The following is a 113,733-nucleotide window of genomic DNA, read 5'->3' as shown; positions in this document are numbered from 1 at the left end:
GAACTACCCGGCTTAATAGTAACCGAAACCCTAAAATAGATATATCAAAATAATTGGCTCTCTATGCTCATTTCAAATATATAATTTTCATTAAGTTTAGTCTTGCCCATCGAAGGTTACAAGCCTGAGAAAATTAGTTCGATTTTCCAAAAAAGGAGAAAACATCCCCTAAAAGTCACAAATCTTAATGAAAATCACACCATCAGATTCAGCTTATTAGAGAACCCTACTGTAGAGCAGGTAGAGAATGCTCCTATCTGTTAAAATGTGGAATTTGGTATTTTTTGCCAGAAGAAAAATCACGGAGTTATTTATTTTTCTCGGGGGTGATCGTGTCGACCCAGTGGTCCTAGAATATGAGAAGTGAGCTTATTTGAATTAAAACTAAAAGCTCTAGTGCTCTTTTTAAGTGACCAAAAAATTGGATGGCAACTAGGCCCCCTCCCACACCTTTTTTTTCAAACTTGAACGATCAAAATTTTGAGATCTCTATTTTGTTCAGCACAGTTGAAAGGCCAAATAACTATGCCTTTGGAAATATCATGAGCCCCAAAGCCCCTTGGAAAAGGTCTTTAAGTTACAAAATGTGCCCATTGCTTACGAATTGTATTTGTTATTGGAAAGTACGCATACATTTTTCGGGTGGGGAGAGCAATTTTTCTGCTGGTGGGAATTTCCACGGGGATAATTTTCTATGGAAAGGGAAGTTTTTAGGCTGTGAACTTCCAGGAGAAACTTTACATTGTGAGAATGTGCCAGAATTCCTATGCGAAATTTACATTTTCTCTTTCTTGATCTTTGCCTATCTAATTTTACGCTTGGAGATATTAAGGGTAAGTGTCCGGGGTAAATTTTCACCAGGATTGAATTGTCTTGAAAATAAATCCGTGGGAAGCAGGGATATTTCCGTGGAGGTGTAGCCAGGTTTCCTGACATTATTTAAAAACGATAAGAAATTAAATAAGAAAACAAATTTTTCAGCTGAAAGTAAGGAGCAACATTAAAACTTAAGACGAACAGAAATTATTACGTACTACCTGGGTCCCGGCGGCTTCGCCGCTGGGCTCCAGCATGGCACGTGGCAGGCTTCTATATATGGATTCTCATTGTCTTTTGTGTTCTATTGCAGTTTTTTCAAAAATATTTGATTATTAAAGCAAGTCCAATTTCAAACAATGATATCTACTAAGCTTCAAAGTTTTGGTTTTCTTTTTTAAGGTTTTTGAATTCTTGTAATCCCTTGTTTTTTAATTTTTTCTTCTTTTTTAGCTTTTTTTTAGTTTTTTAGTTTGTTTAGTTTTTTTTCCTTTTTCTTTTTAGTTTTTTTTAGTTGTTTACCTTTTTTAGTTTTTTATAGTTTTTTCTTCTTTTTTTATTTTTTTTTTCTTCTTTATTTTTTAGTATTTTTCGGAACGTGCCCCAGTAACACGTTTGCAAGGTGCTAATTTTAACTGCGTAAAACTTGCGGATATACAACTGGTAGTTCCTCTGATATACTCTGGTAATTCCTCGACACGCATTCTTTTTTTACTTTCTCTTTCAGCCGCAAGCCAGGTTTTGCGTTGCTCTTGTAATACATCGACACGCTTTCTTTTGGTAATTTCCCTCTGAGCCGCAAGCCTACCCCCTCCTAAAGCAACACGTATGCAAGTCGCTAATTTTTAACTGCGTAAAACTTGTGGATATACAACATTCTTCGCAGTCCCATTGTTTTTGCATATAAATAGATCGTCCGGCAAATTGCCAGCAATTGATCTGAAAATATTTCAGCAGAGTGATCGTTTTGCAATCGGACACGTATTTTTATAGTTAATTTTAATGTCTTTACGTGTACCCATAAATTAGAATTTTTAAGGCAAGCATTCATTTCGTCTGCAGGTGTCGATCTAGGAATAACAGGTAATGTTTGCCTGAAATCTCTCACAAACAATAGTAATGTGCTGCCAAAGGGTTTGGAATTTCCTCGCAAATCTTGCAATGATCGGTCAAGAGCTTCGAGCAATTTCTTGTGTGCCATTGTGCACTCGTCCCAAACAATAGGTGGCTTGCTGCTGCAGTGAGTTGTTAGTAGTAGTAGTAGTACTACTACTATTATTATACCTATTACTATTATGAATGGCATGATAGTTATTCTAAAGAACGAGAACTGTAAACTCTAATAAGCTGAACTGTAATATGACTTACATATGTAGAAAGGAGGAAGGAGAGTCAAATAACAAGAAGTCTGGAATCTTGCAATTTACAAATATACGAGAAAGGGTGTCAGAAGTCAACCAAATTGATGGAAAGTAAATGGATGCGCCCTAGCTATGCTGCTGGGCTATCTCCGCATGATGCTCGGGGGAAGCTGGGGGAGGATGAAGGAGACCCTGTTTTCTCCTCATCGAAATATCTCATAAAAGGATATGCCGACCTTGACAAAACTTGACCAACGATTGCAGGAGAGAACTTTAAATAGATTAAGTCTCATAATTGTGTCTCTTTGGGGTGCACACTGATTATGTCCATTTTAGGAAGAGATAGTACCTAAGTTCTTAATATGGTAACATTTATCAAAATCAACAATCCAATATCGATCAAATTCTATAAGAATTAAGTAAAATCATCCTATTTGAGTGTTTTGGGGCTTCCTGCGCTAAATAATCTGTGGGTGTCCCAAGCATCGTCAGGACTCGTTAAGATATGGTGGTCTATTATATCTTAAAGAAGACCTAGTGCTGAGTGAGAGGTATTATCGAGCTTATAATTAAGGGCTTAGGACCTGACCCTATCTTGGGAGAGGAGAGGAAAAGGATGAGCTCCCAAATTTGCCAATTTGAAACACGGATCAGCTCTCCCAAGAATTTATTTTATAAATTATTTTGCTGTCTTTAAAAAGGTTTGTGTTGTTGATGAACTTCTTCAAATTAGCATTGCTCATCATAGAGCTGGCGAAGGGGCTGTGCTCTTTAGTTAATTCCAAGTTCAGTATGATTTCTTTGCATTTCAGAATTTCCAAAAAAAAGCGTCCCTGCTTCATTGTGATTAAACTGAAAGCTTTTTCCTGACATGAAGAAATAAGTGATTCAGAACTTTGGTGTAATTGCAAAGAAGAGCAACAAAAAAATGTTTGAGAACAAAATACATCTCCTAGGTAAAATTCAAAGGGGACAGGCGTATCTTCAACCCTCCCCCAGAAAATACCCTCTACGGAAAATTACCCTTGTAAAATTCCCCCGAAAGATCCTCCCTACGGAAGATTATTATCTAGAAAATTACCACCTCCCCCCCCCAAAAAAAAGAAAAACTCCCACCTGATAATTACTTCCCGGAAAATTCTCCCCAAATAAAAATTGATCAGCCAAAGGGAAATAAAGATAAATAAATACAACGAAGAAAGAGCATAATTGTAAATCGAGTATTATAAAGAAGAAGTATGTGGGTGTTGATATGTCAGATGCCTAAAAGAGTGCATTAAAATTCCCAAATTATCTTAATCCTCATGAGTCATCCGATAGATATAGGAACGGGTATGAAGCGTTAGGTTTAGTAGTTAATTAATCATTCTCCCTTCACTTAGACTTCGCCTGAATAAAGGTGCTGCTGGGTAATACCTACCTTCTTATTACAGAAAAATGTTTCTGACGCTTATTTTGAGGCTTCCCTTAACTAAAATAATTTGCTTCACATTTCATATGCAATTTTATGTGCAAGTGTGAGTCAGTTATTATGAAGGAGGGGTCGTGGATCATTTTGTAGGTTGGGGTGAGGATGGATGTCTCATAGAGCACATTTTAATTTTAAAACATCCTGACTCTCATTGGGCCTTCGGATAAATTTAGAATGAGTTCTGGGGAAGGGGGTTGGGATTATAGAAACTAATATCCCTCTAGATCTCGGGGAATGTGTCTGGCTTACGCCTTGATTATTGATAATGTATGGGCCACTTGTATTGTGACAAACCTTTTTCTATCTAGCATAAAATATTACATTCACAAGTCTGACAGCACAGGGGTAAAAACAAACAAGATGGCGTATCGTTAGCCCCAGCAGAAAATTTTCTGAGGGGGAGGGGGTGGTGAATTCTTCAGAAGCTGTGATTTTTGTGATTTTAAATGGTTATATTTCTCTTTTCCTATTTATACTCATTGTCTTAATGTGTTTAAAAATATGTATATAATGTAAATAAAGGTCAAAGAGCCTTATTGTAGAGGTCGCAAGGGCTTCAGCAGGATAGAAGATGAAAAGTCGAGCAGAATTTCAGTCCATGTCAACAATAATGCCACCTTTCCGTTCAACTGAAATTTGCAGTAAATATACTATTAAGAATTTAATCAACAGAACTACTATTAATCAAAAGTCTGGGCAAAATTTTCAAGTTTTGTCCTAGATTTTATCCTGAATAGGAAAAACAAATGAACACAAGAGCCGTTGAATTGTAAAAACAAGCTTTTTGAAAGTACCATACAGTTTTGTGAGACAACCAAAGTATTGAAAAGTGGAGGCCTCCCTCACATACAGAGTAATTTCTGTTCATTTTAAGTTTTAATGCCGCTCCTAACTCACGGTTGAATTTTTTTTATCTATCCAATAGGATTTATTTTTATATTTTATTGCTTTCCTCCATTTTCATGAATCGGCGCCCTGGAAACTCTCAAAAGTATTAACAGGAAGATTTAACTACTATATCTACTTTCCTGGGTAACAGACAACTGTCGAAGCCTCATCCATGCCCATTACATCACCCAATTATGGCAATGCACAAATGACCTCTTAAAGTAAAATAAGAGGTAAAGGCCACAGGCTACTAAAACAAGTAATCATTGCTGAGAAAACACTCGGTTATTGTAATTTAGATAATTTCAAACGTCGAATTAGCTCTTCCACTGGAAAGGTTTTCTTTCAAATTTGCTCTTTAGCTTGTTTTGCCACAAGTGGCGCTCCCCTTTAGATCTGACCCTGTTATGAATGAACTATGACCTACAACGGGATTAGGAGCCATGGCATGCCAACAGTTTATTGGTAGGTGTGTTTACAGTGCCTGTTCTTCTAATCTAAGCAAGATAATTAAAGAATATAATATGGTTTATCCATAAATGATCAAGACAATGTAAGGAATTTTGTCTGAGCCGTCAGAAAACATGCAATACTTGATGGTAAAACAAGTGTGAATGATGAAGCAGATACTAAATTACAGAAGGAGGATATTTTTTTTCGGAAAATCAGAGCAAGAAGAGACCATTGACCATAATTTTCTAGAAACAGCTAGTTAAAAGCTAAGTAAGCTTGTTTGATGCTTGATGAAGATCCCAGCAAACATTAATACCTTCCCAATCATTTGTGTTGCTACAGCAACACCCCTAACTTAGGTGTTACTAAAATTTTGAGCCAGCTTTTGCATATGATCCATATATAAAACATTAGATGGTATTTTCCAAGCACTATGGAATGTCAAATCACGACTTAATAATGATTCCGCATTAATCGATTTGGTTTATCATTTTTTTTTTTACAAGAAAAACTCGTCAGAACGAATTTTTTTACTGACTAATAGATTAGTTACCACTCATAAATAGATTTAGGGTTATGTAACGAAATAGCATCGTGAAACCAAAATGCAAAAATTAACTTTCATATCCTCTAATGCTGTTTGTGGCTTCAGTCTTAGATAGGGTCCACAAAACATCTGGAAATTTGAAATTTTCGTGTGATGACATATGTGATTGTTTCTTTTGATATCGTAAATTTTGTTATTGTATCTCATACACTGTTACTTCTGCTAGATGCCGCAAAAATAGGTTGCGTTCGGCAAAAATTTGTGCTCTGTGTCCGACATCCGGGGAATCGAAAATTCTAGGAAGAAAAATGGCGTAAAGAAGAATGCTGAAATAAATGAACATCAGTAATTTTATGCACAACAAAACTATAATAAATGCTGCACTTAATGAACTGTTTTGAAGATGCAGAATGCTTCACATGGATCTACTTCCAGAAGACAAGTAGATACAACAAAAGTTATTGAATTAGAAGAAGTACAAGACAAAACTGAATCGTGTTTAAGACTTGGAAATTCTAGCCAGTGCTATATTCAAGAAAGTTTAGAAGAAATTGTAAGGGACAGCTTGTCCTTAAAGTGTATAGATTTTTCTACTGTTCAGTCGATATTGAGTATTGAACAGTCATCTGAAGGCTCCTCAAGTTTGTTTGTAGAATCAAGCTGTGGATCAAGTTGTGTATCTGATTCTGACTCAGAGGTCTCAATTATTGAGGTATGTAGTTTGCCTACTATGTATACTTGGTTTCACCATGGGTGCTCTTACATAACAGAAATTGTTGTCAATTCATCATAAGTGATAGCACATGCCTAGGCATTAGTCTATTTAAATCTAATTATTCTGCTTCACAATACTTGCCTTGTATTGAGTAGCCTGTATAGTAATAATCCTTGGCTAGAGCTTGTCTTTAGGAAATATGCTAATAAGATCAGGATAGGCCTTGTAGAATACCCTTGGATTGCTTATTCTATGTTCTTTCCAAAGGTTGATTCTTAAGATTCCTGAAAACAGTTACTTTGTCAGTGGAGATTTGACTGGTCATCATAAACCCCAAGAGGACTACATGTCTGGAAGACTTTAAAGCTCTAAGATAGATTTACATGCTTGGTCTCACATCTCCTAAATTACTGGAAAGCAAAATTAGGAAAGTAGAAAACCAAGCCAATGCTTAGAGAACAATACCCAGTGGGGTAAAATTCTAGTTAATTGACTTCTTGTAATCTCAGAAAGGGTTTAGGTTAGGAAAATGAAACTTTCAGGGATGGGTCTACAGGCTAAAGTAGCCTATAGGTAAAATTCTAGTTAATTGACTTCTTGCTATCTCAGAAAGGGTTTAGGTTAGGAAAATGAAACTTTCAGGGATAGATCTAGAGGCTAAAGTATATCCCAGGAAGGTATTTCAAAGTGCCCACCTCCACTCCTTCTCCCTCTAGAGGGCCCTGAAATTTGCCTACATGACAGGTCTCACCTGCTTTGTGTATCTCTGTTATACCTATTGAAGTTTTGACAAAACAAGATTATACCATAATTTTCAGTTACTAGTTGCTTTTTCTCTTCCTTTAGTTCTGAAAATGCAATTCCTGTTATTTTAGTAGAATTTTGGGTAAAATTCTAGTTAATTGACTTCTTGCTACCTTGGAAAGGGTTTAGGTTAGGAAAATGAAACTTTCAGGGATTGGTCTACAGGCTAAAGTATGCCCTGGGAAGGTATTTTGAAGCATCTACCTCCACTCCTTCTCCCTCTAGAGGGCCTTGAAATCTGCCTACATGACAGGTCTATACCTATTGAAATTTTGACAAAACAACATTTTACCTTATTTTTTAAATAACTAGTTGCTTTTTCTCTACCTTTAGTTCTGAAAATGCAATTCCTGTTATTTGAGTAAAATTCTGAGCCATATCAATTTTTTTCAAAATTTAGGAAAACAATTTTGATGTACTTCATTCAAGCAGAAGATCTATTTTGCAAGATTTCACTTTTATAACACACATATTTTTGAAGGTTGTCAAAGGTCTGGGCCCTCTACAGGGAGAAGAAGTGGAGGTAGGTACTTCAAAATACCTTCCTGGGACATACTTTAGCCTCTAGACCCATCCCTGAAAGTTTCATTTTCCTAACCTAACCCCTTTCTGAGATAGCAAGAAGTCAATCAACTAGAATTTTACCAAATTTTTAGCCATATTAATATGTTTTTTTTAATTTAGGGAATGTATTTGCATATCTTTAAAGCCTTATAAAATGGGATTGACCAAAGTTATGAAGCTGAAAACAATTTTGTTGTACTTCAGTTAAGCAGAAGATCTATTTTTGTAAGGTTTCACTTTTATAACAGACATATTTTAAAAGGTCATCAAAGGTTAGGGCCCTCTAGAGGGAGAAGGAGTGGAGGTAGGTACTTCAAAATACCTTCCTGGGACATACTTTAGCCTGTAGACCCATCACTGAAAGTTTCATTTTCCTAACCTAAACCCTGTTTGAGATAGCAAGAAGTCAATTAACTAGAATTTTACCCCTAGTGGAATAAACTGGTAGATCCAAGGGGGCTAGGGCTCCCCTCAATGTTTTTTTTGGCACCCTCTTATCCTCTTATTTTTAAACCCTTTTTTTAAAGAATAAATTTGTCAATTATTGGCACTTTTGTTACATTCCCCCCATTCCCAAGATTTTGCTCATTAACACTCTTGTCATATTAGGTGGTCCTCCTGTGGTGGAATATATATGCTATAGTCTAACTAGCTTACATGCACCTTTTACATTAAGTGGTTTTCTTCATTTGTTCTAGATAAATTTTCTTTTACTAATTTAGCCATGTTCTTCCACATTTTTTGGTCTGTTTGGAAATTATGACAGAAATGTGCTTTCTAGATCTATTTTCCATGACCTGTCTGGAATAACTTTGAAAAAGTAGAAAACATTTACAAGTTACCAAAACCCAAAAGGAAAAAGTTATTCTAGTTGGTCTTTACATTGCTTTACTTTTTTTCTGGGATTCAGCTATCTTCCAATTGAACTCTCTATGTAGCAACTCTTTGTCAATATTGTACTTAAATGTTTGAGTTGATTCTGTAGATACTATGTCATCTGAAAGCTGAGTCATAGGCTGGCAACTCTGGCTGAAAAAGTAGATGCTTTCTCTAGTAGAACAATGTTTGGGTAAGATAACCAGTAGTCAGTTGTCTAATCCACTTTTTAACCAGGGGCATATCTTTGTCAAGATCTTGGGGAGGTGGGAAATTGGAGCCAATTTTCCCAAATCAAGTGAAAATGATTTTGAAAGCTGAAAAATTATCCATATATTACTGTAAAGGCAAATATATACTAATTAAAACTTACCCCTTCCTCTAGATGCTTGGACTGTACAGGCTTATCTTAGTTTAGAGAAGATTTTTTGCAGAAACTAAATTTCAGGTAGGGGAGAGGCAAACTTGGGTCTGGTGGAGGCAGTTGCTCCCTTTATCCTGTAGCAAATTATGCCTGTCTTTAACAACTAAATCATTGTAAAATGTCTACCATACTACCTAGAAAGTTCATTGTTTCACCATTGGATATGTCAAAATCTTCCTTAACAAGTATGTGATTAGCTTGAATATTTTAACCATACACAAAACTTACCTTAAAATTATCTTAAATCACCCTTGAAAACCTATTCTGGATTATCTAGCCATAGGATGCTCCTGTATTTGCTGGTCAGTGAAGAAAGTGTGCTGACTGATCAGGTAAGTCCCAGACCAATTGCTAGGACTTTTTGCAACATTCCTTGTAAACTGATGATTTGAATGACTCAATATTGGCAGAAGAAATTGTATACTGGTCTAACAAGTTCCATAGACTTGCCACTCAATTCAAAAACAATTTGGTTTACAATTATGAGTTAGCATGCTTCTTGAAAAGTTTTGATCATGTCCTTGTATTCTTGAAGAGATATTTGGAAAAAGTTTGTGAGTGACCAGCTTGAATGCCATAATGATGTCCTATCTCTTCTTGCAATAAGCCAGTGTGTGTGAATTCAATTTTTCATGCTGAGTAGGGTAAGGGATGTTGTAGAAGCCTCTGATGCATTTAGTTGTATGTCTCTGATTCTAGAGTTTCTTGGTCTAATTTAATAATTGGGTTGGCAATAGACATACCAAACTCTAGCCTCAGCCAAATTGAACCTTTAAATGGTTAGCAACAACTGAAGGTAAATGACTGCTGAAACTTCTGTTAAATATACCAAGAGTATGACTTGCCTTTGCAGGAATAGTCTGGGCATGTAAACTAAACTTTGACTCATCATCAACTAATAGACCCAGATTTTGCTCAGGGCAACTACTGACAAAAGGTTGCATTGTTATATCCACTGACTCAGTAGAGTACTTGTGTCTTGAGTTTTTTTTTTTTTTTTTTTTTACTAAAGTAGATACCTTTGTCCATTCCTGGACATTGAACCCAGCTTCTAAGTCTCTGCCCAGCAAGCAAATAAGTCCTATTCAGCTTGAATGGTTTCTATTTTTTCTGAACTTAAAACTAAACCAGTTACTTTTCAATCATTTGTATAGAGGCTTATTTTATTTTTAATGTTAGGAGGTGCATCATCAATAAAAAAAAATTGAATAACACACTCTTTCAAATATGCTGATTGACAACAGTAGAGCCTAATCTTTGACACATGATCTTAAAGTTAAAACAACCTATCCTAATTCCAGACGTAGTAAACCTTATTGTGAAATGAATAATTGAATTTAAATAGGATTGTTTGGAGAGGCTGTTTTTGTCTAAATTCAAATGTTTAAAAATTCAATGTTTTCCAATATTGTAGTCAACCAATCATAACTATCTAACCCTATACATACAATGTCTAAGATTAAAAGCCCACATTTTGTGTATAGGAAAGATCCTTTCTAATCAGAATATCTAGCTGAGATTAAGTATTGGGGGCCCTACCCTACTTCGAAAATTTCATTGGATGTCTGCTAGTCATGTGATACATGGGGCAGGCAAATAGATCCAGGAAGGATATTTTCAGATATGAATTTGTAGGCAAGAATCACATCTCCTTGTTTTATTATTTATGTTGGTGTGGGGTGTTTAAGATGTTGCAGATGTTGATCATATAGTATATGCTGCAATCTACTGCTCATCTTTGTTTTTCTGTGCTGTAGTTTTTCCAGTACTTCTTTTGTTTTTTGTTTTTTTAAGGGGATGCCAAAAAAACTCCAGCATCATGTCAAACCAGTGCTGTATCTATTTTCATAAACACTCAGATGCAGGCTTGAGAGTTCCTTCTTATTTGCCAAGGATTGAAAGTCAAATGATAAAACAGTCAGATGCTGAAATTGTATTTCATCAATAATGACTCCAGGATATCATTTTTTCAGAAACTACTGAAAGAAGATTTGAGGAAATACTACTGGTGTTGGTTATGTTTACAAAAAAGGGCCCATGACATTATTGCAGCATGCCCATGACAGTGCATCAGCCTTATTTCCAAGACTCAAGGTCAATCATCAATAATGACTCCAGGATATCATTTTTTCAGAAACTACTGAAAGAAGATTTGAGCAAATACTACTGGTGTTGGTTATGTTTACAAAAAAGGGCCCATGACATTATTGCATCATGCCCATGACAGTGCATCAGCCTTATTTCCAAGACTCAAGATCAATCTGGATTGATTCTAAATCAGGAGTTGTAGCAGCTTCTGCCTCTAATTTAGAATAGTGTGCATAAAAAGTGAGGAGGTTTGATAGAATATTTGGGAAATGATTTTTATACAAGTTGAGTTGACTTGGTCCAAGAATAGTACACTGAAGGAAACCTCTTAAAACTGCTGCTGAGAAAGATAAATGACGAACACCACCAGAACCAATAATTCTGACAACTTAGGTTCTATCTGATAGATAGTCCCGTATCCATCATATAACAGAAGGATTTACAGCTGATACTTTAAACTTTGTGATAAGAAACTTGTGCCAACTTTTATCCAAAGCTTTTAGTAGGTCTTTATTTTATCTAAAACATAAATTAAAATTGAATAGTTGTGGGCATAAAACCATGGCTAATTGTAGAAAAGCCGAGACAGATAGTCCAATTGAGTCTGAGGCAAATCTGGCAACCCCCTTACTATGATCATGTAAAAATGATGTTAGTCCAATCTTTAATAGATAAGTCTATATGTTGTCCATCCTTGCATCATTCCTAGTTCAGAAGAGCTAAGGTACACATTCGAGCTAAGTCACATATTCAGATCTGAAGCCATGTTAAGACTGATTGGTGATGTTATTAGCCTATTAGTCTATTAGCTTCTAATGCTGGCTCTTCCTGGGAATGTTTTTTTTTTCTACTGGATGATTGAAAAGGACATAATGGATTTTCATCATGATTATGACCAATGTCTGGCTTTTTTTTTATAGAATTTCTAGGGTCATCTTCATCTCGTTTTTATAAAGATAGCTTAATATTGACTTTCCATCAATATTCAGGTGCTGATTTTCAAGCCAAAGATGCATTGAAAATATGTGTATAAATTAAAAAAAATATTTTGTAAAAAAAAAAAAAAAAAATCAATGAATGCTGTCCATTCAACGGCTTGATTTGGAACCAGATATTAATTTTGGACCAAATCCTCTATAGTTATTAGCACAAAAGGGATACCAGTACAAATCCTAGGATAGGGCTTGTTCTAGTGTATGTTGTTTACTTGTTTGCCAATGAACTGATATTCCTATATGCCTTAATTTGAGTCATTAATAAAAAATCATCCTTTTTGCTAAGCTCAGTGCTAAGATCAGATACTTATTTCAAGAATTTTTTATCACAAGCTCCAAAGCGCAAAATTTGAATTTTGGAGTCATAAAAACAAACAAAGCACAACATCAGAATGGAAAATCATTCCTTAGTCAAAATCATTAAACTGTAAAGTCTCAGAAAGTTAAAAAGTTCAAAATTGATAAAACTAAAAAAGAATTAAATAATATACATATAAAAAAGGTTTACTAAAGAGCAATATGGAAAGGGGGAGGGAACAAGCAAACAAACATAAAACTTGGGTATCAACAGTCCAGAATAGTAAAAAACGGAAAACTAGTAGCTTATTTGATCTGTAATAAAGGGGGGGATGTTTTCCATGTAAAGGTTCGGTTTTGCATTTTTTTGCAAAATGGACGCACCATGTAATTCCTGTGCTCAAGTGTTTCCCACCTTGCTACTTTGACAACCTGAGCTATAATTCCATTCTTTGCAAGATGGAAGTAGATATTTTTTTGTGTCTGTGAAGTGAGATCAAAGAATTCCTTGAGCAGACTAGAAGAATCTGCATTCAAATTTTAGAAGCAAGGAGCAATCACTCCCTGGAAGATGGGCTGGGCAGAGGATCTATGCAGACAAAATAACTTTAATTGTCTTGCTTCTTTGTGATACTGTGGTTGAACTCATGGCTGTATAACTTTTAAGTTAGACTAGAAGCAATCAATCTTGGACAATTCTATTGTAGTCCGTCCGTCAATGCCTTAGCTAAATTTTACCTTGTGGTTGGCTAAATGATCAAATGTCAAAATTGTGTAGCCTAAACTTCTTGCTTATGAGGTAAAGGAAAGTTGGTGGGATTGTCAAAGACAACAATCTTTGCATAATTATAATGCCAATGTTATGGTATAGATACAGTCTTATATCTATTTTGGAATATGTTCTAATATAATGATAATACCAGGATATTGCCCAGCCATAGTTGTAATAGCTTGACTCCTATTGCAGCTGGCTAGCAGTGGTAAATGTCCTTAGAATGTCCTGGAAAGTTGTTTTAAGAAAAGAGTGGGAACCATGAAGCTGTAAGGACATTTCTTAAAATTGCTTTTGAAAACAGCAACAAAAGCATTAAACGATTTTGTTAAATCCTATGCATCTGAACTCGGCATTAAATAAAATTCTTTTTTTGTGCTTTTTACCCAAATATTGTGGTTATCACTTCAACAGAAAATTTTTATTATAGTCATCGTTATTTCACTTTTAGCGTGGAATTTTAAATGTTGCAAGGCATATGCTTGTTATGAACTCTGATATTACCAAATAATTCACAAAATTGTTAGAATAGCAGCATAAATGTGGATGCTCATTTCAGTAATCGCCCCTCCAAGTTTTAATACAGTGTCCTTTCAATTGAAAATCAAATGAAAAAAAATCTTGGTAGTTCTTATTTCTTGTAAAAAAGAGCAAACTTTTGATGACCCTGGAATGGGCATGAATATCTTAGCAATATCATTAATGTATTACCAGTATCAAGAAAATAAAGTGAACTTTGAAGAATTTATCAAGCTTATTCATATCAAATATTGAATGGGGAGGGGCTCTCTCCTAGATTTTTGTGAAAGCACTGCTGGAAAATTCGACATTTCTGTTTTGTACCCCTGCCTCCAAACAAGGAAAAAACTTGTTTGCCTCCTTCTGTAAATACCTGGTATATGTGCACCTATACATTTTGTAAATCAGACTTAATTAGTGGCTTTTTTGGTTAGGTAATTGCTGCTTAAAAATTCCCCTAAATTAAATTGTAGATGGGCTGGTGGATTGTTACTGTAGCCTTGTTCTGTGGATATAAGTTTTCCTGCCATTTGTGACTTATTTCCAGTTGGTAACGTTGAAAATTTCCCAGTCATTTGTGGGTGGAAACATTCCTCTATGGGCTCCAAGTGAAACATTCTAAATCAACATTTTACTGAACAGGGTTCAGAAGATAAATTAGGATTTCTGTTTGGCAAACATTAGTAGTAAAAACTTTAATTGAATTACTTGAAGGTTAATTCATTTTGATTTCTAGGTTGAGCCATTTGAGCTTGATGAGAGTGAGCTCGAAGTGAGTACGATTTTTGGAGTTGGTCTTTTCCCAAAGACGTCAAAAGTATTAATAGCTGCTGTGTCAGCTGCCATTAAAAAGGCTGCAAGTGCTAAGGGTATAGATTTACATTTAAAGTTGGAGGAGGACCAGCAAACCCAGGAAAAGCTGGTTGCTATTTTGGAAGCTGCAGGTAAGGTTCATATTTTATTAAGTGAAGTTAGCTTCTATATTGTCTACCTGTCATGATAATGCTAAACATATGATATGGCATATTTCAATTAGGAATATATTAGTTTCTTTGCATTTTTGTGTAAAAACAAAATAAATGGCAAAGACTGGATTTCAGAAAAATATGAACCCATCATCTCTGTTGTGGATGGAAATTAATATTTTCGTCCTTATGCTATTTCTGGTATGGATTAACTCTTTATTTTTTGTTGTTGTTGATAAAGGCTTTTGGATATGAAGCCAACGTATTCGAACTTTTATTAGTGTATATATATATGTAAATATTTTTCAATATTTGCTGTTTTAATTAAAGACTGTTTCATTTGCTGTGTTTGTCAAATATCTCCAGGGAATATTATCATGGCACCCTTGGGTGCCATGATGTAGGTTAAAAAAAATATAGAATTGATTTTTTTTTTGAATTCCTAAAGTTTGCATGAAAAATATCAAAGGAATATAATTTTGCCAAAGACTTATTAAAACAGGAATTATGTTAACAGTAAACAACAGGAATCAGGAAAGGAGATATGGTCCTGTGTCTTTTAGAGTGTGAGAGAGGAGGAGGAAATAGAACCGTTTTTGGACCTTACAAAAAAGTGCAAAAATTGTTGCTTTTTTTCTTGTCATCAAACAAAACCTCTTTTTTTTTTTTTTCTTTTTTTTTTTTTTTTTTTTTTTTTTTGTCTTTCCCCGTAAAAGGGACGTTTTTGTCTTTAAAGTCACCAGATAGTGTTTTATGGTTTTTGAATATGATAAAAATTGTTGTTATTTATATGTAACAGTTTGATCAGCTAGGGTCATTTTTCAATTGGTACAATCTTTCTTCTATGCAGTTGTTACAGCTGTAGTTCTTATTTCTTGACTGTCACCCTAGCATAAAATATATTGCCCAATACTTTATATAATCTTCCAAAGTGTGGTAAGGAACCTATATTCAATGAAGCATCAATTACACCTTGTCAAAATTATTAGAAATATATATTTCAACAGACCCTGAATAATTGTAATTTTGTCTTAAATGGAAACATTTAACACATAATTTTGTAGAATCAAATGGAAATTGTGTTGGAAAGATAGTGTCTTTGCACTATTAACAGTAATATGGTATGTAAATGTATTTTGACATTATTCTCATTTTTCCTATTATTGTTAATTTATAACCTACATCATGCAAAATTATGACAATCGTGGAAGATTGAAAAAAAAAGAGAACCAGAAACGAAACTAAACATCAACATAAAGCTTAACATTGATAAAACTAGCAAATTAAATAATGTTGTAAAAATCGAAAGAATAGTGAGACTTACAACTTTCTATGTTGTTTCTTAAAAACGACGTATAAGAAGAAATCACCAATGCTACAGCACAAACACAAAAAAAAAAAAAAAAAAAAAAAAAAAAAAAAAAAAAGAGACAGAAGGAGAAAAGGAAGACTGTTTTCCTAAATTAGTGATTAATATAGACCAGCACTTGAATGAGGCCTTAACCCTACTCATCCATACAATCACATAGGTCAAACAGTATAGCCACACACAATCAACCATAAAGAATAATCCACGGACAGGCAGTCATGTCGTTAATAAGTATAAGTCGTCATTTACCGAACAATAGAAAAAATAATATAGACAAATAATTCAGAGGCAACACCCAACATAAGGGCTCATCAGGAGAATACACTGGCCTATATAGGGTTTCGCCACTCTGAATTCTCTTCCCAGCACAGTGTTGTGGCTACCACAGAATATCCATGGCATCCCCGTGTCAGGTATCACCCCCAAAATACATGCCTATGAAAAAAAAACAGCAAATGTAAAACAACCAAGTAAAACCAAAACAAGCTTATCCTGTTAATATATCCCTCCCTTTAGCAACAATAGGTAAACTAAATATTATAAATTTTACCAAATCACAAATATTAACACATTGCAAAAAACCTGAATGAACTAAACAATTATAGAATTCATCTTTACCATGTGGCTAATTTTTTAAAAAATGCGCTCAATTAGAAACACAATTCAAAATAAATGGCGCTGTGACAACATTTCTCGAACCTCCGAAATTAGTTAAAAATTTCTTTAAGTATTTCTAGATAATTCTTTTGATATTTATTTAAAAGTTCGTTATAATGAAAACTAAATTTTATATTATATATATATATATATATATATATATATATATATATATATATATATATATATATATATATATATATGTATATATATATATATATATATATATATATATATATATATATATATATATATATATATATATATCTGTATATATATATATATATATATATATATATATATATATATATATATATATATATATATATATATATATAATTTTTGTCGTGGTAAGAATAAAAATTGTAGTTCTTATTAATTTATATCTATTAGTGGATCTGAATGCAATGTGCAAGAGATATATGACATAGGCATGTTTGAAAAATTAATGTTGCTGGATTCTTTAAAGATATAATTTTATAAATTTTATATATATATATATATATATATATATATATACATATATATATATATATATGTATATATATATAATTTTTGTCGTGGTAAGAATAAAAATTGTAGTTCTTATTAATTTATATCTATTAGTGGATCTGAATGCAATGTGCAAGAGATATATGACATAGGCATGTTTGAAAAATTAATGTTGCTGGATTCTTTAAAGATATTCAACTTTCATCTCTGAGTTAGATGCTAGAATGAACCTACTCCCTTTATAATTTCTTTCAATCCATCTACATTTACTACTTTTAATATTACCTCCTGTACCAGTTGTTGCTTGGGTACTCCTATGTGAGTCACATCTTTATTAGTCTTAAAAATTGCGTGGGTAAAGATCACTTTCTTAGTTAAAAAATTATGGATCCCCATATTTCCTCCAACTAATGTTTAGTGTGGTTTTGCATATGGTGATTGTGTTACCATAATTGTGTTAAGAACTTATTCGTCATCATTTTCCTTTTTCTTTCTTGTTATACTGTTATACTGTTTTTAGGCACAAGAATTAGTTTGTGTTTGGGCCAATTTATTTTTAGTGTGTAGGTACTGTAGAAGTAAGAAACAAATTAGGAACTAATAAGAAATAGAAGTATGCAATAAGAAGAAGAAAGAAAAAGTAAAAAAAAAAACAAGAACTTTTTTTTGTTTTTTCATAAGATGTGCAGTTTCTGGTCTTCATGAGTTTATTCCACCTGATCTTTAGAGTATTATTGGTATAGAAGTAAGAAATATATTAAACAGTGGTAAGAAATAGGGGTCAGTAATCTAAAGAATAAAAAATAGCATTAACTATAAGACATGCATTAAGAATAAAAAAATACATAAAAAATACTAAGAATTTTCTTATTTCCTTGCACATTTGTTTTGGATATACAATATTTACTCACCAGAAGTAATTTCCTTCCTTGATTTTTAGTGTATGGAAAATGTAGAAGTAACACATATATTGGTTGTTATGTTTCCTTCATCATGTTGCTTATTTTGTTTATAGGTATTTCTAAGCTGTCATTAGACGAGAAAACTTTACCAGAGGAATTAAATCGTCTATCTTCAAGTGTTTCTTGTGCTTTGGACGAAGCTGCTGCAGCTCTTTCTCGTATGCGAGTTGACTCTAACAACTTGCCAGTTGATACAAAGTGAGTTTTGAAAATGGTAGCATCTAAATTTTGTTTTCTAGACTTTTATTATTATGATTTTCTTGGATTCTGTATGGTATTTGCCTTTTCGTATTTTTGACCCCCCCCCCCCCCCAAATGAGGCGAAAATTGATGGTATTTAAGTGAACAGATTAGTATGACTAAAATTTGTTTGAGGATCCTTAATTTATTGCTCTCAAATGAAATCAGTCACTGTTGTATCAATCTATGGGGCCAATATTATGAGAGTTTTGTTACTTTTTTGGCAACATTTTCAAACATCTTAACGAGCCTGGGAAATGAATAATTACCATAGATTTAAAAAAAAAACTTTTCATCTTGTTGATCACAAGATTTTTCTGGAAAAAAAAAAATGACCGAGAAAAACATTTTTCAGTCTCAAATTAGTATTGAAAAAGTTTCCTAGCAAACAGAGAATAAACTTTAAAAGTGATTGGTCCTTTATGTTTTATCCTCATGAATAAGGAAACAGGTGTTGAGCTAGACGAAAAATGGTGTTATGTAGATGATCTTTCCCTAACCAAGGTAGTATCTAGAGTTGATAAAAGCCAAACTTTCAATTAATATAAACACGTTACCTCTGAAGCAGCAAAACTGACTATGAAGTAAAACAATGATAAATGCTGAGTATTGCCATTTTCATTGCTTACGGAAAAGTCTACCTTAAACCAGCAATAGACCCAAACCTCCTCAGCAATAACTCCGGCCTTGCTATGGGCAGTAATCTCTTCTGATGTAACTTGGCATGAAAATATAAGATAGACTGTAGAAAATGCAAACAATGCTCTCTAAATGCTGAAAACTTAAAGAAATTGTGGGCTCCAAGCGATAAAGTAAAATTAATCTTCTGCATTTAAATCCACCCTCTATTAGATTATGCATTTCCTTTTTGGCCTTTTATTCTGACAAAGAAAGTAATAGAATTGAATGGGTTCAGTAGAGATCACTACAAACTATTTTTACCAATTAATAAAAAAAAAACTTCCTACGAAATAAGTTTTTCAAAGAAAAGTATAGAGCTTCATTAAACCAAAAATGAGCAAAAATAGAATTGAATAATCTACCAAGCGTAAAACTTCCACAAATCAGCTTAAATAAATAAATAAAATCCAAAAAAGAGCAGAAAATAACATGAGTTGGGCTCACAACCCCATTGCCTTTAAGACCAGAACATAATTTGCGCTGTATTGAACAAAATTAAATATTTTCACTTTTTTTACTTAAACAAATCTAAAATTATTAAGATTTTAAGGAATAATTCATTTGTATTTTTTTTTTGTACATTTCCTTTTTATATCCTTAGATATAGTTGTAACAGTAGTGATAGTAGTAATATTAGTACTCCACTTAATACAATTAGTCATTGCTATGACATTGTCGACATATCCTTTTGATAACCTGTTTATTCATATACTTCTTGGAATTTTCATCTTAATACTCTTCGCCTTGCAAGTAGTTGCAATAGAAGTAGAAGCTAGAAAAATAGTAATAGTAGTAGTATAACTAGTAAATGTGGCAGGGGTAGTAGTATTAGTACTAGTCTGCACATATTGCGTTTTGGTTAATTGCTCTTCCCCATTAAGCATTCTCTGAGAATTCTAACTTAATACACAAATCAATTCTTAAGATATTCTCTTCTGACAATCTAATTCTACATAGTGTCTTCTGTGAGTTCGAATTTGACATCAATATTCTCTCAAATTTTATCTTATAGACTTAGCCTTAATAGTACTAGTATCACAGTAGTTGTGGTGGTAATAGGAGAAGTAGTTGCAGTGATAGTGTTGTATTAGTAGTAGTTGTAACAGTAGTAGTAGCAGTATCACTAGTAGTATTAGCATGTACATCTTGCATTTTGGTCAGTTGAACATCCTTTTCATGATGCCCCTTAAGTTGCACCTTGCCACAGTAAGCTGTTCTGAAAGTTTTGCTGATGTGTGCTTTTGACACCCATTTGATGCCCTTTTCAACTGAATACTCTAAACCTTATAAGTTGGAGTAGTCTAGTAGCAGTAGTAGTAGCAGCAATATTGTATTGTTATTAGTTGTAGCACAAGTATTAATAGCAGTTGTAGCAGGTACATTTTGCCTTTTGGTCGACTGAACATCCCACTCATGATGCCCCTGAAGTTGCACCTTGCCACAGTAAGCTGTTCTAAAAGTTTTGCTGATGTGTGCTTTTGACACCCATTTGATGCCCTTTTCAACTGAATACTCTAAACCTTATAAGTTGTAGTAGTTGGAGTAGTCTAGTAGCAGTAGTAGTAGCAGCAATATTGTATTGTTATTAGTTGTAGCACAAGTATTAATAGCAGTTGTAGCAGGTACATTTTGCCTTTTGGTCGACTGAACATCCCACTCATGATGCCCCTGAAGTTGCACCTTGCCACAGTAAGCTGTTCTAAAAGTTTTGCTGATGTGTGCTTTTGACACCCATTTGATGCCCTTTTCAACTTAATACTCTAAACTTTATAAGTTGTAGTAGTTGGAGTAGTCTAGTAGCAGTAGTAGTAGCAGCAATATTGTATTGTTATTAGTTGTTGCACAAGTATTAATAGCAGTTGTAGCATGTACATCTTGCCTTTTGGTCGACTGAACATCCCACTCATGATGCCCCTGAAGTTGCACCTTGCCACAGTAAGCTGTTCTAAAAGTTTTGCTGATGTGTGCTTTTGACACCCATTTGATGCCCTTTTCAACTTAATACTCTAAACCTTATAAGTTGGAGTAGTCTAGTAGCAGTAGTAGTAGCAGCAATATTGTATTGTTATTAGTTGTAGCACAAGTATTAATAGCAGTTGTAGCAGGTACATTTTGCCTTTTGGTCGACTGAACATCCCACTCATGATGTCCCTGAAGTTGCACCTTGCCACAGTAAGCTGTTCTAAAAGTTTTGCTGATGTGTGCTTTTGACACCCATTTGATGCCCTTTTCAACTTAATACTCTAAACCTTACAAGTTGTAGTAGTTGGAGTAGTCTAGTAGCAGTAGTAGTAGCAGCAATATTGTATTGTTATTAGTTGTAGCACAAGTATTAATAGCAGTTGTAGCAGGTACATTTTGCCTTTTGGTCGACTGAACATCCCACTCATGATGCCCCTGAAGTTTCCTCTTAATACTCTTTAGCCGTTCAGAAAATGTTGCTGATATGCCTGTATCAGCAATCTGTATGCACATAGTATGTTTTGATTTAGTTCTACTTTTTCACTTCAGAAGTAGTGGTTTTACTTATAGTAGTGGTAGTAGTAGTAATGGTAGTTAAGGTCGCAGTAGAAGCAGTGGTAGTTGTGGTAGTAGTAGCATGCAAACATTGCCTTTTCGGCCAATTGATGATCTCACATATCATTTCTTGAATGTTCCATGTTTATATACTAAGTAATTCCTGAGTTACGCCCTTTTGACAACCCATATACACATAACATGTTCTGATTTAGTTGAACAATCCCCTCATTCTCTGAAAGACTCAACTTAATGCCATTCGTATTCTTGGATAGTAGAAGTCAAACATGAACGGCTTTTCTCAATAATATATACTATATATAAACAGTCAACAAATTGTCTAACTTACAGTCCTTTCCCTGAGGCCTTGGGGGGGGGGGGGAGGGTTGACATCTTCAAACACATAATTACTTAATGTTCCAACAATGCTGTAAAAAATTCATGTTTCAAAACCTAGTTTGGATGTTGTATTAGAGATGACGAGTGTGAGAGGGCGGCTGGTTGCTCTCGATTTCACTTTTGGCTCTGAAAAAGGTCACTATAACTTCCAATTTCAAATCAAATGAGCCCCATATGAAGTTTATATAACCACTTATTCCATAAAAACCTTACATGCTACCAGGGCATGACTTACAGCCCTTGTCCCAGGGCTCTGGGGGCTTGTGTCAATACTGGACGCATTGTTACACGCTTTTTGGACTATTTTGAACAAAATGGCTATCTCACAATTTCAATCAGATCTATTTAGTAAAAAATCGAGTAGTTGGGAGGACTAGTTGTCCTCCATCACTTTTGACTCTCAGAAAGAAACTAGAACTTCCAATTTTCAGTCAAATGAACCTCCCCCGAAGTTTGTACAACCATTCTTTCCATATAAACCTTAAATGCCCCCAGGGCGTAACTTACAACACTTGCCCTCAGGCTCTGGTGTGTTTGTTTCAACCCGAAAAGCTTTGCTATACGATTTTTGGACTATAATTTCGGGAAAAAATTACGTGTGTGTGTTTGGGGGGGGGGTAGCTGTCCTCCAATCACTTTGACTTTTAAAAAGGGTACAAGAACTTCTGATTTCCAATCCAAGGAGTCCTCTTCGAAGTTTATACGACTACCCTTTCTATGAAAACCCTAAATGTCCTCAGGGCCTAACTTACAACCCTTGCTCTGAGGGTTATGGAGGGATTGTTCATCCTCAAAGACATAATTTCAGGATCTTTCTACTAGGCTGAACATAATGGCCATCTCAAAATTTTGATTGGATATTCGGGCAAATAAGGGGCGTGGGGGGTATGAGGGGCCGATTCCCTCCAATCACTTTCTACCGTCAAAAAAGGGACTAACCCTTTTAATTTCCAATCGAATGAGGCCCTTTCGAGGTTTCTATAACAACTTTTATACGAAGTGTCCTGGTCTAAATTAACCAAAAAAAAAATCATCGTTCTTTACTTAGCAAAACTGCCCAAAATTTGGCTCAACCTTCATCCCTCTCATCTACACGAATTTTTCCGTCTCCCTTTGTCCCTATTAGTCCCCCCCACAGAAGCGGCTGTTTACAGTTTCAAAACGTACACCGGTTCACAACAGATCACTGCGTTATTCTCGAAGGTTTGTTCTGACTTTTATTACTGCTTTTAATAATTCGTAATTTCAGTGTTTTGAAAAATATGCTCGTTGAAAACTTTTGCTCACTGTAACTGTATTTTAATTGGCATTGTATTTGTTTTCTAATTGATTGACCAAAAGATACCATGTTTGTTCCATGCCTATGAAAGTACATCTTGTTTGCAATACAATATTTGATTTGATTGTTTAGAATTTGCTGGATGCGTAACGGAAACGAATTAAAACGTTACGATGTAAATCGAAACAAGAGCAATTGTTTTGGTGAAGCCTCGGGTGTCCTAATTGGCACATTTAGAACTATCTCTTTTATAACCTTCCTTTGTAACTTGACTTGTTCCGTTTGTATTATGAAACTAATAAGTTATCAAAATTTTGGGTGCCAAACATTGGTTATGATGAAGCTCTCTGATTCTTTAGTGTTGTAAAAGTTTGATGGGAAGTTTTCTTTGAAATAAATATTTAGCTGTGTTTTGTTTATTTAAGAACTCGAGTCTTTAAGACTCATCCAAAGAGTATGACAGGAAAATGGATCTTTAATACTTAGCGCAAAATTTGGTGACCAGTTTGACTAAATAAAAGAAAAGTCGAACAGACAAAGAACAAAAATTTAACAATCGATTTGGTTTTGATTTTAATGCTTTTGGTGGAAAAAACGAAAATGATTTTAGCGTTTGTTTCTGTACAAGTTTGTGCTTTGTCTTATTTTTCTGACAGTTTTTGGTATTAATACTTGCACGATTTATCCTTCTAATTACTCAAAAAACTTAATAGTCAATGCGGCAATTTGAAGCCTAATATTCAAAATGAAACTTTAAGGTGACTTCGGTTTTACGCGACTGACCTTTCTGAGATTCCTTTTCTTTTTTTTTCTGTTGTTTTCGCAGTTAATCTATAATGATTTATAACAGTGCTGATCCTTTTCTTTTTTCTTCAATTAATATAAGCCACAAACTTGGCATGTTTTGCTTGTGGTAGTTGTCTTGAATTGAAAACTTGTCTTGCCCATTTTTCTATAAAAAAAAGGTAAACATTCGATCCATTCAAATTGGTTTGGGGATGCTTAAATATGCCCTGGTGCCTTGTTTTTTGGAAGTTTACCTATAAAGAGATAATTTTCTGAAATCTGTTTTATTGTCATAGATTTATTTACATCTAAGTAATTCATAGGAATAGAACATTATATCAGGTTAAACATATTTCAAACTACGTGTTTGGAAACAATAGAATGTTAAGAACTGGCTATTTATAATTATTAATTTTTATTGTAAGGTTGGTAAGAAGGAGAAAAGCAGCGCAGTCCACCTTATTTCGCTGTAAATGCGATTTAAGGATTTTTAAGGTAAAAGAATAACTCCTGATATTCCCAAAATATTGCCTTTATTGCTCGTTGATGTATGATTTATGATGGTTATAGACAAAATTACAAGTCCCGTTTCGTTTGAAGTTATGTTTTCAATTAGCAAATGTGGATAAATATATTGTTCGGAAAAAAATTTGCCGTGTATAATGCTGCCCTCTAAGCAATTTCAAGAATTAAATCCAGATAGCTGCTCTGCAAAATGTTATTGGGTGTTTCGGAAAATTTCCATTTAGAAGTAGCAACTAACGTCTTAAATGATTTTGTGACATCCTATGCATGTGAACTGAGCATAAGATCAACTTCGATTATCTTTTTTGCTTTTTACTCTTTTTTTGCACTTCTACAGGAAACTAGACTTTTAATAATCGGAAATTTTTATTTTATCTAATGGAAGTCGTTGCTTTTAAAAGCCTTTCTTATTTTGAATAGCTCATTGTTATATGGTTAATGGTGACAGACAGAATTTCAGTCCTCATTGTCACGAGAAGGATTTGCGGTATCTAATACTGCCTTTTGAGCAAATTAAAAAACTAAATCCTGATAGATGTTCTGGAAAATTATAAAAATAATTGTAATTTGTTTTAATTATATGGATATGGGTAATAAATATGGACTAACTAATCATTTTGCATAGAAGAAATGGTATAGAAGAAATACCAGTATGCTATCACAGAAGAGGCTCTACAAACGTTCTTTATTCTACCCACAGTTTACTCCAAAGGTAAAGATAGTAGGATGCTCAAATTGCAGATAAGACACAAAGGGGGAATAAACTACATGCAAGCCAAAAAGCAGCCTTATCTTAAATCCGTTTATTATCATAAATCCATAGAAAAAATGTATCCCTCTGCTCATTGTCCAGCGACTTCTAGAAACCAGTTTTTAACTGCTGACTCAGTCCCTTGTTTGAAATAAATGTATTTTATAAGGAAGAAGTGAATTAAAATATCGGTATTTGTTTTAGATCTATAGTTGAAGCGTGCAGTGAAGGCGACGTTGAAGGTGTTAAGAGACTCCTCGACGAGGGCTGTTCTGTAACAGAAACCACTGAAGAAGGAGACAGTCTTCTATCTCTTGCCTGTCAAGCAGGATATTACGAACTAGTTCAGGTATGCACAATTGTTTTAGTATCTCTTTAACAGGGTTTCTTGGTTGATTACGTATAAAACTAACCTTAATGAACCTTAGTTTCATTTAAATAAAGTTCAAGCTGTTCTAATTGAATGATCAAATCGGCTGAATGATCAAAAAATAAGTACTTTCACGTTTTGACATTCCCCCTTGAAAAACGTTCTTTTACCCTGTATTATTCTTTGAAATAATTAGATTTTTATGTGTTGATTCTAGGATATTGTTTCTTTTGTTGTTTTAAAATTGATTAGTTTTTTTTTTTTTTTTTTTTAATGAAACAGTCCAAAATTTATATTATTTCCAGTAAAGCAACAATGACACTCTAGTCTTTATGGGTCGGAGGGAGAACTAGCAGCAGAGCCTGTCAGACCACAGGCACAAAAAAGAAAACAAACCATAGCCTACACTCTTTTGCCAGGACTGGAGAAAAAACTGTTTCCCCTTTTTTCCAAACAAAAAATTTAAAGGCATATCGAGGCTCATTTCATTTGTTTACTTTTTTTCTAATAATTTAAAAACGGTTAAAAGTAAAATGAAGGATGCGTTTTTTTTTTTTTCATACAAAATGTTTCTTTAAGCTATGATAGTTTTGTTTGTCTTTCCTTATGGGTCATTTGAGGAGTTTGCGCTTCAATGTTTTGGCACTTCTTTTGTTTTTTATCCTAATGTTCATGAGAATTTTGGTTGTTGCTAATTTTTTATCGAAATAATCATCTTCCATGGGCCGTATTCTTTGTTATTTGGCTCTGAAGACAATTAGAATATTGTTTTACATCATTATATTGTGTAATATTTTTTCCGATATAAATAATGTTTGTTTTAACTGAATTGCTTTATTATACTACCACCTTTTAAGTCGTCTCTTGCTTTCTGTTCTTTCACAAACCTTTCGTTAACAATTGAAAAGTAGCTGTAAATACTTATTGCATAAATTTTTTTTTTGCTTTTCGTGTCTAAGTTGAATATTATTCTCAAATTTGGTGAAGTATCTGCTTTGTTTTTTTTTATTCACTGGCTGAAAACTGTTGTTCGTTTTTTTTTTCCTTTTCCTTTTTTTGTACCTCTGCTATAGCCAGTTTGGTCTCCTGTTCTTATCGTTTTTTGTTGTCATTTTATGAGAAATTCATAGAACAGATAAAAATGTACTTCGGTTTTGTTTTGACTACGGTATTGGCGGTGCACGTGTGTTGTATTTAAATTTTCTTAGCAAGTTTATCATAATCTATATTGAAAATTAAGACAAAATGAATCTTTGTGCTGAACTCAGAAGAAAAGTGACTAATTGAATTATATACTGTAAATATTGACTTTATGCATTTAGCATTCACTTATTTTAGTATTCTGTTATATTTCAAACGTATTGCTCAGACATTAATATTCTGTTTCGACCAAATATTGCTCAGTTCAACATGAATTGTTAGGTTGCATTCAATAATGGTTCGACCAGTTTGACCCACTTCAGGTATGTATTTTGAATGTAATTAGCAATGAGTGATATATTTTTTATTAATTAATGTTCTATTTCAAACAAATATTGCTCGTCTCAAACGACTACTCAGCCTACACTCATGAATGGTTCGACCAGTTTACTTTACTTCAGATGAGTCCAATATATTTCCGATTAATTAATATCCCATTTCAATCAATCAAATATTGCTCAGCTCCTCACGACTACTCACCTCGCACTGACTAATGATTCGGCCTGTCTGATTTAATCCAGCTTCATTTTCTAGGTATTATTAGCAATGAGAGCCAACGTGGAAGATCGAGGAGCCAAGCTTGATTGCACTCCCTTGATGGAGGCAGCTTCATCTGGAAATGTGGACATAGTCAAACTTCTTATTGATCATGGAGCAGATGTCAACGCCCAATCTGCTTGTGGTAAAAATTTTAGTGTTCTTTCATTACCTTGTAAAATGTATTTAAAGTTATTCTTACCCCATTAACATTGTTGCAAATAGTGAAGTATTTTACAGTAATGCTTGCGGCCACCATTTCAAATTGAAAGGTTTTCAATATGTTTTTATATATATTAATCGAGATGGTTATATTTTGTATTAAGTCAGACAGAAAAAATTACGCGTGGGAATTGTTAAGTTTTGTCTCTAGTGGAATAAAAAAGCTGCCAAAAATTAGTTTTTGGATCTTTTCAACAGTCATAAATGACGAGTAATTTGTTCAAGGAGTGATTTTTGTCCTTTCAGTTAAGACAAAAATAGTTTTAATGTCAAAAGGTAACAATATTTGGACTTTCAAAGGCTGCTTAAATATATCATTTGGTGGGAAGCAGCAAAAATGACATTACTTACTAAAAAGAAAAAAAATAGCTAAAGAGTCTTGTTTTGTTCTAATGCTTGTTTTGTGTTCTAGTACTTATTTATTTTGTTTTGCTCTAAATATTTTAACAAATTCAAGTAAGGCTGTACATTTTCTGTTGGAAAATAAATCATAAAATGTTGTTCAGTCTGCGAGGGACAGTTAAGCTGAAAAATAAAGATACAATAAGAAGTCGTTCAAAGGTTTGACCGTTAGAAGTCCGAATAAAATTTGTAGTCTGTTTGTTTTGGAGGAGTAGGAAACTTGTTTTATTTTTATTATTATTATTTTTTTGCTTTTACCCAATTGATCCCCCAAGCTTCTTTGGGTATTTGAAATTGTCGAACTTTGGATGTTATTAAAAAATAATAGTAAATTATGGTTTATTGAAATTTTCTTTTTTGTTTTTAATATAGAAATAGTAGGTTTCAGTGGTTTCTGTATTTAGTGCGTCGGTTTTGTCATTTTGTTCCTTCTGTGCGGTTAACTCCAGAATTTTTTTTTCCACTGAAAACGGCTTGGCAGAGGTCTTTGCCGAAGTATCTACTGCGTTTGTTAGTTATATTCTTTGGCTGAAAATTACCCTAGTTTTTTTTCGATTATTTTTCTTCATTTTTTTATCGTATATCAGTTTTATTTATAGAATTTTTTGATGATATTCGTTGTTTTTCGTTCTACCCACCATATTGTTTTCAATTTTAGTTTGATAGGTTTTGATCTTCAGTTTAATATTAAAATAGAACAGCAGTCAAGTTTCAAAAATGCTTTATGCTCACAGGATTAAGCCAGATTTTTAATTTTATTTAGGATCTGCTTTGATTGCTGCGGAACAAAACTGACTAAACAAGGAAGATGCTTTTGATGAGCCACTGAAAATTAAAGGAAAAATAGTATATTCCAAATTGATTGTCCTATAAAAACGATACCAATAGATAATCTTTTCTTAATTAATTCCATGGATTTTCCTCTTTTTCTCTATCTTTGAGAGTGTTGCATTTGTAGTAAGTTTCTTGTGATTAACATTAAGAACCTTAAAGGATGGGAAAAAATCTATTTTTCTTTTTCTCAAAATAATTACTTCTTTTTTTAATCTAGGAAATACCCCTTTAATGTATGCTTGTGCCAGCGGTCATGAAGAAGTCGTGCGGATTTTACTGGAAGCCGGTGCCAATGTAGAAGATCACAATGAAAATGGTCATACGCCACTCATGGAGGCAGCATCAGCTGGGCATGTAGGCGTTGCTAAGATCCTATTAGAACATGGTGCTGGAATTAATACCCATTCGAATGAGTTCAAAGAGTCGGCTCTTACCTTGGCCTGCTATAAAGGGCATTTGGAGATGGTGCGGTTCCTTCTCGAAGCTGGTGCTGATCAGGTAGCTTATGCAACTTCTACCTTAAATTTTTCTAGTATTAATATCTTTCACAAAACATCCAGAAGTTAGAATAGGGGATTAGGATATATAACCCACGTTTAAACACAAAAAGACACTTTTACCCTCCTGATTTATAGTTTCCGAGCGAATGAACACCCCTCCTCCCCGTTCTTTACCACCATTTTTATTGCATGCCGTCTTACTCTGCTAAAAGGAACAAGTTGAGATTGTACGGTTTCCTCTCCGTGCTTCCGCTTTTAAGATTTTCCGATTGAATGAGACGGTTCCCAAGTTTTGCGACCATCAACTAATGTGTATCTCAGTCAACTAATTTCTGCTGTGTCATTCTAAAGATTATTTTTGTTGTAGATTTTTTTCTCCTTACAATAATTTTTTTTTTTTTTCATTGAAAATGATTCTTCGATGTGAGATCGGTATATATTTGCTGTCTTTGTATTTTCACTGGCTTGAGTTCAGAGTTCAGAGTTTTATTAATATATATTTTAATATATATTTATTAATATAAATGTTTTAGGAGCACAAAACAGACGAAATGCATACAGCGCTGATGGAAGCATCAATGGATGGCCATGTAGAAGTCGCCCGTCTTCTTTTGGATTCAGGAGCTCAGGTAAACTCAATCTCCTCATTTGTAAGATTTTTCCACTGGAAATTCTGATGGCACGGGGTAAGAATAGTGAGGTTATCAGCTAATAAAGTATGAATGTTCTTGCAGTGAGCTAAATTTTCATAAGTACAACAAAGACGAAACGATGAGAATAAACTCGAAATAGCAAAATCTGAATTAAGTTGTAGAAAATAGCAAACATGAATATAAGGAAACAATACAAAAATCCATGGCTTAATATTAAATGGAAAAAACCTCTAATTTCGAAACAAAAAAAAAACGAAAATTAAATAAAGCTTCTCTTTAGGTAACAATGTTACATATTAACGTCAATTTACAAATTGCTGAAGTATATGGGGCTTTTTCCTTTTCTTCATTGTCGGATAAATTTCCCAGTGCCTTTTCCTATCTTGTTTCTCTCGTAAATCTCTTTGCATCCCTGTGAAATCTAATAGGCTAGTAGTATTATTTATATGGATACTTTTTGAAGGCACTATATGAACCATGTTTTATTGTTTCTGACGCACGAATATAATTATACAGCTTAGTTTTACCACCTTGCTTTTCCCTGAAATGCTAGGTTACAGTAGAACTTCTAAATTTCCTTACAAGGTTCCATCTTGCTGTTGCCCTATGGACTGGTTGGTCAAACTTTACGGTTAACCAGATATTTAGATCTTCTTATTAGAAGTGATGCCGATATTCTTATATGTAAAATAACGCGAAAACAGACGTTTGTATTTTGGGACGAAAAAGCCTTAACGTTATTTTTGTTTCGAATACGATACGAATTTATTATGTCAAATAACCTGAGTTAAATGAGACACAAAATATAATTTAATTATCTACTTTTCCTTGTCACTTGCTTATTAAAAAGAGACACAAAATATTGTCGAGAAGACAATCTGTATCGGTCGGTAACCGCGGGCTTAAAATGCTCCAGTTTATTCTGGTGCCTTGTATTATACCCTGTTCCTGTCGGCTTGGGGAACAACCTCAATGCTTGCTCGACTCCAGAAGCTTCTGTCCAAAGGCCAATTATAAGCTGGTTTTGCCTAGCATCAAGTCTTTCTAGGCCTAGGCTTTTAAGGCTGTCGTCGTAGTTCGTGAATTCCGGACGTAATATCACACGAGTAGCTTATTTTTGCGCATTCTCAAGGTCCTTTCTTTGCTCTTTACTCAGCCCGTGATGCCACACAGGGCAGACATATTCTAAAATATTTAGAATGTACAGTTTATAAAAATTCAACAGTGAAAAACGACTAAACCGACTCGCCGAATTGTAACTAGGACTATTTTCGCCTTCTTAGTACTGTTATTTCCATGATCCATCCATGACATTTTTGAGTTAAAAGTCACACCTGAAACTGGTATATTATTTACAATTGGCACATTTGTATCACTGACCAATAACTTTTTTTTTAACGAGACTCTCATAAGTGATGACTTTTTCTATTATTTGAAAGCCGTTTTTCGTCGCAGTCAACCTCCAAACGGTGAATTATGCCATCCGTACTACATGGATTCTAGCTTCTGAAGTATAGGCAATGATAAATCATCTGCAAACTTGACTCTGTTTTCATGCCAAGTCGAAATTTTGTTGCACATTATTAAAAATAAAACATGTCTCTTGGTACCTTGGGGTATTCAACAGAAAAGCAACACGCTCTAAAATCTGTCATTGACTCAAGAATATCCGGATGGCTTGATTTGTTGAAAGCCTTTCCTAGGTCTGCTTGCGATATTTCTACAAATGCATCTTTATTTTCGAGATTCTCCAGAGCTTCTACAATTTTGATGAGGTAATGTACTGTACTGGATTCTTTGATAAATCCATACTGACAGGGATCTATTTTATCGCAGAAATCTTTTAGAGACCATTGTTTTAGAAAATTTTCCAAAACTTTAGATACAGTAGTGGTTAAAGATATTGGTCATAGGTTACTCATCCCTTTTGGATTCGAAGCTTTTTTGAATAATCCGGTAAGATACCACTCAACAGACACTGGTCTAAAAATGCAGTCAGAGGTTCAACTAGAAAGGCTGTGTTTTCTTTATACACGGTTGCTGGAATGTCTCCAGGGTAAGTTACCTTATTGGGATCTAGGGTCTCAAGAACCTTTGCAACTTCGTGAGAAAATTACAGTGGAACAGGCAAGGAGGGAACACTGGAAATCGGTGGATTGCTTCTGCAAATACTAGCAAATTATTTATTAATAGTTTTGCGTCGAGCTTATTCCCAGCTTCGTCGTATACACTTACACTTTGGCTTATAGAGGAGCCGGTGAGAAGCTGTATTCCTTTATTTAACCGGCTGAGTTTGTGGTCATGAGCTCGATCATTTTCGAACCGTAGGACTTTTCAGCCAACCTACATTCATAGACCACTTGATTTCTCAGCTTGGAAGCTTTACCCATCTTCCCCTTCTATTGGGCCTCTTGCGTTTGCGTATCAGCCTTTTCAGGCACTATCTTTTCTGGAAAATATACATCATATGCTATCCATATTTAAGTGGAAAATATTCTATACATCTCGTTGATATCGCTATTCTCGTACAGACTTTTCCAGTTTTTCGAAATAGTTCATTTAACGAATAGCTCTTTTCCAGACTCAGTCAGAGGTCTCCTTTTAAAAGTTTACTTGGTTCGTATTCTCTTTTTCTCACTGGGGCACCAGTGCACACAGAAGTGTGTACTTTTACCAAGACTCGGCAGCGTTACTGGATCACTATAGAAATCGGAAATATCTAAGAAGATTAGATCGATGGCAGACTTTTGAGTTGTCTTTTCACGAACAACTCGTTTCAAGCTTAGCGATTGTTCAATCCAGCTTGGTAGTAGATAGTTGAAGTCACCCTTAAGAACCACGGAACTGTGGGTTTTCATTTTAATCTCATCTAAACATGCTTGTAGATGGGCTACTCCCGCCTGTAACTCGACCGTGGCGGAAAATAGAGTACTCCAACTGCGATCGAGGAAACCTTACAGAGAAGAACTTTAGTCTCAGCATTAACCACAACAGTTCGTAGTCGGTAGTCTGGGAGTCTTCGTATATCTAATTGTTTCTCCTACTCTTCACGAGAAAATTATAGCTACTTATCTGGGCGTTACATCCATTGGAAGACCGCGTCTCCGTTATCCAGCAAATATAGTTATGTAATCATGCTCTAGTCGGTAAAATTAGAAGATGCAGAGAATTATTTCTTGAAATAAACTGTGATCTGGTGTAATTGTCTTTCTTTATGTTATTATTTTTGAATAGTTCGGTCGGTGTCAGAAAGGAGCTAGTTTTAGAGATTTTTAGCAGCCTCATTTTTAGTATAAAGTTTTTTAAGGGATCACTCATAATCTTCTGTTAAAGCCAATGCTGTTTTGGGAGCTTTTATAAAGTTAATATAAAGATGAGCTGCCTTGAGTGTTTTTTGCTGTCAATAGAATTAATAAGGATCGAGGAAAAAGAATTGATTTACACGTTTTCTGTGGACTGTGGGGTATTTATGTTTCATTATTTAAGTTTAATTTTAGGTAAATATGCCAGCTGATAGTTTTGAGTCACCATTGACATTAGCTGCATGTGGTGGACATGTGGAATTGGCCATGCTTTTATTAGAAAGAGGAGCCAACATAGAAGAAGTCAATGATGAAGGCTACACACCACTCATGGAGGCGGCAAGGGAAGGACATGAGGAAATGGTGGCTCTTCTACTAAATCAAGGTGAGGCGGAAAATTGCATTTACCAATATGGTTTCTGCATTTGTTATTGTTAGCAATACTCAATAATTCACCGTTAGCAGTTTGGGGTCGGTACCGTTTTTTTTTTTTTTTTTTTTCTTTTTTTTGCCTTAAACGGGATCAGTAAAAGATGAAACAGAAACTGAAATTCATTTGGTTTTTTTGTTTTTTGGCCAAAAAACAGAAACAACTTGTTTTTATTTTTTTCAAAAACGGCGGTTTAAGTAGATATTTCTGCTTTTTTTAGTTTATAAGACTACAGTGAAAATTTGCTGTTTTAAAATCAAATTAAAATCGAATATATCACTTAAAAATGTTCGAACTTGAAGTGATTTTGTAGTCATTCGTGAGTACTGCTTTTGCACAAAGTGCTCAGTAATATGCAATTTCACTTAACTCTGGGTAAGCATAAAAGTATTGACTCCCAAATTCGAACGGATCAGAATTGTTTTTTCCTGATAATGTTTGCTGCTCCTCGGGTCATCCGTAGCCCAGTCTGTCGATAAGCTTAGCAAACAAGCTGTCTTCTTGATCTAAAGTCTCTGTTGATCCATTTTGGGTAGTCCTTGCCTTAGTAGGGGCGATGTGAAATGGGAAGAAGGTTCAATTAGTTTTGAGCTTTGAGTTCCTTTGTACTTCTTTGCTCGGAATGAATTGCTGGACAAGCGATGAGATGGACTGACGAGTTGACTCTCAATATGGCTTATTTTTTCATAATTTGCAGGGTCCAGAAAGCCAGCTCTTGTGAGAGCATCATATCAAACTTGGAACTGGCCAAAAAATATCTCCTGAGCTGAATATTTAATAGTTCCTTTAGGTCATTGATGGAATCGGCCATAATACTAGCGTAAGAAGTCTGACAAAGCCACTGTAATTGCTTGATAATCGGCACAGTTTGCACGCTGAGAAATTACTAATATAGTCACTAGCTATCATAATTGCCTGTTTTAACGGGTGAAAAGCATCAATGACAGCTTGCAGATGAACCACTTGTTGTAAAGTTCTAGCTCTCTGATTTTAGTGACAAGAAGGTTTCGGTTGAAGAAGCCGCGCAGTGGTTATTTTGGGCACAATACATTTTTATTATGGTAAGATTGCTGTTCCATAAAACATTCATGTACTTTGTGTACATAGATGGAACGAGACTTTAAGTCTTGCCGATAGCTTCAAAAAGACCGTGGGGTTTGGAAAATATTTTAAGGGTCACAACCTACATTTGTATTTTTACCATTGCTGCTTCCAGCGTCAATGCTTCACTATGAGCGCCTCTTTGTCTTGCTACTGAGTTCTCACTACTGCAGTCAAAGTATGGATCGTTTAATTTCGAGCTACTATAATAATCATAACTGCAGTAACTGTACCCAGTTTCTTTGGAGAGCTGTCTACGTAACTAGACTAACAAAAGATGGAAATCCAATTAGACTGATTCAGTTGCTTTGTATGATAAGACTGTTTTAATTGTGCATTAATTTTGAAAGTGGCAAATTTTTGCGAGCACACGTAAGGACACTGCTATTTGCCAGATGGCAAGTTTCGCAAATCCATTAAATTTCACTAGGTTGCGCTACGATGCTATTCGGAATCAAAACTTGGAAAAGGAAGAAAAACAGAAATAATGGAACGGTAAAAAAAGACACAAAGCGGATCAGAAACAGAAACGGTACTGAAATGCGGCTTTATATTTTCTGTATTTTTTTTTTTTTCGGTTTTCTAAAAAAAAAACAAAAAACAATAAAGCACAAAAATGGTGAAAAAAAAAAAAATAGAAACGGCGCCCCGACTTCTATTAAAATTAAAAATGCAGGATCTCCGTACAAAATTTTTAAAGAAAAATTGTCTTTGAAATCAATCTGCAATAATAAATTTCGGTGCATGTCTTGGTCAGGTCTTTGTCAGTTGAAGTTAGACTAGAGACTACATACTGTCATTCCAGACGTGGTATTTTCATACGTGTATTTATATGCACTTTCAGCAGGACCAGGTGTTTTCTGCCTCACCTGGCACCTGAAATTCTGATGCTATATAAGGATTTGTTTAACCGTAAGTTCACCAAGCTACATGAGATATTTCATTTGTGACTGCACAAAGACAAAATGTATATTGAAATTGGCAATCTTTTTTGCAGTCTGTTACAGCGGTTAATATTATTCGTAACAAAATGATTTGTGGTGTAATTGTCAGTAATAATGTCGACTTTAGATGTCTGTCAGCTTGTGCTAACAGATGACCACCTCACCAAGGGATTTTCAGACATTTGTTTCTTTTTTTTCATTTAGAGAAAAATGCAGGTATGGGATAGTTTTCTCAAAAACTGAAATTTATGAACGGAGAATTTTCAAGTTGTTGGCTGAGAACTTAGAATAGATTGCTACATAATTTGAAGTCCATAGTTTCTTTTTATAGAAGCTGGTGTTTTGTTGATCAAAGACTCCCAATTTTTTTGGTCTCTTAATCCAAAAATAACCACAGTGTCATCCATTGCGTCAGATTCTTAACCTACACTACATTTTACTTTGACTCAAATGCCCTGTAAAATGACAATTTTACCGGGCAATATAAGAAACACAAGTAATAGTTTCATTCAAGCAGAGGCCATATATATACTTACTGTCAGTTAAAACTTGTTCAAACAGGTTTTTTTTGAACCAAACAGAAAATATCCGTAATACGGTAAAATAATTTCTGTTCTAGGCTTCATTTGATGCATCTCTGTGAGAAAAAAACAATGCTTTTATTAGTTCGTTTACCGGATCTGGATTTAGAAATTTAGTTTTCTTCCATGTCGTGTGGGCTCATTTTGTTGTTTAACATGATGTTCGGGAATTAATTTTTTAACAAGATTTCAGTCCCCTGCTCAACCGAAAATACCTTAAAAAGATTACCCCCCCCCCCTCCAAGACGGAATGTGCATTCTTTGTCGAGTGGAAAATTAAATAAATTGTTTCGTCTAACATAAAAATTGGTGCGACAAAGACTTCTTTTAACTCATGACTTCTAAAGCTCGCACTTTGTGAAACTAGCTTTTGTCAGACTTCGATGCATATTTATGCTAATGTGCACCAAGAAGTTCTGATTGGAGCATTCCCAAATAAATACAACAAATCTTGCTTCCTGTGTATTTACTGGCGTTTCCGTTTCAAACTTTGAAAGTACCCCTATGGAGAATTTGCACCAGTTAAAAATTGTACCTCTACCTTTCCCCGTATGGACAATAAACATTCTCCTTAAGAGAATCCCTCAGTAATATTTTATTCGATATACCGCTAAAATGCTCAAGAACTTTGCCAATTTTAAGGTAATTCACACCTAACTTACGTTTCTGTTTAGGTGCTGACATCAATGCCCAAACAGAAGAAACCCAAGAAACAGCTTTAACGTTAGCAGCCTGTGGGGGTTTCTTGGAAGTAGTGGATTTTCTTGTTAAGGCCGGAGCTGATATCGAGCTTGGAGCCTCGACACCTTTAATGGAAGCTGCTCAAGAGGGCCACATTGAACTCGTCAGGTATGTAAATGAGACTCTATTGTAATTATATTTATAATAACATAATGGTTATTTGAGGTTAAGGGGTGTTATGTATAACTCATCGAACACATGACAGGGATCGGCTGCAGTTACAAAAATCACTTTTTGTCAATTTTAGTTTAGCTTGTCTTTGAAATTGTCACTTAAGTCACTTTTTTGCCGTTTTAAAATTCGATTTAACTGGTACTTATTTCAGTGAGCTAGAAAGGTAATGTAAAAGCATATTGGACAACAGGCTGTTAACTAAGTTATGGAATTATTTCTATCTCAAGCTTTTGATCGTGCCCTTGACCCTTATCAGTTTTTGACTGGTGAATCCAGAGGGTGGAGGTATCCCTCTCCCTCCTATTAGGCCTTCCACCTTTCAAATCAATGACAACAAACCCTTATAGTTAAGCCTCAATTTATAGATTCTCAATCACGCACTATCAGTTCTTTTGTTGAAATGTCCCCACTTTGCCGAATCGTAAGTCCTATTTGTTTTTCCTCCATTTGATTTAACATATTAAATGAACTGAAATCGATGTAAAAACCGTCGTCAAATCAAGCTAATAAAATTTTATGGGTCCTAAAATCATATGGAAAAACTATAGGATAAAATTATTTGGGTCCAAACTAGTAGCAAGTTTGTCTTCCCTCGACCCAATTAAGCCGCCCGGAGTTCAAAGTCCTCGCTTAGAAGGAGGGCAAGGGGCCTCCACCAAATTTTGAAAGAATTCTTAAGTCTTGACCACCCAAAAAGAGAGCAAAAAGAAGAAAATGGCAACCCTTAATGATAAGCTTAGAAAGTTTGCCTCTTTGTGAAATAATCAAAGGTTCATTTTGTTTTTTAAGATTATTTGCTTTTCTGAAATGTGTATCGAAGAAGTGGATATAGTGAAAAATACACTCCGCGACATAAAACAAACAAAAATATGTTTTAAAACCTTTTATTGATCTCAAAATTCTTCAGTCTTAAAACGGACGGAAGATACACTACAATGTCGAATTTTTTTTATCATTCAACCCACCCCCTTAATTTTGCCCTCCACCTCCTTCAGTATTCAGTTGTTGACAATTGCAAAAATTCAGTTTTCAGTTGTTGACAATTGCGGGCTTTTAAGAAAGAGTTTTGTGGACAAAGAGTTTTTTTTACATTGTAGAATAAATTGTATACTTATTTCAAAGTTGACTTCTGAGAAGGAGGGGGGGGGGTGCAAACCCGGATTTTTAGGTTTTTATCCATGAATGAATTGTTTTACTATTTTCCAATCGGTCCCATTTTTAAGGGATTTCAGGCTGTTTTTCGTAAATCCTGAAAACTTATTTTTGAGACAAGACTGCCAGTCCTTAAATTTCTCACAGGGTCTTGAGATTATAGTCCAGAGGCAAGAACAATCGTAAATGTTACCCTCGAAACGTATATTAGTAATATATTAATGGTATTATTACCATTATTCAATATCTTGGGATTCTTTGAAAATTAGTCTTGGGAGTTGATGAAATTCTCAGTGGAAGCTTCTGAAAATACCCTTCAGTTATTACCTTTCATATTTCCCTTCTAAATTACAGAAACACGTTCAGATTACATAAATTACTCTTCAGATACTGAAAGTATTAGAAGCTAATAGCAAATATCGGAAGTTATCAGGTGAATTCCTGCTCTGATTTAAACTTAACAAAAACAAATACTAGGGCGCATCAAATCAAGCTTTGCGATAAAACTTTGTCACGCCCTAAGCCAAAGGATTTATTTCGTTTAACTAAAATGCGAAATATTTTCTTAAATGGTTTTGTGTTCCCGGGATGCATTCAAGAGGGACATTTAGTATTCAGTTGGTAGGGGATATCGATTTTGCCTAGATCAAAATGTTTCTGTATATTAGCCCAAGAAGAACGTGCTTTTATTAATACTTGGCAATTTGAAGCTATATTATTTATCTAAAGGCTTCAATTCTTATGTGGATTTTTTTTTTCAAATTTTCGAAAAAACAAGCGTTCAAAGGTATAGATTACAGACCTTTTTTCTCTTTCTTGTAAAATGTGAAATACGGCTCTTGCTTTTGGATACGAGGATAAATTAATGTACTAGGTTAATTGAATATTCAATATGGTGTATTACATAAACGCTTGTATAACTATTGAAGCGGTCAATTATCATGATGGGACTTAAAATATATGAATACAAAAAGCTTAATGAAACTAGTAGAATTCTATATGTCTTTGAAAATGAGGCTATAAAACTGAATATGTTTTTGTTTCAGTAGCTTTAAGCTAAAACGAGCATGTCAATACACAAACTAAGGCAAAAAATGAAAAACAGCGACACCAAAAATTTGAAGCAGCAAGTTGTTCTTCAAGGTCCAGACGTTTAGAGGCAAAGAAATTTCAATCTGTAAAATCACTGGTTTTTTTATGACGAATGAAATACTGTGCATATGAATTATAGGTTGTTTCCGTTGTCAAAGTAAAAAATTTCTTGAAGTAAGAATCTTGGCATTCTTTCAAGTTATTTCCTAGCTTTAGACATGATAGAAAATTATCATTTCCATTTATTAATTTAACTATTATTAATAATTAATTTTATTATTTAACTATTATTTTCTTTGTAAATTTTCCATTAGTTACCTTTTAGTTATATTCGTAGTTAAAACTTTAGCTTGCAAGTTTCTGAATACGGACTGTAGACAATTGAAAAAAGGATTTTAGAACCTTTTGCATAAAAAATTTATGTTATGCTAAATGACATGACAATTTAAAAAAACCTACCAATTTTGAACATAAAAGATGCACGAAAATCATGCTTAAATCTCAGTCCTATATCAGTGTAATCATTCAAATGTGTTTTAAGGAAAGATACTGACATTATTTTTTTTTTACATTCGTTTTTTGTCTTTTCTTTTTTTGACATTTTGGCATTTTAGTTTCATTGTAAGATCCACATTATGTGGCTTAAGCTTATAAACATAGGCTTCTAGTTCTTCTGTTTCTGGTTAACAAAGGAAAAGAAGTCTTATCTCTTTAATCCTTTCCTTCTCTTTCATTATTGTTTCCTTCCTTCCTTGCTTGCTTGCTTCCTTCCATCCTTCCTCCTTCCACTGCTTTAATATTTAAAAGCACCATTAGTTAATTAGAAAAAAGAAAAAGAAAAAAAAAAAATCTTCCGAACTTACTGTCCAGGACTTTGGAAAATGAGTCTTAATTACACCCACGTATTATGTTAGTCTCAAGAACGAAGGTGGATTGATTCTACGGTGTCTGTAGGATAGCAAAGCCTAAAACAGAAGGATATTCGCTCTTAGTGCTTCGGATTGAGGTTATAAAATGGGGTTAACAAAAAAAAAAAAAAAAAAAAAAACTAAGGTCGATTGACTCCATGTTGTCTGTAGGATAACAAGCCTAAAACAAAAGGATATTCGCTCTTAGTGCTTAGGATTGAGGTTATAAAAGGGGATTTGCAACAACAAAAAAAGCAAATCATCCTCGCTTGTTCTGTGGTGCAGCAACCATTATAAATGCTTGTTTACAATAGGGGTGTTTTTGGTTGTTAAAAACTCAAAATAGTTTCCTTTTCAGAAATAATTCTTGTTTTAGAGTATAACTGAGTGACTTTTTTCAGTAAATTACTAAATCACTGATGAACACAATGTATATTCAATGTTATACTAGATTCAAGCAGATCTGGTCCACTTTAAAGCCGCATTCGACTTTTTCCAGATCGTCGGGCTATAATGACTTAGAGAGCAGTGATCCAGATTTGATAACTTTGATGTTTTTGATCTGTGGTATTATGGGTAAAATAACAATACACAAAATCGCTTTAGGTAATGAAAGTATCTGGTAGTCAGCTTATAAATTAAAACAAGGTCATGGTAAACGGCTATGAGGTGTGAACTGAAAGGGCTGAAATTGTGAGTATTGGTGAAAACGAAGTGGACAGAAACCAACATTTTCTTTCTGTTATGATTTAATTAAAATTAAAATATTCTTGAATGTTTCGTAATTCATTTCAAATAATAAATCATATGTTTCTTTGTTACAGGTATTTGCTTGAGGCAGGTGCAAACGTTAACACAATGACAGCTACTGGTGATACTGCTTTAACCTATGCCTGTGAAAATGGTCATACAGACGTGGCTGAGCTATTACTTTCTTATGCAGCTGACTTGGTTAGTCAATTTTAAAATATTACCTTGGTTTATTTTTTAAATCTTCATTTAAAATACTAATATTATTTTTTATTTAAAATTACTGAAATATTGTTTTTAATTCTTCGTACCTATTGTGACTTCTGAAACCATTACACATTCTGGATAACGTTTGTAAACAATTTAAAATAAAATCTTCATATAAAATTAGTGATAGGTCAATTCTCCTATTAGAGTTGAAGATTTTTTCGTTAAAAACTGCTGAGGTTATCAAAATTGAGTGGTATGAATGAAATATATCTGAGAGTCCAATGCGTTTGAAAAAAGAAGAAGAAAAGAACAAAGCAAAATGATGAATAGTCAGGGATCAATTTCCAAAATATTTTTATTAGTTTCCGTATAGCTATAGCAATCTTGTAGTTGTCATATAGTTACAAATAACCGGATATTATCAATGATAAGCACTTTTTTTTTACTGATCGTCATTATAGACATTTTAGTTTGTTGTTTTCTATTCACAGAAATATGACTAGCCATTTATTTTTTTATGAGTCCCTACTGTTGTTGGAAATCCTCCCTTTCTACCTTTGTTTAATATTAATCTAGTAATATTAATTTCTTCGTTTTATATTAATTTTTTCATTTTATGTTATTGTTATATTGCACATACCCAAAATATTTACAGGAGATAATCAAAATATTAGCTGAAGGGGTACCTTATATTTTGTCCTTCTCTGTTAATACCAATTAGTTAGTATAAAGTTTATAATTGATATTTCATAAGGTATTAGTTTCCTAGTCTTTGAACGTTAAATTAACTTTTCGACAACCAAATGCCCTATACGTTACCTGAAAAGATACTCGTGGTAAATTTTTCTCAGTCAATTTCCCCTTTTTTATCTTTCTGAATTTGATTTGCCATTTTCCAAGAGACTGTCTTCAAGCTAGTTTGCTCAACGGGTATGCGCAAAGATGCCGATATTTTTGGCGTGTTATTTGTTTATTTTCTCTATAAATTCAAAATCTGTGTTATATCTGTATAACATAGATTTCTCATCGCAGACAATTAAAGCCTTTTCTTGATGCCATGACGTCCAAATGGACTTATAATTAGAAGTAGTGTTTGTGTATAATACGTTTTTTTTTTTGCCCTTAACTTCTGCCTCGGCTTGTCTTTTGTCATGATGAAAGACATATCGCCGAACCTTTGTTTCTTTTAATTGTTCGGGTGGCGGGACAAAAACTTCTTTTTCTTCCAACGATTTATCTAGTCCAAGTGTTGGATTTTAAAGTTATGATAGGCGTTGATGACCTTGTCCATGTCAAAATCCAAAATCTAATAATCGTCTCTATTATATTCAATTTGTTCGGTTTGCTTTACCTGACCTTATCCGTGTCAAAATTCAAAACCTAATAACCATAACTATCATTTTTCAATTTGTTTCGTTCGTTTTACCTCGGCTCTTTTGTCATTATGAAATACATATCGCCGAACCTTTGTTTTTTTGTTGTTGTTTTTTCAAAGGTGTGGTAGGCATTGATGAGCTTGTGCATGTCAAAATCCCAAACCAAATCATCATCGCTATCGTTATCAATTTTGACTCGTTCTGATTCTCGCTGTCCAGGTTGATTTTCATTGACCCGCTCACATGTTTGGTGTCGTTTCTAACCGCGTGTATTTGCTTTTCATTTTTGACTTGCTCACATGCTCGGTGTCGCAAGTCTTATAACCACGTGTGTCTTTGCTCTTCATTTCATTTTTGACACGCCGTCGCTTTTCTTTTAACCTCGTGTGTCTTTGCTCTTCATTTACATTTTTGACTCGCTCACTTGCTCGGTGTCGCATGTCTTCTAACCGCGTGTGTCTTTGCTTTTCCTTTTCATTTTTGACACGCAGCCGCTTTTCTTCTAACTGTGTGTGTCTTTGCTCTTCATTTTTGTTTTTGACACGTTTTGAATTTTGATTATTTCTTTCAATTTAGCAATGGCTTTTGCTTCAGCTGTCCGTAATGGTGTTGTCGCAATTGGTGGTCCAGGTTGTCGATTTTCACATCTTATCACGTTTGATAGTTCAGGGCTTGGTTCCAAAGAATCATCGTTTATAGCAACTGCAACTAAAAGTGTTCGTTTTTTGGGCCTTCCAGCATGCATTATATTACATTAATAATTGATACGTTGGAAACTCAACAATATTATTTATGCCATGCGTGACATCAAATTAGAAAATGCTTATATGCTGTCATGAAAAATTATTATATGATGTACTAACATAGTACATGACGTCATTTGCAAAATCCAAAATTAAGGCTCTTAACGAATTTTCTCAGACTTCTGACCTATCTAGATCGTTTTTGTGCGGAAATATCCCAAGATATCCATGTGGCCGAAAAGAACAACAGCAATGTGAAACACAGTGACTTTAATGGGAAATATTCCTTTGAATTCAGGCACCCATTGTATAACGTTGTGCGATTGTTTTCAAAAGACAAGTGATTGACTTAAGAATTACCGACATGGGCAATTATATTGGTAGACCGTAAGAGTGCGAATTTATATCCGCACCTACAATATTTAGAATGAATCTTCTTAAAATAACTTCTGCCTCAATTTATTTATATACTTCTTGTATTGTAGTAGAATAAATTCTATTTTGCCAGGAAGTATTTTCCCTAAATGCTTTCTTTAATTTAAAATTTCAATATATTCAGAAAGCTCATCAGACAAGATGAGAATTTTTGTGATTTATTCCAGCCAATCTCGTTTTTTCGTGGCCAAATTCAATATTGGCTACTTGCTTAGTTAAAAAAAGTATAAACAAACTAACACAGCAATAATTGTTGACAGTGGTGCCCATAGGCATAAAAAAATAGAGGCTTACTGCGTGTGTCTGCTTTTCCTTTCATTCTTGACACGCTCTAATTTTGCCATAAAATTTCGCTGTTAATCTATAGTAATGTTATATATTTAAAATAGATTTTTCTATTATTGAAGGATAGAATAAATGCCTCAAGTATCGAAAATCTGACCCCAGTTAAATTTTTCCATCTATGGTGATATTACAAATGAGTCGACGTTTGACTTTGTTAAAAAAAAATGAGGCTTAAGCTTGCCTTTTAAAACAACCAAATAGTTTCAATTTGAGCTTCTTTTTTAACCCTTGTTGATACCCATGATTGTTGTTTGGAGCAAAGTTTTGAATATATGAAAACATGCACTTATTTGATGTAGCCGAAAGGAGCAATAGACCTTAATGGACTGGATTTGACCTATTTATATAATTAGCTTCAGTTAGAACTTTCCTAGAAGTGTTATCCTAGTTGAACTTAGAACAATGTTTATGGTATCTATGTACCGTCTTTCAAAGTTCATAATGTCAAATAGATCCTCTTTTATAAAAACAAATATTCTATCTTTTAGGAGCATAGATCTGAGGGTGGTCGTACACCATTGATGAAAGCTGCACGTGCCGGCCATATATGTACAGTTCAGTTCCTTTTGAGCCGAGGTGGTGACGTGAACAGGCAGACAACTCATAATGACCATACGCCATTGTCTTTAGCCTGCTCGGGAGGGCATGTCAATGTTGTGGAGCTTTTATTGTTGAATGGAGCCAATCCCTTTCACAAACTAAAGGTAAGGTGCTATTCAATGTGAACATTGAGATTAAATACCTTTAATTGATTTAATTCCTTTTGATGAAATTAGCTCTGAGAAGCATAAATCAATTTGTTGAGTAGAAATTGATCAAAAATCCAAACTGATGTTAAGAAAGAAAATTAGAAACGTTTCCAGTTACACAATTGATATTGAAAATAAACTGAAATGAGTAGTGTTAAATTAAACCATTCAGTAAAGTATGGGAATTTGAAGTTGAAAAGCTTGTGTTTCAATAGCAAGGAATGACTCCCAAATTGACTGATTTTTCACATTATTTAAGCCATTCAGAATCCAAATCACGAGACCATGTTTTCAAAGCTTTGGTTAGGTTTTGGCAAAAAGCTATTTTATTCAAATTATTGTATGTTCATTAAGAATCCCTTGATACGCCAAGACAAGTATCCTACAATGAAATGAAGTCATTGATTGCTTCTTTTTGTTTCATGTGGATACTCAACTAGTTCATTTATTTTCTGTGCTCAAACCCATTAACCAAGAGACCAAATAATTCTTTGAATGTACAAAAGAACAAAAAATTACATATATGTAGTTCAATTGTATTGAATAATTACGTGTTGTAGTGAATAGATTGATCAACTATAGTGTAAATAGCATAGGGGGATAAGCTACTCGTTATTAGGGGACATATCTTGCTCTGAGTATTATTTACTTGTGGAGCTACTAGTAGAAGCTTTTTAAATTGAATTTGATTGATTCCCTAAATACAAAAGAGGTTTATAGACAGTTATAATAGACAGTTTACGTTCCTTGTCTATTTAATTACTCTAACCTATTTCCTTAAGCAAAGTGTTTTTCTTTCTTTTCGCTCTGTTTCGTTATTGTTCATCATTGTATTCATAAGTTCCCTTTTTGTCTTTTAGGATAATTCAACCATGATTATTGAAGCGGCCAAATGTGGACACACGCAAGTGGTTCAGCTCCTTCTCGACTACCCAAATTCCATCTTAGTTGCCAATGACTTTGCATCGGTTCCGCCGGCTCAAACACCGCAAGCCACCAGTGGCACAGAAGAACCTGGAGGTGGGATTGAGGGGGCGAAACAGCCAACCCCTGCGCCCCGTGTTCCTCCTACAGGCACGCCAGCTATTCCGGTAGTAGCTCCTGAGGGTGCCACAGCCTTGGGAATTCGAATGGATCCTCCAGGATGTGCCAAACCACCCCCTCCTCCTCCTCTTGTGCCAGTAGAAGGACTTGACCAATCAGACACCTTAAGTAACTCGGATTTTGAGGAAGGTAATTTAATCTTGCCTTTATTTCTCATTATTGTATTTGCACTTTTTTGTAAGTATGCCAGTGTGAAATAGCGGATATGCTTAATAAGGGTTTACATTCCGTAAAATATTGCCCATTTATTTTAATTTTCTTTTTATGGAACAGCTAAGACCAAAACAGGTTTTTCACACATTGTTATTTGACTGTCTTTCGAAAGTTCTCCTGACAACGTATAATGTACTTTCCTTTAACGTTTTGAAGCACCCCCGTTTCAAATATATTCTTGCCAACCGTCATTACCTTGGTTTATGCTATCTAGAATTTTAGTCCTATTTCTAAGGCTTATCTCCTTTCCTCCGAAACTTAGTCCTACCGAGTTATCCTGTTAGCTGTTCTTTTGTTTATCATATTTTGGCTATGTCAATTCAATTCAATTTATTCAAATAAAACTACAATATAACACCAATAATAATAAAGATCCTGGAAGCGAACTTGTTGAGGACCATAACCACAAAAAATTGAAAATGAAGAAGAGAAAAAAAAAAAAAAAAAAAAAAAAAAAAAAAAAAAAAAAAAAAAAAAGAGAAAACATGAGTAACTAAAGCAAATTGAATAAGAATTTAGAGAGTTATAATATCAAAATTTTAGTACATTGCTATACAGCGTGCGAAAACTTGTGGATAGCTCGACACTGGAGGGTATTATATTCCATTGAAGTATAGATTTATAAATGGGGGATCGCTGGGCGGAACTAGAGACAAACTTGGGGACAATGAAGGAACGGTTGGATGAACGGAGACAGAGGCCTTCAGAATTATTAATATTAAAATAAGATAATAATTGAGGAGGAAGATTTTTATGGTAAGCGGAGTATGCAAGGTATAGATTTAATTTTTTGATGATTTGTTCAAAAGGGATAATACCAAAATCGGAGTACAAGTCCTGGGTGGGATATAGTCGGGGCAGCCGAAAAACTGCTTTGATGGCACGGTTTTGGGCAGATTTTAATTTATTGGTAACTGAAGGAAAAGTGTTGCCCCAAACAGATCCACAGTATGAGATATATGGGTAAATAAAAGAGTAATAAAGGGTGACAAGGATATCGGGAGGAAGAAAATAATTCGCACGATTAATCATACTTACCTGTCGCAAAATTATGGCTCTGATGTAGGACACGTGTGTTGCAAATGATAGGGAGGAGTCTATGTGAACACCAAGAAACTTGGCAACTTCGACCTGTGGGAGGAGATTGGTAGAATATTTTAGGCCAAGTGCTTGCTGAGGTTCATTTTTTTTGTAAGGGGTTCGAAATAATACAACCTGACTTTTCTTGATGTTAATGGTCATGCAGTTAACTAGACACCACTCCTCTACTCTATTCAGAAGGGTTTGAGTAGAGGCGACAACGGATGGTAAATTAGGACCGGTGATGAAAAAGTTGCTATCGTCAGCGAAAAGTACTGGGTGCACTGATGGACCCAGGTCCGTAACCAAATCATTAATATAAAGGAGAAAAAGTATTGGACCAAGAACAGAGCCTTGTGGGACGCCCCTTCGGACAGGTAGGGGATGTGAAGTCAACCCGCCCAGACTCACACTCTGTACTCTACCAGAGAGATAAGAGCCAAACCATGAGAAAGGAACTCCACGAATCCCTAAGTTGTTGAGTTTACTTAATAGAACACTGTGATCAACCATATCAAAGGCCTTATAAAAGTCCAAAAATAAGCCCAATACAGTATTTTTAAGGTCAAGTTGGGAACGTATAAACTGTGTGGCGTCTATTAGTGCATGAGCAGTTGAAAATTTGGAACGGAAGCCATATTGATGAGGAGAAATCAACGAATCTAAAGAATGAATCCCAAATAAAAAGGGAGAAAGACGTCGGAATATAATTCTCTCGAGCACTTTAGATATAACTGGGAGAAGTGAGATTGGACGATAATTACTTATCTCAGACGGATCGCCTTTTTTATGAATCGGGATAACAATTGCTGATTTAAATATTTCTGGGAAGACTCCATTGGTCATAGACAGGTTTGCTATGTGCACAATGGGTTCACAAACATAGGAAGATACGGTCATAAGAAGCTTATTACTTATGCCAAAGAAGTCAGGTGTACTACTATTAGAGAGACAATTGATAACTTGAAGCACCTCTTTACGATCAGTTGGAGAGAAAAACATAGATCCAGGATTCTTGCTAGGTTGAACTGACTGGGAGAAGGAACAGGAGTTAGCATTTGGAATATTAGTGAAATAATTATTAAAAGCATCCGGTACTGAACTTGGGTCAATTAATCTGCCACTGATGTCCTTAAGGTTAAGAGGTACAGATCTTGAACTTCTTTTTTTTGAAAGAATTTCATTTATTGTTGACCAAATTTTTTGCAAGTTCCCTTTGCAATGAGAGATTTTCGAATAATAATAATTTTTTTTTGCTTCCCGGACAAGTTTGGTATATAAATTTTTGTATTTTTTATAATTAGTCAGGTCAATAACGTTACTGGTTTTGCAAGCTAACTTATATAGGTCATTTTTTCGATATGAAGAGATTATCAGGCTATTTGACATCCAGGGGCGTATATGGCTAGTTTTTCGGTTTGATTTACGAACTGGAAAGGTTGAACTGATAAGATCACTCAGTCCTTGTGTAAAACCATTTGTGGCTGAATTAACATCCTGACAATCCAAAACCTTGGACCAGTCAAAGGATTTCAAACGATCCGTGAACCTGTTCATATTCACAGTATTATATATTCTATTATACGTAGGGGTTTTAGTTCTAGAGGGCTGAGTAGTTGGTAGGGAGGGTAGCGAGAGATAGATTGGAAAGTGATCTGACAGGTCAGAAAATATTATTTTGGAGGACAGGTGGTTTCCCAGGGAAGTGGATACAAAAATGTTGTCAATTACAGTAGCTGTAGACCTCACAGGATCAACTCTAGTAGGAAAAAGGATTGTGGGAAGAAGACCACTTGAGGTGAATGTTTCAAAAAAGGTATCACAATCATTATTATTGCTAACATTTAGTAAATTACAATTGAAGTCCCCAAAAACTATTGCCTTCTTTTGTGGTAAATTAATAAAACTAGAAAAATCATCAAATAGGTTACAAAAGAAAGGGGTCGGAAATGAGGGGGGCTTATAAAATAATGAAAAAATAAGAGAATTCTCGTCAACACTTATGTCTACGATTATTGAATAAATGCATCTATTATTTATAGGTTGCGAGAATAAGGATTCACAGTCTAATAGCCTGGTGAATTTCAGACTTGACCGGATGTAAAGAGAAATGCCGCCAGAGGACTTGGTTAATTTTCTTTCAATATGAATAGCTTGAAAACCAGGGAGGGAAAATTCATTCTTATCATCAATTTCTGAAAGCCATGTTTCCGTTATTCCAATTACGTCGAAAGGGCAGTAACCATTAATTAAAACTAAGTCTTTAAAATTAGCCCACTTATCCCGTATACTTCTGATGTTAAAGCAAATTACATTAAGTTTGGTCTCTTCCATTAGCTTAGGTTTCACATTTTTTACAAAATCAAAAGTGTCGAGATATTCACAGTTAATTTGATTTAAAGGGCTATCGGGGCTAGCTAAGGGGCTGGTGGGCAAATTATTTTGGTCATCGTAATAGTTAAAAACAACATTATTACACAGTGATAAATTCGTGAGAAACGTAAAATCTTGTACGGTGCACATTTAAACATCCATTGTGGTCTGAGTTTCATCATCTCCTTGATTAGAATATTGGAAATCTTCTTCAGCCGACGAAATATCATTGGTGGTAATTTTGGACTGGGATGGAAAGTTTGCCGTTTTTTTCTTAGATTTCTTGCCTTTGACTAGGGCAGTGGCATCGATTACCGTCTTGGGGGTTGTGGCAATTTCAGAGCCTGCATTGATTTGATTTGCAGTTGAGTCTACAGACTTAACTAGCTTTGATGTGGAATCTATGTCCTTTTTCATGGAGGATAATTGAGCCATAGCTGTTTCTAATATGTCATCACCTAGGAGTTTAGTGATAGCTTTCTTCTTGAGAGTATTTTTGGTTTCCTCAGCTTCATTACTAACTTCAATTAAGTGACTGACTGTGAGATAAGTTGCAAGCCTTTGCCATTCTTGGCTATTTTTAGATGAATCTTTTGGAGGGCAGGATGTTGAAGTAAACTTAGGTAAGGGATGGGGGGAATGACTAGAACCTTGAGTATGAACATTATTTGCCTCTTTTGGAAATGATACTGTCTTTGCATCTGCTACAGCAACTGTTGCTTGGCTTCTACTGGGCCGATGGGGTGTGGGTTGCCAAGGGATTCTTGCAGCTACAACTGAGTAGGGTAGGTTCATTTTATCAGATGTTCTAAGGATTACAACTCGCTTTTGGTGAGCTGGGCAAGATTGTTTTTGGAGGGCTGTGTGTCCCTTCCGGTTACAATTTCTGCAGAAAGGGTCTGACTCAGGGCATTCACTAATTGCGTGGCCTGTTTTCCCACACTTAAGGCAAGACGGATGGGACTGTTTGCAGTGTTTTTTGCTGTGGCCGTGGGCTAGACAAGTGGAGCATTGTAGGGGCTTAGGCTTATAAATCTTGTAAAAAAGAGACATACCGTACAAGAATATTTCTCCGCTTAGCTCAACTTTGCAGCAAATGAGGATTGAACGGCTAGGGTGAAGAAAACCTTGCAGTTGAGTCTACAGACTTAACTAGCTTTGATGTGGAATCTATGTCCTTTTTCATGGAGGATAATTGAGCCATAGCTGTTTCTAATATGTCATCACCTAGGAGTTTAGTGATAGCTTTCTTCTTGAGAGTATTTTTGGTTTCCTCAGCTTCATTACTAACTTCAATTAAGTGACTGACTGTGAGATAAGTTGCAAGCCTTTGCCATTCTTGGCTATTTTTAGATGAATCTTTTGGAGGGCAGGATGTTGAAGTAAACTTAGGTAAGGGATGGGGGGAATGACTAGAACCTTGAGTATGAACATTATTTGCCTCTTTTGGAAATGATACTGTCTTTGCATCTGCTACAGCAACTGTTGCTTGGCTTCTACTGGGCCGATGGGGTGTGGGTTGCCAAGGGATTCTTGCAGCTACAACTGAGTAGGGTAGGTTCATTTTATCAGATGTTCTAAGGATTACAACTCGCTTTTGGTGAGCTGGGCAAGATTGTTTTTGGAGGGCTGTGTGTCCCTTCCGGTTACAATTTCTGCAGAAAGGGTCTGACTCAGGGCATTCACTAATTGCGTGGCCTGTTTTCCCACACTTAAGGCAAGACGGATGGGACTGTTTGCAGTGTTTTTTGCTGTGGCCGTGGGCTAGACAAGTGGAGCATTGTAGGGGCTTAGGCTTATAAATCTTGTAAAAAAGAGACATACCGTACAAGAATATTTCTCCGCTTAGCTCAACTTTGCAGCAAATGAGGATTGAACGGCTAGGGTGAAGAAAACCTTCTTTGTTTAAACTTAGCCTTATAGCAGTTGAAGGATTGATGAGAAGACCTGAAGAATCTATTAGTTCAGTTTGTATTTCCTCCACTTTTACACTGGTATCAACACCATACAGCACATACTTGTGTAACTTTTCCACATCTTTTTTTGTGGCTAAAATTTTTGAGCCATCAAGAATTATTTCTTTGGATTTTGACAGGACATGGTCTGCCGCCTGAGAAGACGTAAAGTAAATATCAATAGACTCGTCCTGCTTGAAAACAAGTTCAAAATTCACCTTGGTGATCAGAAAGACAGCTTTCCTAATTTGCATTATTCGATCTTTTGAAAAGGGTTGGCCATTGGTTTTCTTGATTGAGACAGTATAATAATTGGGGCGATCGTTAGCACTTGTTTCTGGGACACTTGAAGAGAGGGGTTGCACTATCGTTGGTGAACGAGTTTCATCCTTTTTCCTCTTTTTGCCAGGCGTCTCACCTCTTTCATTAGAGTTAGTTTCGGCTAAGGCCTGAATTCCTGACAAGTGGCTAACAGTTTTGGATCGCGTAGTTGGGGGGGTTCTAGGAAGAGTTTTATAGGTAGGTTGGAATGGCGACCGGCTAAGGGTTTCAGTGGGAGTATCCTTCTCGGGTGGTAGCCTTAGGGGCTTTTTCCCCGTCATTTATTCCGACGAGATACTGCAGATTCACAAACTTAATCACAGTTTTTAATCAGCGATAACACCAATATATTCAATTATACACTAATAATAACTCACTGTGTATGAAGTGAGCAATCCCTCACAATTAAGTCCGCAAGTTAATTGCGCAATCACAATACAGTACAAAAAGTAATCCGATTAGGTTCACAAGCTAGTTCCTTTTAGTTCAGATACTAAATTCATACTGATATGTCCCATTGGGACATACTAATATGTCCCAAACATATTTGGATGAGGGCAACCTTTGTAAGAAAAGCAAAGCTGAATGAAACTCGTTCAGTCATAATCAGTGCTTACGACAAAAGGGGTCTGATAAATCAGACACTTCTCAAGTGGTAATCTAAAGGTGAAAATCGTCAACGTGTTGTCCCCTTTGCTTAAACCCATTCTTTTTGTATTAAAACTTTACTTGTAGCATCTTTTAGTCTAATAAGCACCATCAGTGGCTATGATTAGCAGTTAATTAATTAGCAACATCTGTGGCATCAAAAGTAACAGTATGTAAAAGAACAAAATTGTTGTAACTGGTATTATCTGATGTTATGATAATGTTTGTGTTTCTATTGGAATTAACTTTATCTCTTTTTTGTATTTTTGTTTATTCTGTGTGAATCAGGAAAATACTTCGGTTTATAACCGAGAATTATATTTTTGTCTTGAAATAAATAGACTCAAAGATTGATTCGACAGGCAAAATGTCCCTATTGTCCTTCATTGGCGGCACAAGTAGCCAGGTTTGAAGAAACTGAGGCGTATTTTCGTGCTAAGGTGCTGGATTTTCCTGTACAGCAAAAATCAAAAACAACTCTGTAGTGCATAGGAACTCTGCCTAGGTCATCTTGGTTTTATTAGGACAGATTTCGTTTCCATTTATATGGGTGCTCATCATTCTAGAGAACAAGAAATGGCCCAGTCGTGAGAATTTTCAAACGGAGAGAATATCGTAAAAAGGATGATAATAATGTAAAGACTATTCCGCTGTTAATGTTAAAAGTGATTAATTCAGATACGCTGGTTAATAATCAGTTTGTAAATTAATGTCCACATACAGCAAATTACATACAATTAATTTGAAGGCCACAATCTCAAAGCCATATAAAGAGACTGTCCTTTTCACACTGAAAAAGGTACTTGGTTAAAGTCAGAATTTTCTGAATCCCCAAATTTTACAGCACTTCATGCGTCAAAACTTTATATTTGAGTTTATTTAATGGAAGATAGAATCATATCAAAGCAGTGACAACATACACATGGGCTGTATTTTAAAGTTGGGGTCTTTATCTGGCATCAGCACTGTTATACTCCTATGAATTTCCAATAAACTGTCTTGCGTGTTTTTTATGAGGGCTCTGTCAGAATTGGCTTTGCGAGTGGTTTAACCCATGCTTGGTTTGTGGTTCAATGTTTTTCTTCTGTAAAAGGTATCTCCTTTTCAAATACTGTCCTATGAATAAAGTAAAATTAATTCGATTATCAATGTTTTTCTTCTGTAAAATGTATCTTTCGTTTTCAAATACTCCTATGAATAAAGTGAAATTAATTCGATTATATGTGGCTGTCTTGGAACCTAACTATTCACGCATTGAATAATTAGGAAACTTGAAAAAAATGACACTATAATTTTACCATTTTGATTTAATTGTCGAGTCGATTGAGTTGAAAAGTTTACTTTGTCTTTCTTACGTCCTATTTGTTTCATAGCCTTAAAAGCCATCCAAGAAAGAGTTGTCCAGTCTTATGCCGCATCTATAGCCAACCTGCAACTATCTCCTTCTCAAGGACAGGTGTCCTCTCGGAAGAAACCATCTATAGAAGATAGATTAAGTCACTCATCCAGTGCAAGCCAACCTTCTGAACCTCCTACAAAAAGTCAAGCTGAAAGGTAAATACTTGACTTCCTTTTCTTTTGCTGGGATGTTCCTATTTTCAAGGGAACTAAAGCATGTTATGTGTATTTTCCTCTTTTCTCTTCTCAAGAGCTAAGTACTGGGCTTTCAGGTGAGACCTCTGCTGGGTTTTGGATGGTTCAAGAACATTTTTCTTGGACTACCAGTATTGAAAAAATCATAACCAATAAACAGGATGTTAACTATAGTTTTCTCATGGGGTAAGGCCATACTTCGGATTATTTCTTCTCTATTTTTTACCCTTCCTTTCTCATTTTGATATTTTTCATCGTTGAGTTGCGACTGCTTTTAACCTACCATATTAAAGTCTCCTTTTTTTTTTTTTTTTTTACGCTCTATTCAATATCGTTTCAAAGTAATCTTGTAACGTCATATTACAATTGCCCTTTGCAGAGAATGGGTTAATTTTTTGGACAGACAAAGTGTTGACTCTCAAGGGATTTGATTCTTTGAGACTTGAGTTTCCTAGAGTGGAGGTCTCAGGCATATATTTACATAAATGCTATATATTTTTTCCTGAAGACAGTCCTGAACCACGATATTTTTCGCTGATTTGACTCAGCAGTCACCTCTGGTTGCCAAGATTGGGGCAGGTTTGGAGAGGGAGTTTACGCCGTGAGTGTAACCGAATTGATAAACTGTACTTTTAGGCAAAATCACTTTTAATCTACATCGTCGTATACCTGGGTACTAAGAAGTACATACCTGGGTATACCCCAACTTAAACTGAGAGGTTAAGGCTCCCAAAAAAATATATCAGATATAAATCTCCCACCTAACTTTACTAAGAAATAACGAGCAGTCAGAATACTGCTAACTTCGAATCACAAAATCGGACTAACTACGTAAAATAAAATCTTCTTCCAGGCATCTCAGGGGGTGTCCGCCCTCTGGTGTTCTGACTAATTGGGAGGGGCGGTGGTCTCGGGGTAAAACACTGCGTCAATACAGTAGAATACTTTACGCTTTTCCAACCCCATATATTTAGACGGCTAGAAAAATCTGTCTGGCCAGCTGAGTGATTCATCTGCTAGCGTGGATTTTCGAGCCTTAACAAAAGGATGTTTATCTGATAATTAATTTTTGGTCCCTACCCTAATACTGTATTTGAAACTAATTGGCTACTATTTAAACACGTCGAGTCTATGGGCAAAATTGAAATTATTCTTCGTTTTAATTGGCTCAGTGTATTGTAGGAATACTAAAGCCCCATATAAGATTAGCATAATCGATTGACATTTAGTGCTTTAGAGGTGCAATAGCTCATTGTAGGCTACTCGACCAACTAGACTACTTTTTTAATCAGCATTTACAAAAAGTTCACTGCTTTGTTCACTGAATAATGAAACATTAGTATAAGGTGGAGGTAGCAGTACAAGGCTGAGATATATTTCTGCTATATAACGAGGTTCGCAATATAGATTTATTAGTGTCGCTTCTTTTATTATAAAATAATGGTAAAGGAGCATTGTTGAATTTTCTTTCATTCATAAATTTGTTAGTGAGGATAAGCTTTGAGTTCGTTTGAAAGTAATATAAAGAGCTCTGCGCTATCTTCTGCTTTTGCTAGGAATTCAGAAGAAGAACAAACATAGTTATACTTATAAATATACGAAATAAATCTCTCCAACTCTGTTATGGCCTATTAAGGAAATATTGCATCTTTAAATTCTGTATTGTAAATTCAAATCTGCTAATTGGATTGTCTTTCCTACTCTTTTTTGTGTTTGGTATTGTCACATTGGGGAGTATAAGGGCTAGCAGCGAAGATCCTCTGATGGGCCAGTTGATATTCAAGGCGGGACTCCAATACTTTAAAATTAGCGTATTCTTAGCCCCAAACGTCGTTATTTTTTTACATTGTTAGTTTCTTCAAAAATTCCTTTGTACGTATGTTAAAAAATATCATAATCATTTAGGAAAAATATATAATCTCTATTAAAATGTTTATCTTTGTATTGTCATTCTTAAACGAAGAAGAAGAAATAAAGTATCATTTCAGGCTGAACTCATTTTATATATTTCAGTCCTAAGCCCCGGTCCTCTTCCCAATCTGCTGAAAGTCTTGAAAAATGGACAGACCTAGCACGAAGTGAAGTAGATACTGGGGGATTCCCCCTCTCCTGTCTTTTCAAAAAGGATACAGCCAAGCTCATGACTTCTTTAAAAGGCGATTTACCAATTTTTGATCGGGAGAGGGTGTTAGAAGAATTCAAAGCGCTGAAAGGAGAGTTGAGTTTATTCGACCGAGAGCGGGTGTTAGAAGAGCTTGAAACACTGGACAGGGAACTATGGACCAATAATGAATCTATGAGCCCAATGGCAGCCTCTACTATTAGTCATATGTTGGGGCTGGACACCTTGGAGTCAAATGATAGAGGTACTGACCTTTTTTTTCTCTTTATCTTGGCAATATTGTACGATTTTCCCTCCATTTACCTTTTTTTTAGCGTCCGTAATTTTGATCCGTTGTTTCGTCTTTTACAATTTATTTTGGGTCTTATCGTTTGATCAGTTTATCTGTGTCTAGTGACCGCAGTTAATCCCAGGATACAATGAAATAAGGCTTGTGAATAATAGTCACCCACGTCCGTCAAAAATGTATATTTCTTAAGCAATTCTTTAATTCGACTTGTTTTACCATGTAAATTGTATCTGGTTTTCGACTTGCCTACTTATTCATTCTTGTGCTGTTGGAGTATGAATGACAAAGAAGCATAGTTAAATTTTTTATTTTGAAATTATGTCGCCTTTTTAAGAAAACTGTTCCAGTCAAATTGAAGAACTTCAAGTTCGAATATATCACTCATGAATTTGTTGAACTTGAGGAACAATATCAAAACGAGGAAGAAGATAAATATAAATTAAAACAGCAGGGGGTGGTATAGTAGTCAATGAAAGGGACGTCACGGAAGTAAATTGTAAAAAGGGTTATTCTAACGCTTGTAATGCAACTCTAAAGAGGTGGTTATTCAATCATATTTATACAAATTTGATTGGTTCACAATCTATTCATTATCTAGGTTAAGATCTTCTCCACCGGGCTGAATATTAAAATTTATTATTAATTTTTTCTTCAAGTTTATAAAATTTCTTAGAGTTTCTGTGTTTCCAAATGGTGTTGGAACTCTAAGGTGTTTGTTATATTCATGCTTCACCCTACCTAAAGGCAACCAATAAGATTTATTATTTAATTCTTAAAATTGTTATCTTTCTATAAGGTCTGCAAGTAAAGAAAATAAAGGTCAGAAACTAGAAAATAAGGAACAAATGTATCAGTGGCAGTTCTGGAATTATCTAATATCTTTTTACATTGGATTCTCAGTGCACAAATTGGTTTTTTTGAACCGAAAATTTCGATATCACGTTTAGTTTAGAAGCCTATTTTTTCCCTAAGGATGGCATGTGTTTCCGATCGAGGCATGCTGCTCTTCTTGGTGGGTTCAGAAACACTGTCAATATGTTTATCGTAAGATATATTTCCTTCTTTGTCTAGAAATAATGTATTTAGACTTCATAGTAACATTCGCTTTTTTTGAAGCCGGTATTTGGTATATTGAAGGAAAAGAGAAATCAACAAAAGAATCAGGTCTTCGCCAGGATGAAGATATTAGAATGAGACTGGGGCTGCAACTTAATTTTGCGCAGGCTCTGCATGGGTGTTTGTATGCTTCGTGCGTGTTCGTATATCGAAGCACCGTTAGTGAAACAACATAAATTACCATCTGAAATCACTTTCACAGTTTGATCTGTTTACTATTATTGACGATGCTAATTTTACGTTTCTCTGTGCTTAAAAAAAATAACTTTTTTTAAGGGATAATGTCCTATTAAAAATACTTAGCCTTGAAGTCAAAACTTAGGTTTGACACTCAAACTGAGTGTCGTTACACCTCTGTGTCGCCATTATAAGTATCACCAGAAAGTTTTTTTTTTTTTTTTTTTTTTGAATGCCGAGAAATCAAACACGCACAAATTAATAATTCTTAAATAAACATTCGTAGGTGTAATACAGCCTGTTATTAATCAATGTTGGTGTATGATCGTCTTGTACTCGTCATGGGTATTAAAACAGTGTCACCGAAAAAGAAAGTTTCGAAAGTACTGCCTTATTGAAAGTTAATAAAATAATCTGTGTCTACTCGTTATTTTTTTTATCATACGCAGAGGCATTGTGCGTATGAGTGGACGCCGTGGGGTATGTCCTCCCCCTCTTCTGAATGTATCTGACTAGCTTGTAACAAATATTATCTAAAACTACTGCCCAATTTTATTGCAGTAATTTAACTGAATTTTACGGTCTTGATAAATCAGTCGGCCATTTGTTTCAACCAATCCATAATTGGCAAACCACTATCTCTCTTACTAGCAAATGTAGAGAGAGACAAAATATAAAGGACGAAGTAACATTTTATTTTGACGCTAAACACACAAAGTAAAAAGAAAAACGGATATTTTGGAACAAACTCCGGGACCTTTCTTCAGCTGCAAACAAAGATAAAGAATGCATCAAACTTTTTAGAAGAAGAAGGATAAAAAAAAAGACAAAATGAAACGGACAGTCTAAGAATAGTAAGAACCGTTCAGAGGTTTTCTAAGATTATCTCTTGATTAAGAAATAAAACATGATCTCTTTTAGTTGATTCAAGAAAGTCAAAGAATACGTAAAAACTGAGCTGACGAGTCCAGTAAGATACCTCTCCCCACACCTTACTGGCTAGAGACGGCTTTGGTTTTATGTACAATCTTCTATTACAGGCAATTCCTTAAGCTCCCCGGTCAATCTTGAAGAGCTTGTCAAGATCTTTGGAGAATGGCCACCAATTGAGCCTGAAATGTTAGGACTAAATGGTGTTAGACCTATATCCCCCGGATATTCTCCTCCGTCGTCACCCTCGCCTAGTGGGACGGCTTCGCCTTTAAAACCTCAGCCTACCACACATACAGTATGTGAAACGCTTGCAACAACACCGGTTCCGTCTCTAGCAACAACTCCTACATCCACATCTTCAGCACCTTCATTAACTCCAGTCACTCCACCTCAGGTAAGTTCAAATTTGCCATTTTGAATTTTTTTCTAGGCCTTCGTTTCTCTCTTTTTCTATTGTCTGATTTAGAAATAGTTTTTTAAGATAAAATAATTTTCGCCCCCCCCCCTGGAAAAGCGTTGCAAACAATATCATCTTATAATAGATATTGAAATGAAAGATGTAAAAATAGAAACATTTTAGCTTCTTCTTTTTTTTAGTCCAAAAGTTGGGATTTCCTGTAATACACATCCTTTTCACAAACAGTTATTTCTTACTATCTTTAAAACACGCTACAGGGCCTAAAGGAAGCGTCCCTCTGGACTGATCACTTAAAAATAATGATAATTTATTTTTGGCTCACAAGACAAAATTGAAAAAAAAAATACGTTACGTTGCCGCAAAAAGAAAAAAAAAGACCGAACTCAAAAAAAGACAAGTAAAATTGCGAAAAGGGTGGTAACGAAAAAAGAAAACTGAAATAACAAGAAATCACGACTCTAGTGAGGTATAAGCTGGTTTGACCTAATGTGACACGGGCCTCTATTCCGGTGCAGTGTCTACCCTTGTTGAAAAAAAAAATCTGTAAAAAGAGCCATGTAGACAGCGCTAATTATCTTTATTTGAAAATTAATTGCTCTGGTACTTAACTTGTGGCGAAACGTTTTTCGGTATGGAAGTTTTAGATTTGTTATGTGTTGAGAAACAGTGGGAGTTAGTAGAAAGAAATCAATGATTATCAGCTTAAAAGGATACCATGTTGGATTTGCTTTATTAACAAAGCAAAAAATAGCTGTGTATAACCAGGTCGTATTTGAATTTACGAATATTTCCATCGCTGATTTGGAATAGGTTCCTTGTTCAAAAATTGAACAGTAAGACAGAGTTTTGAAAAGGATTTGTCTTACATTTTATGCTTGAAGTTTATAAAAATTTCATGGGAAGATAAAAATGAGCTCAGTTTTCAAACTTTGAGACATAGTTCTTGTGGGGGCTAATTTTCCTCTTGGGTCTCCGTTGAAGCTTTCCCATGAATTTCTTTAATACTATTATTACTTATTAAAATTTCCCTACGACTATTATGCTTGTAACAAATGTATGGTTGAGGGGTGATGAGCTATTCAGGATATGAGAGGGACATAAGTAAGGGTAAAAGCTTGAGCATTTTATTTTATTTGTATATTAAGCACTGTACCTCCTATAGAAGTAACATTTCTGAGCATTGATCTCTTCACACATTTTTATTCGTCACATTTTGTTCGATTTTACAGTTTAATGGATATTTGACTTAGTTTCTTGTCTCTTCTTAAATTGGGCTCAGGTGTATTGCATTTTAGAGAGGTTTGACAATATGACGGGAGGTTTGCCATCATTGCCTACCTGCATTCACCTAAGCAATACAGTTTAATGGATATTTGGCTTAGTTTCTAGTCTTTTCTTAAATTGGGCTTAGGAATATTGTATTTTAGAGAGGTTTGACAATATGACGGGAGGTTTGCCATCATTGCATACCTGCATTCACCTATGTAATACAGTTTAGTAGATATTTGGCTTAGTTTCTTGTCTTTTCTTAAGTTGGGCTTAGGAATATTGTATTTTAGAGAGGTTTGACAATATGACGGGAGGTTTGCCATCATTACATACCTGCATTCACCTAAGCAATACAGTTTAATGGATATTTGGCTTAGTTTCTTGTCTTCTGAAATTGGGCATAGGAATATTGTATTTTAGAGAGGTTTGACAATATGACAGGAGGTTTGCCATCATTACATACCTGCATTCACCTAAGCAATACAGTTTAACGGATATTTGGCTTAGTTTCTTGTCTTTTCTTAAGTTGGGCTTAGGAATATTGTATTTTGGAGAGGTTTGACAATATGACGGGAGGTTTGCCATCATTGCATACCTGCATTCACCAAAGCAGTACAGTTTAATGGATATTTGGCTTCGTTTCTTGTCTTTTTTGAAATTGGGCATACGAATACTGTATTTTAGAGAGGTTTGACAATATGACGGGAGGTTTGCCATCATTGCATGCCTGCATTCACCTAAGCAATTCAGTTTAATGAATATTTGGCTTAGTTTCTTGTCTTCTGAAATTGGGCATAGGAACATTGTATTTTAGAGAGGTTTGACAATATAACAGGAGGTTTGTCATCATTACATACCTGCATTCACCTAAGCAATACAGTTTAACGGATATTTGGCTTAGTTTCTTGTCTTTTCTGAAATTGGGCTTAGGAATATTGTATTTTAGATAGGTTTGACAATATGACGGGAGGTTTGCCATCATTGCATACCTGCATTCACCTAAGTAATACAGTTTAGTGGATATTTGGCTTAGTTTCTTGTCTTTTCTTAAGTTGGGCTTAGGAATATTGTATTTTAGAGAGGTTTGACAATATGACGGGAGGTTTGCCATCATTGCATGTCTGCATTCACCTAAGCAATACAGTTTAATGGATATTTGGCTTAGTTTCTTGTCTTCTGAAATTGGGCTTAGGAATATTGTATTTTAGAGAGGTTTGACAATATGACGGGAGGTTTGCCATCATTACATACCTTCATTCACTTAAGCAATACATTTTAATGGATATTTGGCTTTGTTTCTTGTCTTTTCTTAAATTGGGCTTAGGAATATTGCATTTTAGAGAGGTTTGACAATATGACAGGAGGTTTGCCATCATTGCATACCTGCATTTACCTAAGCAATACAGTTTAATAGTTATTTGGCTTAGTTTCTTTTCTTCTGAAATTGGGCATAGGAATATTGTATTTTAGGGAGGTTTGACAATATGACAGGAGGTTTGCCATCATTACATACCTTTATTCACCTAAGCAATACAGTTTAATGGATATTTGGCTTAGTTTCTTGTCTTTTTTTAAATTGGGCTTAGGAATATTGTATTTTAGAGAGGTTTGACAATATTACGGGAGGTTTGCCATCATTGCATACCTGCATTCACCTAAGCAATACAGTTTAATGGATATTTGGCTTAGTTTCTTGTCTTTTCTGAAATTGGGCAAAGGAATATTGAATTTTAAAAGGTTTGACAATATGACAGGAGGTTTGCCATCATTGCATACCTGCATTCACCTAACCAATAAGCAAGTTTAGAGTCTTAGAGATTTTGAATGATGTGCGACTATTGAGACTAGATCTTGTCTTTAGACAGCCGTATATATGTATATTATAAACGTTTGCACATAAAATGTTGTTTCGTACTTTACAGTCTCGGGAAAGCGTAATAGTGACCAATCCTAATGTTGTGACGTCACCGCCATCTAGTGTGTCCTCCTTATCACCATCTGTTCCTCCGAATCAACGGGTAAAGGCCGTTCCTTTTTCGAAAAAAAGTGGCAAAGCAATAAAAAGCAAATTCGATCTACTTCAGGCTGAATGGCAGAAAACAATACAACATACTCAACAGTTGCAGCAACTTCAGCAGCTTCAACAGTTGAACCAGCATCTCCAACAGCAGGTCAGTTTCTTAAATTGTATATTTCCAAAAATATTGCTTAATAACAGAATAAGCAATAGGACAGTTTCTCATTATAGTTAGTGAAGCTGGGTGCTTAATTTATCTATTTTTAGTTGCCTAATAGAAGCAATAAGCTTAACAGGAAGTGACCAGACTCGTTCTTGAGCTTCAGGGGAAATTTACTGAGCTTACAATACATCCATTGCGTAAAAAAAAGTCTGGTTGGTGCCGAAAGTTGTTTTTACTGGTCAAGCTATCTGAAAGAAGCCAGGAATTTTGTCAAGCGAAGCCAATGGAGCTATGTTAAAATCATAGATGATTTATTTGGTTGAAAGCGAAGTCTTTCTTGAAATAAGTCCTATGGGACAGTTTTCCCAATGCATGAATAGGAAGCTAATGTTTTAAACGAAATTTTATTGGTAAAAAAAAAAGAATTTTTCGTTTATCTGAAACAAGCGAACCGAGTATACTTTACGTAGTCAGGTGAGATCTGGTTGCCCACGGCCTGAATATCTTAAGATATAAACTATGTAAATCAACACATTTATTTTAATAATTTACCCCTAAGAAGCTAATGATATAAATGAGATTCTCAGCAAAGAATTTTTCATTTTCGTTTCTTTGAAGAGCTACCCGTATTGTTAATGCAATATTGATTGAACACGTTCTTCAGACTTTTTGCCTTGTAAGAGTAGGATTTTGGTCATGTCTTTCAACAAATGAATCTACTTATTGTAATAAAACGCATATATTAGGTGGTGAGGGGGGACCTTTGGACTTAGTCTATTTTTTCTGTTATTCCTAATGCTTTATATAATTTGCTTATTTCTATGGTGTGCCTGAAATAGGTCTTCCTTCCCTATGTTTCCAGAATAAATTCTTGCACATGTGATTATTTTTCATTAGAAGCGCAATGTATTGTAGGGACATTATGAAAGTGTAACTGATCATGCCATAACGTCAAAAAATGACAACAGCGACAATATAAAAAGAATGATTTTCTGCCTTTTGTGCAGATCAAACTATTCAATGAAACAACGTATCTCTTAACTACAATATTCTAACTAAGCTCAAGAAATGTAAGTAACCTACATTTGTTCCTCCAATGGACTGCTTAAAAAAAAGAGCGACCTGTATCCAGTGGAGGGTTTGCCCCCCTCCCCCTTCTCCCCGTCAATTCTCTCCTCGGCATAGGTGCAGTGGGAGTTAGGGCAGTTTCTATTTACGTTTAAAGTTTTGGTGATTGTAATTACATTTGAATGATTTCGTCGAGCAGAAGAAAGGAAATTTCAAAGCTCTAAATTCTTGGCCGCCCCTCCCCCTAGAAAAAAAGGAAAAACTCCACTGTCTATATCTGGATATAATTCGCAGAAATACTATTTGACACAATGTTACTGCATAGTCATGCTGCAACTAACTTGCATTAGGTTGTTTCATAGCTTAACTTTTGGTACCTTTGTTTTCAGTTTTGAAATTATCTTTGTCTTGGAGAACCAATCTCGTTTACTCACAGGGAAGATATGTTTAGCCGTAAAATTTGTAGTTCGATATGTTAATAATAAGAGCAATTTTTGATGGCAAACGGAACTTGGCCGTTTTTTGCTATTTCATTATTGTTTCTTTTTTTGCAAGAAAAAAAGCTTTCCATCGAACTATTAGTCAAATTACTAAAACAAGTTTATGGTCTCCAAGTTGGAAGTGAGTATGTTGTGACCAAGCCAAGAACATAACTTCAGAAATATTAGTACTTAGAACGTGATTTGCTTACTGATTTAGGTCTCCCTTCAGCGACAGTTGAAACAGCAGAATCAAGCAACTCTGGCCGCTTTGCAACAGAACGCTCTCCAAAACCAACAACAACTCCAAGCTCTCCAGCAAAATGTGGCGCAACTACAACAATTAGAGCAACAAGTCTTGGCCCCTGTAATGACAGCACATCAGGTAAATTTATTTATTTTTGTCGTGTTTTATTTCTCTAGTCTTGTTAGCTTAGATTACTTATTTCTAGCAGTTATCTTTTGAAGTTATGCTTCTCATCACTGGAATAATTACGTGTTTCATTTTCTTTGAACAATCCTTTGGCTGGCCAACATTTTAGAAATTTCTTGAGTCTGTCAATGATGGTTGCCACTTCTTTTTCTACGTTTTTGTCTCTTTTTGTGAATTTAATTCTTTTTTTTGTATTTCCTATTGTACAAAGGAATGACTTTTATGTGTCAGACGGAATATTGGGAGTGCCTTCCTTTATTGTTTACTCCCTGTCGTGTATACTCACATATATGTGAAAAGGGGCCTTTCAGGATCCGGAATATAGAATTAAAAAAATGACTACAGAAAATAAAAATGAAAATAACACAAAATGACTTAAACAATTTTAATATAAGAACTACTCTTTTAAATGGTACTACAACAAATGTTCAGTTAATTGAGTGCTTACTCTTGCATGATAGCTTGTTATTAAGGGAAAAAAGACGTAAGGCAATACAGAGGCCGAAAACAGCTCCGTTGCTCAGGTTCTTATTTGCATCATGAGATTGAACAAAAGAAGTTATAGTCTTTTATGACGGGAAAGCACATTTCAACGTGACTATGAAAACAATTTTTTTAAATACAGAGAAGTCTCACATCGAGCCGCTTGATGTACCATTTAGTAAAAGTTAACGAAATGGTGTACGCCACTGTAAAAACGTAAGCAAATGTAGGCAGGGCTTTAAAAGAGAGAGAGGGAGAAAGGTTTATTTAAAACAACAATCGTAGTTCAAATGGCTAATTTGATGTTGAAATACAAAACATGTTATTATGCACTATTATATAATGATGTTAAAAAAAGGGACAAAAGAGTTCTGGTTGCGGTTTGTCCGAGGACGCACAGGCATTTGTTTTAGTTTCTGCCTCGTACGGCTGACTGTCAGGGCATCTGGAGGTAAAATGTCACGATGGGCAGGGTTAGACAGCAGCATTTTACCAAACTTCAGGATAAGGTCCTGAAAAAATGACTTTTGAGTTCAAGGGTTGCTAGGCTATCGTGGTAGGAAACGTCTCTTACTTAGGATGATCCTGGTTGTCCGATTTTGGACTGACTCTAGTTGCTGCATTAGATAGGTGGCTCTTAACACTGACGGGCCCCAGGCGTATTCAAGTATGGGGCGTACGTAGCAAGATCTTTTCATCTTGGATTTTTTAAATTTGCTCTCGAGAACTGGCAAGATCACTGATGATTTTCTCTATTCTCTCCAATATAATATACAAGGGCTGCGTCCCGTCGCCCTGGTTTCCGAAATACCTGATCAGGAAAGCTTATTTTGATTGTGTTTAAAGGAAGAAGGTTAATTGATTTCAATCCAATCTTTTGTGTGAGTTAATTTAATAAAGAATAGCTGTTTTCCTTCTATAGGTTTTATACCTTGCGATTAAAATTCAGGAGCAGAATCATCAAGTTTACACCTGTTATGCTTTACGAGTCGACGACTGCAAAACAAAAAGCTGCCTTAAGTATAATCCAGAATTATTTATAAATTATCAGTGTGAAATTAAGAGCTTAAGAAACATTCGTGACATTTTGATAGATACAGTGTATAGTCAAGAAGTTGTGATCCTGCTCAACTATCTTCGAAAAAGTTCTTAATTTTAAGATCTTTCTGTGTTTTCTTGCTTGATTTTTAGAAACATTAACCCTTATCATGTCTTAATGTGTTTTTTTCCAGTTTTTTAGAGTCTGAGTCGTTGGGGTTATGTCGGGTGTTTTAGAGACAGTTGGAAGGTTTTTTTTTTAATAACTTGCATTCTGCTATTTAGACCAGTTGGATGGTTTAACGATTGATCTAAACCATCGCTTTTAGGGGTAACAATATATCAGGAATGACCACTTCGTATAATTTCTCAAATTTGTTTTACGGTGCCAATGGTAACAGACGCAACCGTATTTTGGATGCTATAAACGGGGTTGAGACAAAGAATATCATAAACATAGAATCACGAATTTATATGCACTTTAATAAATATGAAAGAATACAGTTATGAAGAGCCACTTCAAGCTTTTTTAAGACCCACTTCTTTGAGAGAAGTTTCATTATGAATTCTGGAAACGGAATTTTTTTTTTTTTATTTGCACGGTGCGAGGAAATTACCCTTAGGGGATTCAAATACCCAGGAACACGGCATACAAAAAAAAAAGTAAATAAAACGATCATGGCCTGATATTTGGGAATCCTAGCTGATATATTTTATTTTGCTACCGTCTCGAGCCTTGTTGCTCACTACTGGGCAAACCTATAACAGTTTTGAATAAATCGCAAATCTAACATGGTTTGTGCAAGAAGAGTAATAAAGCTTGGCAGGTAGCATTAATCTTTTTGAATGGTACAACATTTTAAAGTGTATTGGTCTAAATTTTATCAAAAATTCTTCAAATCTCTTATCAGATTTTTCTGTCCCACAGGCTGGTAACAATCTAAGCGCTGCAGCGTCAGCTAGTGCATCGGCTCAGTTTCAACAGCGAGTGCAACAAATCCTGCAGCAAAAGCAACAGTTGCAGAATCAAATTCGACAATTTCAGCAACAGGTTGAACAACAACTGTCTTCTGCACAACTCGGTCCGCTTCAAGAGTTACCTCCTACAGAACCCAATAGTCCTCTAGCGTCACCTGATGTATTGCGTTTTAAACCTATTACCCCTTCAGGAACTCCCCCTGAAAGTAACAGGATTGCTATTGAAGGAGAAGAAATTCAACCACCTCAGAGACAGGGGACTAAGAGGACTCAGAAGCAGGTGAGGGCCGAAAAGAGATCGATCGATGAAGTTATGAACTATGAAATCGAATTGCCTGAATTAGGTGAATTGAATATCTCGTTGCCTAATTTCGGAGGTTTGCCATATTCTTCTCAGCGGATGCCGCAGGTAGACCTATTTTTTAATCATTTGTACTTTGCAGTTAGGTATAACAAATTTATTAAAATGTACAAGTGGGGAAAAACTTAATGTGCGATAAACAGGGCCCAGATTTGGGGAATATTTGTGAACTCCTTCCTGAACAGTGGTGGTTTTAGGGGGGAAGGAGGGGGCACTTGCCCCGGATGCTGAAATTCTAGGGGTGCAAGATTTAAAATAGATAATCTAACGGCTATAATTATTTTATTATTTTTGAAGTTTTATTTTTATTAAATTAAGTGGAAGGCGCAGTTGGCAGTAAGTGTAAGCAAATTGAATCCAGCGTATTCATTTATCCTATTTCTTCATTGCCATTCTTTGAAAATAAAAGCAAGTATCAATAAAAAGTAGAATATTGCGATGGTTTAGATACCTTTCAATTGTTCCACGAACTCCAAAGCATGAAGAAAATAGTTCAACGCCGACAATTTTCCTTAAAGAAATCTATAGATGTGAAAGAATCAATTTCGCAATGTGGGTCTTTTGTGATTGCGGTGTCGGTGGCCAGTAATGAGCGGCTGTTTACTTTAGACCTTAGATCCTCAAGAGTCTGGAATGGCGCATAGGGCATCTACGTAGCCTCGTCAGACATCACGGAGCTGAGCTGCAACCCTGATTTCCTCCCACTGTTGTTCTAGAGCGTCTCCCCTCTACTCAGATCCTGTTCATACTGCAGTTGCAAGGTGTTTCTTGGACGACCTGTTGTGCCTCCCTTCAGCCACCACTCAAAATGTACATGGGATTTGATCCTCTGGCATACGAAGGGCGTGACCAAGGTACGTCCATTTCCTACGTTGCAAAAGGTCGTTAACTAATGGTTGACCGGTTTTCTGGCTAACTCTTATGTTCTTGACCTTTTCCCGCCACGATATGTTCAGTATTCCTCTAAGGCATATGTTTTCAAAAGTTATGATGCGTTTCTCCAGTTAACATTTACTTTCCGGCATTCACTTACGTAGAGGAAAATGCACTGCGTTCCTATTCGTACGGTGGAGCTTCAAGTTTATAGAATATTTCCTACTGCCTCATATTGGTTTCAATTGTTAAAAGTCGATGTAGCTTGTCCAATTCTCTTGATTTCTTTGGTTGTTTCTCCATTATAATCAGTCCAACTCCTGAGGTACTTAAATTCATTGACTTGTTCAACTGCTTTATATTTGCATTTCAGTGTTAGCAGAGAGTCAGATTTAGCCATGCTCTTTTTCTTACTGACATTCACTGCAAGCCCCACTTTTTTGGCTTTTTCATCTATGGCGTCGAGTAGTAGCTGCAGTTGCTGTTTCGTTCTTTCGAGAAGAACAATGTTGTCTGCGAAGTCCAGGTCATAGATCGGCTGCAAACCTTCACTCCATAGTTTGAAGACTGCCTTAGAAGGTATTCAATAACGATAAAAACAGGAATGGGGATAGGACACATCTCTGTTTGATACCAGACATTATCCTGAAGAAAGGCTTATCCCATTTTCTAGGGCACACAACTTTGTCTTAATACAGTGCGTTTTTTTTATTTTGACTAGTTTATCGGGTAATCTGTAATAATTCAAAATTGTCCATAAAATCTTTCGGGCAACAGAATCGAACGCCTTTTCAAATCAATGAACTGTGCATATTTTTTTGTTCTATTGCCTGGACTCTTCAATTCTTAGTCTAAGAATTAAAATAAGATCAGAGCAAGACGTACCAGGTCGAAAGTTGATGACCTTTTAGTTGTCATATATTAGCGCATCGCCCTTCTTGAAGAGTTGGACCAGTATGCCCCTGGTCCAATCTTTTCGGACTGTTTTGTTATTTCAGGCGATCGCTAGGAAAGAAGTCCAAGCAGTTATGCAGGTTCATAAGTATGTCTTTAGCATCTCTGTCATGATCCCATCGACTTTAGATGTACGCCCATTTTTCAACTTTTTCATAGCTGTCGTCACTTCTTTTGTGCTGGGGTGGGGGGGGGGTCAGCACTTTTTACAATTAGTAAGAAAGTTTAGATTGACTTTGGGCTAGGAGTGACTCAATGATTTAGCGTTATTGAGTATGGAACGTGAAGAATTATGATTAATCAATTGGGACGACATAATTGATAATTTTGCAGAAGTTAAAATAGGAAAAGTCAAGTTTAAATAAATGAAAAGTTTTGTTAATATTTGGGGTGAAAATTCTGTGAGACACGGGGATGGGCGCTAATTAAGATTTTAACCCAGACGCAAGAGAGGCCAGAACCACTGGACCTGAATCAAGAATAGTAGATTGAGAGGAAGGGTGTACTCAAGGAGTTACCATTCCCACCCTGCTAAATTTTTCCCAATTCCTTGGTACTTTTTATTCGAATTATATTTTTTTTTCTCCTCTGTCCCAGAAAAGAGAATGCCTGCTTGCGTTCCTTATTGACAGAATAGAAAGTGTTTTCTAGGGAAAAAAAAAAACTTATTTCTTAACTGGAGGCTCAATGTTAAAATGAATGATGCCTGGAATAACTGTCATTGTATGATTTTTCAAATTGAAATAACTATAATAAAAAAAAGAAACTGCTAATATTGGTAAGAACGATCTTAATCTTCGCTGTGGTTGTTTATATGAAAATTAAGCTTATTATGTATTCAGTCCTTCAGTCTGTGTCCTTTTGTTTTGTGTTTTTTTTTTTTATTACTTTTTTTTCTGATTTAGGGTGCTTATTTAAGTTCAATATTTGTATGAGCGACAGTTGAAAGTGAGCGTCAATATGTCAGATTAAAAAAAAGGTAAAGGATGCGGCACTAGACCCTTAAGGTCCAAGCCGGCGGTGCTGATATCCGTCTCAAGGCCCTTCAGCCAGGAAGGGTGAGGACCCAATGGGGGGATGAGGACCAGCCATCCTGTGCTTTTTGCACACCCTTCCTGTTTACCTTCCCAGATTTCTCCGGGTACCCATTTACAATGGACTAAGTACTTACGTTAAAACCAGTGTAATAATAATGAAGAATCTGCGAGAAAGTAGAAGCCTTTAGGCATTGCTGCAAAAATTATTGATTTTCCGTCCTTTTTTTCATTTATACGTAAGACTGATTATTTATGAAAGAAATAGATAGAAAAGAATAGGTAGTAGTTAAAGTAATTAAATGATAAGGTTTATTTGTGTCAGAACTGGGTATTTCTCGAATCAAAATTCTCTTTCAAAACTAGTCATGAATAATGGTCAATTTTTGGATTGGTTTTAACTTCTTTTTTTATGTTAGTTCCAGCTGTCTGACTTCCAACAGCTTTCTCCAGCCACTCAAAATAATATAGTTCAACAGCAACAACAGGTAGCTGCACTAACCCAGCAACAACTAGCCCTTCATCGCCAGATACTTCTCCAAACCAGTCAACTCCGTAAGTTCACATTTATTCTTATTTGTGTACGAGTTCCATGTCGAACGAAACTATATTGTAACTTAGATGTGTACATGTTTTTGTACATTGTGTCTCGAAAGTCAACATGTAAGCTTTGCATAGTTTTATAGAGGTCTAATTCATTCGGAAATGGGTACCTACTGGCTTATAGGATGTTTTTCTTTGGGGGAGGAATATCAGCCCTTCTTCTTTACAAGCATACAACCCATGAATCCAGCGCTGCCACCATATATGTTTTGGGGGAGGAGACACCCTCAGTATATTTTTTTGGGGGGGGAGTACAGAGGGAGTTCGAAAAATATTTCCTTTTCTTTTAGTAATGTGTTTTATTTTAGCTGAATGTCACAAATGGTGAAACTTCATGCATATGTTCTGTCTTCTTAGTCGTTGAGGAGTCTACCGAAGGTACCCTTGTTTGAAGGCGCGATCTTATAGAGCATTGGGTTAAAATAGTCAGTCACCTAAATGTGGGTGACATAGTTTCTGAAAATATTTATTGCCACTAAGTATCGTGGCTTCATACATGTATATGCCAAATTCATCACAACTGACAATTGTTCTTAGTTTGAATGCTAAAGAGAGAAGTGGGAAGAAGCCTATCAGGATTTTTACAAACGCAATGGGACGCCATGCTTGGATTTTTTTTTTTTTTTTTTTTTTTTTTTTTTTTTTTTTTTTTTTTTTTTTTTTTTTTTTTTTTTTTTTTTTTTTTTTTTTTTTTTTTACACGGTAACCAATTTCCTGTCTACAGTCCTGTGAAGAAAAAACCGTAATGTTATAGCTGGAAACCCCTGAGTTGTCTTTTGTAAGAAGAGAAACATTCTTGTGTTAAGAAACCTGTTGCAGCATTTGTGCACTCAAAATACAGCCTGCGTCCTTCCGTCTAAGAAGTTGGCAAATTTTCTATTCAGGGCTTAGCCAGAATTTCCTTATCGTTTGAATACTGCATTAGTTCAGGTAAAAATTGGCAATTGCTTTCGTGAAGTTCTGAATTTCTACTTAGCTTCTTTGAATTTTGGAAAAATAGATGTGGATTTGATTCTGTCTTACATGAGCATATATCATTTAAATTGATTTCATAAGTCTTTTGAATTTTTATATGGTAGTTTACTAATGAGATATTACTGGATGTTGTATTTATTTGTTGTCTACGTCCTTATGGTCATCCGTGATTAATACAAATTCTCTGCAATATATACGTTTCGAGTTACGTACGTCCTGTATGATAATCAGCTCTTCTCTATCGATTATTGAAGCCCAGCGAATCGCTACACGTCTTCTTTTTTTTTACATTCATTGTTCGAAACTACATTTTTCTTATTTTTTTTAACCTCTTAATCTTGCACTTTTTTTATATATTTTATAAGTATGGCGAATCTATTTTATATATATATGTATATATATATATATATATCATTCCTTTTACTGCAATCATAGATATCGATGTAAAAGCGATGTCCGTTTTTCTTTTTCTTTTTATCTAGAGTAAAAACGTGTGCATGTAATTTGATGACATAATCTCTAGCTTTATTAATCAATTTTCCTCGAGTAGCTTGTTTATTCTGTCACAAAAATAGCTTGTGTACACATCCGACTACTCTGCGCCGTCATAATCCTTGGCCACAACGGGGACGCCGGGGGGCACAGGGGGGATATATAAATGACGACCGGGACACAGGGAATGTTCGATTAGCAATCACCATCAACAAAGCTCAAGGGCAATCATTAGAATAATGAGGTATAGATCGGAATACGGATTGTTTTTCCCATGGACAATTATATGTTGCATGTTCAAGAGTCGGTAAACCTGACAATCTATTTATATCCACAGACAATGGGACACCGAAGAATGTTGTATATTCGCAAGTTTTACGTAGTTAAAAACATATATATATATATATATATATATATATATATATATATATATATATATATATATATATATATATATATATATATATATATATATATATATATATATATCTATATTCACAAGTGGGACACAGGGACACAACTACAATGGCGTAACTAATATGGCGCAAAACGACTTAGGCGCGTGGGGGGGGGGTCTGTGAAGCGCCCCCACCAACTAGGTGTTGGGGTGGCACGAAGCGCCACCCCAACAGCTAGTATTCTTTAAGTAACTCAGAAGAGATGGAAGTCGCAAGCTGAAAAATTTTAGCTGCAAAGAGGTTAATCAAGTGGTAACCAACGTGCTGTTCGAAATTTTTGCATATGACACTCCCATGTCATAGGACTTCTTTTCCTCCAATTGACAGATTTTTTGTTCTGTGGTCAAATGCATGTCTAGCATGATCAAAGAGCCCACAGTAGTAACTAAATTGATGTTCTAAAAAAAAAGTGATGATGTTCACATAAAAAAACATTCACAAAAAAGGGATATGTTATGTTCACATATCATCACTACGGTCCTGCAAAGCTGTCGTTAGCACTTTGTCAGCTGCCAGCTAAGTATTGACTTTAAATTCTTCCACAAACGCCTTCATGGTCTTTCATGAACTCCTTATGCCAAGCAAACAAGTGTTGGCATGCTACCATTTCCTCTCCAATCTCTGTTATTAACCTCTGTAGAAATCTGGTCTGTTCTTTGGTTCTCACTACCCAGAACTCTGTTGATAACCTATTGTGCAATCGATGGTTACAATCGTTTCATACCCAATGTATATCTTATTACTGATTGAACCTGATGGTACCAGCCATCATTAACCAATCCTGATGTGCCAATTCATTATGCGTGGAGGTGGTCACCTGCTCTATTCATTAGCACGTGCTCTACAAAAAAAGTCTTTTATATGTGCCATTAGCCTAAACATCGTTTCGATCGGGTCTCATTATTTTGCTGTAAGTAAATTGTGTGGTACTAGTTTTCAATCTCTCCGTATCCAAAAAGCTGAAATAAAATATTCAAAGTTTTGCTAAGGCTCATTTTGATGCTCTCAAGACTCGTATCTAAGTAAATTTTAGTTGAAGGATCTCAAACCTGCTTTTATATTCGTAACTCTCGACTCCTTAGCTGACGGTTCTCTTTTTTGTGACTAGGGTCGTAAACCCTCTCTTTTCCAAAAAGTGATCACAACTGGCAGTAACAAATATGGTAATATTACCTAATTTTGCTCTTTTTAAGACATTACACATTAGGAGAAGAAATCAGAATTATTTGCAGATCTACGTTCCAACACTTGGCTCTTTATGCACACCATTCGCAGTGGACAATTCATTTGAATCTTTTTTTTTTCCAAAATTATACGGTATTTGTTGATCTGTATTTCAAAGCACAAGTGAATTTTTAATTGACTAGGCTCAGAATTTGGCGATTCTGAGAATCTTAATTTTAAGATTTGAGAATTATTTACTATTCAAAATCGAAGCAGCTATTATATATATGAAGAAATTTAATTTCATCCTTAATTTCTTTTTTCGGTCTGAATGTGGCTTTTTCTGTAATTTAGCTATAATTATCAATCAATTCTTGTCTAGAAAATAATAGAAAATACTGTATTCTAAGTTTGTGTGTATTTTGGTTTGGACAAAGTCATAGGGGAGCCAAGATATTATCACAGTAAACCCTGGAATATTGGACTGGTATGTTTCTTACTGGGAAGGGGGGAGGAGTGAGGAAAGAAGTGACTAAAATCAATTTTTGGCATCGAATGATACATATATTTTTTTTTAGAATGTTTTTCATATTTGTTTCTTTTATTTTCTTCCAGACAATTAGATATATGTTTTTATTTATGTGTTTTAGTTCCGTTGAAGCGTAAAATCAGATACGAAGATGGCTTCATTTTTCTGATTTGAGTTTCGCAATTCCTCGTGGCTCAAACTAAAGTGAACAAAGTTTATCTTGCCAAATATTTCTTTATTTGTCCTTATTCTAGCCTTTTCCGGCCAAACCCTCCCTCTGTTTGACCCCAACTTGGGTTTATCATCTCAGCCTAGTGTTGGTTTGCCTCAGACGACTTCAAATATAGCACCTCTACCACTTCAGCTTACACCGGCACCTCCTTCTGACTTGCTCAAAAAAGCAAAATCAGCCAAAAAGAAGCTAACTGGTGGTGCTCCAACTGCCGCTGCAACAAAAGTAGTGGGATCACAAGCTGTTGCCTGTAATCCAAATGAGTCAGGTGCGTCTCATCCCCGTTCTCCTGCTTTCTGTTTAATCCTCGCAAAGTATGACACTTCTAGTATTATGACGAAGTAAAACAAAACCTTAGAGATAGCTTGTCTTTATTCAGTTTCCGCCATTGTTGCTTGTCCTTATTGTTTCCAAATTTCTGCTTTTTAAAATAGCATGGTTTTCTTAGTTTCCCATGTGCCTAACCAACCACAGCCATTGGTTTTAACAAACTAATATGCTTACATAACATAAAAAAGGGGGAGCCTTTGCATTAAAACGTCCAAGTTAAAAATGGAATGTGTAAATGAATAAGTTTGTATAGCATACATAACTATACAACGTGCTATGAGAAGTTAATATAGATGATACCATGTTTATAAATTCATGGTGTATATTAAAACTTAATTCTTTGCTTGATTTTTGATTTTACGTATTTGACGAACTCATCACCGAAGAAGTAGCAGCCTATTCATATTTACGCGGAACTCGATTTAATCGTCAATCAGTACTTGAAACCGATGTTTTGTCAAGGAATATTCCATAATTACCTCCACAGATTAAATCTTCCTGCAGTTTTGCCCATGTCTAAATGTATTTTATCTACTCCTCTTTGGCCTCTTTACGTACCAAGAAGTAGTATCCTAGGTATGCTTGAACGATGTAGCATATAATGGATATAGGTTTTTATTTTCTGTCATGAAATCTTTTTGCTGGTTGTTGGTTTTGAATGAATTTTTCTTTCGTGTCTTGATGTGTAGAATATTCCACCCCTTCTTCGTATAATTATATCTTCTTCATTAATGTCCTTAAAATGTCTGTTTTGTTTTCTCAAAAAAGATAAACTCACCAATTTGTCATAGCCAAGAAAAAAAAAATATAATACTTCTTAACGTAACTGAACAGAACGCAATAACTAAACTTGTCCGGAATGCCTATTAGAAAAGTTTTCTCTCCCGCTATTAACTTTCCACAATGATATACAATTTTGGTAAAGATTCCAAATGAATGTGTGAGGATGTTGTTTACTAAACAGGGACGATGCAAGGGATTTTTTTTTAAATGTAGGTTGTTCTATTTGAGATTTTAGCTAATGGGATATTTCGCTGAAGTGGCAGCATGTCTGTTCTGCTCCCTTTCCCTTTCTCTTCTTCTATTGTTCATAGATTTGCAACTTTATTATTATTTTACGCTGCAAAAGAATTTTAAAGATTTGTTTGGCCTATTTGGCCTTTTTTCGAAATCAACTATCTCTACATAGAAACTTCAATGTTATGTATTGTTAAACCTATATACCCACGAATGATTTATTATGTCCAATATTATTCTATGTTCCAGCTATTATTGTAATGCTTAGCTTTAGTGATTGCGTGGTTTTGCTGAAGTATTTGCTGAATCACTATTTGAAGATTAAGGAAAATCATTGACATGTCAATTTCTGAAACTTCTTTTCGTTTTACATATTTATAATATTGTATCTTTCATCCAGTGTAACTTGAACCTGAAAGCTGTTTTTTTAGTTAACGCTCTGCTTAAGATGTTAGTTGTGTTTTCGATATATTGTAGTTAGTTGCTTTGTAATGTTGTGTTTTTGTAGTGTGTTTGCGCTCACCTTGCCATAATAGCCTTACTGTTCGCCTTTGTCCGAACTAGTCATCACCCCTTGCTGAACCTCCTCCTTTCCTCATTGCGCTTGATTTTCATCCTGTTGTAAGCGGTTATCTTAAATAAAATGAAAAACAAATGTATAATTTGTGATATGAAAGCGTTGTGCTGTTTACATACTTAATATTGTGCAAATTTGAGTTTGTCTTTATTATGATTTTTGTTTTTGCATTTTCAGGAATAATAAAACGGCATGTGATGGCTCATCATCAATCAATCATTTTATTAATACTAAAAACACTATTACAAACGTTAAAAAGCTATTCGGCCCAAGAAGCTTTGCTTGTTATGGGCCACATGACACAATAATATAGCGCTAAAAGAACCATAAATAATACCCTAAATCAAACAATACACATTAAATGAAGAAGAATAAACACTAGCATACAGTAGAAAAAAAAACTTGGTAGTAATTATAATAATAGAATTAAGTAGAAACCAAGAAAGTAGAGAAACACGAAAGACAAAAGTTGACATAAGAACATCAGAAAATAAAAGAACAAATAAACAAGGACTTTAAAAGTTAAGACGATTCCTGAAAACAATTTTAAAGAGAATAAGAGAGAGAGAGAGATATGAGTTAAGGAAAAATTCCAAAAAAAGAGAAACAATAGGAAAAGAGGAAACAGGAAAAATAAAAACAAAGGAGAGGGAGAGAGAGAGAGAGAGAGAGAGAGAGAGAGAGAGAGAAAGAGCAATTACTAAACAGGAAAAACTCGACGAAATAATGCCTTTGCAAAAAGAAATAGAGGGACATCCGAAAGGATGGAGTTCCATAATAGAATTCCTACCTGATCCTGTCTGTGAGAAAAATCTGCTACAGGGGCGGTGGGAGAGTACTTAGAAAAGCAGAATGCGCTAAATAAAGAGTACTTTTTTTCTATAATATGATCCAGCGGATCTATTCCAGTATCATTATAAAGATCAGAGGAAGGGTAAAGCCGAGGGAGAAGAAATGTAGCCCTCACTGCCCTATTTTGGGCTCTTTGAAATGAGCAGAGAAGATATTTATTAGTATTACCCTGACAGAGCAGGAATAAGAAAGGTAAGGATAAATGGAAGCATAATAAAGAGAAACCATAATATCAGGAAGAAGAAATGAGTTAACCCGGTGCAACATTGAAGACTGGCGGACGATTAAGGAACGGGTGTGAGTTATATGCATTTTAAAAGAAACAAAACAGTCAAGATACACACCAAGAAATTTCACCATAGTTGATTATGGTATAATATCGTTCCCATAAGTCAGGCTGATTGGCTCCTGTACTAAGGGGTTCTGAAGTCGACAATGGCACTCTTTCGGCTGTTAAGAGCCATACCATGACCATTTTTTTGATTTGACATTTGATCTTTTACTTTATCAAAAAGACCTTGAGCTATAGAAGTGGCAGATGGCAGGTACACTGCAGCGATGAAGAAGTTACTGTCATCAGCAAAAATAACGGGGTGAAATTGGGAATAAAGACCATCAACAAGATCATTAATGTAAATTAGAAACAAAATTGGTCCAAGCACAGAGCCTTGTGGGACACCTTTCAATACGGGCAAAGTAGAGGAAGAAGTACGATTAACCGAAACATACTTAGGATCTCTCTGGGAGGTAGGACCTAAACCATTCTAATGGGACTCCATGCATTCCAAATAAAGGTAGTTTAGACAGAAGAACATTGTGGTCAACCATATCAGAGGCCTTTGAAAAGTCAAGAAATAGACCCAAAACATAAGCGCTTGTTCAGATTAACACGCACAAACTCTGTTGCACCAGAAAGTGCATGCAAGGTAGAGAACGAGGGACGAAAACCATACTGATTGTTAGTTATGAGGGAATTTCCAGCAGTCGTATTAGTACTAAATACAAATGATGAGAGTCGACGAAACACTATTTTCCAACAACCTTAGAGATGACGGGAAGAAGAGAAATAGGTCTGTAGTTTGAAATTAGAGATGAATCACCTTTTTTATACAGAGGTACAACAGTAGCAACTTCAAATAAATGAGGAAAAACACCAGAAGAAAGAGAGAGGTTAGTTATGTGTGAGATGGGGTGAGAAACAAACTGACTAATTTTTTTAAGTAAATTATTGTCTCAATCTTTTAATTTTATTTTTTTTTTTTTTTTTTTTTTTTTTTTTTTTTTTTTCTTGAAACAATTTTCAGTTTCTCTGTAGTGTCATTCTCTGTTTTCTTGGATTGTTAAGTAAATACGAGTTTTTCAAATATAAGAGCAACAGATTGGCCGGAAAGCTAAAATTTGGAGACGTCACCGTTGTCTTAAAAAAAATGACTCAAAAGCATGGTATAATTTTAGCAAACTACTGAAAGAAGCTTGAGTACTTTTTAAGTGTGGCTATAACCAAAGATTATACCTAACAACTAAAAAGGAGCGTCTTGCGGATGTTTTTGCTAGCAAAAAGTAAGCATTGTGTTTTTTTTTTTTTTTTTTCTCATCGCTCACCGTGGTCGGCAGTTTGACCTTCGGCTCTCGTAGTGTATGCTCAATTTGATCGATTGGTGGTCAGGTCTTGAGTCTTGGAGGTATCTGTTGCTTCTCTCAAGCCTTCCTTGTGTATATTAGGATGTTCCAAAAACGTATTTCTTGTATAATTCAAAAAAGTAAAAGATACAAATGAGTAAAAGTATTTATTATTGCTTAAATATACTTCACACAAGCGAATTTGCATTCGCTAAATTTTCAAACGATAAAAATGTGGATTTTTCCTATTTTTTGGTGGAGGTTTTTCGGTAGATCCTTTTTAATCAACTTCATTTATGGTTCTAAATAGTTCACACTAGATTGACGACTTTCAACGCGATGGAAAACTTGTGAAGCTCTGGTTTTGGAGCCACATGTCCTAAATGGTAAAAGAAAGAAATAATTCAGTAAATCAAAAAAAGAAATAATAAAATAGAAATAAGGCAGATGTTAAAAACAATTTCATGCTTTTGGCGAATTTTATTTGACCTTTTGCTGTTCTTTAGTGGATTTTTTCAGATTTCAGTTGTGCTATTAAAATGGTTGGCACCGTGTTTGCGATAGCTCCGCTCGAGGTAAAATTGTGGATAGGATGTAATTTTGTAGGCAATCCCGCTCGAGGTAAAATTGTGGGTAGGATGTAATTTTGTAGGCAATCCCCTAAGTGGTAAAGCTAGTGAAAAATAATATGTTGAATCCATGCTATTCATTCTATTTACTAAAATCTATATTCCAAAAATTCCTAATGATAGGTTCGTACACAGATTAGATGGTAAAGTAGAATTGAATTTGAAAAAATAGTATCATCATCATCTTGCGTTTCTTTCTAGGGAGCTAGGTGTAATTGCAGGGAAAAATGAAACAAGGAAAGTAGACTTACAGATAATTAATCCCACTTTGCTAGCCTTCATTTATTATTTCATCAAAATATGTTTTTGTGTTGCTGTTGCGATTTACATACCTTTGTGTGTCGCTGTTGCGATATACAAGCTATAAAAATTGGACAACGAGTTTGGGAATGTTGAAAAATAAAGCAAGGATAAATACATTCAGAGAAAAAAAAATTCAGTGTTGAATCTCAATCTTCTATATGGAACGGAATGTTAGTAATTCTTCACTTATATATATATATATATATATATATATATATATATATATATATATATATATATATATATATATATATATGTAAAAAGTAAAAAGATCTGAATAAATGTAAAAAGATCTGGATTTTTTTTTTTTTTTTTTCAAGCTAACGATTGCTATTGCTATTGGCCGTCACTGTTTCCTAATATATTTGCGAAAAAAAAATCGCTATAAAATTAGTTTGTGATAATCTTTTAATGGCTACTCACACATTATTTTAAATACATAAACTCTGTTACGTAATACGTTCATCACTTTGCTCGTCAAGAGCTTCCTCTAGGGATTTTAAGTACATAAACTGGTTGCTAAATTGGTGAATAAATTTTTTTCTGACCTTTAACGACTTTATATACATAAGGTTAGCAATGCAGATTTTGTGGAGTCGCTTAAACGCTTAGAGAAAGATATACATGGTCAAATGATCGTATAAATTGTCTTCTATTTTTGCTTTTAATAACAGCCCGGGGTTACAAGTATACTTTTTCATAACAATCACTGTACAGTTTTGTCTGTTAATGGGTGATTATTGTGTTGTGCGTTCCTTGTTCGTTCTAACATTTAACAAGAAGTAATAAATAGAAAATGCGTTGAAAGTAAGTTTATATCTAGGTGGAACGGAGATGAACACTCCAGCAACAACTTCAAGCATAGCACTTCCAACATCACACAATTTCACTTTCTCCTTTGGAAACGGATTAACGTATCCGCCATCGAATCAGCCTTATCATCCATCCTTGCCCCCCTTTCCTTCGCTTGAAAATCTCATGTATGCCAATATCGATGACCAGCAGATGTCCTACCAGTGCTTAAACGCTGGCAGCGAAGAAGATGCACTTTCGGGCTATTTGGCATCAGGTGCGCGCAACGTTGCTCTCTAGTTTTTGTTATATTTCTTTTTTTTATTCGCTTTCTTATTAACTTTGCAAGTGCTTCTAGTTTTGATGTGTTTGTAAAGGGATAATTATCTTCGCTGCTACCCCTATAGGCCTTATGTTATTATTGTCGAGATGAAAGAGTACGGATAAATTAAAAGAGTGAAAATTGGCGCTGGTGTCTTCAAAAAAATCTATCAACGCCATTTAGTGTTTGCCGAAATTTTTTTCTTTTTTCACTGTACTAATAAGAACAATTAATTTTGGTAACGCTAGATGGCATTGATAGGTTTCTCTGTCGACACTAGCGCCAGTTTCCACTCTTGTGAGTTACCTATACTCTTTGCCCAAGAGATTAATGCCAAAAATCGTTTTCTAAGGCTGTTCTTAAAGGTAAGGTCAACAGGGAAATGTATGGTTAGTCACACTTTGATCATTCTGATCTGTGTTACCCTGCTTGATCCCTCTTTAAGAACAGCTTAGCAAACGGTTTTTGGCAATTATTTCAGAAGTATGAAAATATAAGATACGTCCTTTAAGCGTGTCAGCGATTTTACATCAGATACCTTTGTTTAAATATTCCATTTGTCTTTCAGAGGTAGAAATACTAGTTTGTGTTGGTTGCTATTCTGAGAGTTTCTGGCCAAGGCTTCATGATTTCGGATCCGAAGGAATTGAATATTCTACTAATTTATGAAATTAATTTAGTGAATGGATTAAAATCATTAAATCGAACATTAGTGGCATTTGACCATTATTGCTGTCATTATGTGTGCCTCCTCTTGAAATACCACCTAAGTTTAGTGGCCTAACATGGCCGCTTGTTCTATCGGTTAGAAGTCGAGTCTAAACTCTTGTATATTGCATGCTTTTGCCTTTAAATGGGTTTGTTGGTGGTGGCATTAACGATCCACTCAGCCTAAAATACAGAAATGTTCAACATTCTAGTCATTATATTTAGCAACTACTTACGTTTGGTTAAGTCATTGGAAAAAAAAGAAGTGTCACTACTTCTTTTGCTGGGTTTCATATGGTTGTTGATTGTTCAAACTAAACTACTTCGACTAACAACTCACTTGTTACAAGCCGCCTGGGGCCAGCACAGCTGCTTGCATCCCAATCAAACAGTGGGTGGTAACAGCGTGATTCAATAGTAACCGAAACTCTAAGAAACGGAGTCTTAATTGCAATTGATACATCAAAATAATTAAGTTTTAATGCTGATTCATAATATATAAATTCCTTAAGTTTAATGTTACCCATTAATAGTTAAGAGCCTGAGAAAATTTGCTAATTTTTTGATAAGACGGAGAAATACCCCCAAAACATTTAGGGATCTTAATGAGAATCACATCATGAGATTCAGTATATTACAGAACCCGAGGTTTGAAGCTCCTATAAACACAAACGTGGAATTTTGTATTCTTTGCCAGAAGAAAGATCTATGGTTCGTGTTTTTTAGGGTTTTTTTCCAGGGGTGATCCTAATGAACCGTGATCGTAGAAGATCGGAAGAGCGCTTATATAATCGGAAATCAAAGGCTCCTAGTGTATCTTCTAAGTAGCCAAAAAGGCTGGGGGGTAGCTAGCCCTACTCCCGCGCCTTTTTTCAAAAGTTGTCCGATCCAAATTTTTATATTGCCATTTTGTTCTTCATAGTTTAGAGATTTGATAACTGCCTTTGGGGGGGGTACTTTGCGTGGGAGGAACTTTTCACAAAGGGGTTTCCCTTGAGGGGATTGAATTTTTGATTTTACTGATTTACCGACATATTTGAAAAACAGTCAGAAAAAAACATGTTTTATCTACTGAAAGTAAGGAGCAATATTAAAACTCAAAACGAATGGAAATTATTCTTTATATGAAGGGGTTGTCTCGTCTTCAGTACAATACCTTGCTCTTTACGTGAAAGTTTGACTGTTTATCCCAATTTCTTAAGAACGACTTCTGAAACAAAAAAGGCCGTTAAGCGCTTTTAAAGGTGATAAAAAAAACTTCAAGTGCGAAGAGCAAGCTATTGGAACCCCAGTGAGTGGGGACAACCCCTCCATATACGAAATAATTAACCGCTACTAAGTTCGCTTCCTACCTTGACTACCTCTTCCAGTAATATTGTTCTCATACTATGCAATGATCACTTTAATGTATATATCTGGTATACCATACAAGGATAGGACCTCCACTAAAGCTTTTCTGTCGGCCGATTCAAATGCATGTTCCCTTATCTTTAAATTGAATGCTAAATGGGCGTGATGACTAATAAACTTCTCAATTATTAGTCCGAGGGAAAATTTGGTCAACCCCCCCCCCCCCTTCTTCCTAAAACCACTCTCTTCTTCTCTTAAAACTTGATATGCAGCATTTCTTGGTCTAATCAGCACCATAATGACCAAATATAGCATTGGTTTTAGCTTGATTATTATACCGATAAAATTGCAGCAGTCCATAATCCTTATTATTTTCCCTCTTGACACCAATTTAAATAGGCTAGGATACCATCAGTTCCTATTCCTATCAATCTGGACATTAAAATTCCACAATAGAATACTGTATTTCTACCTGGGGTCCTGTCTATTTGTTCCTGTAACTGTATGTAAAAATCATTCGAGTGTCTAATGTCTCCGTCAGGTGGTTCTACAGGGGCATATACTAATAGGATTGATATCTTTCATATTTTGGTCTCAAAATGAGTAACTAGAGTTATATTATTATTACTACCTTTTCAATTGAACAAGGCTTTAAAGGATCCTCATTCAAAATGAGCCTTACTTGCTTCCATATACCCCAAATTTCCTACCTGGATGAATAATCTCTATATCACCTATTTTCTGTTTCCTAGCCGTGGAAGATGAGTTTCTGAAACTCTTAACAAGTCTAGTTCAAAGTGTATTGATTTGTTAGTCAAGATACGTCAGACGAAATGAGTTCCTAAAACTCTTTACAAGTCTAGCTCAAAGAGTCCTGATTCGTCTGTCGAAGCCAGATGAAACTCAATGGGTACCACCAGCGCAGGTCGGGGACTTGTACTTCTTCTCTATTCCGAACAAAGTGCTTAAGACAGATTAGAACCGGACAGTCTCTGGAACCTCAAGTTGATTGGAGACTTTGTGCAACCTTTGGTCCATCTTGGCAACTGTATGTTTTTCCACAGCTGCAAATCCTCATCTATTGAAAAAAAGCCAATGTGCCACAAGCAATCAGCAATCTCAATCCATTACCTTCGACACAATATATATTCATTTCTGCAAACATTATACTACATTGGAGTTGTATCCCATAATAGACAACAAAGCCAGGAAGAGGCTATTCAACCCCCCAAAACTAACAAAATTCTGAAGAATTATCCTATAGTTAAAATCCAATGCAATGGTGTTTTGTCTACTAGGCTGTAATATCCTCGACGGGCACCACTTCCCAAGATTACCCTGCAGCGCCGTTTCTGGTTGCCACGTTTTCTGGTCATAACCCATGAAAGATCCACTCCGATTCCACTATTATCTGCAGATTTGGTTGGTTGTCAATAAATATAAAACAGTTTTTTATATTTTGATAAAAAAGAAAAGTTACTGTGTAGAATAAAAAAATCTCGTTTTACTTTTGATCTGAACCTAGCCTATGGCTTCAGAGTTCGAGAAGGGAACGTCAACAATCTGGAATCTGGGCGTTCTTGAAATACAGAAAATTCAACTACAAGACGTCTATATCAGGCGCAAATGCATGCATGAATTGTGTGGGGAATGGGGGAACTTTAGTGGACTGTAAGTGAACCCTACTAAAAATTATGGGAAACTCCATAGAAAATAAAGAAATGACTGGATTTCGATAGGATCGGGCCTGGAATCCTCCTATTGTGTCTATGCCACATGCCTGGCACATGTGGTTGTTAATGAAGGGATGGGCGGTACTCCACCCAGAAGTTCTGATTTGGCTCATTTGAATTTATTTACAAAATCTTATTTATGGACTGGTTTATTGAGCGTTGTAATCTTAGTTAATGTCTAGAGTAAAAGAAGAATCATTACTTAACAACATATTACAAAAAAGGTGATCCGGTTTCAATACAAATGGGATTTAGTTGCTAAATTGGTTTGTGTGTTTTTGCAACACAATAACTATGGAAAGCTTAAATTTCTAAAGATTTGGAAAGTTTTTCTAATTGCGAATTATTTTAAATTTTAGTATAATTTCGTTTAAAATTTCTAAGCTATGTAAATAGTAGTGTTACTTTTTTCGAATAAAAGTCTAACGTTCAATTTTGTTGGAGTTTCAATTTGTAAATATATCTGTTGCTTAAATTTTGCAAGAGGAGGACTTTGGTTACTTGTTAAAGGGAAAGAAACTATCAGTTAAAAGAACTACTTGGTGGATGCAATCGTTCTATTATTTCTGCCTCCGTATGTGGGTTATTATTTTAAACTGGGTATTATTAAATAAAATTTAAGATATTGTCTACTGTCGCTGTCTTGGTGGCCGTTTAGAATCCACAAGATCACATCACAATCGTAGCTGGGAGGCACTAGACTATGATACAGAGTGGCCTTTAATTTTAGTAATGATAGCTATATAGTGATAAAACGTATTCCAACACCATATACTCTCTGTTTACCTTGTTATATCCTGCATTTAGATCTGCGTAGAAGAATAATAAATAACCTTTGTAAACAAAGATTTCACCTCGGGAGAGTTCAGAGGCAGTATTTTCCTTGGGGGCAAGGCTTCAGAAAAGACCTTTTTGGATTAGCTGAAGTGAACAAATCCTCTTTCATAAATCCTTTATGCTTTTTAGCTTTAGGAGCGATAGGAGACTTGTCCCCATTCCCATTCCTGGTCATGTTTATTGCTGAGACTGATTTACTAAAGCTCTATTTTTAGATGGAAGTTGCTTAAAGATATTTTGATGTGCGTCCATTTGGGAAATCCACTTAAACACATATTCACTATCCCACCCCTGCACTGATATCCTACCTGCTCCCGCAAAGGCAGCAGTAGTTGAGCACCCATCTGCTATAGGATGTGTGTCAAATTTTATGTCACAGTCCTCTCTCTCTCTCTCTCTCTCTCTCTCTCTTTATCTCTCTTTATCTCTCTCTCTCTCTCTCTCTCTCTCTCTCTCTCTCTCTCTCTCTCTCTCTCTTTCTCTCTCTCTCTCTCTCTCTCTCTCTCTCTCTCTCTCTCTCTCTCTCTCTCTCTCGTTTTTTTTATTGACATTATACTATTTTGCACATACGTTTCAGGTGGTGTTCCTGTTACTCAATTACCAAATGCCAATTTGTCCATGAATGTGGGGACCCAATTGGGAATAGGACTACCTTCTGCAACAGGAACTCTTGGAAGTGCGGATCAGTACATATCGAATCTTCAAGAATATAATTTACCACTAAACTACTTTGATGTGTCTCAAACCAGCACAACCTCTACCTATGTGCCTGCAGCAACAGTGCAAGCTGCGAACAACCAACAAGTTCAAGGTACATTCTGACTGTACAAAGTATTGTGTCAAGTTGTTTAGACTCTTGGGCCTTTACATACTCTCCCACATTTATATACTTTATTTATTTCGTATTTCTCGATTCTTTTTTTATTTTATTTCTTTTCTCTCGATTCTTTCTGAAGATCCCTCTTAGCAGAGTAAATTTTACCATTGCTTCTTCTACTATGGGTTTGACAGGCTCGACAAAGGTTTCTTGCTCTCTGCTGGGCTTAAAGTATTAAATTCAAGCAAGAGTTTGACATTTTGTTAAGTATATCTACCTGTTGTCTTGTATTTTGTTGGGGTACTTTGATTTCACTCAGTTGGATCATCGCCTAAAAAAAGGCGTCGTTTGTGTAAGGTTCCACTCATTTTGTGGCAAACTTCACGTCGTGGCCGTTCACTGTTTATATTGAGAGCAATGAAAACATATCACTTTAAAACTGCATTACTTTTACAAGATATCCATATGCTAATAAAAATATTGAAGTCAAAATAAAAAAATTAGCTGTGGGAAGGTACATACTATTTTTTTGCGAAAAATGTTGCTCTTTATCAGTTAATCCATTCTGGTGTTCTTTTTTTTCTTTTTTTTTACTGTATTGTGTTTTTTTATTTGTTGTTTTCTGTGTTTAACGAATTAGTTGGCGTAAACTGTTATGAATTTCTTTTGCATCCATTTTTTTAAAAAGAAATTGAAGGAAATTAAAGTATATACTAAAAGTTTACGGTCAAAAAATGCCGTATCTTCCGAGTTTACAACTAGTAGCGTGTATCTGTTCTAAATTACTCACTGCTGTTATCATTTATGGATTGTAAATAGCTCTTTGGGGAAGCATTTCTGTTTACTGTTTCTTAAAGGATAACAGCAGTGTGTATATCCGCACTCATGGCAGCAGGGAGAATTCCGGTATCCACGCTTTTTGAGAATTATTTATGACAAGTAATTGTGGAACAATCATCGAGTCTTTTGTGTAATCCTTGTAATATTTCGTCCTACTCTCACGGTTGCAAAACTGAGGATAACTAAACCTGCTTGTCCTTATTGCTTGACTAAAAACATCATTTAATTCCTTGAAGAAACAGAAAAAAAAATCACTAAACAAGGAGTATGGCTTTAATTTGGCATCCCGAGTCATCCTGTCTTTTCAAGTGTTGTCATTAATCTTATATCTTGTTTTCATGTAGAATATCTATCTCATGTTTTTTATGCCGTGCCCCTCGCCCTCCCCCTTCTCTCTCTCTCTCTCTCTCTCTCTCTCTCTCTCTCTCTCTCTCTCTCTCTCTCTCTCTCTCTCTCTCTCTCTCTCTCTCTCTCTCTCTCTCTCTCTCTCTCCTCTCTCTCTCTCTCCTCTCTCTCCTCTCTCCTCTCTTTATTTATTCTTCAGTTTTATATTTTTAACTTCATGATGGTGTTTTTGCGGACGATATTGCACGCTTCGCTCACGAATCAGAAGCCATAAAACACAATATAAATGTACTTGTGCGTGTGGCAAAGGCTGTTGGACTCTCCATAAACGCTAACGAGACTAAATCAATGTCAAATGCGGTGATTCCTGACTTAACTGCAGGACTCTTGGTCAATAATGAGGAAATTGAAGTAGTGAGAGAGTTCGAATATCTTGAACTTGCGTAAGCAGCATTCTTACGCAAGATGTCAATCCTGAAAGAGAAATTTTGTGCCGAATAGCATTGGCTGACTTTGCCTTCAATTGTCTAAGAAATGTTTGGAGAAATAACAAATATTCCGATAAGCTAAACCTCAGAATTTATAATAGCAATATCCTCTCCGTCCTTACATATTGCTGTGAAACTTGTAGCATCACTGCGCAACTAGGAAAACGACTACGGGCATTCGATAATAACTGCCTTAGATCTATTTTGAATATACATTGGGCGGAGAGAATAAGAAATGACGAAATTTATAGCATGAGAAATCATACCCCCATCCTTGATGTCATTAGAAAGCGACGATGGATGTATTAGGGACACATGGTGCGAATGGGTGATGGAAGGCTGCCTCATGACATATGGTGTGACACCCCCTGGTCTTCGCAAGTCAGGGGAACCCAAAATGACCATTGGCAGGATGTTAGAGAAGAAGGCGAAATTGGCTAGGTCTTCGATGAAGGAGCTTTGGTCGAGGGCTCTGGATAAGTCGTCGTGGCGAACCACTGTTGCTGCCTTATGCACCTTCAGGCGTGAGAGGACCTAAGTCTAAGTAAGTAAGTTTATTTTTTCCGATTTTTTCGCCACTTTTTCGCCCATGTTTTCCTTTTTTGCCATTGGTTGTTTGTAAGCGTAGTTAAGGAGTGTTCTTTTATTTTCTAGTTCCAACGCTTGCGCAGATAGTGCCCCCCAGTGGCTCCAATCTAACAACAAATGGTACCTATCCTACATCGCAGACTACTACAGCGGCTGCGACACCTACCCAATACCATCATGCTTCGCCTGTTTGGGAACTTGACTCCAAAACCGAATCAAATCATGACACGGCTCTTACCCTGGCTTGTACAGGAGGACATGACGATCTAGTCGAACTTCTTTTGTCCAGAGGAGCTGATATAGGTAAGGGAAAAAATATTAAAAAGTTATTTTTAAACATGCATAAATGCTTGTGAGTGAAGATCACAAATTGCTATTTAATTTGATTAAATAACAGGCTTCATAAGGATGTCTTGTATTAGGCCCTTTATAAATTTTCCCTTTGATAAGCTTATGAATTTAAGTCTTGTATTTAAGCTCTTTAATATGTTAAAGTAATCCAGAATTTGTCAATGGTTTTCAGATGGATTCTAAAGAAAGAAAATAATGCTAATTTAATACAAGAATTTTTTTTCTGGTTCTTTTTGGTTTTATTCTCTTTTTCACTGTATTATAATGAAACCAAATATTTGCTGTTTAATTTTATTGTCTAAGGACACAGTTCCTTGGTGGTATAGCGGTCAATTTTATGACATTTCCTCTTTTCTTTTTCTTTATACGGTTTTTTTTCAGCTGAAATCGGAAATTAGAAATCGTTTGAATACCTCATATTTGCCAGTTTTTAATACCAAGCTAAGTTTACACTCAGATGCGGCTTTGGTGTGGATAGAATGTGGTGGAAATTATTCCGATTTCTTATCGTAATTCCTTGTGGCGCAAAGAATACCTCATTCAAAATTATATTATTCCAAGACAAAGTAGTCATCTTATCCTTTTAAAGGGAGTTAGTAAAATAAGTAGTGATATGTATCATATTATCGATTTTGCTTATAATGTAAAAATAATATTTGAAATGCTAAATTCCAAAATGACACTAAGCCTTCTAGGTCCTTTGACATGAATAAATATGATAAATGTAACTGTAGAATTAATAGTTTATAAGAATTAGATTTTTAGAATTAATTTTGAAATTAGAAGTAATTAATAATTACTGTAGAATTAGACTTCATAATTAGAACAAATTTGACTAAAAGAATCAAACATGAGAAGCATAAATTCATTGTTGTCTTCCACATTGTACATCGTACATATGGGTTTATCCATATTATGTGATAACTGAAGACTCAAGCAAGCAAAATAAAGCTCCTTTTTCTTCTTTTAGAACATCGAGATAAGAAAGGCTTTACACCTTTGATATTGGCAGCAACGGCCGGTCATGACAAAGTGGTAGAAATTCTCATCAATAGAGGCGCAAACATTGAAGCTCAGTCAGAAAGAACCAAAGATACGGCTCTTTCCCTGGCCTGTTCTGGTGGTCGATATGAAGTGGTCGAGCTTCTACTTAACAGAGGAGCGAATAAGGAGCACAGAAATGTTTCTGATTATACACCTTTGTCTTTGGCTGCTTCAGGTGGATATGTGAATGTTATCCGGTTGCTTTTGGCTCATGGCGCTGAGATTAATTCAAGGACTGGTTCCAAGTTAGGCATCTCGCCTCTAATGCTTGCAGCAATGAATGGACATGTTGGTAAGAAAGTCTTCTATTACTTTTTTCTACTTTCTTTTTATCAATATTGTTATTATCGTCCTATCAGCGTAGTGACGTCACTCTTACTAACAAAAATATCATTTCTAAACTGAAAGAAATAGGAAGGATATCCGTTGTTATTGTTCTTTTTTCTTTCTTTCTTTTTTTTCTTTTTTTTCTTTTTTTTTTGAAAAAGTGTGTCAACTTTATATATTTTTATACGCCTGAAAACCCACAAGACCCATTTCGTATCTAGAAAAAAATGTGCCTGAGACATTATGTTCAAGAATTCTATGCTTAAATTCTACAAAGAAGCTCTTTCTAGCTTTCATGTCTACCTTGTCTTTGGTTGGATATTTTCATTTACTTCACTTTTATACAATTTCGAAAGTAGGTTTTAAATGAGAGCCCAATTCAGTTCGTTTTTTATTCTACGAAATTTATTATTTTCTGTTCCTCATATATTCCATTTTTCTTTTCTCTCTTTTTTTAGGCTTATTCCGTTTATTATTCCTCTTTTATCGTTTAAATTGAGAATCCTGGTGATCATACATTTTTAAAACAGTTGTTTCGAGTGTAAAACACATTTTCATTCTATTTAGTCCATTCAATCATTTATTTGTTTTGTTTGAATTGAATTGATTTTGATCTGTTTAAATAAGTATTTTAATGTATGATTAATTGTATAGGAAAATTAATAATACTTTCAGTCGTCCTAAGCATAGGAGCTTGAACAGGCTCATAATGAAGAAAATAGTTCATACAGCTATGTACAAAAAGATGCAAACAACGTGATTTAGAAGGAAATATTTCTAAGAAACACGTTTTGAATCTTGAAAAGAAAATACTAAGGGAGATTAAAGGGGATTTCGACAATATTTTTTATGGAATGATACAAAAAAGAACAAAAGTACAGGAGGTATGCCCCTGTCAGTAGTACAGATAAGAATTATAACATTTAAATAATATATTGTGCTTATTAAATTAAAAAAAAAAAAACATGAATAACAGGACCAAAGATCAAAGAAAAAGGGTAAAAAAAATCTTTTTGTCTTATTGCTATTTTGTCATAATATTTGTAAATAATTTTATTTTTTCTATTAGCCGCCGTTAAGCTGCTCTTGGAAATGGGGAGTGACATCAACGCTCAAATAGAAACAAATAGAAATACTGCCCTTACCTTGGCATGTTTCCAAGGTCGACACGAAGTAGTTCAACTTCTTCTGGAAAGAAAAGCTAACGTTGAACATCGGGCTAAAACCGGTCTCACTCCTCTCATGGAGGCTGCTAGTGGTGGTTATGTCGAAGTAGGGAGAGTTCTTCTAGACCATGGGGCTGATGTCAATGCGCCGCCCGTACCCTCTTCTCGTGATACAGCGTTAACAATTGCCGCCGACAAGGGTCATGTAGAGTTCGTGGCCCTCCTTTTAGATAGAGGAGCACAAGAGGATGTGAAGAACAAAAAGGGCAATTCTCCTCTATGGCTGGCTGCCAATGGTGGGCATCTAGAAGTTTGTGAACTACTCCACAGTGCTGGTGCACATATTGACTCCCAAGATAATAGAAAGGTGAGCTATGATTGATTTGTAGAGAAAGGAGAGAAGAGTTTAGTTTAGTCTGTTATGGAAGGGTGTATGAAAGGAAACAGGGTTGAGTTCTCCATCCTCACTATGCTCTATTTCAATAAAACTTCCTTTTTTTCCTTTTTTAGGAAAGTGTATTTAAGATAATCCTTACAAAACTTGGTGTCTAATCATCGATTTACCCTGTTGACTAAAGTATATTTTTAAATACTCTCTTATAAAAGGAAAGTATAATTTTCATTTTTGTAAGTTAAATAACTAAACTGTTTTGAGCCAGTTTAATTGGGGAATTGCGAGTATTTATGGTGATATTCAGTTCAATTGACATTCCCTGCGACACGCGGATTCGAACCAATCACCTTTCAATCAGGAACAGAGCGATATCCACTACGCTATCGCACGGTGAGCATTTGTGGTCTGATGGTAGCACGTGGATTTTAAAGCCACATTCTGACAGTTTTTAATATTGTCTCTCTTCCTTTTTATATTCTACTGAAAGCGTTAGGCATTTGCCACTTTAGAGCTTTAGCTGGAACCGCGTGTTTGAACCAGTGAATTAAAATGAACCCATACCTATACAGCTTAATTCTTTAAATAGGAAAACAAAGGCTATTGAGAAATTAAACTATCGCTTACAAGCACTGATGTATCAGCTCGTTTCAAAGTATTCAGCTTTAAATATTGCACAAATTAAAATCGCTGTCTTTTACAGATAAATATATGTACGAATAAACAAAAACAAAAGTTAGGCAAGGCAATTGTGTCAACTTTATAGTGCGTGAATTTTCATAGTTTGAGTGGAATTAGGTGTTGTGGGTGTAAATAGGAAATATAAAAGTAGTGGATTAAAGAGTAAACAGTACCTAGAATCAGTTCCCTAGATTTAGTTGTTGATTATTTAATCTGACTCTCCGTCTTGTCTCTGATTGTTGATTCCGCCAGGTTGAAGAAAGTTGAGAGGAATAAATATGTTCTAGTGAATATTTTGTTGAAGGAGGTGGTAGATGGAAGAAGTTTCCTCTTAGTTATATCATCTTCAGTTGCATTTTTGGAGTTATCGAATCATGCGTTTATTTATTGGTCATTGTAATTTATAGTTATAAGGTAATGTGTTTTCTTGTAATGTAAGTTGTTAACTAATAAACATGAACACCCTATAAAATGCTCTTTACTTTCATATTCTAACATAATATGTTCTTTGTGTAATATTATTTTCATTCAAACCAACTAGTTTTAAACCAATTCCAACTGAGATTTTTGCTAATACCGATATATAGCTGGCGTCAATTTGAGTCGATGAGAATTTTTCGGCCTATCAGGAAACCCTGTGAAAAATCGGATTGGTTCAAAATAGTGCTAGCTAAATCTTGGTATTGGTAAAGCGTCACTCTGAATTGGTTGTAAAAGAAGCTCGAATTCTATTTTGTTTCTATGAATCAGCTACATATGTAAGAATTCGTTGGGAGGAGGGTGAGAAATAGGTGAATTTGAAAAGGTAGAAAAATGTGGGGAAAACGTGGAAGAATAACAAAAATCAAAGAAATGAGGACTTCTGTCCTACCAAGAATGTCACGATCAAGCTAATCAGTATAAATGTTTTGGATGTATAAGCAATCACAGTCGTCAGTGGCAAAGAAAAATATCAAATAAATTTACATTGAAAATCTACGTCCAGAAAGACACGAAAATAAAATGTCGGTTGCAAAATAGTTGCATAAATTATTTTGTTTGTCGATCAAAGTAAGGAACAAATCCAAATTTCTTGGTATTATTTTGTTCAATGGTGACAAAAAGCCGTGTCGTCTTCACAGTTACTTAGATTTCAGACCAATTCGGATCTGATAAATGCCCCCATCCTGTGTTCGATTCTGTCGTGAAACGCTGTTCTGTGAATTCGACTTTTAGAGCCAGGAAGGAAAGGGAAATATCCGTTGATTCTTGTACATTCATAAAATGCAAGGCCAAGAACAAGTCAAGGGGATGATAAACAGTGTTTATCATATTCAAATCTAATTTAAAAAAAAAAAAAAATTCTCCAAGTTGAAATCATATAGTTCTAAATTATAAGTATTTTTGTATCGTTAGTACTGCACTATCTAGTGTATCGATACTGCAGGGACTAAGGTGTTTCTTGGTGATCTTTAAAATCTTACGAAGAAAGACACAGCTACGATAAAAGGATGATAGATCGTTAAGTGAAATTTTGAGTGAATCTATGGCGAAGATGTCTCAAGTGTTAAGTGAAAATTCTGATTGAATCTATGACGAAGATGTCTTAAGTTACTAAAGGGAAAAAGTTTTTAGGGATATATGCTATCATACATACACATAAGAGGGAGTGGGGTAATCTCCTGAATTTGTTTGTCTCTTCGCACAAAATGTACTCATGTTTTAGGCAATACTCCCCTTCCTCCTATTCTAAAGGGTGGGCTCTGAGTGCACTCATATACACTAGAACTTGGGTTTACGAATTGAAAGCTATTCGTTCGATTGAAAATGCCTATTTTACTTGTCTCGTTTTTGTCACTTTCTAACCGTTTATGTATTCTTCTGTCTATGTATTTTAGGTTTCATGTTTGATGGCTGCCTTTAGGAAGGGTCATATAAAAGTAGTCAAATGGATGGTTAAAAGGGTGTCTCAATTTCCATCAGATCAAGAGATGACACGCTACATCAACACACTTACTGACAAGGATCTAATAAAAAAGTGTAACCATTGCGTGGAAGTAATAAGAGCGGCTAAAGATTATCAAGCAGCGGAAGCAAATAAAATAGCATCTGTACTATTGGAAGAGTTGGATAAGGAAAGGCACAGAGAAGATCTTAAAAAAGCAGCAGCTGCACGACGTCGTGAAAAGAAGAAGAAAAAGAAACAAGAAAAGAAGAAAGGGCCGGATGATGAAACAGATGAGCATGAAAACCAGATTGATGATGGCTCAAGTATAGAATGTCCTGAAGAATTTCCCATTGTAAATGAGGTTTGTGGCGAATTTAAATAGATCACTCATTTTATAGTTTTGACCAGTTTAATTTTTATGCTATTAAACTCACTTCCTTTTGTGGGGGCTTTCTCTTCTTGTGCCAATGTTTGTAAAGATTTCAAGAAAAACATGTAGTCACAGCTCGCTATTATTACCTCACGGAGAAGACCTGGGGGGGGGGAGCAATTTAAAGATCTGTGTGCGTCTGGCACGCTCATGCTTCCGTCTCATCCTTCAGGTGTTGGTGAATTCCTTCAACCCTCAATGTGAAAACTAACTAAATTAGAGACTAGTGACATGTCTAGCACTCTTAGTGGCCAGATGCCGAAGACTATGCTATAACCAAAAAAGCAAACAATTTTATTTTTACCTTATACTAAATGACAAATCGACATTCAGAAACTAGTTTTTTTTAGAACTGATTCATTTTTCATAGAGATGTTGGGGTAAATTTTTATCTCAGATCTTCAAGTACTCCTTTTTCAATAAATATGCCTTTTTGAACTTTTTGTTTTTGCCTTCTCTTTTCTTTTGTTTTTCTTTTTAAGGGACATTTGCCATTTAGTTCACAATATTGTCTGTTTCACAAATAGATTGCCTTATGTGTCCTTGGTTATTTTACTTTAACATTCACGTCACCAAAATCTACGTACCAATTTGGAATCAATAAAAACAGTTATAAATAAGTCATTGAGGGTGGGGGAGCGGCAGGATGTTGGAGATATATTTTGGCTTTCAGGGAATCAATAGGAAATTTATTGACATAGTCTAAAAGGCTAAAATATTAAATTGCTGAAGAAAATAGCTATGGTAAAAATAATTAAATATTTGTTTATGCCAATTAGAGAATTACATATCACGCTACGTCTATTATTTGAATATTTAAAACAATCATAATTTTCTCTCTCAGTACGAGGTTTATAAAAAAAAAAAAACTGTAACAAGGCCCTTAACCCTCATTAAGCTTTCGCTTGCTTAGAGTAACCCATTAAACATAAGAAATGAAACTTCAAAAAATAAAAACCTTCTGAACTTTTGAAGCTCCTGGTCCCAACAACCCTTCTTAACAATAATCCATTCCACTTACCATCAAAAACCAAGAAAACCCTGCTTCCATCCAACAAAAAATTAAACGATTTTTTTAATTTTTAGGTTTGGGAGGTTATTTTATATATACGAGTTTCTTAACTACTATCGTATATGTAAAATTGTTGGAATCATACCACTTTGACGTGTGATTTTCTTTTCTTTCAAAATATTTTGTTTTCTTTTCGTTTTATTTAGCCTTTATTCATTTGTTCCACTGCAAGATAATACAATAAGAAAACTTAAAAAAAAGGTTACTTGTTAAACGTGAAGGTATTTTGAGTGTAGATTTTGGAGGCCATAACACAAAAGTAAAAATAATTATTAAAAATATTCTTACAGCACGGTTAGATTTCAGAATAGTTTTCAACTTTTCAAGCCCTTTTTTCTTTTCAGTAAATAATTGACTTTTATATGTATATATATATATATATATATATATATATATATATATATATATATATATATATATATATATATATATATATATATATATATATATATATATATATATATATATATATATATATACGTGGAAAGATCTATATAGATCTTTCTTGCTATAAGGTCTTTTTTCTTTTCTTTTTAGTAAAAACTTGACTTTTTTTTACTATAAAGATCTGATAAATAAGATAAGAAATTTTTATCTTATTAGCAGGCATATTTTGACAATGAATTGTTTTTATTCAGATAATTGTGGAGACACAAAGGCGACTAGGTGTTGAGCCAGACGAGCGACAAATTGAAGATCTGGTTGACAGTGGCATAGATGCAAATAGCCAGGGTAGCACTTCCAGTGATGGAAAAACAAAATCAAGCAAGAAAAAGAAGAAAAATGCAACCAACAACAATGTACAATCCTCTGTTGTTGTTGAAGAGCCATCGCTGTCAGAATCTTCTGGTGAAAGCTCCCCAACGATGAAGATGAAAAAGAAAAAAGTTATCAGTGACGCTGAGATGATTGATAAGATGGAGGCAGTCGGCAGGCAAAAACCAAGAGAAACATCAAAGCCACTTTCATTGGATGGCTATACTGTGTTAGATTCATTGAAAGAAACTCTTAGTTTGACTAATGCTAAGGCTTCCGGTAAGGGATTTGGCTTCGTACTATAGGATACATGAATTGTACGATTTTATTTCTTTTTTTTAAACGTTTAGAGGAAACTTACCCACATTAAGTCTGTAAAATCAATTAAATTATCAACCATAAGTCTGTAAATCATTAAGTCCGCATTAAAATCTGTAAATATTCGCGCGCGATAATGAATATTTTGAAGCATCTTACTCCGTCGGAAAAAGAAAATTCTGGTCACCCTCCCTCCCTATGCTCGTGATATATGCACCTTTATGTGTTTTATTATTTAAAACTTTGTTCGATCTTGTTTAGTTACTTTAAAAATGCAGCCTCGGTGTGCCTAGAACTGGATCCTTCCCCTTTCTCCTACTCCCCCCCCCCCCGATTCTTTCTTTCTCTTTCTCCTTCAGCTCTCTTTCTTTCCATCTATTTCTGGCCCTCCTGTTCAGTTCTTTCGGTCCTCATCTTTCTCTCTTCCCTACCACCCTCTCACCTTCTCTTTATCTTTCTCCTCTCTCTCTCTCTCTCTCTCTCTCGCCTTTCTCCTTTCTCATTCCCTCTCTCGCTCTCTCATTTCTGATTCTTTATAAGCTTGGCTTAGTTAGAGTTTCCTCTATCAACGGGGTTGGGAAAATCAAGGCTCTATGTTAAAAAAAATTTTGAATGGATTTTTTGTCAATATTTTCGTAAAAATAATGTATATGAGAAAAATACAGGGAACATAAAGGTTTTTGAAAAATGAATATATGCACGCCAGCATGCTTTTGCAGCCTCTAGAACCTAATGCCTCGCGTGTTCTTTTCATATACATTTCTTGTAATGTTAATCACACTCAAGATTTTCAAAATAGAGCGTGACAAATCACCTTTAGTATGAATTTACTTTAAACAACAAAAAAGGTCATTGTATGAATCTACAGCAATTCCTTTTTTCAGGTGGTACTCTAAGTCCAAAACGTACAAGTAAAAGGGATGAAGGATGGAAAGAGGTTACTAGGCGTGCAGTCTCACGTGACAATGCGACAGTTGGTAAGCCAAAGGGGCAGCCTCAAGCTACAATCCCTGTCAGCACTACCGTTGAGAAATCAAAGAAAGTTTCAGTTCCGAATTCAGCAATTAGTCGAGTTATTGGCAGGGCTGGATGTAATATCAACACAATCCGTGAAGTGTCGGGTGCCCATATTGAAGTCGATAAACAAGGAAAGAGTCAAGGAGACAGGAGTGTTCTCATTAAGTAAGTTCTTGTATAATCTCGGGCTCTTAATTTTAAAAAGGTTTCGTCATACCCAAATGTGTTCCAAGGAAGATGGGAAATCCAGGTTTGTTTCAGAAAAAAAAAGGCAACAAATGCCATTTGGCAATATTCAGCATGACCATATAACTAATTACAAAAGCTAATATAAAAAATGTAATTTATTTATTTTATCCACCCCTTAGTGCTATGGTTTTGCATTGAGCTGAAGCACAAGTCCCACTTTTGCCAATTGCAGTTTCCAAAGAAGTTTAGATATTTAATTCAAATCTTAATTTTGATAAGTTTTGATGAAACTCAACTTAAGCTTCTTTCAAATGCTCTGCTAGTTAGTACTTACCTGTCAGTGGCACTAGTTCGCATTTACGAAAGTTTCAATTGACATTTATAAAGGTATATATGCTGAAATTCAGTATTAAAGTGACTTAAGTCACACAAAAAATCTTCTTAATGCTACTTGGAGGTCAACATAAACTTATACAGTAACTATTTTAATGAGTAGTTTAGATTTTGTCGTGAAAACTAGATATGTTTGAGGAAACTTGAATCTTGGCCGGGTGTATTTTTACTTATCCAGTTGTTGTAATGTGTAATTAAAGTAGAAGGAATATTACTATTGTTTAATTGATAACTCTCTATATGTCACATTTTAGTCTAAATGCGTCGGGTGTATTGCTTTAGAGACGGAATCAGCACAAGACTTAACTTGTATGCTTGATATCCATTGCTCATTATATCCATTGTCTTCTTCTTAATTTTTATGTATTTATTTTTCATTGAATTAGTATCAGGGCTCATTCTTTCTAATTTCCGAAATGTTGAGAATTTTTTAGATTAAATTAAACATGGGTCTATCAGAAAAACGAAAAACACTTAATCCTCCTTACATTTTCGCTTTTTCCGAGCTTATCAACCCCTTAAAAAAAATTTACCCATGAAAGAACGAGAAAAGATTGCGCGCTAACCCAACAATTTTTTTTTTGCCAACCATTCACCAACACACCTTGCCTCCATCTGACAACAAAAAACAAACGATTTTTTTTTTCTTTTTGTATGGGAGACTTGAGAGCAAATTAATTTCTATGAAGATTCATGCAAATTATTCCAACGTTTAGCCCAATATGACATATTGAAAATAAAGATCTAGTTCTAAGAACTCTAGGTGTCCTCACGTTATTAGCATATCTCTTAAGATGATGGTGTACTCCGTAACCATAAATAGATAAATTTAATGAACACACAGGAACTAACTAGTAATAATACTTACACATGAATAATGCCTGGTTAATTTTCTTAGATCTGACAGAGGTATAATATCTAACTGTATGCTCTTTTACTATCTCCATTCAACACTCGCAGTGCCATATTCTGAAACACACTTCAACTGCTCCAAATAAACTGAAAACGCGCGAGACCACATACTTACACAGTATACTAAATACAGTTGTCTAAAGAATAATAAATTAATCTCATCACAATATTCTGGGAATACTCTTTAACTTTCTCATAATTCCAACATTTCCTGCTATCTCCAATGGGCATTCCAATAGGCATCAAGAATAGCACCAAAGTAATGCGTATGACTTGTACGCTTGGTTACGAAATTATTCTTTTGTATATCAGTAACGCACAGGTTATATTTACTATCATCCACTTATCTGTACATAACCTACCCTTCTTAATTATTGGCATTAAATCAGATGAAGACTGTTGTCACATTAAGATGGGTATCATCAGCAAAACTGGGAAGAATGACTTTACAATTTAGATTAGAACGTGTGCCCTGGGCATTATCTATCAAATTCATGACAGAAAAGCTTAAATCATTGATGTATAGGCTTATTAGGAATAAAAGTAGACCTAAAACAGAACCCAGTGAAACTCCAAATTCAGCTACACTTTTACTCGACTTAGCATCAGACATTTCTACATACTGGGTCCCACCACTCAAAAAGGATTCAAATGTCTTCACTGCCTCACCCCTAATTCCACGATTTCCTAACCTCCGCATTAAAGTTTTATGTTCAACAGAATCGAATGCTTTTGCAATATATAAAAACTTTAGAAAGGAGATAGATTGGCTTGTAATCATTCACATTATTCTTATCTTCTTCTTTAACTAAAGAAATTGCTGTATTATTTTGAGACATTTTGTATATGCACCATTTTTAAAACTTTTATTAATAAGATACTGAATTCGGTGCCCTCTAACAGGCCTTACATATTCCTACTGACATAAAGTCAGACCCCGCAGCGCTATTTTGCGTATTCTTTACCGCATAATTTAGTTTAGTAACCAGACGTAAATACATTGATACATCACTACTTTCAGGTATAAATTTAGTAAAATATCCATCACTAGGTTGTTGTGCAACTAACGACGCTAACCTGTCTTCTATAGTAGAAAAGTGGTCGCACACGCGTTCAGCTGGTTAATTTTTTATAATTGGCAAAATTAAAAGATCATCAGGATTATTTGGCTTAATGACATATTTTATAACATTTCAAGTTTTACTAGGGTTACCTTCTGCACTTCAAAACAATTGCTCGGAGATTCTAGCTTAGTTTTACGGAGCTCACTTTTTAACTTATTACTATGTGCTTTCTAAACATTTATATCACTAATATCATTACCCAACACTGACTTTTTAATACAATACGCGCCTCTTGGTTAACGAAACTATAACACTTCGTAACCCATGGTTTCTTCGGCCCATCATAATAATTCTTTTTTTTTCACAGCTTGACTACAAGTAACTATCATATTCTTAACCACCGAATACAAATTGTAAACTTATCATTCATTTTCATGTCATTAGCAACTTAATTTTTCATCTCCAAGCTCTTTTTAACTTCAGTACATTAATAAGACTGAAACCTTTTTTCAACACTACAAAATGTTGTGACCTCGGTTTATTTAGAAGAGAAGATACCGTTACTATTATTCAAAAATTATCCGAAATAATACTCACAATAACGCTAGTATTAGTGCATCCAGTATTTGGAAAAAATTACAATCAATGTCACTAAATCATAGATTATGGCCTGGATGGCATAATCTAGCAGTGTTGAGATATTCAGTCACTTTGTCATTACTATTTATCAAGGAGGCACACTCGTGCCTCTTTAAAGAGGCGACAATGTTAAGCGATCTTCGGTTCCAATGGTCGCAGAGGGATGGGGAGGGATGCATTTCGTAGCCCGAGCTCCAACTAAGAAACGTGCCAAATTTCATCCCCCTCCGACTTTTCCTTCATGGGGAAAATCTGGCCGAAAGTTTCGACCCCCCAACCCCAGCCCCCCTTTAACGTTGTCCGATTGGGCTGAAATTCACAAGTTAAGGTCCCCTAGGGCCCAGGAGCTTATCCGCGAAATTTCAGCTCTATCCGATAACTCCTTCCCTGTTTTCCAGGAACCGCGCATAGCCACTTAATGTTCATGTTCTCCTTTTGTTTTGTTTTTTTCTGCCATGCCTACAGGTCACAGCCGACATCGGATCTGGGTGTACGAAGACTCATTCGACGCAGAATTCTCTGAGTAATTTTCCTGGAAAGTTTCGTCGGAAAATCTTAACCCCCCGATTTTCTAGCTTAGAAAACCCATTTCCCCATAAGAGCCCATGTTAATTTTTGAAATTCTTAAAAGTTATATTTATACACGTGCAGGTATTTCGACTTCAAACATGCCCGGTTAGCTCAGTCGGTAGAGCGTGGGACTTTTAATCCAAAGGTCAAGGGTTCAAGTCCCTTATTGGGCGGTTTTTCTTTTTCACAAAATGTGAAAAAAAACTTCGTTTTCTTAAAGAGTTAAAGAGGCTGCGTCCCAAAGTCGAACCTTAAAACTTACAGGAATTAGGAGAGGCAGTCCTAATTCCTGTACGAGGAGTACAGGAATTATTAAATTACATCCACCATGGATTGTAGAAAAACGTACAGAAATAATATGAAAAAAACTTCGTTTTCTTAAAGAATTAAAGAGGCTGCGTCCCAAAGTCGAACCTTAAAACGTACAGGAATTAGGAGAGGCAGTTGGGGGGCTGCCGACCCCCAAACCCCCCGATTTTAAAGACTCTTTTGTACAGGTTTTTTGTTTTGTTAATTAAAAGAGGACCTTTCCGAAGCCAAGAGCGGGGGGTTAGGGGTGCGGCAGCCCCCACAACAAAAAACCTGTACAAAAGAGTCTTTAAAAGCGGGGGGGTTGGGGGGCGGCAGCCCCCAACTGACTCTCCTAATTCCTGTACGTTTTAAGGTTCGACTTTGGGACGCAGCCTCTTTAACTCTTTAAGAAAACGAAGTTTTTTTCATATTATTGTTCTGAAATCCAAAATTAAAAGCATGAAAAAAAGCAAGGTTTAGCTGAAACTGGTAACTTATCCAATTGCTCATCTAAACGTAGCCAAACTCAAAAATATTTCACGGAGGGGTGTCTATATAACAACCATAAAACATTTAAAATTCTTAGATTGCAATTCAATCACCGTATATTCAAATACCATTCCATGATTAACTCTCATATCAATCCCTAATCTAAAATTAATTTGAAAAGTCGATTTTTTTTTATAGTGAATGGTCTGCCTCGATTCTATGGTGTTTTTTTTTCCTTTGCAGGGGTTCAGCTGAATCGATCAAAGTGGCCCAGCAACTTATTTCTGCTTTGAGCAAAGAACCAGATAAAGACTTGAGTGAAATTATGGGTCGTTTGAAAATAAGCCCAGTCGTTACCACAAACAACAATAATGTTAAGCCTCCAACAACCGTTCCTTCTACAACTGCTATCACATTAAAAGTGCCAACTAAAGTCTCAAGATCAAATACTATCATTGGTACCCTATCAACATCTACTGTTAAATCAACGATAGCCAATTCCAGCATGATATGGACGAATACAAATCCCGTTTCACCAAAGAGAAGTGTGAATACCCCAATTCCATCTTCTTCTCAGGCTAAAGTTGCTACTTCCCTTGCAGCTACTACATCTACTTCTGTTGCTGCGGTTCCTAGAATTTTATCTGCTTCAGCGCCTGTCTCAGTACCAGTGATCCCCAAATCCGCCATTGCTCGGCAGCTTTTCCCACCAGAGATTTGTAAAGCTGGTGGGAAATCAGCTGTTTCTCTCACTTCGGCAAGCGACTGTAAAACAACATTATCTAGAAATATGACTGAAACCGAACCAACTGATACTATTGTGACGACTATTATCACACCAAGTATTTCTAAGATTGAGCTATCTTCCCAGCAAGCAAAGAGAGGTTCGTCTGCCCCAATATATCCTCCAAAGTCTGTTCTAACACAGAAGCTCGAGTCTCAGTCAGAACAAAATCCGGGATATTCCCCTTTTGACAATATTTTTAGTAAAGTGGCTCAGCAGACTGTATGGGGGAAAGAACAACAAATGAATTCAAAAACGAAGAATTTTGCTGCAGCAGCTGCTACAGGCTTGCCAGCTAATGCATTGAAGTCGGCTGGAATACTTGGTTCTGGTATTGTTGAGGCTCCACCAGAGGGTGATATATCTAAAGCCCCTGGCTATCGTGGTAATTTTAGATCAGCAACGCCTAATGATTACCCTTTGTCAATTACTAGACCAGCTAGTATTGATATTCCAACGTCACTCACATCAAGTGCACCCTGGCACTCCTGTCCCCAGTTCTGGCTTGGCTCGACCCCCTAGCTCTATGAAGCTATCTAGACCTTTGACACCACCTGCTAAAAGATCCGCTACTCCGGTATCAGAATTTTCGACTGTCAACCAGCCCTTGCCAATTGGTAGCAATAGACATGGACGGCATTCACCTAGTATGCACAGCCAAGTATCACTACTTGCTCCTGGCGGTCCCACACGAGCTGTCATGGAAAATGGTCTAGATTACCCATTTCCTGGATCCCCGTTCAATGCGACCTCCCAATTTTAATCTTGCGCCAGGTTCTGGTCCAAGGTTTGGAGTTCCGCAATCTTCACATTTCAGCAGTGTGCCACCACTTCAGTCTAAGCTTAATCCTAATGCTCCTGATTTTCCTCCAAGGAATATGAATCAACAAGGCTTTCCAAACCAACCAATGTTTGGTGCTCGTATGAGCTATAATCAGAACAACCCAGTACCGGTTTTTCCAACTAACATGAGCAGTAACGATTTGCTTACTATTGGTTCCGGACCTGTTCCAGGGGTCGCACAAGCTCAATCGTTTATCAACAATGTTGACTATGTCCCACCCCCTATTGGAACTCCTTATCCTGTTGACATGCAACGGGGATTTCCTGGTATTGGTCCATTAAGAGGTCAGTTCCAAAGCCAGCCAACACCTTCAGAAGTAAGTGGCTCTGAGTTTAGCACGGCACAGGAAGGTAGCAGCCATCAGCCAAAGCCTATTGGTGAAGAACGAGATAGAAGTAAAGTAATTCAAAGACCAATTGGAACTGAAAGGAATAAGATCCGGAATCCAATGCTACCTTATAGCATACCCCTGCCACAAGAGATCCCTCTGTGGGGTCCCTCAAATGATGTGATGCAGCAAGTTCCTGCTGAATGGCTAAACAATGTTACAACTGGCCTTAATTTGGCAGGACAAGAGGATATGATGAATTTTCTCAAGCAACCACCACCAGCCATGACAAATGCCAACCTGCTGCGTCCCCTTGATGCTACCATTGAACAACAGTCCCTCGACTTATTTCAGGTAATTTATTTTGTTTTTCTCGGTTTATCTACTCTTCAGTCGATATTCATAAAAGTCAATGGGCAGCTACATACAACCTTTGAATGAGCATAGGTCTTTTCTTTTTTCTTTATCAAACAGTTCGTGGTAACGAACTGTAGTAAGGAGCGACCCGGCTCAATAGTAACCAAAACTCTAAAAAATTGAATTTTGATATCAATAGCTACATCAAAAGAATCGCATTTTAATGCTGGTTTTAAATATATAAGTTTCATCAAGTTTAGTCTTACCTATCAAAAGTTACGAGCCTGAGAAAATTTGCCTTATTTCGGAAAATAGGGGGAAACACCCCCTAAAAGTCGTAGGACCTTAGCGTCGTAGGATCAAATAACACCATCAGATTCAACGTATCAGAGAACCCTACTGTAGAAGTTTCAAGCTCCTATCTACAAAAATGTGGAATTTTGAATTTTTTGCCAGAAGACAAATTACGGGTGCGTGTTTATTTGTTTGTTTTTTTTGTTTTTTTTTGTTTTTTTTTTTTTTCAGGGGTCATCGTATCGACCAAGTGGTCTTAGAATGTCGCAAGAGGGCTCATTCTAACGGAAATGAAAAGTTCTAGTGCCCTTTTTAAGTGACCAAAAAAATTGGAGGGCATCTAGGCCCCCTCCCACGCTCATTTTTTCCCAAAGTCAACGGATCAAAATTTTGAGATTGCCATTTTGTTCAGCATAGTCGAAAACCATAAGAACTATGTCTTTGGGGATGACTTACTCCCCCACGATCCCTGGGGGAGGGGCTGCAAGTTACAAACTTTGACCAGTGTACATATAGTAATGGTTATTGGGAAGTGTGCAGACGTTTTCAGGGGGATTTTATTTTGTTTGGGGGTGGTGCTGAGGAGAGGGGGCTATGTTGGAGGATCTTTCCTTGGAGGAACCTGTCATGGGGGAAGAAAAATTCAATGAAAAGGGCGCAGGATTCTCTAGCATTACTATAAGAAAACAATGAAAAATAAACATGAAAACGTTTTTTCAAATGAAAGGAAGAAGTAGCATTGAAACTTAAAACGAACAGAGATTATTACGCATATGAGGGGTTCTAAAAATACTTTAGCATAAAGAGTGAGGTATTTAGGAGGAGATAAATACCTCGCTCTTTATGCTATAGTATTTTTAGTAATGTCAACTATTTTTTCTACGGCCTTTCTGATTCAGGGGCCATTCTTAAAGAATTGGGACAAAACTTACGATTTAGTGTAAAGAAGGAGGTATTAACGAGGGTACAAACCCCCTCGTATACATATTAAAATTAAAGAATATAAAAGTTTGTTACGTAAGTTAATCCTAAAGTTACGTATATTTTTTGCTAATAAAAAAATTCGTTAAAATTAAAATTAATAGTTGCCTTTTTATGTAACCGAAAAATTGCATGGCAACAAGGCCTCCTTCCCCATCCCATATTTCTCAAAATCGTATGATCAAAACTAAGACGAAGCCATTTAGCCAAAAAAGGAATTAATATGCAAATTTTATTTGAATAGTTTACGTGTGGAGAGTCAAAATCAAACATGCATTAATTCAAAAACGTTCAGAAATTACATAAAAAAAACTAGTTTTTTTAACTGAAAGTAAGGAGCGACATTAAAAGTTAAAACGAACAGAAATTACTCCGTATATGAAATGGATTGTCCCTTCCGCAATCCCTCGCTCTTTACGCTAAAGTTTGACTCTTTGCCACAATTCTGCTTTTTAAAACAATTAAAAGCTTTAGCGTAAAGAGCGAGGGATTGCGGAAGGGACAATCCATTTCATATACGGAGTAATTTCTGTTCGTTTTAACTTTTAATGTCGCTCCTTACTTTCAGTTAAAAAAACTAGTTTTTTTTATGTAATGAGCACAGAAGACTATTTGTGTACTCCTAAAGTACTCTGGATAACATTGCAAGTTGCTTAGCCTCACCCCAACCCTTACGTCTCTTTATTTTGTAGATTGTTCCTGGCGAAAGGGAAGGGTGACTAAATAAGAAGATTTGGTTTTATTATAGTACATATATACTATGGATATTGCGGGAGGGTCTTCAGGTCCCGTGGTCTGCAATTAATTTGATTACATTAAAGTACATTTTAAGCCTCTAGGATATATCATTTGATTTTCTCTCTCTCTCTCTCTCTCTCTCTCTCTCTCTCTCTCTCTCTCTCTCTCTCTCTCTCTCTCTCTCTCTCTCTCACTCACTCACTCACTCACTCACTCACAATCTCAATTGCTCTCTTGTTTCTTTCTTTTCTCATGTCTTTGATACATAGAAAATAATTTCAATGATTTAAAGAACATGGAATGTTACGACGTTAAAAAATAACTATCGTATCGACATTTTGACTGACGAATTCAGACGATTCGAACTGGACTTATTAGGAGTTTCAGAAACTCATATTCCAGTGGTAGGAAGCATGAAATTAGGTGATATAGAATTTGTTTACTTAAGCAGGAAGGATGGGGTACATAGACAGGGAGTAGGGTTCCTGATGAAAAAGGAAGCTGCTAAGTCTTGTTAAGGCTGGGAATGTATTAATAATAGAATACTAATTGCTTAGTTTATGACTATAAAGCTCAGGGTATCAGTTACAGTAGTATATGCCCTTGTAGAACCAACTGATGGAGATACTAGTGACTAAGATGAGTTTTACTTACAGTTACAGAAGCAAATGGACAGTGTCTCAGGTAGAAATATGGTGTTTTAATTAGGAGATTTTAACGCACATGTCGGTAGAAATAGGGATCGATGGTGTCTTAGCCTTAGGTAAATTTGGTATAGGAAAAGAAAATAGTAATGGCTACAGACTGTTGCAATTTTACAGGTAAAACAACATAGTTATAAACAATACGGTGTTTGGTCATAAAATGGCCCGTAAATTACCATGGTATTCACGTGATGGTAAGATAGAAAACCTTATTGATTATTTTATTGTAAACCGAAGACTGCCAGGATCAATAGAAGATACAAGGGTATATAGGAGTGTTGTTATTGATGCTACAAATAAAGATCACCATCTGGTAGTGTCTAGGGTTAATTTAAAGCTGAAATTTCGGAAGGGTAACTACCTCCCGTAAGGCTATGACGTTGGTAGACTACAGGATGAGAATTTGAGAGAAACTTTCCAGGAACAGTTGAATACTAAACAGGAGGGTTTAAGATCTGACAATTTGGAAGATGGATGGAATAATTTTAGGAAAACAATTTGTGAAGTTGCTGGTGGTGTCTTAGGGAAGAAAGTTAGAACCGCAGCTAAGAATATTAGTGAAAAAGCTTTATGTTTAATGGAAAGGAGAAGAAGCTTGTACAAGAAAAATCCGAGTGATATATCATATGAAAGCAAAAGGAATGTAAAGAAAGCGGAGAAAGCATTAAAACATGAACTAAGGAGGTGTGAAGTGGAGGTCATGGATAAAATTGCCGAGGATATGGAAAATGCAGTTAGACGGCATAATAAGAAATAAATGGAGAAGGAGTAGTCAATCTGGACTTGTCCCAGCTAAATATAGGAATGGGACTACAATTAGTGATAAGGAAAGGGTTAAAGAGAGATCGGCAAAACATTTTGAGAATATGCTAAACCGAGATAGAATTGCAGGAAGATATTGAGGAAAACGAAAAAGTCTGTGATACCTTGGATGTGAAGGAAGATTTGTTTTGTGAGGAAGAATTAGAGACAGTACTACAAGGATTAAAAATATAATGAAGCTCTAGGTACTGATAGTTTGGTAAATGACTTTCTTAAATATGGCGGTTCTGAGGTTAGAAATAAGTTACTGAAAATTATGAATACGGTTTTTGAAAAAGGGGAAGTTCTTAGCGATTTTAGGAAACCCTTAACTAAACCACTGTATAAGTAAGGTATTAAGATTGAGCATAGTAATTATCAAGGCGTTAGCCTGGTCTCTAGGTAGCAGATTACTTAGTAATACGATACTTTTTAGACTGAGAGATGCTGTAGATAAAGTTTTAAGAGAAGAACAGTGCGGTTTTAGAAAAGGGTAGAAGATTTGTCGACCAAATTTTCACTCTTAGGTTAATAATTTATAAGTGCCTGAGTTGTCAAATACCTTTGGTACTCAGTTTTGTAGATTATGAACAAGCGTCCGATTCTGTTGATAGAAGATTTTTTGCAAAGGTCTTATCCTTGTATGGTATATCAGACAAATGCATTAAAGTGATTAGTTGTATGTACGAGAATAACACTGCTGCAGTTAAGGTAGGAAATGAAGTTAGCAGCTGGTTTTGTACTAAAACAGGAGATAAGCAGGGTTGTGTTCTATCTCCCTTTATATGGATCATTTTGATAGATTTTGTCTTAAGAAACACAGGAAAGGCAATGGGATACCACTGAATCAAATGGGGAGGAAAAACACTCATGGACTTCCGGATTATGCTGATGATTTAAGCATCCTAGATAGAAGTGTGAGCCAAATGAGTGAACTTTTAGAGGTAGTGTAAGTTCTGGGTGCTAGAATAGGATTGAAAGTAAATGTTAAGAAGACTAAGTCACAAAGGCTAGGAATAAGTAAAGATGAAAAGGTGATATTGACTAACGAAAAGATTGATCGGGTGGAAAGCTTCACATACCATGGTAGTATTATTAGTAAAGACGATGAGAGCAGTGAAGGTGTGAAAAGTAGAATAGCCAAGGCTCAGGGTGTTTTTTCACAGTTAAGTTTCGAAGAATAGGAAGATTAGTCTGCAAACCAAGATTAGAATATTAGAAGCTACAGGGATGACAGTTGTCAAATATGGCTCTGAAGCTTGAGCGCTCTGAAAAGCGAATGAAGATTTGCTAGATATTTTCCAGAGCAATTGCCGTCGGGTTGCTCTGGGTACCCGGCTGACTGACCGTATTTCAAACAGTAGGCTATACCAAAAGTGAGGTTCAACCCTGCATTCTAGGGTTATAATGAGAGAAATGTTGAGATGACTAGGGCACGTTCTGTGAATGATGGATGATATATTGCCAAAGATTGTCCTTTTCGGCCAACCGTTTAGGGCTAATCGGAGAGAAGATCGTCTGTGGTTGGGGTGGGAGGATGTCATAAAGAAATATTTAAAGGAAATGGGTACTTCCTTGGAGGGTGTAGAGAGGGAGACTCTGAGTACATTGGGCTGGAGGAGGAGCGTGCGTAGCTGTGTTGGCCTCAGGTGTCTTGGTTGCTGCAGTGAGTTGTTAGAAGTAGTAGTAGTAGTTTGCTGTTGTAACGTGTACAGCTTTGCGGAAGCCCTTCTTCGTAACTTTTTGTTTCATTGCTCTTCAGTAACTAAATGATTGTTCGTTTCTTTTTTTTTAGAAAATTCATATTAACAGTCTTTTTTTTTTTCTTCTTCTTCTTCTTTTTTTGTACAATCAAAGGGATTTTTTACAAAGCAAAGGAGTTAAAAAGAACAAGTTAATATTTTGAACTTCTTATGTTATATTTTATTTAGTTTAAATATATTCTTGAACAGGTATTAATTCCCACGAGATTCTCAAAAACTCTGTTTTAGCCAATATTTTTAACTGAAAGCGGTTCTTTCCTTGCCAACCAATTACCCCACCGTCTTTGTCTTCTTTTTATACACTCTGCAGATTTTTATAGCTACGTATTCACTAATATTTATTGTTCGTTCTCTTTAGGGAGTTCTTGGTATTCATGCTTCTCAGTCAAATGGTAGCTTTATAAATGGTGGTACTATGCCAAACCAGATGGTAAATATTGGCGGGTTCCTGGGATCAGACCCATCAGCGGATTTGGGGCAACGTAGACCCGTGGAGCAGTCTGTACAGGATTCACAGATGGTAATGATTTCTTCTCTCTCCTTGTTCTTTGTCAGCTCGTAATACGAGTATCTAAAATTCAACGAATAGCGAGTGTTGGAGAGTGTTTTATTTTGTGTTGTTCGGGTATATCAGTATGATTTTGGTTTTTGAAAATAATGACAATTAAGAATCGTTGTGTTTGTAATGCTAGACCCTTGAATCTTCATCTTGCTCTTCGTTTTCAGAATCCATGTCAAGCAGGCCTTTGATTTCTTCAGTATTCGCGTCTTTTCAAGTTTTCTTTATTATGGCATTTAAGTAAATCCTTCAGATTCGGTTTTATAGGATCTTCATTATTCAGCAATAGTTATGCTGAAAACAAAGTTGCTGCTGGGTGTATTTCCTATACCAGAATTTCTCCGACACAGATTGCTCTGTGAAGTCTGCGCTTATTTCTTCTGGTTCAGCCTTGGCTTCAAGCTGATATAGTATAGTATCTAGGGATAGCTTGTGGGTGTGTGGGTGAAAACAGTTTTATCTGGTAGAATTTCCTCCCAAGATGTTTCATGTTTAATCTTTACAAAATTAAGCAGACGTAGAGGATAATTGTCATAAGAAGAAAGATTTTCAAGAAGGTTGAGAAGGATCACCTTGACTACTGTAGACTTTATAAACAACCTTTTTTAAGAATTCGTTTTTTCAAAGGGTCCTCCATTTTAACTTTACACCTATCATTCAAGCGGCAAGATATTTTTTCATCTTATCACTTACGTCTTTCAAAGTATCACAGTGCTTACATCTTATATCTTCATTTTTGACAATGCTTAGAATACTGGACAATAGAAGATACCCTCCCAAGTCAACCTTTCTCTATGGTACTTTGTACTCACAAGGATCACTACTGAAAGTAATAAGAAGCCTACATGCCTTTAGAATTATATCCTGTAGGCTAAACTGCACTTGAATCAGGTCGTTACTCTGTTGAACCTTCGGCGATCTAGACATCTTGTGAAAATGTGAGGTTAGAAAGATATTAGTTCAGTAGCTGGGTTTGGTCTTTCTGAAATATCGAAAAGGGTACTATCATTGAAATTGTTTTGTGACTCAACAAACCCTTGGGCCATGTCCCATGAACAGGAAAAGAATTCAGTCTGTTAGTGACTCTTTGGCAAGAACAATAGCAGTCTTTATACCACCGTCTAAAAAAGAAACATGTTTTAATGAAATGAACAGTTTATTCTTAATCAATACAGATTACGGAAGGGAGATTATGAAAAAACATACGATGATTTTCGTCGTTTCAAATTTTAATGTCGCTTTTTCATTTCACTAAAAAATATATATTTCTTAATTTAATTTGATTTCATTTTTAATAGGGTCGCAAATTCAAACTCTAGGGATTAATTCGCCCACGATCGTTAACATTCCTTGCAAGTTCAGAGGTTGAAAGATTTCATTCTAATTCTGGGGTGTCTGATTATGCCGTGGCGTTTTGCAAACAAAAAAAAACACGAATAAAAATTTCTCCATCATCAGAAACATAGTTAAAAAGAGTTCTGAGATCTGTTATGGAATAACTTATCTTTTGTACAAAAAAAAATAAATAAACTTATTAGTCGTTAATCAGGCTCCGTTAAGTTCGGATCATTATAAGACTTTACTTTTGCATGTCTTAACTTTTAATTAATAAAAATAATCCAACAAAAGAAGTTTTTTCAAAGAAAAGTAAAGAGCTATATTAAACTAAAAAAGAGCTGAAATCAAGTCAAATATTTTTCAACCGTGAAACTACCACAAATGTCCATCAATAAATAAATGAAAACCAAAACGAACTGGAATTCCAGCAAATAACCGAGCTGAACTCAAAATAATCAATATATACATCGAAAGAACTGGCTTTTTAAGTTGATTCCAAGTATATAAAGTTTGTTAAGTTTAATGTTACCCATCAAAAGCTACTAGCCTGAGAAAATTTCCCTGTTTTTCAACAAAGGGGGGATACCCCCAACTCAAAAAGCGATCCTAACAAAATAACACCATCGAATTCAGTGTATCAGATAATTCTACTGTGAAGGTTTCCAACTCCTATCTATAAATATGAGGAATTTTGAAAAAAAAAATGGCAGAAGAAAGACCAGGGATGTGTGTTAATGTGGCTTTTTTTGTTTGCTTTTTTTTGTCGTTTTTTGTCAGGGTTGACCGTATCGACCCAATGGTTATATAAGATCAGAAATTAGCTCATTCGAACGGAAAGCGAAAGTTTTAGTGCCCATTTTAAGCGACCAAAAAGATTGGAGGGTACCTAAACCCCTCCCGAGCCCATATTATGTCTAAGGACATGAGACCAAAATTTTAAGAGAGCCATCTAATGCAGCAAAGTTGTAAGTTCTAGACTATTTTTGAAGAAGTGGCTGTCTCAAAATTTCAGTCGGATGCATTTGGGGAAGCTAGAACGTGATGAAGGGGGTAGTTACACTCCAATGATCTTGGGGATAAAATTCTAGTTTAGCTGCTTTTGCTATCTCGGAAAGGGGTTAGTTTAGGAAAATGAAACTTTCAGTAACGAAACCAGGG

General features: G+C 35.4%; 1 protein-coding gene across 1 annotated transcript; it reads left to right on the top strand.

Moving 5' to 3' along the window:
- The first annotated feature begins 5,831 nt into the window (after positions 1-5,831).
- Positions 5,832-104,868, top strand: LOC136031904 (ankyrin repeat domain-containing protein 17-like). Its single transcript, XM_065711894.1, is given in 30 exon segments — positions 5,832-6,248; positions 14,327-14,534; positions 18,089-18,233; positions 25,418-25,562; positions 27,318-27,465; positions 28,996-29,276; positions 29,812-29,907; positions 33,429-33,618; positions 36,964-37,138; positions 41,181-41,307; positions 44,704-44,919; positions 45,825-46,197; positions 54,032-54,212; positions 56,265-56,617; positions 58,996-59,282; positions 62,498-62,746; positions 64,523-64,687; positions 67,185-67,643; positions 70,876-71,011; positions 74,932-75,177; positions 81,061-81,306; positions 86,557-86,790; positions 89,124-89,360; positions 90,379-90,744; positions 91,849-92,312; positions 94,895-95,305; positions 97,085-97,481; positions 98,405-98,702; positions 103,328-104,345; positions 104,347-104,868. Coding segments are annotated over 30 exon segments (8,445 nt in total). The 5' UTR covers positions 5,832-5,939; the 3' UTR covers positions 104,632-104,868.
- Positions 104,869-113,733: the final 8,865 nt, after the last annotated feature.

The sequence above is a fragment of the Artemia franciscana genome, chromosome 10 (assembly GCF_032884065.1).
Source record: "Artemia franciscana chromosome 10, ASM3288406v1, whole genome shotgun sequence".
NCBI lineage: Eukaryota > Metazoa > Arthropoda > Branchiopoda > Anostraca > Artemiidae > Artemia > Artemia franciscana.
The sequence above is the reverse complement of the archived record's forward strand: the minus strand, read 5'-3'. Positions and strand labels throughout refer to the sequence as shown.